At 31.0% G+C, this 121,069-nt stretch overlaps 9 protein-coding genes across 17 annotated transcripts; 4 read left to right on the top strand and 5 right to left on the bottom strand.

The window, feature by feature from the left end:
- Positions 1-6,080: 6,080 nt before the first annotated feature.
- On the top strand, positions 6,081-10,605 carry LOC108907823 (carboxypeptidase B). The gene is made up of 5 exons (XM_018711639.1): positions 6,081-6,188; positions 8,198-8,410; positions 8,854-8,944; positions 9,194-9,499; positions 9,985-10,605. Exons 1-5 carry the CDS (start codon positions 6,118-6,120, stop codon positions 10,546-10,548), a joined length of 1,245 nt encoding a protein of 414 aa, XP_018567155.1. The 5' UTR covers positions 6,081-6,117; the 3' UTR covers positions 10,549-10,605.
- A 2,298-nt stretch (positions 10,606-12,903) lies between these two features.
- Positions 12,904-15,708, top strand: LOC108907815 (FYVE, RhoGEF and PH domain-containing protein 3). Its single transcript, XM_018711620.1, has 4 exons — positions 12,904-13,833; positions 13,892-14,078; positions 14,168-14,727; positions 14,933-15,708. Exons 1-4 carry the CDS (start codon positions 13,039-13,041, stop codon positions 15,215-15,217), a joined length of 1,827 nt encoding a protein of 608 aa, XP_018567136.1. The 5' UTR covers positions 12,904-13,038; the 3' UTR covers positions 15,218-15,708.
- A 1,583-nt stretch (positions 15,709-17,291) lies between these two features.
- Positions 17,292-20,866, bottom strand: LOC108907818 (uncharacterized protein F13E9.13, mitochondrial). The gene is made up of 5 exons (XM_018711627.1): positions 20,651-20,866; positions 18,463-18,545; positions 18,204-18,344; positions 17,856-18,055; positions 17,292-17,646 (listed from the first exon to the last, which is right to left on the bottom strand). Exons 1-5 carry the CDS (start codon positions 20,835-20,837, stop codon positions 17,331-17,333), a joined length of 927 nt encoding a protein of 308 aa, XP_018567143.1. The 5' UTR covers positions 20,838-20,866; the 3' UTR covers positions 17,292-17,330.
- A 4,442-nt stretch (positions 20,867-25,308) lies between these two features.
- On the bottom strand, positions 25,309-63,922 carry LOC108907819 (tumor protein p53-inducible nuclear protein 2). Of its 5 annotated transcripts, none has more exons than XM_018711630.1 (4): positions 63,783-63,922; positions 49,344-49,445; positions 31,090-31,695; positions 25,309-28,090 (listed from the first exon to the last, which is right to left on the bottom strand). In XM_018711630.1, the coding sequence occupies exons 3-4, from the start codon at positions 31,690-31,692 to the stop codon at positions 27,935-27,937; spliced, it is 759 nt and encodes a 252-aa protein (XP_018567146.1). In that variant the 5' UTR covers positions 31,693-31,695; positions 49,344-49,445; positions 63,783-63,922; the 3' UTR covers positions 25,309-27,934. The 5 variants fall into 5 exon arrangements, with proteins under 5 accessions (XP_018567146.1, XP_018567147.1, XP_018567148.1 ...); XM_018711631.1 differs by lacking the exon at positions 63,783-63,922 and adding an exon at positions 52,747-52,831; XM_018711632.2 differs by lacking the exons at positions 49,344-49,445; positions 63,783-63,922 and adding an exon at positions 41,924-42,084.
- LOC108907816 (uncharacterized aarF domain-containing protein kinase 5) lies at positions 45,150-68,957 on the top strand. Of its 5 annotated transcripts, none has more exons than XM_018711625.1 (9): positions 45,150-45,170; positions 64,283-64,501; positions 64,807-65,167; positions 65,472-65,762; positions 65,821-65,986; positions 66,052-66,219; positions 66,271-66,448; positions 67,896-68,066; positions 68,768-68,957. In XM_018711625.1, the coding sequence occupies exons 2-9, from the start codon at positions 64,305-64,307 to the stop codon at positions 68,874-68,876; spliced, it is 1,641 nt and encodes a 546-aa protein (XP_018567141.1). In that variant the 5' UTR covers positions 45,150-45,170; positions 64,283-64,304; the 3' UTR covers positions 68,877-68,957. The 5 variants fall into 5 exon arrangements, with proteins under 5 accessions (XP_018567141.1, XP_018567137.1, XP_018567142.1 ...); XM_018711621.1 differs by lacking the exon at positions 45,150-45,170 and adding an exon at positions 52,793-52,816; XM_018711626.1 differs by lacking the exon at positions 45,150-45,170 and adding an exon at positions 63,519-63,573.
- A 501-nt stretch (positions 68,958-69,458) lies between these two features.
- Positions 69,459-75,174, bottom strand: LOC108907805 (eukaryotic translation initiation factor 2 subunit 2). Its single transcript, XM_018711610.1, has 5 exons — positions 74,989-75,174; positions 73,993-74,404; positions 73,272-73,611; positions 70,117-70,255; positions 69,459-69,668 (listed from the first exon to the last, which is right to left on the bottom strand). Exons 1-5 carry the CDS (start codon positions 75,004-75,006, stop codon positions 69,624-69,626), a joined length of 954 nt encoding a protein of 317 aa, XP_018567126.1. The 5' UTR covers positions 75,007-75,174; the 3' UTR covers positions 69,459-69,623.
- A 2,136-nt stretch (positions 75,175-77,310) lies between these two features.
- Positions 77,311-80,537, top strand: LOC108907820 (cold shock domain-containing protein CG9705). The gene is made up of 3 exons (XM_018711635.1): positions 77,311-77,529; positions 77,588-77,710; positions 78,497-80,537. The coding sequence occupies exons 1-3, from the start codon at positions 77,438-77,440 to the stop codon at positions 78,648-78,650; spliced, it is 369 nt and encodes a 122-aa protein (XP_018567151.1). The 5' UTR covers positions 77,311-77,437; the 3' UTR covers positions 78,651-80,537.
- Positions 80,538-83,735: 3,198 nt separating this feature from the next.
- On the bottom strand, positions 83,736-85,517 carry LOC108907809. The gene has a single exon (XM_018711613.1). The coding sequence runs from the start codon at positions 85,492-85,494 to the stop codon at positions 85,321-85,323; it is 174 nt and encodes a 57-aa protein (XP_018567129.1). The 5' UTR covers positions 85,495-85,517; the 3' UTR covers positions 83,736-85,320.
- LOC108907808 lies at positions 85,481-86,418 on the bottom strand. Its single transcript, XM_018711612.2, has 3 exons — positions 86,107-86,418; positions 85,736-85,938; positions 85,481-85,684 (listed from the first exon to the last, which is right to left on the bottom strand). The coding sequence occupies exons 2-3, from the start codon at positions 85,926-85,928 to the stop codon at positions 85,506-85,508; spliced, it is 372 nt and encodes a 123-aa protein (XP_018567128.1). The 5' UTR covers positions 85,929-85,938; positions 86,107-86,418; the 3' UTR covers positions 85,481-85,505.
- Positions 86,419-121,069: the final 34,651 nt, after the last annotated feature.

Here is a 121,069-nt window from a genome sequence, read left to right as displayed (position 1 = left end):
TGCTTCTGGATTTGCGATATTCAGAAATGAAGCAACTGTTGAGGGTATCTTCGCCAATGTGTTGATTCCAACAGGCTGATTGATGTATCTTAAAAATAATATGTATTGTGTTAGGCGAATTGGGCGCAAAGAAATATATTCTCTGCATATATCAACAGCATTCACGCAAAATCCTTCTTCTATAATTAAAAATTTTCTTGAAATGCCCGTCTTGGTATCAGGTATTAAAACAAGCAGGTCATTGCCAACGTCCTGTACGTCAATAATGTTCAAATTTGTTAATTCGCAGCATCGACAAGCACCAGAAACCCACATCATTAGTGCAACCTAAAATAATTCAAACCTAACAATATGTAAAAGGTAGAAATATTACCTTAATCATTAAATATTCTTTATCGGAAGCCTCAGTCAAAAATTGTTCAATATGTGCTCTTTCCAATACTACGCTTTTTTTGCTTTGTATCCTCGCGATTCACTCTTCAAATAAGCAGTAAGCTTGTTATATATTCAATATTTTTTGTGGACCTTTATAGCAGCCTTCAACATCGAATACTTCGACCACATAGATGAAATTGCATATTTTTTCTTCAAATTTAAAGAATGCGATAACATGACTTCTTCATTTATTGTCATTACTCTCCGTTTTCCCTCCATTCGTTAAATTCGGCGAACACTTTTTCGTAATGTTCCCTGGATTTCGCTGGTAATAAATGGAAATCTCTTCTTGAGCTTCTTCAAAAAGCCACAGCAACACACTTACTTTCTTACATTTTTACCAAATTCAGATAGCGCTGTTTATTAAATAATTGATAATAAAGAACTTACCATAGCAACCAGTAGGTATAACAAATCCTACCACGTTTCATTGAGTACTAGAAAGAAATAATTCTGACTCCACAAATATGATCGTGATATGATTATGGATAAAAAGTTGTAAAGTGTGTCAAAAGAATAATAATTTATGTGACAATACTTTGTTTTTTCGTTTATATTAAGGAAACATTTGAATTGAGTAGGTATAAATATCAGGTGTCAAAAAATTTTCGCAAGATTTGAATCTTGCGCCATTTCTACGGTAAAGTGTTGCCAACGAAAAAAAAGACAGCAACAAATATTTTAAAAATAATAAAGATTTAGCAGCTGCAGTTCACAATTTTCTTACAAAGTGTGGTCGGAATAGTGATTTAACTTCATCAACTGTGAAAATTAATTGAAAAATTCAGGCAGACTGGATCAATTAGTGATCTTAAATACTCTGTTCGACCTTCAACAAGTCGTTCAACCCAAAACATGGAAGCAGTTCGTGAGTTTCACTAAGAGTCCAGGAATATCAATTCGGTACCGTGGTCAATAATTGGACATTTCGAGAAGCCTCTTCAAATTGTCACATTTAGACTTCAGAAAATCCAGGAGTGATTGTGGAGAAACAAATGCATAAACAACATGTCACTGTTTGGTGCAGATTGTGGTCTGGATCATTCTTCTTTGAAAATGCGGCTGGTCAGGAAATAGCAATTAATGATGCTCGCTATCGCGACATAACAATCGAGTTTTTATTCCTAAATAGCAAGATGTGGATATAGACGACATGTGGTTTCAACAAGTCGGTGCCATATACCATATTGCCCGAGAAACAATTGAATTACTGCATGAGTCATTTCTTGGACGTGCAATTTCTCGTTTTCTTTGAGGTTTTTTGTAAGTTTATACCAAAAGCCCACGACCACCCACACCTTGAAGAAGGAATTGAGCGCTATATCAACTAAATTCACCTCATTTATGCAAAACGGCCATGAAAATAAGTTTCGACAAGAGATTGCGTATGTGCCAACAAAACCGTGCAGGCCACATACTATTCCATACTGTATACTTCATGAATCAATGAAAAATTTACAAGTTTTATTTAAAAACCTGTGTTTTCTACCAAAGTTACTTCTTACGTTAGCTTTGGGATACCCTTTATATATAAAATGAGTTACAAATTAGAAAGAATTTACTAATTTTTTATTTATCGATGAGATGGGAGATGCAAGGAAGGAGTTAAGTGACATAATTTAATTCCCTATCTAATTCTCTATAGATGAACTCAATATAGTGCCATATATCATGTAAATTTCCAGCATTTGGCTTTGGGTGAAATGCAGAGCACTAAAATGTAAAGTGGATATCGAGTAAGCGCCCATGTATCTCAATATTTCAAAAATATGACGCCTAATGATAATAAATTCTCAATGACCTTTCTGTCGGGGCCGTAAGTCTTCGCCGTCTGTGGATCCAAATAAAAGCTCTGGGGTGACATTTCCCCTCTAAATGTTAAACCTGCTACAGTAGCGACCCTGATACGTGATCTGTAACTTCATGAACAGTTGATCCCATTTGTTTAATATTTTTGAGTCATTAATTTTTATTTATGGCCGCGCTGATAGCTGTACAGATTTCGCAGAAAGGTTTTACTTTTTGTCGAATGAATTTAATAGAAAAATGACGGAAATTATCGTTATGAATCAAATAGATTGCCTTCGTCTTTGGAATGAAATTGAGAAATAGTTTTTATTTCCTCTATGATGGAAGGGCGGGGAGTGAAATGAGCCGGACATTCTAATTATGAATTGTACAGATGTACTCCAAAAATCAATTTAAAAAAAATTATACGGAGTCTTCAGTAGTGTTGAGTAGTAACAGGAGAAGGATTTACATTTAATTAACTGTCATTCTTCTACTCTGCACTTGGTAAATCTAACATTTCCTAATGCCGACACTATTAATAACCATTACAAATAAATTCAAAGGTTTATAAATCAGCTTAGTAAAGGTGAAACGGCTAAAATCCTTAAATCGAAAATGTTAGTTTAATGCTATATGTTACAATTTACAACAGTCTTACGGAAATACAATAATTCCATCTCAGATTAAATAAAATGTTTTAAGCTTGATCTAAATCCTCAATAAATTACATGTATTTGTTTTTTACGTTACTTAACCACAACACAATATTTCCAGGAATAATATCTACATAGTTACATGCTAAATAGATATATGAGCTTATAGTCCAGTTACTCAGGGTTTTTACCTCCGAATTCTTTATAACTGAACCAATTGACGTGAAATTTTGACCGGATGTAAGGAATGCTTCAAGGAACAAAACTTATTTAGTGTGGGGATGGAAATTTTTACGCTCAAAATAACCACAGGAATCGATAGAGGAGTCAATTTTAAGTTACAAATGTTATACAAAGTTTTTTGGATAATTCAATACTTTCCGAATAATTCGTCATTGAAAATGTTGATTTTTTACTGAAAAAGTGCTTGTTTTCGGACAGTTTTTTGCAAATAACTCTGAATCCATTGGGTTTAACGAAAAAGTTGTAATGAACAAAAAGAAAGATAATAAAAAACAAATCTAATGGCAAAGTTTTTCTCTAATTGCAATATAAACCGAGTTATGGATTTTTAAACATTATTATATATTAGCTAAAAACTAAATTGGAACCAGTTAACGTTAAATAACGCCAAAACGATAAATATTAGGAAAAAACTATTCTTTTCTTTTTTAAAGTACTTTGAAAAACCTGTTTTTAAAGTCTTTAGAATCAAAATTAACGGAAATATGATCGAAATAACATGATAGTCCCATTTTTTTTAAGAAAAAATTAATAAACAAATCAGTGCCTTTGGCGGCAGAATTAAAATTAAATGCAATCCATTTACAGATTTCTTCACTTATGTTCTAAAAATATGTTCTGGGTCTTTGGTCACTTACAAAGCATGATTTCGAAAAAAAACTTAATTTTTGAAAATGTAAATTTTTCAAATTTTTACGCTGTAACTTAAAAATTAAAGGGTGTACGAAAAAAATACAAGAGTAAAAAAAATTAGCATTATTTTTGCTGAAGACTGCTTTTTATTTTTATTCCTCTAAAATTAATATTAATCGAGATATCGCCATTTCAAGTTATCATATGAATGAGAGAACCACCTTTTTCGAGCCCTTCAAACCCTTCAAACTTAAAAATGAAGGGCTTAAAAAAGATCAACTCAACAGTTCACGCAGCCCTTACAATTCCCTGCAAAATGAGCCTTTGTGCGATTAAAAATCTTAAAAAGTAAGAAAGTTATCGTCAAAAAAATAAACACGTGTATAGGTGATAATTTTAGGAAAATTTAGGTTAAACAAGAATTTATAAGCATTTAGATCTTTTTTGTATATATACGTATTTCGACACGTTGATATACGTAATTCGACATGTGGAACATGCTCCGGCGACAACTGCCTAAATTCTCATCCAGTCATCGAAGAGGAGGGAAAAGGGGTGGTTTTTAAAGGTTTTTCCGGGTTGAAAATTTGGGATACATTAAGTTTCATGTTAGATATAGCACATGAAATTACTCATACTGCATAAATAAAAAAGATTTGATTACATAAAATGCTTAAATTTGTATTTTTTCTTTTTTTCCAATAAGGGGTGGTTTTCACCCTTTAAGAACAAAAAGCACACCTAGCGCATATATAAGTTTTGAAGTGGGGGGGGGGGGTAAGATAAGTCTAATTCTAATTTTTGAGAAAAATCGATACAATTATAAAAAATTCGGAGGTTTTACTATATTTTCAGCTACAGTAACTGGGCTATTAGAAGTTCAAAAATGTTTGAGACTCAATATTTGTTTAGGTAGACCTTAATTTCAGTAAAATTTAAAAAAATCAATAATATACCTAGGCGGTGTTCCATTTGTAAAAATCATACTAGGTAACGGTTAGAAGAAATCGGACACCCTTTAAAATCAAAATTATTTTGAAATATGAAGAAATCAATTTGATGCAACTTTTACTTGAAACATAATAATTGCACATGTGCCTATTGTTAAGACAATATATTGTTGAATAAACAATTTAATAAATAATAGGATATCACATAAGTATGTAGTACAGCTTCAACATGAGAGCAAGGAATTAAAATTAAAAAATCTCATTATTCTCGGAATCGTTCTATTTGTAATTTCATAGTTTTTGAACAGAATATACTACATTCACATGAAACCAAAATGAATTGGGTTAGATATTAAACAACAAAAGGCCATATCATTTTATATTCCTGATGTGGCAGCACATCTTTTTTATTAATTTAATTCCACCGAACTATATCAATTGCTAGAAATTTCTCACCATGTGTTAGTGTGAATGTGAATATTAAGTTTACTGTGATAGACATTAACAGGTAAAACATTATTATAGGTTTTAACAGCAAAAATCTTTAATTTGGAAAATCACCTAACTTTAAGAAGGCCACGATTTTATATTATGCAGTAAATCATTTGTAACAAAAAATTCGATTTGTTAGTTTCCAACTTAGGCGTTTCCCTTCGGGTCATATGCATGCAACTGGGAAAAGCGTGTTATCGTGTTCTCCCTTTAGCGATTCCAATGTGTTTTGAAAAAAAAAACGAATTTTACAGATCAAGAAAATTGTTCCCTTATAAACAATGTTTATCAGAGCGAGAAATGCCGCCTACAATATTAGAACTTTAGCATACATTACTCAATTTGTTATTTGTTGATATTCCATGTCAACAGATTATACTTTATTAAAGTTTTAATTTCTGCAAAAATTAATCTTGGTTTTAACTTTTTCCTTAAATGTAGTTTATATGTAGATAATCTTCCGTGTTTCTTCTTTCTATTTTCCGCGTTACATTACTTACCTTTGTTTATTTTCTTTATCAAATCCTAAATAAACACCAAACAAACCAAATCATTAAATAAACACTCATATCTAATTCACTTCTTAATTGCATATAGCACATTTAAAGAGTAAACGCACCAAGAAGTTCTTCATCACTCAGTATATTCAGAATATATCTGGAGATTAACTTCGCAACTACCTACCTATATCTGTAAATCCAGACGAAACCAGCGTTTGTGTAATCGTTTCATCTAGGGATCAAATCAATCAAATGCGGGATAAAAAATTATCTTAATTTTAAAATAATGGTCTATTTACTTGATAAAACTGATAAATGATAAGAGATTTTTAAATTTTAATGCCTAGCTTCCCATTTCTAGATAGAATTTTTGTATAAAAGGGGATTACAGCCAATGTATGCGCAGTAGCAGCGGTGAAGATGAGATTCATAATTTTTGCACTAGTTTGCATAGGCTTTGTCCTCACTGAGGAACCCTTCCACTACGATGGGTATGTTTCGAAATATTTAATTTTTTTATTTAGTTTATACACGAGTCTTCAATGTGTGACACAATAACAGTTGCATTACTTTTAACATATAAATAAATTGACCTAAATCTGTGACTATAAAGTAATTTTTATATCTTGTGGTTTTATTTAGCTACTATCTTTAGAAACTTATCTAGTTATTTCCCCTTCACCTTATTTATTTTTTGGCTTAAGGCAAACTTATGGTGATGAGTTGCTTAAAATTCCTTTAATACATAGACACATAGATTTGATACAATTTTTGTCATATTGTAGCCATATTTTTACCTTTTATGTTAAATAGTAAATTATGCAAATTTTTAATTGATATTTAATCGTACTTCTCATAACTTTAGACCATATTTTATAGTTGATATTGTTATTTTTGAAGATAAACTTGTAAAATCTGAACCATCATATCATATATTTAATTCAAATTACAAAAATCATATGGGCCACCAAAATTCAAACTATAACACAATTCTAAATACCTTTAGTTTAAAATTATACAGAAACGACTTTATTTTTCCATAGACTAGAGATCGACATCATTAGAATTGTTAAAATGGAGTAAAAATAAAACAAAATCTGCATAAAATAGTGATATGATAAAATATTATGTAAATTACATAATATTTTATGGGTTTTGAATAATATTGCGTAAATTCGTTTTTTGATAAACTAAAACTAAGTCGAAAATATGAATAAGATATCACGAAGTACATTAAAAAAATACCATCCGTTTTTAAAAGCGATTTTTTCGAGAAAGAGATTATATAAACATGGCAAACAAAGACTGATGGAAATGGGATAAGTCAATTTTTGTTAATAATGAATTTATTGCAGATGTAGGTTTAAAATGTACTTTTTTGTCTGTTTCTGCTTAACAGAAACCGAGCTAAGATAAAATCACTTGTCCTTTGCTATAAACACTGAATAAATTACGTATTTTTTATTATTTATTTTAAATTCATTCTTAACAAATTATAATTCGTGATTTAAATTGTATTGTCTACTCAAATCTAATAGGTATACAGTAACCTTCTAGGTAGTTAACAGCAACTGATTAATACAGTTTTTTAGGCTTTAAAAACAAAGTTAAATGTATTCTATTTCGATAACTGCATATACTGATCACATAATGAATAATATTTATAGACAAATATTTGCTATGCATTGAATAAGAACAATGGCATTCTTTATACCTATATCAACTAGGTAACATTTATGTTTTTACAAATATAATCCAGGTAAATTGTATATCATTCAATTTTATTGTGTAACCAAATATAATGGCAAAGCAAACAGCTGAGCGGAAATCGTTGTTGTGCGTAAAAATAATAAAAAATGTGGAGAATATGTCTAGAGTTGTGAAAGAAATTGTTATATGTAGGTATTGTGAGAGAAAACATGAACAACTTCTTTTAATTATTTCCTCTTATCATCAAACAATACAATTGAAGGGGCAAGTGGATGAATGTATTATGTTACAATTAGCTTATATCTCGGCTATTCTCACAAAATCGATTTTAAGTAATTTAATTTTAAGTAAATTTTGTCTTATATGTTCATCCATGACAATGTGTCGGTATACTTATGAAGGTCTGTGATATGATACAGCGATACAAAACATGTTCTTCAACCGAATATCTCAACTTTTCAGAAATTGTAACCTAACACATTCATCCACTTGCCCCTTCAATTTTTTTATTTTAAAACTACTAACTCTGTTTCCTTCTTAATTAAAATTAATTAACATTTTCCTGCAATTATAATATTCTCGACAATGTTCTAAGAGTATTAAAATGATTGATTTAAAAATATGTATATGTTCTCCAAAATCATGTTTATGTGATAAGAGTAGCACATCAAAATATCATCATTTTGCTGTCACCGACTGCATTAAAAATATAATTATTATCTACACTAATTGCATTCATTTTTCTACAAAGTTATACACGTAATTTTTACATAATTGTATCATTTAACAGGTATAAGGTGTACCAGATCATACCAAAAACTGTGGATGAAGCCTACTATTTGAGGTCATTAAACGAAGCTCCTGAATTTGACTTTTGGGCCCAACCTAGGGCTCTCAATGCCACAGTCACTGTTATGGTTTCACCAGGGACACAGGCTAGCTTCGAAAATGACTTGCTAGCCAAAAATATGGATTTCAGTGTTATCATTGATGATGTTGAAAGGTAAGAACACAAACAGTAGCAGAGACTTTGGGTAATTGCAGTTTGATATGGTATATTCAATAAAAATGGTTCAACCTTGATATTCAGTCTCTTGTTAACCGAAGTTCGAAAATCAAAACTTCCATTAGTCGACAGGTTTCAAGAGAAAAAAGTGAGAAACTAATTATGTACTTGATGCTTTCTAAAAGAATTTGGTGCAGCGTTTTCAAACCGTTACCAACCTAAAATTTGCATCAAAATCCGTTTGCTGTGAAATAAAATGGGTCTGAAGAGTTGATTTTCTTTATATTCTGCGAAGAAAAACTATTTCTTCGTAGAATCAAAACGAGGGTTTGATGATTTTACACCAAAATGGCGAATTTAATTGAATGCACCAGTAACCATTATAACTCAAAGCTTAGTATATCTATGCTTAATTAGATCGATTTCATTACTGATTTTAGCACTGTACAAGATGAAAACTTCCGCCAAAGTAGAACTAGATCAGTTGCAAGAGGATCCGTGAGCTTCACTTACTTCATGCGTTACGATGAGGTAAAAAAAATATATCCATATTTCAAAGACCTTTAGAACACATATTTTATTTGGTTACAAATTTATAAGTATTTTACTGAAATTTAATATTTACTTTTCATTTGAAAAAGATTTTGTCTTTAAGAAATAAGTATAAATACTGAACAATCATATTCAAACATTTTTTAATTGTAGAAATTGTGAATGTTCGACTATTCAGCAAAACGGATTTGTTTACAAGACTAATAAGAGAAATCCGATTAATTCCAGATTGTATCCTACTTATACACAATTGCAGAAGCTTATCCCAACATAGTCCAACTCCTGGTAATTGGTCAGTCATACGAAGGTAGGGATATAGTCGGTGTACGAATTTCAGGAGGCTCCGGTACAAATAGGCCAGAAATCCTTGTTGATGCTGGCATCCACGCCAGAGAATGGATCGCTCCACCAGTTGCTTTGTATATAATTAATCAACTTGTTGAAAACACAGCAAATGGTTATTTGAGTCAAGATGTAGATTGGGTAATTATTCCCAGCTTAAATCCTGATGGTTATGAGTTTACGCACACTAACGTAAGTAATCATTTATAACTTTGCGTTTTCCTAAATGTAATCCATCGAACTTTAATACTGATTAACTAAAAATACGGTATATGCCATTGAAATCCGACGGTAAACCACAAAATTTAGAAGGGAGTCGTATTTAAGTTTTGGCGGTTATTTCCAACGCTATTAAATTATATACTGGACGTCTCAAAAGCGTATGCTGCAACTATTTAAAAATGAGAGAAGTCACTTATGAATTCTGAACCCTCAAAAGACCATGCAGCTTTTATAGAAAACATTTCCCAATAATTGCGAGGTAAAATCTATATATCGAAATACTATATGCTTCCAATTTCACTATAAACCCTCTCTGTTATCTAAGTTCGCTTACAGCTTCAAGATATTTGAAAGATCTGGGAAGGAAATATGTGAAATTTACGAAATAGATACATACAATAGTATATTTACAAACACTTAGTGATATTAAAAACTATATAATTTTATTGTTTCAGACCCGTCTTTGGAGGAAGACCCGTACTCCAAACACTTCTTGTTACGGCGTCGATCCCAATAGGAATTTCGACTACCACTGGATGTTAACAGGTGCTAGCGACAATCAGTGCTCTGAGATATATGCCGGGCCAACGCCATTCTCAGAAAAGGAAACTCAAGCCTTGAAGGACTACCTCTCGGCCAACGAAGATAGAATTAAACTGTATCTCACATTCCACAGTTACGGAAACTACCTTCTCTACCCATGGGGATACACCAGCGCCCTGCCCGACAACAATGACGAACTCTACGCTCTTGGCGTCAAAGTTAATAACGCTATTCGTGCCGTTTCTGGAACCAATTACATAATAGGAACTTCCACTAACGTCTTGTATGCTGCTGCAGGAGGCAGTGACGACTACGTTAAAGGTGTCAATGGCGTAGATTTGGCGTATTGTATTGAGTTACCAGGAGGCGGTAACACGGGTTTCAATCCTGCCGCAACAAGCATTTGGCCCATTGTTCAGGAGACTTGGGAAGGTGTCAAGGCTTATCATGACTACATTAAAGAGAAATACGTATAAAAATTGTAACAATATTAGCCATCTAATCACTAATATAAATAAATATGTATAACTAAATAACGTTTTTCATATTCTCTCGGACAAGTATTTGCAAGTATCGACATATAGATTAAAGTATTTTTCAAACATCCTGTATACGAAAATCGAACTTTAAACTCGCAAATATTCCGTAATCATTCTATATTTAGTATTAAAAAGTACATTTTGAATGAAAATAATTTTATATATAATGAACACTATGTATAAAATACTTACGAAAATATATTATTTAGCCATTTAGCCAAGTAGGAATTGGATCTTACCAAACTCGCGCCATTATTCCATGGCTAGAAATTGGCCTCAATGATTTGGGATCGAGGGGGACTATCCCTCTTTATCCTGCCTCATCTCGTGTAGGCCTGGACAGCCTTCGTAGGTGGGCCCCATCCGTCGTCTACCCCGACCGCAAATGCGGCCGGTGTAGGCGCTTTGTGGGACCTCCTTTTGTCCTGGCTGGGCCCCGCCGGCTAGGGCCCTTTCTTCTGGCGCTCTTCTTGCTTCGCCGGCTCGTCTGTGTAAACCCCGGGGGTGGTGTCATGTTTATGTGTGGTATGGTTGGGTAGGGTAGTGCGGCTATGCAGCTTTGCTAAGGTGGCCCTTAGGTTAGCGCGGGAGGGGAGGGGTAAGGAGGGTATGGGGAGTGTGTATGTGTGTGTGTGTGTGTGTGTGTGTCGTTGTCTTCGTTTCTTGATCCTAGCGGTCTCTGAAACAGAAAAGGTTAGCGGGCAGGGGGGGGGGGATGTCGTTGGGGTGGTCACCCAGGGTCAAAAAGTTGGTGTATGGGTCTTTTGTGTTTGTCGGTCACGTCGGGTACGTAGTCAACGGCTTGCCTGAGGAGGGGATTGTCATGTCTAGCGGCTACGTCAAACCGTTTCTCCGCGTTTTGTCTTATTGTCTGTGTAGCGTTTGTGTATTGTAAGTCTCGTAATATGTCAGAGTTTCTTACGTACCAGGGCGCGTCGGTGGCCGTGCGGAGGGCTATGTTTTCCACAGCCTGTAATGACTTTAAGTGGCTTTTTGCCGCGTGACCCCACGCCGTGGAGGCGTAGGTTAGCTGCGGTTGAAGTACCACCTTGATAAGCGTTCGCTTATTCCTTAAACTGAGGGTGTTTCCACCTTTGAGTAAGGGATAGAGCCTAGCCCTGGTGGTCTTCGCTCGCGCCACCGTCTCCACGATGTGCGGTTTCCACGTAAGACGCTGATCCATCGTCACGCCCAGGTATCGTGTTTGTCTATTCCAGGAGATGGGTTCCTGGGATAGTGTCAGTCTGTCGAGGTTTTGTAGGATTTTTCGTTTGGTAAAAAGGATAGCCGAACTTTTGTTGGGATTAATTTTGACTTTCCACCTGTTGCACCAGGATTCAAGTTGGTCTAAGGAGTTTTGGAGGAGGGAGACGGAATATCTAGGATCTACGGATTGGGATGTGATTGTCAGGTCGTCGGCGTATATCTTACCAAACTATTTGCTTTAAATAGACCAGAACGGTTTTGATGCTGCTATAATAAAAAAATATGTTGCTAACGGGGTATATTGGTCAAGTTTTTGAAAAATATTACAGAAACACAAATATCTTCAAAGGTATTTGACATATAGATTAATGAAACTGTTGATACTAAATCTCTATAATTTGAGAGAGATATACTGTTCTTTTTACTATATTATAATACATAACTGTGCCTGTAATATCAATGTAGATAGAGATATAGAGATTAAAAAGCCCATCTACAATATTCAAAATGAAGGTCTTTTCGCTATGAATCAAACAAAAAGAGCGCCATCTCTTGGTTGCCTGTATTCATGCACTCCACTACATACAGAACTGGTGTATGCACATACTATGCACATAACCTTTCTTTATGCAATGGCACAGAGTAATCTAACAATCAGCATTCTAAATTCAAGCTGACGTGAAAATTATCGCATAACTAAATTATCTCGCTCTTGGAATAGCACCTGTTAGTTCCTTATTATATGTATCATTGAATATACTGTAGGGCAGTTTATATAAACAAGGGTACAAATGTTTAATTGAGACAACAACAACTAGAATATTTATATTAATAATCTATACCAAATAAATCAATTTATCATAATTTATGGATATGACAAGCTTTAATAAAAATTTGTATGTGCTAGCCCAGTTCTATTCCAAAAACATGGCGTCGAACACAGACGCCGATTGAGTTATAACTCTGACTGTTGGATATTCTGTGGCAATGGTCTGCGAAGAGAAGAAGACGAAAAATTGGCGCATGAAGTAATTCTGTCTTCTGTCAAACTCAAACTGTCAAACTCAAATTTGAATCAACGGATTTTGATTTCAAAGTTGAGTAATTTTTGTTTAATAGTGGTGCTTATGTGTTTTGTTATTGAGTTGAACAGCGCTAATATATGTATTTATATTGAATTTTGAAAGGAGTATAGCTGATTGGGATTTAATAGGAAAAATAATGGAACAGAATCTTAAGCAGTGTCGTATTATTCTTGAACCAATTATTCTTGAAAATAACATAAACACTCAATCAAATGCACCAAAGTGCCAAAAAAATGAAGAGCAAAATACTAAGAATAATACCACTTCACGTATTAAATTCCACAATATTAGTGAACTTATTTCTGCCAAAGATGTTACTTATAATTTAACTGAAAAATCTGTTACATCCTGTTTTGTAGAACTAGAAAATGTAAAAATTGAAAATAGTATTAAGTGTGACAAATTAGATATAGTAAACACACCACAAACCACTTCAAAATGTAAAAAGTCTAAGCAACCACAAGATAATGGTATTCCGTTTGAACCTGTTACTCCAAAGGCTCATATAGAGTTTAGTCTTGAATTAAAAAAAGCAATAAATGAACGCAACATTTTAACTTCAAAAACAAAGAAACATGTATTTGAAGCTCTTGATGAAATTAAAAATAAAACGGAAGAGGCACGTCGTACATTTAAAAAAGAAAAAGCTGTTTTAGAAATTGTAAACAGTGAAATAAAATATGTTCATCAACTTGAAATCATTATCAATTTTTTTATGAAACCAATAAAAGAACATAATTTATTAAAACCAGATGATTATGGTATTCTCTTTAGCAATATTTATACTATATATAATGTCAATAAGGAGTTGTTGGATGAATTAGATAAAGGCGTAGGAAATATTGCAACTGCATTTTCTAAAATTGCCCCATTTCTGAAACTGTATTCTGTATATGCTTATGAATTCAAAGACAGTTTAAAAATTCTGCAGGTATTTGGTATTATGTTCATAGAATTTTTTTCTTTCTAATGCTTATAATCTGTTTTAGAATGCAAGACTGTTAAATCCTCAATTTGCAAATTTCATAGAAAACCAGGAAACTAGACCTGAAATTCAGAACAAACTTTCTGCTTTATTGATAACTCCTATTCAGCGTGTACCTAGATATAAACTTTTACTGACAAATTTGTACAATTTAACCAAACCATCAGAGGAAGGTTTTGACGTTTTATCAGGTAAATGTTTTTTCTTTTAGTCTGGTAGCATTTTGTCAGTGAACGTTAAAAATAATTTTCAGTTATGGCAAACAATTATTTATTTTCAGATTGTCTGCATAAGATAGAGGAGGTAGCCGAACATATCAATAATTTAGTGGAAGATCAAGAAATTATGCAGCGGTTACTTGAATTTCAAAGGTGTCTACGTGGTGAACCAAATATAATTATACCCGGAAGAAAACTGATGAAGGAAGGCATACTTACAAAAATGTCTTCAAAAAATGGTCACAGTGAAAAACTTTATGTGGTTCTAATGAATGACATAATAATGTTCTCTAAAATGAAAAAAGATGAACCGAAGGTGAATTCGTTAAAATGCTTCAGTATCTTTCCTCTGAACAAGTGTAAAATCATTGAAATTCTGGATAAAGGTTGCCTAAAAGTTATTTGCCAGGATGAGGAATTAATTCTTTACCACGAACAGTTTAATGAAACTAAGAATTGGATTAAGACGATCAAGGAAACAATTGACGATCACTTAAAAGACAGAAAGACGTTACGGAAGGAAAGTTCGGCTCGTAGACCTGTGAAAAGGAAAGACCTGTATGAATACCATGAAGTTGGGCTTAGTCCTGGAAGACCATTGAAGAAGAAAAGATTGGACTTGGTATGATTATTACCGTTTTTTAATTATTGGTATCACTTTAATTTTCGAATAGAGTTTGATGAAGCATAATTTTAATGCATTGTTATTTTTAGTTCAGTTTTAATTTTTATATAGACTCACACTGTTTATAATTTTTGTCTATTTTGACCGAGATGCTTCAATAATTTGGTAATTCTAATGTAATGCATTGTACTTTCCATTTCAGGACATAGAAAATACAAATTCTATGTCAAATCATAAAATTTCAAGAAGAAGACCTATTCGAAGTACTTCAGAAAAAATTAATGGTGACACAAGTTTGCCCTGTTCTTTAATTGTACCTGAGATCACTGTAAAAAATAGTATATCAGGAAGCAGCCAAAAGGTATCAGATCTTGCCAAGGATCTGTACGTATTTGGAAAACCCGCTGATAACACCGGATTCAGATTGGGTAAATTTTTTGGAGGCATGAGTTCCACTATAAAAAGATTTTTAGGTTTTAGGAATTAATTTTTCTAACTTCCATAAGTATTTTTTGTTTTATATAATTTTATATAAGTTTCGTATTTTTATTTCCTCAATTTTGAACGTGTAATACGATAATATTACCCTTTACGTTCATTTTGCTAACCCAAGCCTATAATTGAGTTACTTTCGTCTGTAATTAAGTTTAAAAGTATTACACATTTGCGTTAGTCGCGGGATATGTATAGTTTGCATTAAAACTGTTCAAATGGCAGATATTTAACAAAGTTTGTAATAATTTAAAAATTAGGAGAAAAGTTTTACCGACCATTTGCGAAAAATTTCAAATATTTGTTAATTTTAATATTACGCTATACATAAAGCAAAATAAACTATAATTCATTTTATCTCTACTAGCTTAAAACTTGCAAGCTAATTATTCGACATCTGAGGATGAAGTGACAGTTACGTTAAATGTTTTTTCAAATCATATATTTTTATTACTGGAAAAAGTTTTAATATATTTTTTAGAATTACTTCTATTTTCTTTTAACATCCTATTCATTTATTTGACTCATCACTCCCTTTAATAAATGTGTTCTTCTGTAGAAACTGTATCTTCTTTCAGTAAAAAGGACAGCGTTACCAATTTCTCCTCTTGTATTTAGCTATATTCCTATATTCGTCCTAAAAATCAGTGTTGGCAATGAACAATTTAAATTGGCATTAACTGCCAAAATCAACAATGGTTGACGATGCCTCACAGTGCAGCAAATAATATTATAAAGGTTTTTCTCCAAGATACAGCTTCAAATTGAAACAATTGGAATCACCATTGCCTCAAAAACTACTCTGTCTGCCCAACCAAGAACCAACAAGATAAGTATCAGGGCAGATCCAGAGGTAACTGATAGCTGGTTCACCCCCACAGAACCTAGCCTGAGAACAAACAAAGACACACTAGATTCCTAGTTACGACTAAGGAAGTGCTAGTTTGTAATAGGCGGCGACCAGCTACATAGAATATGACGTAACAATCCAATAAACCGCGGTATTTTAAATAACGGTATGGACTATGAAAAAATTAAAATATAAAATTTATCTCCTTTTTTTTCTCAACATATAAGTAGAACTGATTTACTAAGTTTGACTCTTATTACTGCTTTACAATTATAGTAAACAGGTATGTTGGTTGGTGGTCGAGTGCTTCGAGGTGTCAGTACTTGAATAGATAAATGCCACTGTCGTGGGTTCGATCCCCGTCCCCGTTCAAATACGGCAAATTACAAATTTCTTTACAACAAAAAGTAATTTGAGTTTCAAACCAACTCCATTTTAAGTTTGTTATTTGTGCATTAACTTATATTTGGACAAACTGTGTAATAAAATCTATAAAAATGTATTGCTGGTTGCCTATTTGATCTTCGAAACCTATAGAAATAATGAAATTTTAGAAATCTACTACTGAACTATTTTGTCCTCACTAGAAACTACTCCAACTTTTTTGTGAGTAGTTTTCCATCGTGAAATCTGAATTATTTTTTTTTTTCAATACAGATCTCTAAAATTGTATTTATTCATTCATACAGAGGTTTCAGAGATTTCTGAGAGGTTGTAGTAAGAAACCGCTAATTTCTCAAAATTTGGAGTTACAAAAATTATTAAAACGCCTTTTTTACAAAATTGGAATATAAAAATTGAGATGTTCATTATAACAGCAATATATTTTTATAGATTTTATTAACAGACTTTCCTCCATTCTAATGAAGATTTTCTATAAAATGGAGTAAGTTTGAAACTCAAATTACTTTTTGTTGTAAAGAAATTTAAAATTTGTATCGTAAATTACAAATTTCTTTTCACCAAAAAGTTATTTGAGTTTCAAACTAAGTCCATTTTATACAAAATCAGCATTAAAACGGGGGAAAGTCTGTTATTTGCGCATTAGTTCATATGTAGACAAACTATAATAAAATTTATAAAAATTTATTGCTGGTTGCCTATTTGCTATAGAGTCCTCTTAATGCGAAAACTGATTTACCTATACATATAAACTAGAAGTAAAAAGTAAAAATTACATTTTCCATGCCTTCCAATTCTTTTATTTTTCTACACTCACAAATGAAATATCAAAACAAGTTGCATTTTTTTATAAACACTATCTTATACTTTTCACTTTTTTCATAAAATTATTAATCCTGCTTTCATCCAGTTCTTTATTCCATTTTCCATTTTTCTTGAAATACGATCCTACAATTACAGCATCGGCCGATATGTAGTTCTCTAAGTTGGCATGTGTCACTCCTGATCCGATTAAAATAGGCAAATTCACGCCTTTCCTTAATTCCTCTAATTCCGAGGCATTTGCTGGATCTCCTGTTGTAGTTCCGGTCAGTATTATACCGTCGGAGAGAAAAAATTCTGCAGCCTTGGCAGTTTCCGTTACGGATATGTCACTTGTGATCGCATGAGAACTGTAAGGGTACAGAATATTTTTATTGCTAACATTGGTAAACAGGAAATCTTACAATTCTTCAATCATTTGCATGTCAGCAACATCATATTGGACATGAGTGAAATAGGTAAATAGTTTACTTAAAAAATTAGTTCATTTGTTACGTATGTTGCTACTGTCAAGTTATAGGAGTGACTGTATGATTTGGGGCACAATATATATACTCACCTATGTTTCTTTTTTATATCTGTGAATACCAAAACGTCATCGGCCTGTATTTGTTTCCTGTACCTTAATATAAGGCCGGCGATGGCATCTGTATAACCCTCATCCGCTACATGACCAAAAACGAATCCTTCTGCTCGTATAAAGTTCATAGAACATGCTTTTGCGATCGAAAGGGCTTCTATATTACCCCCAGCTAAAACCTACTATTTTTAAAATTATGAATAAAAGAAAATTATTATTTGAAATTTGAGTTACAATTTTGAAGTAGCTACTAAATATTGTAATTTTGCGTCAATCCAGTTTTAACAATAGTATATAATAGGCTAATGTATGTAACAATGTATTTACCTGTACTCCAAAGGGTTTACTATGAGGAATAACTTTTCTTAATTCTGTACAAACTCTACACATTGTGGCTGTAACCTCGGGACCAAAATGTTTAGATTGTATGTAGGGTACATCGTGCATATTCTCCACTAGTATGCTATCCTAAAATTAAATCAAAAACTATAACTTATTATTCCACCGTTAAAAACTCAAATTAAAATAAATGCTTGTGGCATACATATATTAATTTCAAAACTATTGTGGATTTTTATAAACTTACAACATCATTGTTTAAGTATGTCTCAGTTTCTTTACATGCTCTTGACACAATTTTCTCAACTGAACCAGCGAATAACGGTGAGCCTATAAAAATATCAAATATATAATTTTATCAGAAGTAAAAGAAATAGGAATATAATTTAATAAAATATTTTGCACGTAATGCTTTTAAACTTTTTTTTTAAAACGTCTAAATTTAAATGTACTGCTCTACTTTGGAAAAAGACCATATGTGCAGTTTTGTGACAAATTGAGATAATTACATTTTCGAAATCTACATCGCATTATACCCATCTATAAATATCAAAAATATCGTTTTTGTTTTTTAAATTTAAAAATTTGTACATTTAAAATTTCTAATATTGTGTCACCCTTATTTTCTTCATTGCTATACTAGAAAAAAAACACCGCATGTGTCTGATGCAGACTTATGTGCATGTATTTCATTAAGAGTCACATAGTATAACGCCGCATGTGACCACATACGGCTTTCTTCTCTAGCAGAAGCATTGAAATACAATTTTTTTAACAAATTAAATTCGTATGTGTTCACATATGCATTGTTTTAAAATTAAACAACAATTAAACATTATTTGCAACACAATATATTAAAAATTGTAAAATATCCTGTAAAAACATCCAAAATATCATGTATACGATGTACATGTTCAGGTTCTTCTATTAATTTCTGTTGAAAATGTAGCACATACGGCACATACAGCATTTTTACCTAGCAAAATCTTAAATTTATTAAGAGAAAATAACATATGTGTCACTGTTTTTATTGAAATTGCAATGTTTTCTAACATTCTTGAAATACATTAAAATATATTTGTTTTTCATTTGCCATTACCGAATACATCAAGTTATTACCTTATTTAATAAATGAATTACAGCCAAATGAAGCATGCCTAATATCTCTAAACTGTGCACATACGATCTTCTTCCGAAGTAGGGCAGTATAGGTGGATTTAAATATACAAAACTTGGCAACTTGGTATATAAATGTCCATACAGTGTTTTATTAATAATGAAACGTATAGAGGAGCGGTAGAATCTTTGACATAAAAATAATACAAAGCAAAACAACAGAAAAAATTTAAAGGAAAATCCACGTTTTGCTGAACTTATAAAAATAATTTACTAACACTTCAGTAATTAAAACATTTTCCATGGCCATTTACATATTCTATTTAATACTGTTACTTTCATCACTGATTTTGTATTTTCCTGTTAAAGTTGTTATGTCATGATCGCAATAACAACAGCTCTTGGTAAAGATATTTTCAAAAGAAAAAAAAAAATGGAGGTGGTTGGTGAAAATTAAAATGGTCACATTTTGGTAACGAAGAATGGAACCTGTACCGTTTTTTAAGGTGTGTTTTAAACTAGGGTTGATGACCCCGAGATCTCGAAAATTGTTGCACATATAACGACTGATTAACAGGCATTTTTCATATTTAAGAAAATTAAATTCTCTTCGAATATTTTTATGCTCCGTTTTTTAAAATTAAATTTTGCAACATTCTTTTTTGTCATGAAAGTTCTCTATGTGGGCCTAGAAATTAACTTCTGAAAAATGGTATGAGTCCCACACTCTTTATCAGAATATGACTACTTTAATTTTCACCAGTCGTCACTGACTTGAACTAAACAAATTTTTTGAGCTTCTATTACATATCAGAATTTACAAAAAGGTTCATGTTTCTTTCATAAATACTGGCATATATTTATAAAAAGTATTAATAAACAAATGTACGATAATGTTGCATGCAATAATACCACAGTACATTTAAACAGAACTATGCCAATGAATGTATTAAATAGATTGTTATTTTCAAAGTTATATAGACAAGTTTTGTTCAAAAAACATATAAAATTATGCTATAAATTTACATAAACATTACAAACCAATTTTGTAATAAATTATCATATTTTTATACTTGTATGTGAGGATACGTAAAATAATATTTATGTACTACCTACCTATGCAAATTTAATCACATTTTCGTTTTTTTTTTAACCGACCAAACAATAAACACCTATTTATTTGTAATTCAATTAAATTTATGTTATTACAACCCGACCGCAGTGAATGTAATAGGTAATCAGTGGTATTAGGTAGATAAGAGGAATTTAAAATGGGTGATAGTGAATATTTTTATAGGTAATTAAAAAAAAATACATACCTGGTAGTGCTTCTACATGAACCATTGCAATTACTGAGCATTTTTTGTTAAACATATTCCTAAACTTCAACATTCTGGTAAGTGAAATTTTAATACCTGCTCTTTGTGCAAACTTTAAAACAACTTTTATTTTTGAGGTTAAGGTTAAAATGATAATGCGAAATGAGACCGAATACTTACATATCATATAAATGAAATTTATAACCAAGCTATCTATTTCTTTGGTGTTATATATACATATCTTTATATTTACTGCAAATTCGATATTTTACAACAAAATAAAAGGAAAAACTCAGTAGAACTTGAATTAAAAATTAACCTATTTAACTATAGTTTATGTAGATACCTGTTGAGAATTCTTTTAAATATTTTTGTAGAGTACTTATTAAAATGCACTTATTAGGGTAAAAAATTCGCAAATATATTTACTGAATAGCGAATAATCTCTCCTGGCATGTATTAAGTATGAAGGTGATTAGGTATATTTTACGCAAAACAAAAAAGTATTGTGCAATTTGTGCAGCACTGGAGAAAATATTTTCTTTGTCATTTTAAATCAGGATTTTTTTGCATATCTCGTTTGCATATGAATTAACAATTTTTGTAGATGACCCCTTAAGATAAATGTGAATTTATGTAAATGATTGTGCAAAATGTATTCAAAATGGCATCGTTGTTACAATAATTATTAAAATTCCTTACTCTGATGAATCTGCCGAGACCTCTGATCTCAAAAATTAAGATTTCAAAGTCAACGCAAATGTTTATTTAAAAAAATATTCTCAAATTCAGCCAATGTATATACTTTAATTTTAATACGTCGATGCAGTATAATTCAGAAATGTACCTGAACATATTTTACGAAATGGTATAAACTATACAAAAAAGGCATTTCCATTGGGAATAAAATTTGTATTTCAAAAATAGGTATTTTTAATACAAAACACCATATTGAATGATTTTTTAACATTTTTTTTAACAAACTGTCTTGTAAGTATAAATATATATTCTTCAGCATAATATGTCTCAGTAAGTACTTACCTGTTTTCAAGATCTTCAAAAGTATTTAAATAACACAAAAAAAAGTTGTCTGTACTTTTCATGCAACATATGTTATCCGTAGTATTTTTGCCTCCTGATCACGAATTCGGTGTCAGAATTGAGCTATCACATCACAGGAATTTCCTAACCTCAAAAAAACAGGTCAAAATAGCAAAAATTCACGAAAAAGTGCTAGGAAAAATACAATTTGTTTTTTATATTCAAATGATCATTTATATGGTTAAGACCCCGCGAAGGTCAGATATCATGAATTTTCAAAAAATAACAGATTCGCGCCAAATTTGATAGCGGGGGTTTTCGGAGTCGTTGATTACGAATTCGAGATCAGAATTGCGAAATTCACGGGTTTTCTGCCCAATCTCAGGTAATAAAATAATTGATTAAGTTTTTAAAAACGAATTTTATAAATCTGATCTTGGAGTTGTGATCAGTGACCCCGAAAACCCCCTTATACCAAATTTGACGCGAATGTTATTTTTTGAAAATTTGGTTGTCCGCCATCTTGAATTTTCCATAATTGACCTCGAATTCGTGATCAGCGACCTTGAAAACCCCCTTATACCAAATTTGGCGCGAATGTTATTTTTTTATAATTTGGTCGGCCATTTTGGATCCGCCATCTGGAATTTTGCAAAATTGACCCCAGATCCGTGATCAGCGACCTCGAAAACCCCCGCACACCAAATTTGGCGCGAATCAGTTATTTTTTTTTGTGTGCTTTAAATAATTACTTTTTGCATTCCACTTTTTTTTTATTCCATTTTTAAATAAGTATTTTAATAATAGTTGCCAAAAAATCTTTTTAGATGAAAACATGATTTTTTTAAATAAAAATAAGTTAATATTTTTAAAAAGAAAAATACTGTTTAAAAAATGCTGCTTGGACGCAGCGCTGAAAGTGAGAATATTTGGGAGGCGACTAGACGGCCCTATTAATTTTAGTCGTTAGAAACTGGAATTGAGGTGATAAAAAAAACTCGGGTAACATACTCAGTTTTTTTATTTTCAACTTTTTTTAACATTTTCTTTCATTCTCTTACAATCAAAACCACAAATTTACGCAAATGTAATAAAAGCCAGAGAAATGACGAATTTTGATCTCGTACCATTAATTTTTAATATAAACTCACTATCCATGCATTGTTAAAATTACTAACATCTACTCGTGCTTCATACAAATTACATACATTAAACTTACAGGGGCGTAATGCTCACACTTATCAAGCATATACACGTTACGTTACATACAAGTTAAAATTACATGCATACATACTACCGTTCAACCAATTGACTGCATTTTCTATGAGAGAATTTTTTTATTCGACGACCGAATAAAGACTTAATACTTAGATAACAGGACATGTGCAACACGAGAATTACATCGATACAGTGGATTCTCCGTTTTATTACTCTTTTACTTTGATGAGCTCTACTGAAGGCTTTCAATTGATATAATCGAAAAGATGGTTGAATCTAAATTACGTTACATAACTACTCTTTAAAACAAGGTTTACACGTAAATACGTAAATAGCCATAATATTTTAAGGCGTATGATTAAGAGTGCCCGATACAAGGTTTTAATTCTAATATTAAAAATTGCCCTGAGTGATGATACTGAATTCTTAAATTATAAAATTGGACATTTTTCAGAGTTTGATACATTTTTTTTTATATATTTGCAATTTTTAATTGTATGTCGTTAATAATAAATCTAATATGATTTTTAAATCTACCCTTTTATAATTAGTTTAATATTACAGTATTATTGGGTCCTAAAATATGTAAAACATGCTTAATATTCAGTTTTTTTAAAACCATTTTTTTCTAATTAATTGTCTCGGGAATAAGTAAGAATATTTTATGAAATTATCCATATTCGTGCTATTTTTAATTTATTGTCAATGTTGTCAATTTCTTACTAAACAAAATGTTCATACAGCTTTTTAAATTCATATAAAATTCAAATAAAAGCAAGGTATTTGTCACAAATGTTTTCTAAACTTTGAGATATAAAATCAGTATTAAACTTTTTCTGAGCGTTATTACAAATTTACTAAAAGAAGTAGGATTATACAATTATTTGAACTTGAACTTACACGCAAACATATATATATAGGGTGTTAGAAGTTTGTCTGCCTTAATTTTAACAGACGATAGAATACATTAAAATAAACAAAAAAACCTTATATGACAAGGGTGCTAAACTCGACCATTTCCTAGAAAAAATTATCAAAATCTCCAACTTGACGTACAAAAGTTCGATTAATTAATACTTTATGCTTAATTCTAAAAAATAATTAGCGTTGTAATAAATTTAAAATTCGATAACTTATATGGAGCAATGTGACAATGGCGCGGCGGATAACACGAGGTATTAAGGTGTCCAGCAATACGCAATTCAGTTGGTATCTGGATTCGACCGTGTCGGAGTGTTTTTTGCGAGTGCGCGAAAATTGGATTCGAAGGTGTCGCGCGTGCATCGAAAATGGTGGTGGACATTTTGAGCATATGTTGTAGATTGTTTTGTACTTGTGCGTTTAAAAATTATGAATTTTGCTTTTAGGTAAGTACCTACATTATTTTTAATACATACGATTATTTGGACGACCTGAATCTTTGGGTACTTTAATTACATATTTTTCAAATATGTAATTTGATTAAAAGTTAAGTTCCTGTTTTAAGATGTTCATAATTATTAAAATTTGAGCTAAAATTTAAGCACAACACTATCTTTGTATTACAAAATTGATACCTTTTATTTTATTTATTTAAAAACTGGAAAACAATTGTCTTGAAATTTTCTAAATGTTTCACAATAATAGTTGTTTACATATTTGTTATTCCGCAGGACAAGTCTGCCGCATGTCTGCCAATATTAATACTCGCTGTATTTTGAAAACTGTTAATCTTATGCCCCTGTAATATACAACTTTTTTGTTCATTTATGATTATTCTATCTCATGCTGAAGTAAATGGCAGTCAAACTTCTTACACCCTGTATACGAAATGTGTTCATTTACTGACAATCACTGTAGAAAAAAATATTTCCACTTATGAAGGCAGACAGCACATAAAAATCACAAAGTATTCATTTAATTCTAAAATTTCTCAAAATTGTCAACAATTTTATATTAATCTTCAAAAATCTGAATTTCCTGAAGGATAACATTTTTCAAGGTAAGAAATTATAAAAATTCAACAACATAAAAGTGTGTATTTCTCATAATGGGGAAACAAAAGTATGATATTAAATGTTCGTTTGCTCTGGATATTTTTGGCCAAAGTCCATAAAATAGATTTTCCGGGTAAATTTAAAAAAGTTTTGAAGTTCAGAAAATCTCAATTTCTTAAAATTTTGTAATAGGAAGGGTGGGTGCCCCAAATTTTTTGTCAGTATCTCTCGTAAAAATTAAAATGATTCCCAAAATTATGATTTCTAAAAAAATAAAAACTGATATAAAAACTTTTTTCGTGCAACAAATGGGCGATTTTTGGTTTAGGAGAAAAAGGCATTATTTTAACAAATTTTCAAAAACTTGGAACTAGTCTAAATTCTAATAATCATTTATTTTGACTGAACGAAATAATACGAATATTAAAAAATAATAAATATTTTATTTTCTTTATTGTAGCGCTTATATTTTTAATTTCGCTCTTCCCTTATTTTTCTAGTTAGAATACCAATATTCAACATTATTAATGGCTTTTCCAAAAATACTTTTTAATAATTTGAACGACACTAGAAAATATTACATTTTTGTAGTTTTAGTGGAAAAGTAGCATTCAATGTTATAATTTTACTGCATTTGCATAATTTGCATTTGAATTAGTCTTTTTTTGGACCGATATATGAAAATAACTCAAATTTAAAAATGTAATACTGTACATTTGCTAGAAAATTATGTAAAATATATTATTTTTCTCTTGTCAAATTATTGGGAAGAATAGGAAAAAACAATAACTGTTAAATAAGAAAAAAAAATTAAAGAGCTCAAGTTAAAAATAAAAGGACCACAATTAAAAGAAAAACTTGAGAAAATGTAATGTTTTTTTAATTTCGATACAAAAATTTAAATTCAGTCAGAATAAATGAAAACTGAAAATTATCGGGGAATTTCGCACACAGATCTAGAAGTACATATTGAAATTTCTTTAATGATCGTGAAATTTAAATAAAAAACGTTGGTGTTTATACGAGGTGCTATCACTGGATGTCACATCACTGAAAAGTAAATTCGCTAATGCCCGTCGTATACTTGTGAGCTGTCGTTAATTTATGTCTATATGGAGATTATTGGTGAAATGCCAATAGCATAAAGAATAGAATTTTGAAAACACTGATATTTCTATAAATTGTTTAAACAATGCTTTATTACATGAAGAATATAGGAAAAAAAGGTTTAGGGTAAGAAAAAATCGGGAACACGAGTTTTTTTGAAGTGGAACGCAACCACTCGCAACATGCTCCAGTACTTATTGTAACTCGTGGAAACATACTCCATAGAGGCTAGATAGAGTCTTAGACCAAGATCTTAGATTCTTATGCTGAATGGCTTTAAAAGCATTTTTCGAGAAACCACTTATTTTTAAATGGAAATGGAAATTTGAAATTTTGTTCAGAAGTTCACAATAACACAATTCAAGGAACGTCATAGAGGTTTTTCGATTGATTAACAATTTTCATTGTTAATAACAATTTAATGCGAAGTTTTGGTCTTCCTTCGATTCCTTTTTTTTTAATTCCTCAAAATCACCTTTTCTTCCAATCTCAAAAATGGCACTACCCCTTAATTTATATATACATTTGGAATAATGGAACCTGGTATCAGACCCTTGTTCGCACATTTGGGTCAAATTAATGACTTAAAAAAAGGAAATTTTGAAGATGAATCAACAAGAATATTGTCCGAGAAAATCGGAAGGAAAACTGAATATCAAGCAATAATAAATAACTATACTTTAATTAATACAAATTAATTTGAACATATAAATCAGCTTTCTCTGCATCTTTTCTTCAGACGACAGAGAAATTGTTAGGCGCAAAAAAAGCATAAAAAAATAGCAAGATACAACATTGCTTCTAATATTTTTTGTTTCATTTATTTGAATATTTTTTTTATTTCATATCAATTTTTTTTTAATCTAAACACTAAAAGCGAAATATTATGTCGTTACAGGGTTTAAAAATACCTGCCCGTCAAGACTCAAATTCAGTATCATCACTCACCTAAAAATATACGTTTAAAGAAACAATCAAACGTTATACCATGAACATTAATTATCTACAATGAGTGTTCGCTAAGGGCCTCTTGAAAATTAAACGATTTCTTTTTTGTACTGCGTCAGTAACAGTTTTGGATGGTACAACTGCATAAATTAACAATATAATTTCGCAAATAAATATGCCGTCATCGCAGAGAGCTACCACTAAGTATAATAAAATCACAGACTCTCTGTTATGATCACATAACTATTAGAATGTTTGTAAATATTGTCAGTAATTTATATTATTCCGTTTTTGGAATCCGTGAACGCTTCCTGAATTCCTCATAGCGTGAAGACCCGATGTAAGTGTACGTAGAAAAAATAAATTTGAGAAGTATTCACGGAGTCGACAAACACATTAGCTAATAAAATAATTAATTGCGAGAAAATAACCAACGGAAATAAGTTACATTTTAAAATATAGTTTTCTCACTGAATTAATTAATAATAAAAATATACTATATCTCTGCATTATTTACAAGGATTCGATCACATTACATGAACGGACAAGTAAACAACTGGCCAAAATGAAATTAATAATTCTAATGCCCAGTATAAAAACAACAAAATTGTTCTACTTGCAGGTAGTAATGTGACGCACATAAATTAAAATTATTTGAGACTTAAAATTAAAGTAAAATTCTTCGCAACATTTAAGTACAAATAAGTACTATGTATTTATTGTTCATTTACAACGTACTATTCTCAAATTTTTATGAACACAACACGGTGCTTTGGTAAAATTTATTGATCACACGTGCTTTTTCGATAAATATAATCCATTTTCATTCGAGACTTTAAACAAAACATATAACATGAAGGGATTTTTAATTAATACTTCCCTTATCACGAATCAATAAATCCGCAGGACGTCTGCGGATCAAAGGGAAGTCCAGAATGAAAATTTGAATGTGAACTTATTTTCTCAAATGTTGCGAAATGAGATCAGTTTGTGCTCAGCACTTGCGATTGTTGTTGGCGTAGGACCGATTAGCACCCTGAGAGCGCTCCCCACGTCTTTGTCGACGATTGCGACTGTTTACTTCACGAGCCTTATTGTTACGTTGCAGATAACCTCGTTTGATTACCTCGCAAGCTTTTTTCATTTGTGCCTAAAATATACATCACATCATCATTATACATTTTAGCGGTGGCGGGTGGTGAAAAAAATGACTAGAGCTGTGTATTAATTTCGAGGGATTTACTATAGATGGCGTAACTTATTCCACAACGCATCCGACACACTATGAACAATTGGAACTACGTTAGTCTTAAAATCATAGAACTCTGGATAGAAAAAAGATAAAAAGGTTTAGCAAGTGGTATTTTAAAGCTAAAGGGATTACCTTTTAAAGAAAACTATCGAAAATGCACCCGATTTATTAGGCTGCTCTCACGGAATGTTTAAACCTCGGTTTTTTTCGATTTTTTCAAATGCCACTATTTTTCCTCATCTGACTATTAAAAAATACTATTTTTTTCAAAAAGTAGATTAAAAAATCTTCAATTTCCATTTTGATAAAATTTATTTGACCTATTATATCATGAGTGATTGGCATTCGAAAAGTTCAGTGTTCATAAATTTAGTTTCTAACAGTGTTATATTAAATTAATTTGTCCGTTTTCATTCAAGTTCATTTAAAAAAATATTTTTATTAAAATATACTAGTGCTGGCAAAAACCGGAAAAAAGTGAAACCGGTTAACCGGGTTCCGTAAAAACGGATTTCAGATAAAACCGGTTAGTCGAATAGTTGCTAAAACCGGTTATTTGAATAACCCGTTACTTGAATCGCCAAAACCGGATATCTGAAAATCGGTGCTTTACAAAGACAGACCCGGAGAAATTGACTAAAAAAAAAAAAGGAAGTAGATCATCGAATAATCGGATATTTGAAGATTCGAATAACCGAATAACCGGTTTTCGGATATTTGAAGAATCGAATAACCGAATAACCGGTTTTCGGATTTCATAAAAATCCGAATTAACCGAAACCGGTTAACCGACTATCCAAAAAACCGATTTCAGTTGCCAGCACTAAAATATACATTAAATGTTGGATAATTTATTAAAGTTTTAGACTGAAATACACAAATGATTGGTTTTTAAAGATTTTTTTGGACTAAACTTTCAATGGAACTTTGTTCTTGTTTGTGTGATAAATTAAATTATACGGGACTTCATTTTTCAGCGTAATATAATGTCTCCAATTGAACGGTAATTGTAGCTCAAGTATGACTTGGAGTAGAAAATGCATTCATGCAGAGTGGATGATCCTACCTATTCTCAAAATTAGAAAAATAAAAATAATATACTCAGAAATATACATTTTCTCCATTATAGCCATTTTATCTGTAGTGATTTAATCCAATTGTAGTATCCTTATATCCAAATCGGTATGAAGAAAACTCTAGTTTATAATTTATATCATACATTAAATCAGTTATTTCAGAGAAAAAGATTTTGAACTCGATTATGAGGTAAAGTCAGGTTATCTTTTCTCTACATAAAAACATATTCATGCTTCAATCTCGGGATAAATATCCATTGCTATAAGAAAATATTTAGATTTTTTGAGACTACTTTTTAAGTAAAAATTAAGTGAAGTCCAAAAAAATCTTTAAAAACCAAACATTTGTGTATTTCAGGCTAAAACTTTAATAAATTATCATAAACATTTAATGTACCTATAAGTACTTTAATAAAAATACATTTTTTAATGAACTTGAATAAAAACGGACAAATTAATTTGATATAACACCGTTAGAAACTAAATTTATGAACACTGAACTTTTCGAATGCCAATCACTCAAGATATAATAGGTCAAATAAATTTTACCAAAATACAAATTGTATTTTTAAGTCAGATGAGGAAAAATAGTGGCATTCGAAAAAATAAAACAAAAATTGAAAAAATTGAGGTTTAAACGTTCCCTAAGCCTAATAAATCTAGCGCATTTTCGATATTTTTCTCTAAAAGGTAATCACTTTACCTTTAAAATACCGCTTGCTAAACCTTTTTATATTTTTTCTATCCAGAGTTCTATGATTTTGACACTAAAGAAGTTCCAATCGTTCATAGTGTGACACTTCTGTAAACGTTCTGCTGAAAAGTCCAATACTGTTGGAAACTTACGGTGAATGTACTCCATCAATCAAAACGTGAGTATTGGTTTCGACGTTTTAGAAGTGGTGATTTATGTTCAGTTGATAAAAAACACCCTGTGCAACAAAAAAGTTCAAAGATGAGGAATCGGAAGCATTACTCGACTAAGATTATTGTCAAATGCAAGATGGATTTGCTGAATCGTTGAATGTTGATCACGCAACAGATTTCAAATGTTTAAATGCACTCAGTACGATTCAAAAGCAAGGAAGCCGAGAGATGTTGAACGGCAATTTTTCAAGTGTGAACAATTGCTGCAATGACAAAAAAGGAAGGGTTTTTTGAATCGTATCATCACTGGTGATGAAACATGGATACGATATGATAATCCTAAGAGTAGATCGTGAGGTTTGCCTGTTATGCATCAACATCGACGGCAAGACCGAATATTCATGATTTGGCTCATGCTTTGTATTTGGTGGGACCAATTTGATCTTGTGTACTATGAGCTGCTTAAACTGAGTGAAACCATCATTGGTGAATGCTACCGAACACAATTGAAGCATTTGAGCCGTGCATTGAAGGAAAAACTACCACAACTCGACCACGTTACTCATGAAGTCAAAATGCTGAAATGGGATATTTTACGCCACCCGCCACGTTCACCAGATATTGCTCCAACGGATTACTACTTGTACTGATCTAGGAACATGGCCTGGCTAAGCAGTGCTTCCAATATTAAGAAGATACGAAGAATTGGATTAATTGATGGATAGCATCAAAAGTTGTGTTTTTTCTGCCAGAAAGATGATAATATAGTGGCTAACGATGGACAAAACTTTAAAAATAATATTGTACTCAATTTTTCACGATAAAACCTTGGACTTACAAGAAAATTCCTCAAAATTAATTCACAGTCCTAGTAGATTACTTATTTTGACTTGTCTCAGTTAACTTTTTCAAGTACTGGTTTACAATATGAGAAACACAAAATATTAGGCCTACCTTTTGAGCCCGTTTGCTCTTGAAGTTCTGTCTTTCTTGTTGCTGCAAGATTTGCAAGAGAGGTGCTCTGTTTTGTATTACAGCAACCCTTTCACCCGTTTCAACTTGGGTTTCCTCAACTTGTAACTCATCTTGCTGAGTTTCACTTGAAGTGGGTGAAGGCGTCCTGACCGGCACAAAAACGTGCCTTCTACCTGAGTAGTTAAAGTAGACACTCATACTGGGGTGTTCAATAAGCAGGTTTTCCAACGGTGACGTCTCCATATTAATAGGTCCCGCGGACGTAAAACATGGGGGAGGGGTGATGAACCATGAGTCCTCCATGTTCGACGTGTAGGGTGGCAAGGACGATGACGAACTCGTTCTTGAGAGTTCTCCCGGAGTAGGTATGTCCGTGTCGGACTCTTCGTATTCCCCTTCGTCCAGGCTGCGTACCGAAAGGGTGTCCGAGTTGCCCTCGCTATCCCTGTCCACGAGCACCCAGTCATCCTCCTGCTCTGCTGATGTCAGTCTTATGCTGCTGTTTTCGACCCCTTCTGCCGCTGCTCCCTGATTTTGATTTACTATTGAGCCCAGCAAGTAATTGGCCAAATTTGTGAACATTGTCTGAAAACCAGATCAACAATGAATACTTATTCATCCGATACCAAAAACAATCGAATTGCATAGGTCAAGCCTTATCTGGTGACAAAATTTAAATAGTTTCCATGAACACATGTTGGTAAATGCGTAGGCTTATAAAATACTGGGCGAGTGAGTCAAGATCTACTGTAATGCTCTTATTACTTTTGAAAAAAATATATGTTATAGCTGTTTTACATTGACAATTTATTGATCAATTAATTCATGAAGTCGCTTCATCAAGAAATTGGACAAGTGTAATGCACCAAATCTGCTGTCAAATAACTTCATGAATTTATTCATCAAGTTCTTGACGATTTGGAGCATATTCTAACTTTCGTCAATAATATAATTTCCATAATTAATTTTCCAGTAATTCTTTCACACTTCAAAAAAATATATAGACATTGGATTAGACACGGATACCATAAAATAATCAGTAATCAGTAATTATATCTTTTTTAATTTACATTGCATGATGGTAGGTAACCAATATTAAAATAAAAGTACTCTTCTTAAACCCGTAAGTGCCCCAACTCATAGATAATGTGCTATCTATCTTGTTTACATATACTATATCCGTATTCTATATTATTTATATTACAAATGATGTGACAAATATCAGAAAAATATTGTGACATTAGAGCATTTAAAATAACAATCAAATACAGGGTGGGCCATTAGTGTGAGAAAGTACAATAACTCCCTTGTTACTCATAATACAGAAAAAAAGTTTATATAAAAGTTGAACAAAATCAATAAACCTAAACTGCAAAATTAATTTGAAACATACAGAGCGATTAGTAAAAACAGGACACGACAAAGATTACATTTTTTAAATGGAACACCCTGTATATTTTTAAACATATGGATTTCTGAGAAAATTATGTATATGGCAATATAAACAGTTTAACATTTTAGTGCGAGGTTCCCATGTAGAAAATTCTTCGAATTTTGGAAAAAACATGACCCCAAAGTTGTATTAACTTTCAACTATACTAGCACTTGCAGCAAAAATATTTGACAGAGTAATAGACAAATGTTAGACAAACACTCCTATATTAGCTAATATCGCTATTATAATCAGGGCATTTTTATAATACAATCATTTTAAGAAAGTTCGTACTTGATTTTCTAAAATTTTTCAATAGGAACACCTTGTATTTTATTGTTCTATTTTATTCACATATTAGTCCACTTCAACTTTTATGAAGTATGATCTACACCTAAAGTTGTTAGTTATTAAGATACAGTAACATTTCTGGAAAAAAACTGTCACATTGTGTCAACTTGTCAGTTCATAATTTATCATTCCATTTTGAGTTAATTTTATTAGTTAATATTTATTTGTGGTATTCTATAAAATAATAAAAATTAAGTTTTTTTAGAAATGTTGCTAGGTATATCTTGAAAGCTAACAATTTTAGATATAGAACATGCTTAATAAAAGTTGAAGTGGACCGGTCTGTGAATAAAACAGAACAATAAAATAGAGGGGTTCGATTTGAAAAATTTTAGAAAATCAAGTTTAAACTTTCTAAAACTGATCGTATTATAAAAAAATGCCCTGTATAAAATATCGATATTAGCTAATATAGGAGCCTTTGTCTAACATTTGCCTATAACTCTGTCTAATTATTTTGTTCCAAGTGTTAGTAACTGAAATTTAATACAACTTCTTCGAGGTCATGTTTTTTCCAAAATTCGAAAAATTCTCTACACAACTTAAATTATTGTTGACATACTTGTTACCAAATAAAAAGAAAAATGCACAATACATATTAATTGGGGGTTAGTTCATATCCCTAACAATAACATTGTATACAACAACGATACTGGTGAAGACAATCAAGTGCAAGATCAAGTTCACTAGAGCGTACATATTAACAAAAACAGTATACCTAAATGACCTCCTTTGTCGTACAAAGTCTATGTCAAACATTTACGATAATGTTATATTTTATAGTTGAACAAAAAAACTTATTTTAAAGTAAGTATATAAATAAAATTAAAATATATCTGATTTATATAGATCTATAGTGATTTAAATTTTTATTTAAATCTAATATCCAGTAATGTATACCTACATCTAAATTTCATACCTACCAAGGAAATAATAATTTTAAATACGTAGATAAATAATTTAATGCTAAATATTGGTTTATTCGCGTCTTTATTGTTTAGAGAGAACGGACGGAATACTTTTAACTTTTACTCATTTAGCACCTTTTTTGTTTCTATTTTCAAACAAGTTCAGTGCACATTGTTCACCTTTAAAACAAATAATATAATTTTAGAAATTGCGCAGTTGCTATTTACAATTTAAAAAAATTAATTAAGCAATCATTATCAGAACAACTCCCATTTGTTGAATTCATTCCGTAGGTATACTTTTTAACATGTGATTTCGAATGAATCATGTTGAGAAAAAGAAATTACGACCTACTCAGGTTGAGGATTTCTGCACTAAATGCCAAGTCAAATCACGTCGAAGCCAAGTTTGTGTAAAACAAGGCGACTTAGAAAATCCGGTTCGATATTTTTTTTTTAGTGGCTGGGTATTTTTGATGTAGAGGTATACGTATTCGGATCAGGACCGTAACCAGAGGGAGGCGAAGGAGGGCGTTGCTCTGCCTTGAAACTAAATTGAAGTATATCAATTATCAACCCCTCATTTCTCAGATTCGTACTGCCCTGACAGAAAAATCGTTCGTCCTCCCTAAAATTTCCTCTTGGCTTCGGCCCTAATTTGGAGCAGCTAATCAACTTGGCAGCATCTTTAAGCTTGACAAATGTTTTCTAAATAAAAATCATTACTAATTGTCATTTCGGTTTACAATTTTTTATTTAACTCAAATTTACAGATTCGAACATTTTAAGTTATAGAAATTTTACTTTTCAACTTTTATTTAAATTCTTAAGTGATTTTATACAAATATTTTGTTTGTTTAAATCTTATTAAAATAAATTATGGGAAAGATATTTGTGGAGACCGTTTCTTTTGCGTTGTTTACATATCGTATCAAGCAACACATTTGATATTACATTTTATGTAAATTGTTTTGACTTCCCTTATTGATATTCGCATTTACAGAACTTCCGCCTTAAATTAATAACAGTTTCTCTGCAAATTAAAGCAAATTCGGTATTTTTATATTTGCAGTTCTATCTAGATTGCGTATTAAAGTAGCTGTAACGATGTTTTGATAAAATTGTAGTTTGAGGTCAAACAATCTCCTAAATCTGGCTGTAGTACGCAGAGTTATAGCAAGTGCGAAGTATTTAAAATGATTTTATTTTTAGACACATATAGCCAGAGTGTTCGTATTCATATGTGACGATATTACGTGACGTATATTTTATGGCCAGTATGCAAATTATATTTTTCTATATTGTCAGTGGGCGAGACAAAAATTCGCTGTAGTTAATTTGAAAATATACTTTGATTTCCTTCTATTAACCATATATAAACTCAAACAATATTAAATACCGATCTACCTATTGATTTTTTGATTCGCCAAAGATAAACAAGGTACTAAAAAATATTTTCGTTTTTACGTACACTTAGGTATCTGTTGTTTAATTATCTAGTGTTACTTATACTTTGACTATCTAAGAAAACCTAAACATCTATCAATATCTAAAACATCTCCATTTTAATATACCTACCTAATAAATACCATTAATTCCGATTTTAGAGATAAAACAAATCAGAGGAAAATAGGATATAAATAAATAAATAGTGCAGTATAAAATAACCGCACAAGTAGTACTTTTTCGATAAGCCATCACAAAGGATAAGTTTCGGGAATAACTGAAAATTACGTTAGGAATGTGCAGATTTTATTGATCAGAGCAAAATAGCTGATGCTTCTGTCTTTCCGTCAGCAACAGTCCTTCGTTTTTAAATGAAGAATTGGAAATTAATTTCAGATTTATATTGTATTTCTATCATCTATCATCATAAGGCCACTAAGGTAATGTTTAATATTCAATAAAGCTTTGCCCAATCCTTTTAAGGATTTTATTCTCTCTTTTCTCACCATAATCTCAGAAGATAAAGTGTTACGATCAGATAAAACGTAGGTAGATGTCATAAATAGCAAATCTCAAAAATTTTAAACTACAAAGCACCTATTGCTGTTGTGGATAGTTTAAGTATAAGAATTCTCATTAAAATAAATTTTTTGCGTCTCAATACCTAGATTTGATTAAATTGCGTTTATAAGCATTTGGGTAAAATGCTCATTAATTTAGATCGTGTAAATGAAATTAATGATGCAACGAATTTGAGAATTTATAATTATCAACACAATAAAATTTTGTGTACGGAAGTAATTGAAATACTTGCAAATAGCAGTTAAAAATATGAAACTAATAAATATCCTTACTACCTGCTAGTTGATAGGTAGGTGTATAATTTAATATGAAAATGGGCAAAGGACGATAAACGCACTAGGTATTGCATCAGCATAACAAATACAATAATTGCTGCTAAGTATACGCATGTTATATAGCACTGAAAGGCTACATATCGTAAACTATACACAAAACGGAATTAAAATAAATAAAAACACTTACGTTGTATAAACGCTAGTTGTAAAATACTTCCTTTCTTTACTTCTGCCTCAACTGTGTTATTAAATCTAATATTACTAATATTTACAAACAAGTCGGAACTGGAAGCAAAGACCACTAAAACAAAATACAAACTCACACTGACAGCAGGCAACGCCAATGAAAGTCGCGGGTCAGCTGATTCGCGATGTTTTGCTTACGGCGGGAGGGAGCCGATTGTCAGCTGTTTCGTTGTTTGTAACCAGCTGGATATTGACGACCGACGCCTGCGTGATAGCCGTTGCTTTGTTCAAAATAAATATCATTTTCGTATTTTCATGGTTCATGTCTTCTCTCGGTTCTCGTCGTAGTCGTCCTGTTGTTTTCCTAGTCAATAACCCGCAGTCTGAGGGAAATCTTGTGGTTCAAAGAACTAGATATGGATTTGCAATAATGCTTCTTTTCACTAAAAACTGTGGAACCGATCTTTAAAAAAATGACATCTATATACAATTATACAATAGGTAGCGCTTCTATTTCCATTCTGCTGACAGTAATTAAATTACTGTAATTTAATGAGAGGTTTGGGCAGGGCCGGAACCAGAGGGGGGCAAGGGAAAACGTCCAGCCTTAAAGATGGTTTCAATACAACTGGCAAGTACCTACATATCTTTTATTCTCGAATTCATAAGAAATGCTCTAAGAGGAAAACAGGAAAAACAATTCATTTTTCGTCCTGTCTTGAAGTTTGCACCTGCGAAGGCCCGAACTTCAAGTAGGCACAGGAAAGGGGATTCAGGTGCAGGGTTTTGAGCACAGGTGCAGTTTTCTAGGTCTTTTATAAATAAGGCTTCAAGTCTGGTGGGCAACATTACAAAGAAATCTAGTTCCAATTAATGAGGGTCTACTACCGGTATTCACTGATGACGGACTGATTAGTCTTTTGTAGATACATATTTTTAAATTAATAATATGATGCAAACCGAATTTCTTCTGACGTATGTCACTGACTGAATCCATCAATTCTTTTTTAAAATAGAAAAATTTAAATATCTTTTATTAGCTCTCTATTTAACTATGTTATTTCGTACATATTTAACTTCCTGGTAATTAAAAAATAGCACTTCTATAAATAAAAATAATTTTGTTCAAAACTGAGAGGTACCTACCTTCTTTAACATATGTATAAATGCTCTAGGGCCTTCTACGCCCTGATCAATTCTAGCTAAAATACGAAGAATATCTTTTACTATCTGTAATTTTGCTAAAAAACCTACGATTATTCAAAATAAATATAAAATCAAATGAAATACTTCAAAATTGAGGTTCATTGAAAAGGAATCCAAGAATAAATATAGAAAAGTTTAATTTTAAATATCTAAAAATTGAATTTTCAATCCTCAGAAAATCTTAAATCTCAATAACTTTTTTATTTGTAATACTATATAAATCTAATAATGCATATCTTAAAGACTAACATTTTGTTCGATTAAATTTACGAAAATAAAACAAATTTACATAATCACTCTTGAGACAACAGCGCCAATTCAAAAAAACTACAAGAAATACAGTGAAGAGTCTGTGATCCTGTCTGTATAACATAAAGGTCCTGGTGAGATTTGGTTCACTAATATCGTGTATGTCTTCCATTAGCACGAATTACTGCTTGACACCTCCGTGGTAAGCTTCGGATGAGCCTACGAATGTCTTCTTGTGGTATATTCTCCCATTCTTCGATTAGGGCATTTGTTAACTGTTGGAGAGTCTGAGGTGGGTCTGGGCGCCTCCGAACACGCCTATCTAACAAATCCCAAAGATGTTCGATGGGGTTTAGATCAGGACTTAACGGAGGCCAATCCACGGTTTGAATCCCGTGATGTTGAAGGTAGTTCATGGTGATAATCGCAGTATGTGGCCTTGCGTTATCTTGCATAAACAGAAAATTTGGACCTATACCATAAGCGGCTGGTATAACATGATCTTCTAGAATGAGATCAATGTACCGTACCGTTCAGCGGTTAGAGTCCCTGGAACTATGACAATATCGGTTCTTTCATCAAGACTAATTCCGCCCCAAACCATCACTGACCCACCACCAAATCTTTCGACTTCTTGTATGGTAGCTGAAGAATGGCGTTCATGTGGACGTCAGTATACACGTACTCGACCATCACAGCGACTTAAACGAAATCGTGACTCATCTGTGAAGAGTACTGGTCTCTATAATATCGAAGTTGCCATGCCACATGCTCAAGTGCAAAATGTAAACGAGACCTTATGTGATACGGAGTTAAAATAGGTTTTCGCACGGGTCTTCTTGGTCTCAAGTTTGCTTCTCTCAGTCTATTCCTAACTGTCTGATTGGAAATTTCCAACCCATGAGTCGTTTTGAGCCTACTTTGAAGGTCTTTTGCTGTGGATGTACGAGAACTCAAGGAGGATAGGACTAAAAACCTGTCCTGAATTCGGTTTGTTTTCCTCTTAGGACCTTGTCCAATGCGTCTTTTATATACTCCGGTTACTAAGTAACGATTCCACACGCGATGGATGACAGAAGGGCTTACGTTAAAATCTCTTGCAACCTGTCGAATACTGGTGCCATACTCTATACTAGCAACAACACGAACGACTTCAACTTCACTTAGATACCTCATTTTTTACAATTTATGCTGAACTGTCAACATTGCTTACTATTCCAAGGCACAGCATATTTTTAAATTGAAATTTTGATTGTATGTTTCACTTTATTTCTTGTGTTTTTTTTGGATTGGTACTATTGTCTCAAGAATGATTATGTAAATTTGTTTTATTTTCGTAAATTTATTCGAACAAAATGTTAGTCTTTAAGATATGCATTATTAGATTTATATAGTATTACAAATAAAAAAGTTGAGATTTAAATAAGTGTTCCTCTAATTATTTTGAGCAGTGTAGTTGGATCCCAATTTAAAAAAGAAAAGGAAGTAAGTTTCCTGTTTAAGTAGGTACTCGCAAAGAAATATTCATGTTTGAACTAAAGATAGGTCTGGATGTCTGGAATTGTTTTAGTAAGGAGGAGAATGTGTATATTTATTTTAACTAAGGGAGCCGCATATGTTACCTAGTATCACAAGCAAACAGATCGTAAAAGCAACGTGTCCGCTCCGAAATATATGTTATCTCCAATCGGATATTTTCTGGGTGTTTACGATTTCTGTGGCAGTATGGTTACAAAATATTGGTCAAGACATGTTTTACAAATGAGGTACGCAAGATGAGACTGTGTTTTGGGGTTCGAATATTTCCATGGCAATTAATTCTCAAATTACCATAATCAACATATTTTTGTTACAAACAACAACAAAGTTTATTAAAATGTACCTAACGCAAACAAATTGCAATTTAGATTTTAAATATCTATCGTCTTTTAATTTTTAACCGTGATTTATTTTTGGTGTTTTTATTTTTGTGTTTATTTCTATATATTCACTGTATTTAATTTTTAGCAATTCTAGTTCAACGTAGATACTATTGTATATCTTAGTATACATTGTTCAATATTTTCGTTTTCAAATGATAAATATACTTATATAATAAAAAAACTAATGTTTATAGGTTGACAAAATACACACATTTCACAATGACTTGCATCAACGATCTCTAATGAGCAACTGTATCTACTAATGTACTAATAATTTTACCAGAGACTTCGCAGTCTGTCATGCTCCCATTCTTCCACTAAAATTTTAAGTAGGAAAGTAAATAATTTGTTGCACATTAGGTTAGAGAAAATACAGACGACAATATTCCAAAACACTTATACGATACTCTACGTATATTTTGTTGTTTTGAATTTACAGTTAACAGTTAGTACAAAATACCAACATATGGTTATACTTGGGATAGCTGATGGTCTGGTGTAAACAAACATTGGCCATCCTGTTAGCAAACTAATTGATATACAAGCAGTGACGGCTCGCGAAAATTGGTCATATTTTCGTGAAGAAAAAGTTTGCAATGAAATATGTAAATAAAAATAAACATACATACTTATTTGAAATATATATAGATTATTTTCATAATCAACTGATAGATGTAATCAAACATTTTTTTACTGCAAAATAATTTTTTCTTTATATCACCATCAATTTTAATTTGATATTAAAACTTAATTTTTCAAAGTTTATGATACTGTAACTTAAAAAAATGAAAATTTTGTAAGAAAAGACCTGTTTGCATCTATTGCTGATTGTGAATTGACTTGTTCAAAATTTTTCCTTATGAAAGTTATCTATGTTTGTGGAGTAGAAATCATTGCCTAAAAAAAAGATATTGTATATTTTGTAAATATATGAAAATAACGAACTTTATATTGTTGAATTCCACTGAATTTAAATTATATATTTCTGGAAGTTGTAAAGGTGGCGCGAGTTGAAAAAAACTACACATCATTCATTTACTGATTGTATTATCAATGTCCCCATTAAAATAAAAGATAATTCTTTGTGATAATAATATATTAATTTCATAGGAATGGTCGTGCATATTATAAAGACTAGAAAAACTGCAGCACTTAACTTGATATTGAGCCGTTTTATAAAAAAAAAATGACTTGTCATTGCACCAAAGTGCATAAAACCTATGAATATTAAAATTAACTTATTAGTAATGTTGACCTTGGCCAACAAAGATATACAGGATTTAACTCAATGTGTAGCAAATTAATTTTTAAAGTCGAATGCTTTGTTACAAATTAACAAAATATTTCGTATTTGTTCACATCTTCAATACTATTTAATAAAATTATACTAATTTGTATATAAATGAGAAGACAAAGAAGAAAATGAAATATTCACTGCATAAATTAAAACGCAATTAACTGTTAACTAGGCGGAAAAGTACACATAAATTAGGATGAAAAGTTATATGCAGAAATAATGCAATCAACCTTGAAATTCGTAATTATTTATTATTTAATATACGACTTTATATATTATTATGATTATTTTGACTATTGACTATTTGATTAAATTATTATTTTTAAATTATACAGCTATAAAACCACTTGATATTTTTTATTGATCCCTTATTATTAAATTTAACTTTTGGTAGTACAACACACTGTTCAATATTGTGCAATGTTAGAAAAACCTTGACACAATGTAAAAAATTGGTAAGAAATATTTTTGGACAATTATCATCAATACCTCATAATAAAAATTACTATTTGTAATAATTTTCGAAATTTATTATCATTTAAATTTCTGAAAACGACTGCAGTTTATTAAAATATCCATTATTAACCTGAACATCACGAATATACCTACATTTTTATATTTTATTTTCTTTATGATGGAAAAGAGGGAGATAGATCTAAATATTCATCTATTACTGACTTAATTTTAAAATATTTCGTGTCATGAGACTATTCACTAGTTTTTTAAATTATTCGTTCTAACTCTGTCTCTTTTGCATTTATTGTTAGGAAAGAACGGTAAACAGCAATGTTCATGTCTCTTTGAAATCTTAAAAACATTTCATCAGGTACAATTGAATTAATTAAGAATAAACTTTCAAGAGTAAACCGCTACGTAAGCATTTCACATCAACATTGCACTGCCCGAAACCCAGTGTAAAGCGCAAATTTGATATTTTTAGAGAACATGCTCAAACCTACTTTTAGTCCGGTAATCAAAGCTCTTTGCCGGTAATATTTCGTAACACTAGTCTACACTTGTTATCTCACAATTAACAATCTTTCTCTTTTGCACGGTGCACATGCATCCGCTGAACCAATGTTTAACAATAAAACCACTAAGTAACACTGAATTTCGTCATGAATAATAAAAAAGAAAATCCTTAACGCTTAAAACGAACGTCGCAATATCCAATATCACAGTGACTCACGTTACCACGTGTAGAAATAATAGAAAGATAACTACTAAACAAACAGTTTCCACTTTCAAACTTTAGCTTTAATGAATGTTTATCGCATTTTTTTATTTAACAAGTGTAGCATAAACCACAGTAATATTAATTAGTGTAACCAAGGGGATATTCTTTTATAACTAAAGTTCATTTTCAATAATGTGCTATGGAAACTTGATTTCTGAGTAATTAATAGCAATTAGACTCTTCAAATTTTATACTATTGTAATAATTTGAAATTCAAGAACCTTTTATCAGAACCCCCTCATTTAATTTTTCAAGTACCACAGCAAAGTGTTAGATAGCTAAAATGTTGTTGTTTTGATGTTGATAATTTAAAAATATAATATTAGATACTGACTGAATCATGGAAATCAACAGAACAATAAATTAATGATGCAATCTTGTCACTGTTTTCTGCATTAATTTAAAAACAGATATTCAAAGGTACAATATCACTAAATTTTATAATAACGTTGTTTCTCAGTGTGATTTTTCGCATATAATTCTTGGAACAATTTTAACAAATTTCTTTTAACAGGATTGTCACCTCCTGACAAATTTATGTTCCAATTAAATTTCTCTATCTATGTTTCATAAAACATTTAAAGCAAAAAATTAAAGGGTCAAAAAAATTTCAGAAATTTTTCTGTGATTTTTGAAAGACTGTATTTAACTGAAAAATGGTCGTATCGGGAATTAAAAAAAACATTTTGAAGCTCTAAGATTCTAGTTTTTAGATCTTTCGGTCGAAATTTTTTAAGTCATGCAATTCTAAGAAATAGCGCGACAAAAAAATTTTGCACAATTTTTTTATTTTCCGGGCCCAGGACTTGAAAAAAATTTTTTCAGCTAAGCCATTGCATGGACCAGATAGCTTGTTTATTCAGCTTCTATTTCCTTTTTTTTAAATTTTGATATGACTATTTTTCATCAAAATATCGAACTTTTAATGGAAAAGGATCCTTTTCTATTCAATTATCGATATCTAGGCGACAAATGGTCGTACAGAGAATTGAAACGAAGTTTCGAAAACTGTAATAAATTTCCTTTCATCTTTTACACGAATTTAAAAAAAAAGGAAAAAAGGATATTTTATGGTTTTTTAAAAAATTGGCGGCTAAATTAGAAATATTCATGAAATGACTAATGTTAAGCATGACTTTTACAGTTCGATATACCCAGAAGAACCCTGTGAAGTTTCATCTCGATCTAGCGAACCATTTCTTTGTTTCAAACAAACTTTAAAAAAAAATTAAAGGGTCACTGTTTCTGAGCTTAAACACTTCATAATCATGATTAAAAAATGTTTTTGAGGTTTTCTCACATTTTTACCGCAAATAACGTTTAAATTGATGAAAAAAACTCGCTGCTGAAGTTGATCGTTGAGTTAATCAACAGTCGAATTCGATCGATTGACATTCGTTATTTGGTTAATTCAAATTTGCATTTCGCAGCAGAGCAACATTGTATAATCTAATTCCGCATAATTCTACAAAATTTTGTGTTATTTTGAATTGGAACAGAAACCTTTAAACTTCAATTTCTTGGTTTCTATCTCATTATAATGAATAGATAAACAAATATATCTCTCTCCCTCTTATAGTTTTATTTATGAGCGTACCTTTGCAATTCTAGTTCGGCTTAATAGTACATTAAACTTAATGTTCTAATAAATGTAGCTCAAAGTACAGAAGTAGATATTTATTAGATGATTATTCTTTAATCAGCATTAACTAGTGGACTAATGCCCAATTTTAATAAGGATTCAAAGTACCGGGCCTTAAAATTTTATTCGCAGATGACAAAATAATCAATAAAGAAAAAAAGTTCAGAAAATATTGATCCTAAAGCATATTATGTTTCAAGACAATTAAAAAAGAAAAATGTTACTTAAATGTAATAATAAAGGATGACATTCCTATTCGTAATGAAAAATGGACGGGAAATTTTAAATTAATTACATAGGCAACCGACATTTTGAGGTTTATGTGGTGAAATAATGAATACCAACAAAATAACAGAAAACTGTATTAATAGCAGACGCAGTAGTTAATAAAAATTCCCATCTAGGTATATGAAAACTGCATTTCATCTAGAATTAATCTTGTTACCTACTGACACATGTTTTTATTTATTCTAGCAAATCATTTAAGTACAAAATGAGAATACAGATAATTTTTGGTTATTTTCACGTAAAAGACAATACGATAAAACAATAAATGAGGTAAATGTGGTGACTTTAATTAGATTCGATAACAACCTATTAAATGATGATAAATAACAACAAAGGACACTAGACAGCGTGATGCCTGATAAGATCTTGACGCTTTCAGATTTAAATATGATTTATAAAATATTTGTTCTTACTGATAATGTTTATATTTCAAACACGTGTAATTTTCAGAACGATAAAAAAAATTGCCAGACGACACTCAATATATCAATTATCAAATGCGGCAATAAATAAAACCAAAATGTTATATTAACTAGATCACATTTTTAACAAATATGACACGAAAGACTAGTATGTATGAATGTATGTACATAAAAATCTGCTGTATTTATGATAACACTTCACAGAACCTGAACCTGGATTTTCTGTTTTCGTAACTTACATAAGTTTGGATTACTGTATCATATGATTATGTTTATTCTGATGAGAGCCAATAAATCTGATGAAACGTTGGCAAACGAAAAACTATACAGAACTGAAAAATATGTTCCAATTTCTTTAAATCTAACAAAAAATATATCTCAGTGGTTTTGGGAGACTAATTTCTGAAGTATTTAAAACAGAACAAAACACCCGTGTCAAAACTATGGAATAAATTAATTTAAATAGAAATAAAAACGAAAATCTCCGACCGACATGTATACCTCTATTTAAATGATGATCTGTTTTAAACAATGACGTCACTATTTTGTTTAAATGGTAACTAATTTTTTACAGATTCGGATAGAGGGCGTTTTTTCTGGGCACTATATGTAAAAAGGTAAGGAAAGTTTTCGAAACATTTAATACTTATTACCTACTAGTTGGTATTAGTTTTGTACATTTACATATTTGTTTCTGTCACTTTATTGCGGATTTGCTATATTTTTCTTAGTGCATTGGATGCAAAAACCAAGAGAAATCCCTTTTCTGGACCATATTTGTTTTTAACCTACTCTTCCTAAATACATGCAACGGAAACTCTTTTCATCAAATTCATGATCGAGTTCAACGTACATAAAAGAGCATGTTAGTTCCTGGTTCCAGATCATTTGCTAGAATTACTAACTAAACACAGATATGGAATACGGTAGTTTTATTCCTACACGTACAGAATTGCTATACGTACTTTTGAGATTTTCTTTGTTTAAATAGGTAGCACATTGTTATAACGTTGTTTTGATCTGTTTAATCAGAAATATGGGAATATTTTTTATGCGCACAGAGAAGCCTCATGATAGAATTAAAATAGAGTTTCCTAGGGTTTCCAGAGAGTTGCATATAAATGGGAGAAATATGTTTTTCTTCAGAGGAAATAACAACAACACTAACACTAGCAACACTAACAACAACTAACAAAAACATTGAACTGAATAAGTCATTAGAGAGATACCTAGAACAAGGAAAATCAGCAGCTGCAGAGTACAGGGCACTTAATCCGCGATAATTTTTAAGATGCAAGCGCACCAAGCGGCGAAAGCAATAAGCTCCTAAACAAGGTAATTTTGACATTGCCGTTCGCGTTTACACATTAATTTGAACAACATTTGTCTTATTTGCCATTATTATTAGTAATTTTGTTATCAAACTGTGGTTATTTCACTTTTGTGTTATTTTATAGGTTTCAAATATTTCATAAATAAATTTTAAGGCAAGTATTTATGTCTACTTTATTTGTCTCTAGCATTACAATGTAATGTACATTTTATTAAGTTATAACTATGAATTTATCCGTTGTGGAATACATTTCCTATTTACATATATGCTAACGAAAACTCTCGTTGTATATTAGAAGGAGAGGCAGTTTTTAAGGCTGATCATGTGGTACTATATGGGAAAATTGAGCAAAGTTAATTTAAATTTAGAAATTTATATTATGTCTGCAGACTAGGGCCCTTACTAACAACCCTCATGAAATTCAGGGAGTATTATCTATCGGCAATAATATTTTGAAAATGTCTTCAGTTTGATGAGAACTTAATTCTGGATTTTTCTTGAACCATGAAGAGCAACCTTGAACTGAACAATAATAGTTTGACAGTTTCTTCTTTCTATCCATAATTACTGAAATTTTCCTCACATTATTTTCTTAAAATAACAGTGTTCAAAAAACGAACACTAAATTCAGTTTTAAATAAAATACAAAACGAAATGTCACACACAGAAGAAATATTTACCTTGTTTCGCTAGTATCACTTGTCACCGCCAGAGGGCGAGCTCTTAGCTGCATTCGCGAATAGACAGAAGTAATACTAGAATTCTACAAAGATTCTACAGATAATCAATAGAGAGCTACAAAAGTCGAGATAATTTTAACTGAGAAGAAGGCTTAAAACTACCTCAATTTCGAAACGTAAAAACCAAGGATAGGTTAGTGACTTCAAACGTGCATATAGTAAATATAAATACCATCCAGAGGACTTACTTAATACCCAGTGTTATAATTTCTTCGGAAGGAGCGAGCAATATGTCTTTCGAAATGTAATCGTCTTTAATTACAATTCAGTTAACATTTAAATAAAATTCTAATGTAGAAGCCTCAACAATTTTTGTCACTTGATACAAAATCAATTAGACCTACAAACTTCCATAAATAGCAACTGTTTTCTCTCGCTTTGAAATTATATCTATCTTTCCCATTTATGTTCATAAAATAGACTGTATTGCCCATTTTATATACCCTTTTTCAAGTTTTAGAAATTTCATCTCGAACCAATTCGAATATAATCTGGTATTCAAGATGGAGAAGTATTACAAAAATTAGTACATAAATCAACAAACATTCTTAACTTAATTAGAAAATTAACAAAATGAATTTGAAGTTGTTTTTGAAAAAAAAATGGCCCGAGACAGCGTATTGAAGTAAAACTACCTATTTCCCTCATGTACCGACGCTGTTAACAATCACAGGCAACCTTGACCAAATTCTTCTTTTACTTAACAAATGTCAACTAATGAAAATATGCAAAATAAAGATCGATATGTAAATTTACTACACTGGAACAAAACCGTAATCACTATTTCGAATGGTTTCATAATGCAGGGATTATCTTCAGTATTGCGACATACTTGGATGGTTTACATGAATAATAGCACCCATAACATTGCAAATTAAACTGATCGACCTCGACGTTTCATCGGATAATAGACACAACACGACTTGTTTTTAAACTTTCAGCTAGCCCACTTTCAAGTTTAAGGGAACAATCAAGTCCACTTTCAATGTTGCACGAGCAAAAGGAAACCGAGCTTTGGTTTACGTACAGTTTATAATAACATTAATAATGGAAATAATAAAATTTCATATACGTAACTAATATAGGTCAAACCAAAACTTATAAATTAATAAAGTTCAATTTTATATCTCGTCTTCGCGGTTGAGATAATTTAGTCTACAGTGCTTGAACTTAACCCAGTTTAATAAACTTGCACAAAAAAGTAAATAACGAGTACATCTCGCAGATGTGGAAACTTCAATATCCACTGACTACTTAGACAATCTACCTCATTTAACATATATTAGAAAAAATTAATTGGTTTTCCTTTAAACTCAACGAATGAAATCATATCACACTTAAAATTAGTCAGCAAATATAAAACAAGTCTTTTTTTCGACCGAAATCTGAAATGGTATCGTCAAGGTGGTTTCCATCTTGCATGGACAAGATTATCATAACATCACCTCAATCCAAGGACATGACTGTAAAGCAAAGCAGTTGACATTCATGTAACATTTCGTATCCATATTCAAGTATTACGACTTAGATTTAATTTATATACTGGTACAGAATTATAATACAAACGTTTAAACATGATAAACTAGAAAAAGTTTATGATTTTGGATACATTTGTTTTTTAGATTCATTTAATTAACATTATAACAAAACAGAAAGACATTAACATAACAGAAAGAAATGAAAATTTGCAGGGTCTTTTGGTGACAGTAACAACTGGTAACATTGCTACAATTTTTGAATTTTTACTATTAGACACAAAAGTAGTTTCTATCCAAATTTTCAAAAATAAGAAAGTTTGTGCCCGCTGAGACTTTTGTAATTTGGTTGGATATTTCCAAACTTTTCCTGTTGTGAAAGAACTGCTCTACAAGTTTGTAGCTTACTTCAACATCAGCAAATGTTTTTCAATACCTAACTCATTGAAAACTGTAACTCCTGACAATACAATTTTTAAAGGATCAAGGAACGTATTACGAAGAAAAGTTAATTTTGGGGTCTATTTTTACAAGAGGATCGACTCTTGTTTTCTGCGATATTGCCACTATGTTTTGTGTTGTTATCAGTTTTGATGCTATTACCTTCAATTTTAAAACATGTAACAGATAGACCTCGAATATATTCCTAAGAGAAGAGCATATAACGAAGGTCAGGGCTACTTACATAACCATTTGTTTGTAAATAAAACATAGTCTTAGTCCCAATAAGTACATATATCTTTACTCGGATAATATTTAAATCTTAACTGTTATCTTCAAAACAAAATATTCAGTGAAAAATTTTAAACATATTAATGGCAAAGTAGCTACTTAACGATATTTCGTGTTGTTTTATGTGTAGTAATTCTTTCGTTTTGTTTATTTTGTATACCTTTTTAATTAATAATACGCTAACTGCAAGCTCATGCGAGTAATTGGGATGTTTCGACAATGACCAAGAAGTTTTACCTTTATATTATCAAGACCTAATGTATCACGTATTTCTGTTATAATAAAGACAGATATTCTGACGTACACGTGATCATTGTAAAATATATATATCACTAACACCTATTACAGAAACTTCATAGTGTAATGACGATGCCTACTTATTTGCCATTATTTGGCTACTTTAGTGTAATAAATACATAAATAAACAATAAATAAAGTTATTTAACATGTATCAACTACAGCTCTGTGATGTTAGATGCAGATGCAATTTTATAAATAAAAAAACCTTACCTTAAAAATAATGGACCAGATAAAGATTTGAAAGTTGTTCTGGAGTTGCGTGAAACTTGTAATAAATCGGTGCGGTTCCTTCTTCTGGAAAATTAAACGTTTCTGAAAAACAAAAGTGTACTTTCTTAAATAAACAGTAAATTGTACAAATAGCATGTTGAAATATCATAAAAATTATCTGAGTTCGCTTATCTTAGTGTTCTGACTCCATATATAGTTTCGTACACTGACCTTTTTATATATTTATTTTCTTTCTATATGCGATATAAAATTCTTAATTACTTTGTAATTAAGATTTCTCTTATGTGCTTACTTGTACAAAATGTGTACATGAATGTAGGTAATGATCACCAAAGTGTTTCTTTAATTTCTATGCATTAGATCTGAAGATTAATCTAGTAAACATTTTTAAAAACATTCTGCATAAAGTTCCTCATAAATGACACACGTAGCTAACTATTGTTTTGAACTGAATGATTAATTTTATCTTCGCATTACATAAAGAAGGTGTCAAAAGTAACACAGGATTCGAATTGTGCGCCATTTTCATTCCGAAGAGTTGGCAGCATTGTGCAGCACCTTGTAGTAAACAGGTTGCGGTTAGACAAAATGAAGCGTTATACTACTGATGAGCAAGTGAAGATTATGAAAACTCATTACAAGTACGGAGAGTGTGTAGCTGAGACTGTGCATCAATTACGTGGAGTTTTCGGTAAACAGGTTCGGTTAAAGACAATAAAAACACAGTGCCCTTAGTCCCGCTCTGATGTTGATTTCGGTTCTTATTATTAATTCTAAGACTTTCAAATATATGCAGTAGGATGGTGGGTGTGGTCTCATATTGCCGTTGCGTATGCCTACAGGACTGCAGAGCGATGTCTCGCCTATTGCTTGTTGTTTAGAAAAGGAAACCGGATTCTGCTTATCTGAAAACCTTCTTCATGATTCAGATTATTCCATCTTCCTTCCTTGTAATATTTTATTGGTCTTAACTTCTGTTGAACTTTTCATGTAGAGTTGAACATTGGACATACTCCCTTTCTCCGCAGTACTTTGGCAATGCGAACATTATGCAAGCATACTACCTGCTGATCTTCATCCAGTTTGTCACATTCTTTATGCGGACGTCTAGGATTGATGATTAGTTTGATATCACGTTCTTTCTAACAATTTGCTTGTAAAATCCAGTGAGATGTTTAAGTTCAAAATCTAAACGCTCCTGAGATCCTACTGTAGGTATCTATCAGCATGGGAGGTTTTCTTGAAGTCACGAAGACACTATGGGCTAGATGCTTCTGATTTCTAGTTACCAAGACATCCAGGAAAGCCCTTTCCTTACCCTATAGCTAACTGAATGTTTGATTGGCGGTCGATCATCTAAATAACAAATACAGGGTGACATAGAAAAAAGTACATTGCATAGTGTCATACAATAGAGGACAGTAAAACAAGAAAAAAAGTTCCTATGAACATGGGTCCGCAAGGCCTTGGGTTAAAGGATACGGGGTGTTGAATTTAAATTTTTTTTTATTTGCAAAAACAATGATAAATACTTCAACAATTAAATTTTAATGGTATGATGAAAAATATGATTAATTAAAACAAAACATTAAGTTTTTAGAAGATGTTCAAATTGTTGCCCTTGTACTTCAATACATTTTTCCATTATTCTTCTTAATGATTGACGGCATCTTTGAAATATTCCTAGGTTATTATGAAATCTATCTGCCGATTCCATAATTCTTATCCATAATTGTTCTTCATTATGTATTTCTACAGCATAAACTTCATTTTTCATAAATCCCCAAAATGAAAAATCGAGGGGATTAAGGTTGGGACTACGAGCTGGCCAGGGTACAGGCCCCCTTCGACCAATCCACCTATTTCCAAATCTCCTGTCCAAATATTCCCTTGCCACTCGAGAAAAGTGAGCTGGCGCCCCATCATGCATGTAATACATTCTTCCAATAATGGCCAATGGGACATCCTCTAATAATGTGTTTAAATCATTCTCCAAGAAATTTCGATACAGTGCACCTGTCAATCGATTGGGCAATCGAAATGGGCCAATTAAGTAATTGTCGATTATACCTGCCCACACATTAATAGAAAACCCATATTGGTGACTCCGAATTATAGTTTGATGAGGATTTTCATCACTCCAATGGTGCATGTTATGTAGGTTCAGAATACCATCACGACTAAAACTAGCTTCGTCAGTAAACAAAATTGATGAAATAATGTTTTCTCTTTGGTTTTGAAACCATTCGCAAAATTGTACACGAGGAACAAAGTCATGTTCCAATAGTGAATGAATTTTTTGGAAATGATATGGGCGAAGAAGTTGTTCTTTGAAAATTTGTCTAACTGATTCACGGTTAAGGTTTCGCACCGCTGAACTTGTTTTCCTGGTGCTTGTTCTCGGATTATTTTCTACCATTCGTAAAACAGTTTCTTCGTTTCGCACAGTGCGACGAGTTCTGGAAACCCCACTATTCAATTTTGGTTTTCTAAAACAGCCATCTTCTCCCAAACGCCTATGCACATCAATAAATGTTCGAACATTAGGAACTTGTCTTAAAGGATATCTTTCTCGATAGATACGTTGAGCTTCGTAAGAATTTGATCTAGCTTCGCCGTAACACATAATCATGTCCCTGTATTCTTCAAAAGTGTAGCGAACCATTTTTGAAAGCAATTTTGAATAATCAGTGAGAAAACCAATGAAAAACTTAATCAAGAACACAAAATACCTCTAACAATTATTATATTAGTTTGACAAGTGTCATTATGACACATTATTTAATTGTTATTTATCATTGTTTTTGCAAATGTTACTTTGGCGCTTTTGGAATAATTTGCGTGCATTGTCGGCTTTTGTACTGGAACCATTGCTTCTAGACTTGGACAAGGAATACCTTTCTTACGTATAAAGAAGGGATAACAAATTTTGTTCAGTCGAAAATGACATAGTGTATAGCAAAAAAGTTAGGACCGATTCAATAGATATGGAACCCTGTATGTAGCGCCCTCTATCAGTAATCACAAAACTAAGATCATATTTGAATTTAGCATGATAAAAAAAAACCTGTATACCACATTTTATCCATTTCTTGCGTCTCTGGCTAAAGATATTAAAAAAAGAAAACCCCAAACAAAAATAAAATTCAACAGCTCGTTTCTTTTAACCGAAGGCCTTGCAGACCCATGTTCATAGGAACTTTTTTTCTTATTTTAGTGTCCTCTATTGTGTGGCACTATGCAATGTACTTTTTTCTATGTCACCCTGTATATATTGCGCTTTGTACGAGGCTATGTATCACCGTAGTAGATAAAAAAAGATTAAAATACATGTGAAGGTAGGCAAGCAAATCGTAATTAACGCTGTTATTATTGTCCTTACCTTAATTGTTATTATCTCTGTGCCTAGCAGTCTCAAGAATCGCGTTGCAAACTACTTGTATGTGCATACGGTATGTAATTATTCCATAGTTTAAATAGAAGTGACAAAGTCCCCTTCTTTCGCCCACAGAAGCTTAATGAGTTGAGTAACAAGCCTAATGGGACATTAAAATGGCACTTTTTAAATATATCTCTCCTATAGCACAATATATACAGGAACACGTGCAAATTTTTTGGAATGAGCGTCAGTATAAACATTCCTAAAAATAATCAGACGTAACTCCAGCCAAATTTTAGTTAAAATAAATTCGCGTTGCAACAAAAATAAACAGTGTAGAACGTAACGCTGGGCATAGGTATATATACCGCTATATTTATGTTTTGTTCTGTTGTATCACCTATGGAATAGACCACGGTTGATATGCGTGACCATGTGACGTCAACGCGAAATATTAATGTGTCGAGTAATAAACTTCATTTACTGTATATGTGATATGCTAAATAATTTAATAAATTAATGAAACTTTTAACTTCTGTGGGGCGCAGGTTAGAGAAAAATATATGGAAACCTTTAAAGGTTAATTAAATATTAAGTTTAAGCTAATTCAAACTATTTCCAAACATTTTCCTAAAACAGACGAATTCGTAGAGTTGTCTAAAAACAAAAATACATAAATAAAAAACTATCCAAATAGTGTTAATGAAAAAATAGCTTCAAAGCAAATACATTTTATTATTATTTCTTATAACTAATTAAAACAAACATCATTTTAGGGATTGTTTTTTTAAGTTGTCTGATGATAAACCGATTAAAAATATGTAGTGTATTCAATATTAAATAAGTGTGTGTCGATTATTACTAATAATCCACAACTTATTACCTAAGCTTTGAGAACAGAAAGTGGGTTGAATTAGAAAATATAATAATTTACTTGACTAAAATAACTTACCTCAAATTCAAAAAATAAATTATTTAAATAATGATAAGATTTTGAGGCTGTGAACTTATCTTTTTATTAAAAAAAAACTTAAAATTAGACGACAGTTTGCTATCTTAGTTACATGAATAGAAAAGGATTAAAGTTCTAATGACTGACATGATTAAGTGCAAGCCGATCTATCATAAAAAAAATTGGAAATAAAAAATTTTTGTTTTTTAGTTTCATATTTTCACATTTTGAAAGCATCTCTCTGTTTTGCTTTGAATTTTATTTTACTTTTAAACATGCTACTAACTCAAATTCTGCTCATTTGAAAATATAGCAGATAATTCATGATTATAACATACTAAGAGTATGAAAATGGAAAACAGAATAGATTTAAATCTGGTTCATTTCATTTGACACCTATAAGCATGCAAACAATTAAACATAACATGCGTGAACTTTATTAAAGTTGACATATTACACCATTTATGGAAGGATTTATCGCTACATTATCGATATTGACGTCACAGATTTGTTATGGCAACAAATGTAGAATTCATATCTGAAATATAACAGAAAGTGTCTATTTCATGAAAATAAATGTTAGGTTAGAATCATATGGGAACGACAGGCCACAATATACAGGGCTGGAAAATCCACATGGTCCATCTGCCTTTACATGAGAGCGACAAAGTAAAGTAAAGAAATCCGTGCGATAGACAAGGATGGCTATAGTGAAGACGTTTCATAATCTGAATAGTCACCGCCCGTTTTGGGTTAGAAGTGGGAGTGACCATTCAGATTATGAAACGTCTTCAATGTAACCATCCTTGTCTATCGCACGGATTTCTATGACTTACTTTATCGCTCTCACGTAACGGCCGATGTACCATGGGGACTTTCCGAACCTGTAGATCGAATTTATAGTCGTTTCTTAACGAAATCCTCGAGGGTCTAAAATAATTCATAAACTCAAAATAAGCAAGTTACGAATTATCTCAAATCTAAGGATTCCTTAAGCCTTAAGTAGATTATAATGGGTTTTGTCCAAGTTTTCCTACGTTGTTCACTCGAATTTAAATAACGTTTAAGCAATACTAAAACTCTCTCTCCCTCTCTGAACAAAAATATAGACTTATTAAGAGATATCTATAAATACATCATATATTCATAATAAGAGGCATAAATATGCATCGGCACTAGATTGTGTTTCAAACGACCAACGAATATGTTTACGGATATAGAATTTTGTAATATAATACAAAAAATAAAAATATATATGCATATTTGTATGTGAATTTCATCGGTAATTTCATTGATACACTTTTATGACATTTTATGTTTAAAAATAGACCTAAATTAAAATACACTACTCTTTATGGAATATGAAGTACTTACTTAAAGTAATTGTCATTAATAACAGAAATTTAAGTTGATAGTATTTACAAATATCTTACTTATCCTTGTACTGTATTGAAAGATAAATCGGGTTAAAACATTTCAATTGGTGAACTTAAAACTCTACTTAAGTTACTTCAATCACATTTGCAAGACAGGCAACTCTTATTTTACTTTGATGGTCATAAGACTTAGTTTGGCGTTCCCCAGGGATCTAATCTTGAATTGTGGTTATTTTTATCAATTATAAATTACTTCTGTAATAGAATGTGAACATCTGTCTTCCCTTTAAGTTAAAGTTCTATCAATGATTGTGTGATAAATCAACAAAGCACAAACGTTTCGACATGTAGTCGCAAGAAACTTCCTATTGCATTTTTTGATTATATCCTTAACTCCCAAAGCCTTAACTCCCAAATGTTAGAAGGATCCAAGACTTTGGAGTTCAGTTTGATACGGAATTATTACTTTTACTGAATACGTAACTAGATTATCCTTCAAAATTTCGGAATTATCATGGGAAACTGTTCCACACTTGATAATGTGCTTGCTCTTAAAACAATTGGACAATTTTCGGACTGGTTGCCATATTGTCAGTTTAGATTTCTGTAGGTATATTTCGAGAAATATCTGTTTCTGAAGTTCTTAAACACATTGTGTTCATCCTGCAATTGATTGATTTAATTTAATATCAATACATTACAATCACGGAAAATAATACTCGTATATCAAACTTTAATATTTTTAGTATAGAATCAGGTTCGTTGTACATCACTTTATGTTCATCAATATTTGTATCGTAAATTCAAACACCCCCTTTCTCAAATCTCTTATTTGCAGTGTTGAATAATTTTAACAAAATCTTTAGTTTAGGTAAAATTATTCGTACCCTTCGGAATCTAGATAATTATTATTGTATCATTTATTATATGCAATTACATTTGTTCATTAATTGCGCTTGATATATGCGTATATGTACGTACGTAACCGTCACAGAATATCGTACCTTTCCACGCAGCAGATTTTTCCACGCGAATAACAAGGGTGCCATTACGAGCCCTATGCGATTGTATGTACTTCATTCACCCTTAGACATTTTTCACACAAGGCTACCATGTAAAAAAGGTCTTGTTCACAAAGAAACATAAATATACAGAGCCTTCTTAAATGTTTAAAAGTCACGTGACTTGTCGAGCTTAAGCAACCCAACATTGCACGATTGGTACTGATAACGAAAATTCCCTAGATCTTGGCGTCACCAATATTAATTATTCGTTTACAATGAACAATGACAAACCGTTAATAGATAATGCGATTTCTGGTTGGTTGAATAGTATCTCGTGAAAAATTACGCCAATCACAGCTGATATAACAGAGTGTTGCGCTTTAATGTTAACTTCATTTAATTGTTTTAATAATTTTTGTTACCAAAATTTATTTGCTAATATGAAGGAAATGAAATCACTGTTTGAAATAAAAATACAAATCGGCACTTGTAATGGAGCATCTACGCTCAATGAATCTGTAGAATTTTGTCGTTTTGTTCGGGTGACTTGAGTTTTCCTGCTAGTGAAACTTTTTCACTTTTCTGCTATTCGACCATTGGCATGTTACGTTAAATATAACTAAAAAACAAATTTTTGGCATGTTAATAGGACGACACGAAAAAGTGGATGACGTCATTCACATAAAAAGAGGTCATTTTTATTTGTATATCAATATTGCAAAGACAACATCTAGAACAGCAGCAAGGATTAGATAATAACCATAATATTCTCTTTGATAAATTTTCTAAGGTCATACCTATTTGAGACACCAACGAAACTGTTATTTCAAAATTTTGGAATCATCTAGGTCCATCTGTAAAATTTGTGGTGAATTCTAATATACAGGGATGGCCAGAAGTACGGAATAAAATTCATGTCTTTTGAATGAGTTAATTTTTTTTAAAACGCCGAAACACGTTAACTGATTAACTGATTTTGATTTTTTCCCATCTTTCGGTTATATAATAATTAATTTTTCTTCAACCCCCTAACCCCCAGCTACCCCTACTTTTTTTTCAAATGGAAACATAAGGCATGAGGGGGCTCGTTGAAAAGCTTATAGAAAACTGAATCCAGCCATACCAAATAAACAAGTTTTTTCATGAATCACCTGATGTTTTTCTAAAAAAAAACTAGTATTTCTGAATCATAACCATTGTCTATATATAAAAATATGCTACCATTTCTCTTTATTATTCTTTTTTTCATAGCAACAGCAAAAATTGTCATTATCCACAATTGTCCATATCCACTTTATGCATAAATGTCAACATAATAAATTCTGTTTATTCTCCAAATTGATTATATTATCAAAGGTTGATGAAACAACAAGAAAACCAACATAATTAAATTTTAATATGATATTGGAAAATTAGTTTGTCCGGTAGGTCCCACAAATAATAACAATGCAAAATTCATTAACAGCTTAAATATTTTAAAAATAATGTAATCAGATAGTTCCAAAATCAAATTCTATTCCATATGTTAAAACATAATAAACTATCTCAATGATTTAATTTGATAAAACAAATGCCTGAAACACTGTCCACATGTATAGAACTTTTATAATTACACTATAGATGTGCTTTGTTTCTAAAACTGATTGACCGGCAGACTGACTGTCTTCAAAAATTGGGTTTAACATTTATTTCTGACCTACTCGTCCTTGTCAATTGGTTCAATGTGCTCATGGTAAAATTAGTCATATTAAACCAAATCATTGAATATTTTTTGCTCAGTTGACGTCTGTGAATATTTGGCATGACATTTGACGAACTCTTTCTATATATAACAGGACAGATAATCGTGCACGACATAATAAATCCTAGTAATATCACGAAGCTATCCATTACTTTATTTTAATGTTACCTTACGGTGTATCATTGATTTAGAAATACATTTATATGATAAAGCCAAAGTGAACTTTGGGCTAGGCACTTTGTAAGCTGAAGGTAGGTATATTAATAGTAGATTATGTAATACGGTTTGGCAGTACACAAAAATAACCTTGGGACATATTATGTTTGACCTTTTGTATCTCTTAGGTGGACTTTTTTATCTTCTTAATTTTATCGGAACATGCAGTTCTGCTGTAGGTTAATTTTTATTCATTTAGTTACTCTGCAAATTACTTACTATAGAGACTAGTGACTAGTGACTTTTAGGTAGATATGAACATATTTTAGCTTTAAAAATATTGAAATGTTATGCACAACAAATTTGGAATAAGTTTAATACAAATGTATTTTTATATGTTGACAAAATATACAGGGTATACAAAAATATGGAGCAGCGACTGCAATTTGAAAAAGGTAATAGTTAAATTTTCTACTAATGCGTTTGCAACTTCTCAAAACTTTCTTGTTTTCAAAAAAGTTGAAAATTCAAATACAAGCTGCTAAAATAGTCTTTTTTATTCTACAAAAACAACAAAAACAAACAAAATTTAGTTTTTAACAACGGGTTACAATAAAAATAAGTATTGTATTTACTTTTCGAAATAACGGTAAAAAAATTACCTTACTTTAACTTAAACATCCTATCTCCTATCCCAAGTCCCTTACCTCAGTAGTAACAAAAGATTATCTCACTTCTTTTTAATGTATAGACCAATTTTTTCCTTAAAATTATTTTGACCCGTACACATATTGGAAAATATCACTTTTTGTACCAATACTTAATATTCTAAGCACCTAGCTGAAGTGTACAGTGCGGAAAATCGACCTATAAGAAAGTTTTGCTAAGATCATCTGTATTACAATAGCAATTTTTCTAGGTAAATGACTTTAGTTGCGGCCTACCTAAATCAACTGTTAAAAATAATTACCTATGGCTAGTACAGTACAGTGCTACAGTAGCTAGATTTTTTTTAACGTGTAGTAATCATAGTTGACACGCAGATGCGAGAGCCACATAGCCATTTTGTGTCCAATATTGCAACAGGAAGAGTTTTTAGAAAATTTAGCAAAATATTTCTTATGCAACCTTTCTGGACCCTATTTAAAGAAAATGTTTTGTCATGGTTAGACAATTTCTATCTTATATTTAAATGCTATTTCCCTCAATGTAACATGGACAACCTGATATAGTGTCCAATTTAAACATTTTATTCTGACACCAATAGTGATCAATTCGACCTAAATTTTAAAATATATAGCTGAGGTATTAAATAGTAAATGTTAACTGTAGTTATATGTTAAAACCTATTTTATATCTACAAATGTGCCCCACATCGATGAATTTGTTGATAGGGGAAAGTGAGGACCATTAGTACATAGAAATCAATACTACTTCTATAAAAGCTATATAGGAGAATCATACGGCGTATTCAAGTTGTTTGTATAAACACATTTATATGTACCTACTTTTGTACAACGGTATTACTAGCTACCAGTCAGCTGCTTCTGGATTCACTGACTGCACTTTCTGTCTGTAAAACGCTAAGTAACGGAATCACAACAATTGACAACTGTTAAACGGTTTAAAAATAAAAGTATTTGCTCCATGGCGTCTTCCGATGTCCGGAGCACACTGTTAAAAATATTTGTATCTGTATGTATAACAGAGACATACAATTTATAATTATTCCATCCACACTTCGTAAAATTTGTATGTGTTTATTAATACCGAAAAATGGTATTTGATGAACTATTTTTGGGAAAATAACGGCTTCACATTTACGTTCTAAATTCTACGACTTTTGTCTATAGAAATAACGCGTAATTTGTTGAACTTAGACCCAACATATTGCACACGTGACAAATAAATGTACCTACTAGATAATAAAATACAATAGACTAATAGTACACAAAAATAGGAAAGTTTCGCTTCTTTCATTTCCTAAGGTCAAATTAGTAAAATGAAAAAGATAAGAATAAAACAATGATGTTATTTACGAAAAAATATATCAATTAATTACCACATTTACTTAATTAATTTCCATAACAAAAACAAAATATTTAATTGATTTCTATACGAGTTATATCTAATATAAATAAAAGTAATTAGGTCAAGCCTCCTGATTATGCCTAATTTTAGTTGTTACAAGCACGCAACATTTAAATTTTTTATGAAACCCAAAATACTGAAATCCAAAATTAACTTACAATCAGGGTTAGTCACAAGGGAACAAAAAAAAGAGGAAGAGAGGCGTCAACTTTCGTATGATCACTCTGTATACGATGATTATTGAATGTTAATCAAATGAAACTACTTGGAATGTTATTATGTAAGTGATATAATTAGTATAACCTGAAAGTACGTTTAATATTTTAAGCAAATTATAAAAAGGAAGCGACCTTATTAAAAACCAAACAACAAAATAAGTACGAATTTATTTACAAATCATTTCACTCTTGGATATTCAAAATTTTAAAAAATTCACGAAATGAGGAAGATATATTAAATGAAAATTGCTTTGTAAAAATCGTGGACTATTGATTTCAAATAAAATGTTTGCGGCAAACTAAAAAATAGTGATTAACAAACACTATAATCACATTTACACAGGTGCTGATTCCACGGTGGCAATGTCAACGGGGCGCATGCCCTCTTAGAAAAAATTGTATGGGGGCGATGCCCCCATAGCATTCAGTACGCGTCAACCCTCATTCGTCCTCCCTAATATAGAAATCATACATTACACCATACCATAAGGTGTAACATCCCCATAGAATTTCCAAATTTGAGCTCTTCTGTAGCATTAACATTATCACAAACTAAATCAGAACCCACACAGTGAATCGTTATATTTTAGTAAAACCAGTAACGCACATTTAAAAAATAAAAAAAAGTAAAAAGTTTGTTAATGGCGTTCATAAAGAAAAATAGGTAGGAAAATTATTTTTTCTCTGTCCAAGAAAGGAACATTTCAAGACTTAAGTTTAGGTAATTTGTGTTTTTTTTTAGAATGACGAAAAATAGTCACCAATATTTTAAATTACTTAGAACACACCCCAGTCAACAACTTGTGTATTTAACAGATACTGTCAAATTTAGGCCGTTTAAAAACCGGTTTAAAATAATAAAAGACGCCATGTATTTTATTTAAAATTGAATTTTGATTTATTCTTCTGAAGGTACTTAATAACATAGGGTGATTTAGGAACTTCGCCAGGTACACAACAAATTATATTGAGAAAAAGTTTCTTAAAACATGGGTCGTAGAACATTTGTAATAAAGGATATTGAATTTAAAAAATACCTATATTCAAAATATGACGATAAAAAGATCAAAAATTTGTCGTGGCCCATACCTAAAAAAGATAACTACAGAAAGCAACCAGTGTAATACAAATTTTAGAAAACATCGTATGAACCACGAGCCGACCCCTCACATCTATGTACAGTTCCGGATAAAGTCACCAGGTCAAATTAAAATCTAAAACCGGAGAATAAGGCGTAGAACTTCCTCTATCTTTATCCAAAAACAAACAAGACACCAACATCCTATCTGATTGTACCGGTCGATGTAAAAGATCATTAATACCACTAGCAATATTTATAGCTTTTAATACTTATCTATTTTTTTCTGAAAAAAATAAGGATTTTGAAATGATATGTAGAAACAACAAATATTTCTTATAATATTTTAGATATACAGTGTAGGAAAGTACCGATGGTCTATCAGAAGTTACGTGAGAGCGATAAAGTAAGCCATAGAAATCCATGTGATAGACAAGGATGGCTACAATGAAGGCGTCTAATAGTCAACGCCCATTTCGCCCTTCCACAAATAAGAAGTGGATCTTATTTGTGGAAGGGCGAAACGGGCGGTGACTAAGAGAAGCCTTCATTATAGCCATCCTTCTCTATCGCATGGATTTCTATGGCTTACTTTATCGCTCTCACGTAAATTCAGATACAGTGTAGGAAAGTACCGATGGTCTATCAGAAGTTACGTGAGAGCGATAAAGTAAGCCATACAAATCCATGGACAAGATGGCTATAATGAAGGCGTCTAATAGTCAACGCCATTTCGTCCTTCCACAAATAAGAAGTGGATCTTATTTGTAGAAGGGCGAAACGGGCGGTGACTATGATACGCCTTCATTATAGCCATCCTTCTCTATCGTATGGATTTCTATGGCTTACTTTATCGCTCTCACGTAACTTCAGATAGACCATCGGTATTTTCCTACCCTGTAGACCATCGGTACTTTCCTACCCTGTATATGCCCTGAAAGATTTGACTACATTTCTGGAATCAAATTGAGAAGATTTAGAGCAACTGTGTCTATATACTTAGCACTAGTTTCATTCTATACCTAAACAAATAAACAAATAAAAAAATACTCAGCGGCTACTGATATGTTATACTCAAATTTGTAAAAGAAATAACATAAGTAAAGGATGATACTTTTTTGAGTTCCTCTCTACCCCTCGTACAACATACACTTTGCCTACGCCTATGGGTATCTTATTTTTACCATATTGATACATGGATCAAAATCAAAATACGTGTTTTCGTGCTACAAAAATATTCCTATAATTGCAGGAGTCGTTGATTTCTACACATAAAAATAAGAAAATAGTTCATACATATAAACATATCTTATGTATACTTACTTAGGTACTTATTAGATTATGAAATTAATGATTTTGGGACCGTGCGAATTTGGCAACAGAATAGCAGATAGGTATTTCAGTAATATCATAATAGAAATAATAGAATTAATGTCGATAAATGACTACAATTTATATGTTAATAATTTTTTCGATAGATGACCTGGGTATATGAACATATAGTTAAAGAAAAATACCACAATATGTAATTGATCCCTTGAAAAAGTTGAATTCTCAAAACATACCTAGGATTTAAGTTTGCCTTTTGTAAATTTTTTTGTAAACTTTTTTGTAAATAATGTGATTGTTACAAACACGCCCAAAAATGATATACGCCACTATCTCTTCAATACTTCTTGAAAATCGAGCTGGTTTGTCTATATACATAATATCTTATTGAGAAAAGCTAGAAATATCCTCAAAATTTCGAAATTTACCTGCTCTATATATAAACCTACCTACCTTGAGACCTACCTGCTACCTAAGTAGGTGTAGGTACAACAGGTCTCGTAATTATAAAACAATTATTATACCTAGGTAGGCTTGGATAAGAAAAATTCATTGGCCACAATAATTATGGAAGAAGAAACATTGTCACTAGTGAAAATCATAACTAAACTAAAATATATTATTGTTAGATAAAAATGAAAGGATAGGAATGAATATTTTATACTTGAACTTGAATAAATACTGATGCTTATAAGTAGGTATACTTAAAGAAACCATAATAAAGTGCGCACGCAGAAATTTTTACTATCTCTGTTAGTTACATAAATTTGTGTTGCAAACACTCGGTTCTCTTTATTTAACCCTCAGTTTCAGTAGGATTGCATCATCGATCCAGCGCCTCTTTCAAAACGACAGAAAAGACAAAGAACTACCTACTCTACAAAGGTAAATAACTTGAAAAGAAACTAATTGAGAATGTGTCATAAATATAACAAACATCAATTTTAAAAATTTCAATTAGAATTACAGTTATACTACTATGCATACATACTTGGGCTTTTGGCAACAATCAGCTGATATAATTCGAAACCAGATTATTTTTAATATTCAATTTTCTATGGCAACACGCTAAAATAGTGATTTTATAAACTTACCTTTGTATTGTGTTGTGTGTTAAATCTCAAACAACGACTAACGGGGTCGAAAAACACAAATTTTACCAAAAATCGACGAACACAGCAGCATTCAGCCCAGTTCAGGCGCTGAATAAATCTAGCGCTATCTAGCAGGTAGCTAAAAGGGCACACCAATCAGCTGTAGCTGTGGTCTTCGGTGGTGGGTACAAGGGAGACGCAACCCGCAACCCGTCGTTTTAGATCAGTCTGTCTCTGTTCATAACTTTTATTGTGCATAAGAGCATCTCTATCTGACCCTATGATCTGACCTGATCGTTCTTACGAATTGTAATGGTGTTGTAGCGTTGTTACGTTGTTTTGTTACATATTTATTATTTACATGTTTTTAATGATATTCCATTATTGCAATTAACAGTAATGTATATAAAGTACATTCATATAATCATTATTTTAAATTAATCTAATTTCCAATATTTCCTAGTGGATAATTTTTATAAAAATGTATCGTTTTGTTTCAGATATTTTCTATCGAGGAGAGCAATGTCGAAAAGTCGAACGTTTAATTATTTGTGGAAATATTTATTAAGTTACAATAATAACGTTCAAAAGTTTGTAAAATATACAGGAATTGGTGTTGGTTGTGCAACTGCAACTGCACTCCCTGCAGTTGTTACAAATTGTAAAGAGGACTCTGGAAATATTGTAGCTAATGTTTATGGTGGAATTCGATTTTTGCGGTAAGTTGAAGTGAAAAAATAACTCCCAACAGTCCCAACCTTGTCTACGTTTTTATATTACATTTTGCACAGTATGTACCTAGCTTTTGCAACATATAAAGTTTAGGAAAGAAAAGAACCTGACTTTTCTGGTACGCCAACATTTATCATAACATGAACAGAAGGAAAATAAAACCAGAAAAGGTATGAAATTTATGAGAAAAGATTATAAACTCACGTAAAAGAGAATAAATGATATTTCGGTTTTCCTTCAAATTAAACTGGAGTTTGCTTCAAATATTTCTTTTGCACCATCATCATTTCAGATCTTTAAAAATAGGACTATGGATATCTGTAGATTATTATTTTTCTATGATGGGCTTGAATGAATCCCAGCCAAATTATAATGCAATGATGAGTAGAATACATCGGAGAGCTGCAAATAACATTTTGTATGGCTGTTTATGTAATGGAGGGTCATATATAAAACTAGGACAAGGTTTGGTGTCTATGAGCCATATTTTACCAAAACAATATATAGAAACACTGAAAGCGTTACAGGACAAGTGTTTGGCTAGAGATGATGACGAGATTAAAAAACTTTTCTTGGAAGATTTTGGGAAAGATCCCTCGGAAATTTTCAAAAGTTTTGAAAGTAAACCTATCGCTGCAGCCAGTATTGCTCAGGTAAAGATAATAAAATAATTTACTAATAAACCCCCATTAAATTGCAAAACAAATTTTCAAAGCTAAAGTGGACTTAAAACTATCACAATTGAGTCGTCTAGTGTTAATATCGGCTAAATCCATTTCGTTTCATGTTATTAGATTTCAAATAAAAAAATTGCTGATACAATATTTGAAAAATTGTCATGTAAAGGATCATAGCAAGCTTAGAATAAATAACATTTGAATTTCCTTTGTTTTCTACTTTCATACTACACCCATAAGTCTTCACTCTGTATATTATGCATTAAATTGTGGGTTGCAGGTATATAAAGCTACAACCAAAAATGACGAATGTGTGGCTGTGAAAGTACAATATATCGACTTACAAAAACGGTTTAAAAACGATGTACAGATAATTAATTTCCTACTAAAAATAGCAGCTTTCATACACCCCAATTTCAATTTTACTTGGGTGCTTGCTGACTTGGAAAAAGCCTTAAAACAAGAACTAGATTTTATAAAGGAAGGCCAGAATAGTGAAAGGTGCGCTAAAGATCTACAGCATCTCAAATACATCTACATCCCAAAGGTTTTTTGGGAATACACCAGTACGGTATTTTATTACGAATCACCGAAAATACCGAAAATGTGATTCATACCTTACTTTGCAGAGAGTGCTCGTAACTGAATTTGTAGAGGGTTACAAGATAAACGAGGTAGAAAAATTAAAGAAGAACGGATTCTCTCTAGCCGATCTAAATAATAAACTGTTTGAAGCATTTGGACATCAGATATTTCAAACGGGATTTGTTCACGCCGATCCTCATCCTGGAAACGGTAAGAAATATAAATTTAACAATTAATACATTCAAATAAGTAAGAGTTATGACATGGTGGTACAGTTTTAGTGAGAAGAGTAAATGGAAAAGCTCAATTAATTTTGCTTGACCACGGGCTGTATCAAACAATTTCAGATAAAGACAGGATAGCACTCGGCTACATGTGGAAGGCTATAGTTTTAAATGATCTTGTTAACATGAAAAAATATGCAAATGAACTCGGAGTAGAAAGTAAGCGAACCATTCGTAATATATCGGGTAATTGTTAGGTAATCATTTTAGACTACGAACTATTTGCTGAAATACTAACACAATCGCCCTTAAAGTCCTATGGATTTAGACTTAAAGTGAAGTTAAGTGAAGAAGACTTGAAATATATGACTGAATTTGCTAGGAAAAGATTTGACAGTATTATTTGTTGCTTGCAAACCATGCCCTGTACACTTCTTTTAGTAATAAGGTAAGAAGTAGAGAATAATAGAGATTTAGGTATTGCTTCGGAATTTTTTTCGCCATAATGTACAGTTGTGGACAGAAAAAAGTTCCTAACCTAAAATGTTACCTTTTTTTTAAAGAGTGAAATAAAAACCAGTTTCATAAGTGGATTAGATAGAAAATTATTATTGTCCGTAGCTGTACATATTTAAATATATTTTTAACTATATTTAAAAGAAATTGGATCTCAAAAAATATTTTTCATAAATTTAAACACAATTAGAGCATGATCATGGAGATCCTATACATAGATATACCGTTTCAGCTTCACAATGTAGGGCATAATAGAGATTTATTGTTTCTGAATTCTTTTTCCCCTGAAGTATTTTACAGTTGCGGACAAAAAAAATTTCTAACCTAAAATGTTACCTGTGGTTTAAACAGATAAATAAAACTGTTTTATAAAGGGCAATAAACTAGATAGGATTTTTTTTCGTCCATAGCTGTACATATTTAACTACATTATTAATTCTAAAAAAATTTGTGTGATCTTAAAAAATGTTTTTCAGAAATTTAAACATGATTAGAGCAATTGCGCTTGATCATGGAAATGGCATAATAGATTTATTGTTACCGAATTCTTTTTCCCCGAAAGTATTTTACAGTTGCGGACAAAAAAAGTTCTAACCTAAAATGTTACTTTTGGTTTAAAGAATGAAATAAAGCTGTTTTATAAAGGACAATAAACTGGATAGGAAATTTTAATTGTCCGTGCTATACATATTTAACCACATTTTTAATTATCTAAAGGGTTTTGTAAGATTTAAAAAATTATTTTTAGAAATTTAAACACGATTAGAGCAGTTGCACATGATCATGGAAATCCTATAGATAGATATACCGTTTTAGCATCGTAAAGTAGGGCATAATAGAGATTTATTGTTTCGGAATTCTTTTTCCCCTAAACTATTTTACAGTTGTGGACAAAAAAAAGTTTCTAACCTAAAATATTACCTTTGATTTAAAGAATGAAATAAAACTCCGTTTTATAAAGGACAATAAACTGAATAGGAAATGTTTATTTTTCGTAGCTGTACATACTTAACCACATTATTAAATTCTAAAAATATTTGTATGATCTTAAAAAATATTTTTCAGAAATTTAAACATGATTAGAGCAATTGCGCATGATTATGAAAATTTTATAGGTAGATATACCGTTTTAGCATCGTAAAGTAGGGCATAATAGAGATTTACCGTTTCGGAATTATTTTTCCCCATGTTTTACATTTGTGGACAAAAAGTTTCAAATCTAAAATGTTGCCTTTGGTTTAAAGAATGAAATGAAACTGTTTTATAAAGGACGGTAAACTGGATAGGAAATTTTTATTGTCCGTAGCTGTACATATTTAACCACATTTTTAATTATATTCTAAAAAAATTTGTACGATCTTAAAAAAAATATTTTTCAGAAATTTAAACACGATTCGAGCAATTGCGCATGATCATGGAAACCCTATAGATAGATATACCGTTTTAGCAAGAGCTGCAACAAAAAGGGTATATGGTCAAGGAGATTGTCAATATATTTTAACTCGGGTGTTAAATTTTCCACTTTGGATATACTTTGAGGCCATATTAAAGTAAGTAAAATTTGAATTATTTTAACTCTTAGTTTTAGTAATTTATCGTTGTTCAAAACAGATTTTTGCTCTTATCTCCATAATTAGTAATGATGCTCGTACTTTTTTAAATTTTTTATCCACACCCTTGAATTTATTACTTTCCAACTATTTGATGATTGAATTGGTTTTAAAATTCCGAAATACTGACACCATTGAAGAGAATTATTAATTTTTTTGATTTTTAAAAGGAGGTTTAACAATTACAATAATCATATTTCCTTAATAAAAAACCTTCTTTTCGTTATTTAATACTGTTTTGTTTATTGTTAGAGATGGACCCAATAAACCTTATACGTAAAAGTATACCGGGTGTTCCATTTAAATTAACAAAGTTAACATACGCGGCCATTTTGTTTGGACTTCATTTGTTTTTGTACTATAATTTTCGAAAACATCATAAAAATTCCTGCAAACAAGTTAAAGGGGGGTCAAAATATAGTGAATCACCCTGTACGTAATTATTGCTGCTACGAATTCTGTTAAGCATCTTTCAAATAATTTTGAGATTAATTTATAAATAATTGATGGTGAAAAAAGGCTAGGGAAAATGTACACATTTTTTTTCTGGATTACGGTCTGCTCCATAAACATCTGAAAATATTAACTTTGAACTGCCTTCTCCTGCACTCACTCTGTATATGTTATGTAATTTTTTTCAGCATTAATAGAATCAGAAGGTGGGCAAGAGAGGTGACCTTGCAAGTTTTGGGTTATTTTGGAATGGTTCCAGATGTCAGAATGATTTTAAAAACTGGCAATATAAGCTAGTAATACCTATTTATAATTTTATTACGTGTCAATTTTTTTGTGGAACAAAATTTTGATCATTGTTGAATAAAATTGTGTACAAAATAAGTTAATTTCTACTTTCCTACCCATTTTTCCCCAAAAATAAACGTCCTCAATTAAACTTGTTTGGAAATACAGATCCCTTGAGATTGGGCATGAAGAAGCATTTGTACTCTTTTTTAAAGCACTGTGTTCAGTTCGTGAATTTCAGAATCGATGAACTCTGACATCGACCTAGTTTAGGTGAATCCACCTGTGACATTTATAAGAGCATTCAGGAGGTAAAAAGATGGTAAATTTGTTGGAATGGCCAATTGAATACTTCATTTCATTACATTTATTTCAGTTTTAAGCTTTTTTTTTAGATTTTGTGATATATCAGTTTTTACAGGGGATGCAGACTTGATAAAGGCTCTGGCAATTTTAAAGGAAAATGTATTGTAGACACTGAGGGGGGGGCTCGGGGGGAAGTCGAGTGAGGAAACACTCGCAAAATTTGTATTTTTTTAAATTTTTTATTGGTAAACTATTTCAGCATTTTTTAAAATTTAAATAAAATTGTTTTCAGTTACTTGTTAGGTTTATTTAACAATTCTGCTAGATTTATGGTACAAAGTGTAATGGACACACAACACCAAACCATCAGCACGACCTTATTAATTATTAAATATATAAAAGTGCCATTTAATAACATAAAATATAATATTGCATTACCGATCCTTGGGTCTAGGCTGTTTTCGCTCGAATGGCAGCACGTTTTGATGTTACGGCCTGAAAAGAAATTATTCGTAAATGACAACCGTTAAAGAAAAAAAGAAATTTAAATGAAATGAAAAAATATTTTTCAGTATTTGTATAAAAAAAAAATGTTAAAAATAGATAAAAACAAAATTAAGCATGAACGTAAAATGTTATAAATTCATTTAATGTCTAAATGACAATTTAAAAAATATATATGAGACATATCCACAAAGTATTGAGACTATGTGGTTTTTGTTTTCTAGAAAGTTGGCAACACTGCATTCAAGGCCAAGGTGTAGGGAACAGAACGTGCACTCGTTTGTCTCACTTGGTTGATAACTGTTGTAGTGGCACGTTGAAATGAGTGCCACTATTCCGATTCCCGCCAGTTGTAAATTTTTCATAAATATGTGGATATGCCTCATATAAAAAAACGTGAACATTTAAAATTCCTCGTTTCTGAAAAATATACACATACCTGGAAACCAGACTTAATACTAGCTACAGAACATCTAGAACCGCAAGTTTCACACTGCAAGAAGAACAATCTCGTGTCCTTTTGAAGGATCGTGTCGGGCGACCGACATGTATGGCAGGTAACATATTCTTTAATATACCTGAAAAACGTTAATAAAATCCTAGAAAATATCGCAGTTACGAAAAGAATTTTTTCAACAAAACGGATGTAGAAAAACGTCCAAAAGGAAGTTATGAATTATGAAAAAGGTTATAATGAAATAATCATAACATTATTGTTCAATTTTCATACACAACTTTTTCTAATACCTTGAGGGTGGACTACTTATGGGGCATTCCACGACAAATCGACCACTTTTAACCCTGACCCCTTTCGATTTGACTGAAACGTTTTTATTGTTTTCTACCCCAGTGAAAACCTCTGAGAATTATTTCAAATTTTTTCACCCAACTCAAAAAAAGATGAATTTTTGAAAAAAATAACCATAACTTTTACAAACATTTTTGTTTTTAAATGTATTTTTTTAAAAAATAGATCAAAATTATCTGGACCTATCTATCTTCACTGTTTTTATTCAATTTTCGAAAAAAAAACGAAATTTCTCGATTACCATTTTTGATTTTTTTTTTTTTTTTTTCTTATAAAAAACTTAAATTTTTTATAAATCCTCACATTTTTTCAGTGGTTTTTTCGTTTTCAATTTTTTTTATTGANCATTTTTTTTTTTTTTTTTTTTCTTATAAAAAACTTAAATTTTTTATAAATCCTCACATTTTTTCAGTGGTTTTTTCGTTTTCAATTTTTTTTATTGAAAAAATTTTTCTTTAGCTTATTTCACATACCATTTTGAAAATTTTTGAATGTATATAGAATCCCAAAATTGAACAATTTTATTCTATGCAGCGATTGATTGACAATTTCAGTCGAATGAGGATCTTTTCAAAATTATTTATTTGAGTTCAAATGCGTTGCATGTCTTTTTTAAAGCCCTGTTGGTCCAAAAATGGAGTAAATAACATTTTTTTCATTTTCTTTGTTTTTAGATGTAGTTTACGAAAAAAAATACAAAAAAATTATTCAAAACGATTTATTTTTTTCAAAAAAAATCGTAATTATTTTCATGTTTACCATTTTCAATTATTTCTTTCCTATATTTTTATTTCTATTTTCTATATACACTCAAAAATTTTCAATCAATAAAAAAAATAGAAAACGAAAAAACATCACTGAAACAATTTGAGGATTTATAAAAATGTCAGTTTTTTTATAAGAAAAAAAAAATATATTTTCTAAAATGGTAATCGAGAAATTTTCGTTTTTTTTTTTCGAAAATTGAAAAAACTCAGTGAAGATAGCTTCAGATAATTTTGAACTATTTTTTTTTCAAGAAGTACATTTAAAAACAAAAATTTTGAAACAAAAAACGTCCCGATTACTCAATTTTTGAAAAAGTTATGGTTATTTAAAAAGAAGCTATTTTTTGAGTTGGGTGAAAAAATTTGAAAAAAGTTCAATGGGGTAGAAAACAATAAAAAAGTTTCAGCCAAATCGAAAGGGGTCAGGGTTAAAAGTGGTTGATTTGGCGTGGAATGCCCCTTATATACAGTGTGAAGAATATTTATTGCCTGAATTCATTTTTCTTTTAATTTTAAAAGTAATAACATTAAAAAGCTTATTAGAGCACAAACACAAATTTATTCAGTCATTGAAGCCTACTTTTTATTTTCTTGTAGCAAATTTGACGAATAGAGAATTTTATATTTGAAATCTGACTACACCACTGGATTTTGTACTTCCCTTAAAGTGATTTGTACCAAACATCAAGAACAAATATTAATTTCTGTTTACAGAAATAATAAAGGTTTTGTCATTTTCCATTCTCCTTAAGAGAGCTATATAGGAAATAAGCAACCAGCAATACATTTTTAGATTTTATTACAGTTTGTCTAAATATGAATTAATGCACAAATAACAGACTTTCCTCCATTCTAACACAGATTTTCTATAAAATGGACCTATTTTGAAACTCAAATTACTTTTTGGTGTAAAGAAATTTGTAATTTACGTGGCAAATTACAAATTTCTTTACAACAAAAAGTGATTCGAGTTTCAAACTAACTCCATTTTATAGAAAATCTGCGTTAGAATGGAGGAAAGTCTGTTATTTGTGCAGTGATTCATATTTAGGCAAACTAAATTATCCAAGAATATACTCACAGAGTTATAGAGGCCAATTTGAAGTATTTTTAAAGATACAGAACTGAAAACAGGTGAGCATCGAGCAGGTGTGCAAGTGGTTGACTGAACGCAGACACGTGCTCGGTACGTTGACCTTTTACTCGAAATATGGTAGATCATCAAGAAGATTCATATGGCTCGTAAACTCAAGCAAATGCAGCTAAATGAGTTATTTAAACAAGCACAAGGGTCATTATAGGGAACAGGAATAGCTAATTAGCAGATCATTAGCTTAAGTAACCGACAATTAATAGTTTCTCCTCATGAAAACTTTAAAGTGCATTTTTTCGAGCTTGTATTACGTGATAGCAAAAAATCTGCGACTTATTGAGACAAACCAAAGCTTATTTTCTTTAGTATTAAATTATTTTCTAGGTGAAACAGAATGATTGTTAAAAAAGCCTTCTTAAATAATTTTTATAGCACGTTAAAGACAATTTTTTACTTAAATAACATTCAAACTGAAAAAATTACAATTTCACGCTTTTCTCTGCTTTTTCTTGGCTTACCTAGAAGAAAAATCTTAATTTTTTTATTTTGAACAAGAATTACGAGCTGAATCTTTCCCCGTTAATTAGAAACTGCAGGAATCTGTTATATTTTATAATTTTGACAAAAAAAAAAAATTTTGTTGTGCTCTTCGATTGTACAAATATACCTAAAAGTTTTACGAAGCTATTTATTCGAACGTTGTAAAGCAGTACACCCTCTTAAATAAACAAATATATAAGTTTGTAAGTGTGCAATTTAAATTAAACAATTTTTAATTTTAATGGATGTACTAAATATAATTATGAATAAAAAACTATACTCCCACAAACATTGAACCATAATCTCAAATTATTTTTTTTAATAGGAATATTTTAAATTGACACGGATAAGTAATATATTAGTTATAGGAAAATGTAATCGCTTGCCTTCTTAAAACATTCTCGATCTGCTTCTGCTGGAACCTTCCTTTGATGATCAGCTGGCTGTTGCCGTCCACAGACCCACTCGTACCCAACTCGGCCAGCAAGAAATCCAATAAATGTTTGGGCTGACGATGCAACATTTTACAGATTTCTGTAAAGTTCGCGAATGATGTTTTCTTCGCACCGATCTTGACTACCTGTGGTGGTCTCATTACGAATTTCTGTTTCTTGCCCGCAGCCATATCGGGATTCTTATCCCTCATTATTTCAAAGGCACGATTCAACAACTCGTCGTATGTATAATCTCTGTCAGACCCAACCCACAGAGTTGAATTTTCATCCACTGTTAACAAAATTAATATTTCTCAATATAATTGTAAAATGCAGAGAACAAGTGTAGAGCCCTATTGTAAATAATTAAAAATATAACCATACCTGCTTCACAGACCCTTTCAACCAAAGTGCAGCATGTAAGGAAAAATATTTTGAAACATACTGTTACTTTATAGTAGGTACAAGAAATGTGATAAATTAAACATTTTATGAATTTTTAGTTTTAAACTTTTAATCTTCACACATTTTTTCAATTGATTAATGGTGTGAAAGTATAAACAATTAAAGAGAAATTTTGTGAAATTTAAGCCACCTTAATCTCAAGCAAAACTGAGAAAATCTAGAAAAATAGGGATTTATAATTTACCTTTAAATTAAAATTAAAACCTACCATTTTCCTTGTCTTCTGCCTTTTCTTCAGCTTCCGCCATCAACTCGTCAAGATCCTTCTTCTTTTTCTTCTTCTTTTTGCTTTTACTGAAATCCAACAAATCTAAATCAAAATTGTCATCCACAGCGCCGTCCTCTTGATTGCCCCCATCAACTGTACCATCTTCCTTGGAATCATTTATAGCAACATCTAGATCTTCTGCATTGAAAGGCTTCTTCTTTTTCTTCTTCTTTTTCGTGAAGTCTAGATCTATATCAACATTAGCATCATCTTGTTCTTCTTCTTTAGGCTCTGCTGCTTCCACTGTGTTGTTTGTAGTTTCATTATCTTGATTACCTTCAGCTAAGGCTGCATCGATATCGAAAGTGGTCTTCTTTTTCTTCTTCTTTTTCTTTAGAGTGGGGTCAAAAAACTGAAAAATGTTTATGCTTCATAACTTGAATCAACATATACTGGGGATAGTATCAGTTATATGTTTCAGAAAAATACTTTAATCATTTTCCATTACAGTTCATTTAACCCTAGCAACTGAACGTTATGAATTGAAAATCTCAGACTAGCAATGTCAAACATACACATTAACACAATTATGCACTTCACAGAAATATTAGCCTTTGGCATTAAGCAAGTTAAATCATTTGCATGCAAAGCTGGGGCAGTGATTATGCTTAAAAGTTTAATTTTTAAATATATTAAAAATACATGGCATCCATCAGTTACAAAAAATTTTCATCTGTTAAAAAAATGTATACAGCCTATTAAAAAATAATTGGATCTGGTAGAATTGCAACAATACACAAGCGATAAATTTGATAGCAGCTGTTGTGTGACACTATGTTCGTGGATATAAAATAAACTCATTGAATAGCTACTACTTTGTATTTTGCCTTTGTTTCATTATTCCATAAAATAAAGTATACATATAATAAGGAATTAATAAAAATCAAATCAGAAATTTATATAACCTATAAATCCATTAGATTAATAAGTACTTACAGCTTCGTCTTCTGCCATGACTAAATTTCTTATAACTTTTTAAAAACTCACTAAACTGAAGAAGTAATAATTACACTATTTTGCACGACTTTACACAATATTGTCTACAATTATAAATGGTGCTTTAATATATATAAGACCTATTGCATCAGCCAAACCAGATACAGATTACAGATATGTGATATGTCAAATGTCAACATTGTCAACCATACCACATGGCACACAGACTCATAGATTAATTCTTCTTCTTCTTTTTTATTGGCCTTCACCCAGAGGGTATTTAGCCAGCACTCATAGATTAATTTTGTTTCCTCCTGTTCCTCTTCTACTTCTTCCTCTTGAAGTCAATTTAATGAATGATCTTCACATTTAAGCAAGGACGTGGTAAGATAAGCTTCAGTTTATTCTGGTAATAATTAACTAGATAATTAAAAGGGGTTGGAAGAAATAGAAGCCTTGATTATATAAGCTACATAGCAGTGTTAGTAGTAACAGAAACTTATAAAGTCTATGGTCTGAGCCACAGTCTTCATCTGAGCAAAGATTGTCGTGTAGGTCTGGACAGCCTTCGTAAGTGGGCCCCATCCGTCGTCTACCCCGACCGCAAATACGGCCGGTGTAGGCGCTTTGTGGGACCTCCTTTTTGTTCTGGCTGAGCCTTTCTTCTTCGCTTTCTTCTGGCGCTCTTCTTGCTTCGCCGGCTCGTCTGTGTAAACTCCGGGGGTGGCGTCATGTTTATGTGTGATATGATTGGGTAGGGTAGTGCGGCTATGCAGCCTGGGATGCACTTTGCTAAGGTGGCCCTTAGGCTAGCGCGGATGGGGAGTGGTAAGGAGGGTATGGGGGGTGTGTATGTGTGTGTGTGTGTGTGTGTGTCGTTGTCTTCGTTTCTTGATCCTGGCGGTCTCTGAAGAAGAATTGATTAGCGGTCAGGGGGGGGATGTCGTTGGGCGGTCACCCACGGTCAAAAAGTTGGTGTCTGGTCTTTTGTGTTTGTCGGTCATGTCGGGTACGTAGTCAACGGCTTGCCTGAGGAGGGGATTGTCATGTCTAGCGGCTACGTCAAACCGTCTCTCCGCGTCTTGTAATACATCAGTGTTTCTTACGTACCAGGGCGCGTCGGTGGCCGTGCGGAGGGCTATGTTTTCCACAGTCTGTAGTGACTTTAAGTGGCTTTTTGCCGCGTGACCCCACGCCGTGGAGGCGTAGGTTAGCTGCGGTTGAAGTACAACCTTGATAAGCGTTCGCTTATTCCTTAAACTGAGGGTGTTTCCACCTTTGAGTAAGGAATAGAGCCTAGCCCTGGTGGTCTTCGCTCGCGCCACCGTCTCCACGATGTGCGGTTTCCACGTGAGACGCTGGTCCATCGTAACGCCCAGGTATCGTGTTTGTCGATTCCAGGAGATGGGTTCCTGGGATAGTGTCAGTCTGTCGAGGTTTTGTGGGATTTTTCGTTTGGTAAAAAAGGATAGCCGAACTTTTGTTGGGATTAATTTTGACTTTCCACCTGTTGCACCAGGTTTCAAGTTGTTCTAAGGAGTTTTGGAGGAGGAAGGCGGAATATCTAGGATTTACGAATTGGGATGTGATTGTCAGGTCGTCGGCGTATAAGTATATGTTGGTATTGTGGGGATGTGGAATGTCGGAGTTGTAAATGGTGTTGACTACGTACCCGACGTGACCGACAAAAACAAAAGACCCAGACACAAACTTTTTGACCCTGGGTCACCACCCCAACGACATCCCCCCCTGCCCGCTAACCTTTTCTGTTTCAGAGACCGCCAGGATCAAAAAACGAAGACAACGACATATACACAAACACACACACACTCACGCACGCACGCACGCACGCTCACACACCCCCATATCATCCTTTCCCCTCCCCTCCCGCGCTTGCCAAAGGGCCACCTTAGCAAAGTGCTTCCCAGGCTGCATAGCCGTACTACCCTACCAACCATACCACACATAAACATGACACCACCCCTGGGTGGAGCCGGCGAAGCAAGAAGAGCGCCAGAAGAAAGGGCCCTAGCCGGCGGGGCCCAGCCAGGACAAAAGGAGGTCCCACAAAGCGCTTACACCGGCCGCATTTGTGGTCGGGGTAGACGACGGATGGTGCCCACCTACGAAGGCTGTCCAGGCCTACACGAGATGAGGCAGGATAAAGAGGGATAATCCCCCTCGATCCCAAATCATTGAGGCCAAATTCCAGCCATGGAATAAAGGCGCGAATCATTATTAAATTTCTATTTGAAATATGAACACATCCTTCAACAAGTAAATTAAATAATATTGATTTCTGAACGTGACCCACCACTTCAAGGTCACAAATATAGAACAAAAAAAATAGTAAAAAAGTGACACTGACAAATTTGGCGCTTATTAGTACTTTCTGAAGGTTTTGAATATTTTTAGTGCTAAATCATTTAGAAACTTTTATCTGAAAATAATGGCAGATATATCTGGAGGAGACTCGGATCAAATTCCAGCACATTTAATACCTAGTCCTATTATAACCAAAAGGAATAGATCCGCTTCAACGTAAGTTATTTATACCAATTAAAATAATATCTATAATATACCTTTGATAATTTGTTAGTTCTGAAAGAATATTGAAGTCAAAGCCTTTGTATGGAAACATTAAGATATTTTGTCGAGAAAAAGGGCATGGGTTTATAACCCCCGAAGATGGAGCCGATGATATATTTGTTCATGTATCAGAGTAAGTAATTTGTACATTTAATTTATCCACTGGTACTAAAACAATCTTTCATAAAAAATTTTTGCGTGTTTCATATATAAGTTAAATATAATTGAATGTACATATTATTCGGACAAGGAACTTGTTTTCTGTGAGAAATTTTGTTGTCACTGTATTTTACCTACTTGCAATTGAAATAGGCAGAGTACTAATTAAAACTATTATCGCAACTGCTTTATTACCTTTACACCCACACAACTTACGCATGAATCAATAATGACGCTTTATCAGTTAGAAATATTTATTATTTGTAATAATACCTACAGAAATAATGAAAGCATAAAAAAATTTATTACATACGTAAGCACCTTTGATTACATTAACATTTTACTGGTAAATTTTAAGAGCTATTTATTTTTGAGTTAAATTGTGTTGACATCATAGGCTATTTGTGGTTCTAATTTTTTATTACTAACGTTATGTTGTACATGTTGCATTTATAATCTATTACTGCTTTAAAAATTTAAATTTTATTTCACAATTACCTCGTCATAATTGAACCTATTGAACGATAAGGTATAACTAGGTAGATATTTATAGTAGGTATATCGAAATATTTATAAACAACACAGAGGAAGTGAACGTAAATTTGTTTTTTTTTCAATTTAAAAATATCAAATTTTTCTATTTTACGAAAAGTTGACTAGTTAATTTTTTTTTAATCGATAATATTAATTTTTTATCGTTAAAGCACCAAATTAATATTCATACTTTCCTTAAACTGTTTTTTTTTTGTATTCTTTTCAGCATTGAGGATGAATTTGTTCCAATGCCTGGGGACAGGGTTAAATACAATTTGTGCCCTATACCCCCAAAATTTGAGAAATTCCAGGCAGTTCATGTTCATATAGTGAATTTAAAACCAGGCATCCACAAGAAGTGGGTTTGTTACAATTATTAATTTGCAAACGTCTGATTCATAATTCTGACTATACAAACTAAAACAGTGAACATTTATTTATGTAACAGGTTAGCACAATTAATTTCTCACATTATATCTGTAAAACCTTGAACCCTGAATATTTGTTAATTTGTTGTTTGCTTCATTAGTAGTCGTAATAGTAAGGTAGGTATACAAAAAAAAAAGCAAAAATTGAGATGTGTCATTCCTTTTTCATATGTTGTCTTTCACTTAAATTGTTAGTTATTTATAAAACTTAGGTTTTTTATGTTTGTTGTATACCTACCACAAAATATTGAATGCTGAATAACTACAAATTAAGGAATTATATTTAATCTAACTAAAGTTCAGACATAATGTGTGTTTATATCAGAATCATATAACTCGTTACATTTAATGTTGTTTATATTTGTTGGACATAAAATATTGTTTTCTAAATTTTATAGAACTATCAAATGTTAATTAATAATCCTGTTTTTAACTGGTGTTATGGATATTTTGAGATAAAGGATTATCAGCAATTACTACGTAACAAATATCTATTTCTTTTTGGAGATAGTGTATCAGGAGTATACTAGTAAAATATATACTTAGGTATATTTCATTGTGTTTTTTATAATTTAATAGATTATCCCCAGTTCACTTAGAGATTAAATAAAAATAATGGTGGTTAGATTTAACTTACCCTCAAGTCTTAAGGAAATTTATTATTTTACAAACCAGTGTGAACGTTTTCTCGTGTCCCTTATAAATCTTGTAACAAATTTTTAACATACACCATGTGTTCATCGGAAGATCCCTCATCCATAAAACAAAAAGCTCCTATCAACATGTGTCTGTTTTGTAGCTGTTTTACATTTTATTTATAAATAAACTCACGAAGTTCTTCATGAATTTATTCATAAAGTGTTTGATTTTACACTGTTTTAAACTTGAATTTCTTCGAAACAAAAATAGCTACTACCAATGTTGACAGATCGTAATCATTAAAAACATTTTGAAAATGATTGAATTCATTTTCTTGAATAAGTTGGATTTGTTATTTATTTGTTAATTAGGCAACATGAAAATAATTTTAAATTGCGATCATACTTTGCCAGTTCAAGTCTTTATTTTTGGTGATTCTTCTGAAATCCGCAAAAAAAAATTTTGAAGAACTTATCACCCAAATTTCATTTGAATTGTTAAAATCATAGCAACAAAAATTAAAATAAATCGTGAACACTATATATCAGAAACAATGGAGTAATATTAGAAACTTGTTGGTTTGATTTTTTGATGAAGAATCATCTCGTGAGCAATGGCACATTCAAAATATTGTGTATACATGTTGAAGGATGAATTTTGAGGTAGCTCATGCAGCAAATTTGACATTTCTTTGTCAAACGCCAAACAAATTTAGTGGCAAATGTTCACATTTTTCAAAGCTTGTACTCATTTTAGATGAATGAATATACAATTATGTGGATAACATTGTTATTGTCCAGTAATATTTTTTTGTTTGCATTATTTTTTGCATTTAAAATTTGTTTCCCAAATAGAACCTGTGCAACTTCTACATACTTGTAAATCATGTTGTTTTGAGTATTGTGTTTGTATCCTGTTGTGCTATTGTATTTTCCCAATTATAAAAATTGTAGTTACAATTATTATTAGACTATATACTTTAAATATAAAAAGTTAACAATCACATATAAGAAGCTATATCGTAGAAGTTACCACCACACCTCATGTCTCACATACCACCCCTAATGCTGTCGATTAATTTGTTTCTCAATATATATCTTGAGGAAGAGATAATTGCCATATTTGTCAGGTGTAATGGTTTTTAGCTCTAAGTAAATGTAACAAAACTGTAATTTAAGCAATATATTAACTAATACCCAACTGGTAATTTAATTTAACAATCAAGATTTACCTAATTAATTGCTAAAGATGGGATAAATTTGACCAAGCTAAACAGATAAAGTAAAGCAGCGGTTTACATTGAATGGAAAATCTGTTCATAAAAATTTCAGGTTAAAACAAATATGAGTGATTACAAAACAGCATTAAAAAATTTGGATCGATTTTACTGTACTTAAACAAGGCCATATAAACTGCTGTATTTGTATGAATATTTGTTAAAGAATTTGTACAATTGGTGCGAGCAGATTTTCATACAAATTTTCATATATAACGGCTGTAAGTTTATGTACAATCTAACCAATTTCTTCTATTTTTCACACCACTTCCTTTGACATTGTTAAAATAAATAGTGTATCAACATAATTTGGTTTTTTTATATGGATGATATAAACGATCAGTATAAGAGGCTTTAGCCTCAATTTGCTTGTTTTAAATAAAAAAAATTCCTGATCATATGCAGGAAATATGCAAACAATATAAAGATAGCGTTTAGCTATAGTAATGAGTAATACCAGTAGCAGTCCTGCTACTGGCTTGGCCTTGCTTAGAATGTTTTTAAAATAAACAACCTTGAACTAGATAAGAACCAGATTTGTTAATATTGTTTTTTCATAGGATCATTCCTTGAGTGGGCGATACTTTTAACAACTAAAATTTGTTTGCCATCATGGACTGATAAAGTAAAGAAAAATAATACAAAATAGAATTCCTTATCTCTTCTTTTTTTACACATAATTTTTTAAATTAATTATATTAATGTTAAATAAAGTTCTGTGAAGAAGAAACATGATTCTTTGATATATACAATGTGGTTGAATTGTTTATGAAAACATGTTTTTGAGATTAGAAATTTGAAAAATGTTCATTTTTGTATTTTGTCAGTGGCATATGAATTCGTTTTTTTTTATATAAATAAGCTAGGCGCCACTCTCATTTTCTAGGAGACTGATACAATTAAAATATAGAAAATATGTCAATGATTTGCATTAACTACACAAACCATTCTGCAAAATTTCAATGATAAAACTTTGTGAAACTGTGGTGGAAAAATTTAGGTACAAAGTATTGAAAAAAAAAAAACAGTCCAATGGATAGTTTTATTTTAAGAACTACTGAAATCTAGGGAAAATGTGCTCAACATTATTTTTTATAGTGTAAGGCTGTTCTGCTTTTGTCCAAAATAAACTTTTCAGTTACTTTTCCATTAAAGTTTGTTATTTCTCGCAACATTGATTTTTCAATAGGTAGTATTGCAAGTGCTGTTAGTCTGACTACCAATCTAATTTCAAAACAATCTTTTAAAAAACACAGAAGAAACAATACGCAGGTAACAAAATTTTACACATGTAAACAAGTAATGTTTAATAAGAAAAAAAAAAGCAGCGAATAGTCATTATTTGGTTAAAAGCGGACTAAACAGAGCCCAAAGTGCATAGTAAATATGTGTTACTCTCTCTCCGTCTTTCACTGCTGCGTGACGGTAACCAGGACCACCGCTGTAAACACTACTTATTTAGGGGCGAGCTACAAGGAGCCCATACATTCAGTGTTTTTTAAATGAATTTTGCAAGTCGAGATAAATTGACTGCACATTACAGAGCCCCTCCGCACCAGCCGCTACTGATTTGGAAATATATTTTTTAAAAATGTATTTTAGAAAATCTATACAAGGTACGACTAAAATGCTTTTAACGTGGGATTCTATGTGAATAAATTAACAAAACAAATTGTTATAAAAAATCGTCTGACCAGAAATGAGTATTATGAATATCTGCTATCTCTAAATTTGTAAAATGTTGCATTTTCGACTGATAACAGTTCGCAAAAAGTAAATTTTAAATGTATTTTACACAAAACTGGCACATTCTACTAATCTGAGCCAACAATACCTTTTTTTACTAAAAACCTCTGAAATTTCATACTTTTCAGTCAAAAATCAAAAAAGTCAAAGCATAAAAAAGTTATGGTAAATTTTACCCCCCTTCCCCCCAGATTTGGAATGTATGTGATGAAAATTTGTAAATTTCGTTTTAGTAACGGACTGAGCACGTAAGAGATAAGCGCTAGTTACCAAAATTCATAAATTTATTTCGACTGGCTTCTTTAAGTGATCCTTTCCTTAGGAAGAATTTTTGGACCCATGTTTATATAAAGAAAAAGTAATATTTTTCAACATAGAACACCCTGTAGAAATATTGTCCCGTAATTTCGGGACACCCTGTATTTCACCCTGAATGTTTATCAAATTTTTGTCTTCAAATAAATGTACATTAAAGGATTGTATTATGTATTATAGGAATAAAAAAAACGTGTAGTAAATATTTTAATGCATATAAATGCTCAGTATAAAATAACAATAAAAAAATGGACGGACCCATAGTCATGATAAGATTAGAGATTCAATAAATTGCATATAAAATATAAAACTTTGTGGATTATAATCTAAATTAGTACATTTATCAACTAAAAATACTGGGTGTAACATAAAGGTTGGGAATAAATGAAACGGTGGATTATTTGGTTTAAAAAATAATTTTTTCTCATATGAAGTTATGCGCTATGGGTTTTATTTTCCAAGCTACATGGCGCTAAAAAGTTTCAAAAAATTTAGTTTTTCTCCAATAACTTCGGAACGTTATAAGAGAATGGAACGAAATTTTAGCATTACCTTAATTTGATAATCCCCTAGTAACGGGAAAAATATTGACTTTGTAAATTACTCAGTGGCGTGCGTACGGATTGTACCGTAAAGTTTTTCGAACAAAATTGTAGTACGCCACTGGTAAAAACATTTTTTTTTTAATATTTTTTTTATGATCCACTTTTTATTTTAAACAAAATTACCCTCTTGCATTTTATTTCTAGCACTTGAAATTTTTCCGTAAATAAAACTTGTAAATACAATTTTTTCCCACTGCTAACATTGGAAAATAAAAATAACAAAAACATTATGAAGTATGCTTTGACTCGGCCATCGAACATGGTTAAATAGGCATTAAAAAAATACTTTTGCATTGAAAATGATTTTAAAAAACTAAATTTTTTGAAATTTTTTAGCGCCCTGTAGCTTTGAAAAGAAAACCCGTAGAGCATAATTTTATACGACAAATATTTATTTTTTTAAATAAAAAATCCACCAATTAATTTATTTCCAATCTTTACGTTACACCCTGTATATAAAATTTGACTGAAATTGCGAAATAACAAATTTTCATTATCAGTCATGTACAAAAGTAGTAAAAAAATAGTAAATTGTATAACATAAATCAGACAAAGAAAATGCGTATTGTACAACAACCAAATGAAGTAGAATATCGATTATCCAAAGCAGTAAAAAATTATAAAATTTCATTGTGTAAAAAAATGTCAATGTATATTTTAGGCACTTATCTACAGAAGCCTAGTGGCTTTCTAAACGAAAATTTAATCTCAGTGCAATATTTAAATCAAGGGTTGGCAACCTTTTTTAGAAGTTCAGACCACTTTTATTGTTTCAAATCAAATACAATTAATTATGTCTGACTGTTGGAACCTAGTCCTAATGCACTAAAAACAAAGTCAATGTTATTCTTTATTGATTGGCAGGCCGCGCAAAAATTTATGGCGGGCCACAGGTTGTCAACTCCTGAATTAAATAATACTTCAGCTATACCAAAATATAGTTAAAGGGCACTGATTAATATCCAGTTTTATCATCTAGTTTCAGATTAAGGCAAAAAATGTTAGTAGTTTACTTAAAAAAATAATAAAAGTTCATTTACATTCCACTACTTCCTAACAGAAGAGATATTTGTAAAATGTTATGTTAACGTGAACCTTTGTACTTGTACCAGAGTATTTCGTAATTGATCAATCTGATAACTGACAGCATACAAACTGTAACAGTAAATATCATAGCTTTATCACAATTAGTTGCCAAAAAAATAAGGCTCACAGAAATAAGAAAATTTCTGTTTGAAACGGTGAGAAATAAACTTGGAATATACTGTACATCTTTACTGGATAAAGAAATATCCACACCTGGCAGAAAAGAAATTTCTTTTTGATCAAAATCCTCCCATATCCTCCATACTGGACAGATTTACCACCCTCGGACTATTATTTATTTATTCCCTAATCTGAAAAAATAGCTTGAGGAACAATTCACACGTAACGATGACTTCATAGCTGAAACAATGTCCTATGTTAAGGGCTTTGATAAACATATGGATGGGATTAAAAAACTGGAGTGCCATTAAGTTGTATGGTGTATAGACCCAGGAGGACTGTTGAAAAAAAAAAAAAATCTAGAAAAATTGAGCCATCTTTGTTTATGCCCAGATGTATCAAATAGCTGCTTTAATATATTTTAAGTGCTAATTTTTATAATAAAATTATGACTACTGTTTCAATTTGCCCACTTAGTAAAGTTAAATCATATTTTCAAAATAACCGAAAACTTTTGTTGACTTGTACAGTGTGAGTCATATTTAACATGGCACCAAAGAGTTTGTGACAGTAAATAAATAGGGTTTTTCATATAAATATTTTTCCAAAAATGCTCGCTTTTCGAGACGATACACGCCCATTTGTTTTAACCATAAATTTGACAGTATACTATGGATGGAACCAAAGCCAACTTTCTGTGTACTATCCCAAACTCTCAGATGTGAAGTTTAATTTGACTCACCCTGTATAATGCCCAAACTCTCATAATTATTAGTCATTAGTTGAATGTAAACTAGAAATACTTATTTAGCCGACTGTAAATTAAAAATGCCTGTTATGCGTATGTAACAGTTTGTTCATACACCCGGTGCTGCCAGTCGGTACGTTCGGGCAGAGCGACATTTCTCGTGCGACATATCCTCGGTCCCCAACGCAGCATAACCATGATTACGCCAACTATTAAAAACAGAGTCAGACATGCCGTAGCCGGCCAGTATACGTGAAACATTTTCACGTAGTTTATATGTCGCTTTCCTTCTTTTTAAGCTCCTGGTATTGAATTGGCGGCGGAGGGGTTGGAGGGTGGTGATAAACCGCTTGGTGTTGAGGGGGTACGTAAATATCTTGCAATTCAGTGTAGTCCAAAGCTGGCTGTTGGTGAGGAGTAGCCGTCCAGAGAGAAGCTATCCAACGGTTACCTAAGTTTGAAAATTGAAAACGGCTGAAATTTTAAGTATGCTGTGTCTTACCTGTATGTCTATCGTTCCAGTAACCTGAATATCTCGAGCAACAGCCTAAAACTACGTTTAAGATGAAGATTGTTAGTCCAATTACAGTACAAATTGTAATTGCGATGTAAAATGGTGTGAAGTCGCCGTATTCGTGCTTCGTGAAATATGGGCTTTTGCTATAAGCTTCTCTATCATCGAATACTGCAGACATTGCAAATCACCTAAATAAATAAATTATATAGGTTAACGTGTAGATACATTTAAATCGAATACGGAAACATAAAAATGGGAGTGGTTTTAATGTGTATATGTAACCTTAATTGATGACTCAAAAGTTAATAACCTCAATAAATAAGTAGGTATTTAAAACAATTACTTAACAAACTTACATTCATTTAATTAAAGTATTTTTCACACCTCACAGACACATGTAACAAGTTGATTATGTTTTGGAATTTATAACAAATAATATTGTTTATTTTGGCAAAAATAAGACGTAACTGCCTCAACGGAAATCACAAACACACCACGGAAGACGGAAAACCGAAATGGCAACTGAAGAAAGCTTGTTTTGTCTTTGTTTATTTAACTCGTGAGAAATTGAGCATTTGACGGCATCATGTTTTATAATATGTATTCTTGATGGATATCACAAAACGTTTCCATAAAGTAGTATTTTAAATGCTTATTTGTGTAACGAACTGATCTAAGAATCCAGCTCAAGTATAATTATTTAAAAATATGCTGTATTTTTTAAAATAAAAATTAGGTACTAAAAAAAGAGAAAATATTAAGGTTATACTAAATCCACAGCACAGAGATGTATATCTGGTTGCATAAAAAGTTTGATCTAATTTTGAAATTTTTATCTCAAAATGTAAAAGAAGAAAAAGAATGATTAATGTTTAAGGAACTTTTAAATCTGTATTAGGTACCTTCAGATTTGCATTCAGGTACATACACTACAAAATGTTTTACTTACCGCACTTTTCTTGAGTTTATTTACATTTTATCAAAGATACTAACTTTAAAGAGAGAAGACCTCTTTTACAATTTATCTGCTTTCTCTAAGTATAAACCAGTTCCGCTAGAGGGCAGGACGCTTATTTTTTGAATCCCCAGTGTATGACCACTATCGCATCCATCTGAAATACCTAAAGAGTTTTATGAGAACAGTTTAGCAAAATTAAACTAGCATATATTTCTGGTTATATCCTTCAATGTGCGTTCCTCATAGTAGAGCCGGAAAGCTATAAAGTAAAAGGGAGACGATAAGGGATTGAAACCTTTTTAATGCTTAAAGCTCTAAGCATTAATACAGCTTTCTACACTTGTCCAATGATTACTGATATGCGGATTGATATCCTTTGTCCATTTTATAACCTTATCTGTCCAGAACCAAAGACATTGATCTTCTGGAAGGCGCATACTTGAATTGAAAGCAAACTAAACTAATATCAAATATAAAATATATTTAAATGCAAATTTAACTTTACAAATTTGAGCTGTGTCCAATATTGAATACGAATTCAGACAAATTATTCATAAATGGTAACATCATTTATAACATAACATCATTTTAATTTGTTATGAACAGTTGGTAGGACGTGATATGTTAGATCAATGATGAAACTGTAAGGTGGGTCTCTTCCAAGGACAAAGCGATAAGTAATAACAGATATGCACCAGATTATGCAGCAACAAAACCATCACAAGCTTAGAATTTTAATGTTTTTATAAATATTACGTCATTTGGACCTCAAATTCGGATTTATCACCCTCGAAAGCGTTTCACGCAGTTGCATTAAATACCTTTCTACCTTCGACATACTTCAACTACACTAACATACAAATCTGATATATCATTTGCTTGCAGTAACTTTCCATTTTCTTTCCTTGAGAGAACAAGATTAAAAATGTTGGTCTTTATAAAACCGTGTTCAAGTTCAAAACTTACTGAAGCATAGATACCAGATACTAATTTTAGAATTAAATTGTTGTAAAAGTGCAATGCGGCTGCATTTTAATATTTACCTTCTAACATTTTGCAGAAGAAAATTCATTTAAAGGGTGATAGTATTTCCCGCGACAGAATACCACAGATAATGCACATAATAGATAATATTTTATTCACTTTTTCAATATAAAATTACAGTTACATAATACAATCATGTTAATGTTAATAATTATACAAACGATTAAAACAATTTAAAAAAATTATAAAATATGACAATCATTTTTTTTTGACGACTTTTCCAACAGGGCTAGGTTTTGGGATTGTAGATTTTACGTGTGCATATAAATTGATAACTTTCTTGGGTTTATTTGTTGCACTTTTATTTTGTTCCTCGTTGGTTTTAGGTTCCACCCTCCTTGGGGTCTTAGCTGAAACAGTAGGGGTGGTTTTTACAGGGAACTTTGCAGCTGGAGCTTTTGAGGGTAACGGTTTCACAGAAGCTTTCTTTGCTGAACCTTTGGCGGGAACTGGCGATACAGTTTTATTCTTAGTAGACAAATTGGGACTTGAAACTGATTTGGTTTTACCTACAGAAAAGGTCCTCTAAAAAGTACAAAAAATGTATAAATAAGTTTAACTAATGGGAGGAATGAAGAAACGAGACAAACAATATTAATTTTTGAACAGGGACGAAAATATTTTTAATTATTGGTGACATTCAATTTTTAATAGTTAAGTAATTTTAAAAAGAAACAGTTTCCAGTTCTTTAGGATTTTAAGAGATATGTTGAAACAAACTTTCGGCATTGTTTCTACTTAGGTACCAAAAGAAACCTAAAAAGAAATAAAACGAAATCAATTTTTTCTCAAAACGTTTCCACCGTTTTTTTCGAATTTTCGAAAGATCTAAGGAACTGTCAAAAAAGTAGTCTGATGTTAATGTTTTTTACAAATGTATGTACACTATTTTTAAATAAAATTTGCATCTCTTAAGAGAATGATATTGTGCGTGTTTCTATTGGTCTATTTGACTGGTCTGGTATGGTCTGAACTTATACAGGATGTCTCATAATTAGTGTCCAATAATTTACCACTTGATTCTATTGCCAAAAAATAAGAATATTTTTTCATACAAACATGGGTCGAGAAATGCTTCCTAAGGGAGCTACGCCCCCCTAAATGGGGCCTCAAAAAATTCATATTTTTTTAATATTTCCGAAATGGGTTGAAGGAAAATTATGAATTTTGACATCGCGAATGTTCATTAAAAGTCGAAATATATAATAATATAATTCGGTAGTCGGCTAAAATTTGCCTCAATTTTTTTGCTTGTCGAAATTTTCAAATTCAGATGCCAACATATGATAGACCCTCATTTCCTCTACGAAAAAGGTACTCTTTAGTTATTTCGATAAAATGCTCCATTTCCGGGAAAATCGGATCTAAGCATTTTATTACATACATTAATAAAATTAAAAAAATTCTTGAATAGCTAAAATAGGTACATAGATCCTGAATTTTCTATTAAAAATGGCAATGTTGTTTTATATCGAAAAAGTAATCCGATTTCGAGAAAAATCGGTTTAAATATGTTATAAAACTTCCCAAAGTGTGGTTTTCTAAGCATTTAAATCCGTTTTTTTTTTGGAATTTGAAAATTTCGAAAAGCAAAAAAATGGGGAAAATTTTAGCCGACGACCCCCCAATTGAGACGCCCCTGATCACAATTTTTGAAAAATTTTATGATGTTCTATTTCGACTTTTAATGAGCGTTCATGGTGTCAAAATTCATAATTTTCCTTCAACTCATTTGAGAATTATTTATGAATTTTTTGAGGCCCCATTTAGGATGACGTAGCTGCCTTAGGAACCATTTCTCGACCAATGTTTATACATGAAAAAATATTCTCATTTTTGGCAATAGATTCAATAGAGGTAAATGATTGGACACTAATTATGCGACACCCTATATATGTTACCATTGAATTAGCGAATTTTTCAAATGAATTTGAACAAATAAAAAAATATATTGATTTTAATATTTTTGAGATTTGATATGGATTTGATATTCTGTTATTAATTGAAACATGACTCAAATTGGTTCTAATAGTGTGTGAACTAGTTTGGCATTCTTCTTCTTAAATGTAAACTGGAAACAATATTTAGTACGAAAAACGAGCGGAAATTCTTTACCTGTTTGGGTGTTACATTTTTCTTCTTTTTCTCAATCATGATGATGGCCTTCTCTAGCAGTTTTACAACCTTTTTATCGCTGATGTTCGTTGGTGTAGTTATCTGATTGCCGCTTTGGTTTTCTTCGGCTGATAAATTCTAAAAATGAATTTTGTGTAGTAGATCTAATAACCTATAAATTTTATTTTCTACCAAGTATCCTTGAGCAAAAATTTGTTTTATTATTGCTATTATTTCGTCTCATTTTTTCTCTAGAAGAAATCCCTACAATTTGTATAATTTTAAAATCTATCAGAGAAAATGAAAGTAAATCTTCTCGTAGGGATGTCTAATAGAGTTTGTGCAAAAACTTTGACATAGTAAAAGTTTTTTTTTAAAAACAAGCCTTTAGTACCAACATACATTGTAATCCAAATTAAACGTGTATGCAAAATTTCAGCTCAATTGGTTGGGGATAACTGTTTTAAAATTCAGTTGCAAGATTTGAAAAAAGGTTGTAAAAATGATGAAACTTACTGGACTGGATCGACTTAAATTAGGAGTAGTTTGTAATAATGACGATCCAGAATTTTCCTCATCTCCTGTTTGGGGTATGACATCTAACGATTTGCTGCTGTAAAGAGAGATAGAAATAAAAATATTAATAAATCTTTACTGATAAAAGCTAAGTGCGCAAAATATTATACAGGGTGTCAAGAAAGTTGTCTAACAAACTGCGAGGACTCTTAATACTAGTAAAAATAAGAAACAATTCCCTTTAAAATGGAATGGAATGCAGCCCATTAGAGTGCAAATTAAAAAAAATATTCTTATTTCGCTAAAACTGCTAACAAAATCGATTTTTAATAACAATTCCTTAAAGTTGACGTCGTTTCGATAAATTTTGTTTAGTAAATACTTTATACAATTCTTTGTCTCTTATTAAACACGTAATATGTATATAATTTAATTATTACCCACTTGGTATTAAATGTGTGACTTTACCTTAATGATGATGTGTCTGCATTGCTAGGTGAAGTTATGGTAATCGTTGGACCTAGTTCATTCATGAATCCTGATAATCTTTTAGCGTCTTTATTAGGACTGGACGTCGCAGTAGAGGTCGTACTGTTCACATCTTCTTTTGTGGAAGTACCTTGTATAAAATGAGTTAGAATAGTTAAAATAGTACTCAGCATACAATTTAGATCTTTGGATAAGGGAGGAATCACATCTGAACCAGATTCGATAACTGAATTATTCTGAAAAAATAAATAAGTATTAGTATTATTATTACTTTACTTTTATGGTTTTATACAGGGTGGTCAGTAGTGATTGGGCCATGGAGTAACTATAAATTGTAAGCATGAAAATAATGAGATTTAGCCAAATCTGCCTTAACAAAATATTACTAGGGAATTAAAGATTAATTTTAGATTTACTATTTATTTTATAAATTTTACAGTTTTAGAAAATAACTTGAAAACTCGGAATGGGGAGGGTTTTGATGATGGGAAATCTGAATCTCGTTATCACGTTGCTAATTGAGGGTGTTGTATGGACGCATGAATTGTTCATCATAATTTTTTTATGCAACACTATAATAATTTTGAATAAAAGATCTGATTAATTGATTATTTTTAAAGCAAAATGGTATACCTACTTAGTTGTTTGATATCGATAAACCTCCCCAGTTTAAATAAATGCAATCTGTCGAATGTTGTTGAGAAGTTTTAGTTTTTTACATTTATTGACTCCACGAGTAGAAATTGATTAACCCTAACAAAATGTCTGCTTTAAATGGGCTAAATCATCAGTTTTTAAAGTGATACTGTAAAATATTGAGCGTCCTATTAAAAAAAAAAATGTTGGTAATAGTTAGAGTACCCGTCTGCAAAACTTTTATTGATACCTACTCTCTCCAAACTTCTAATATAGTTTCATTAGACCTAGTCTGATACCTTTTCCTCTTTGACTTTTTTCGATTTTGGAGCGTTTTCCCTCTAATTTTCCGAAACACGACATAACATGAAAAATTGATAGTAATTGTTTTTTTTTTAATTGAAAAACTTCAAATGAAACGTGAAAATAAGATTCTCTGACAAAAGATATGAGCCGTTCAAAATGTCTGCAACCTCGAACATGTCAGAAAAACTATTATAAAAAAATGTATTAATAACCAGCTGATTTTCTCAAGATCCTATCTTTAAGAACTGCATAAACTTTTCATATTTTCTGACGAAATTTATTTTCAGATTTTCCAGTCTGACGCGTCAAAGTTGTCGATTTCATAACTACAAAAAAAAATTATTAATAATTTTTTTCAACATTTTTTGGTTTTTGACGTAAAAAAATTTATTAAAAATTTTTTGATCCTCGTAATCCTTAAGAAACAAACTATTAAATATTCACATGCTGATGACGGATATCTTGATTCCGAAACTGAGGAAGAAGACAACAGTGATGATACAGATGAAGAAAGTACGGATGACGATGAAAGCGATGACGAAAATTAAGCAAAATTAATTTTTTTTTATAATTTTTTATTTTGATTCTATTTTTTTTATTTTCAAAATTTTCGAAATTTTTCCTATAAAATAATTTATATTATTTAATAATATAGGACAGTCGTTGTTGAAAAATGTCATTTTTTCCATCATTGTGGGACACATTGTATATACGTGATCAATTGTTTATTATGTATTTTCACCATAATTAACTATTAATTATTGTTAATCATAATGGTCAATTATTATTTTTTAAATTAATTTAGATTTTAAAATACCAACTTTTAAATTTTAATTATTATAACATAATTTAGATCGTAATGTTTATTATTATTGTGTAAATTTTATTGTAGTAACCTGAAGATGTCACAATATATAGTGACATAACATTGATTATTAGTACCTGTTTTCTTTGAAATTTGAAATTAATTCCCACCATTGTGATATCATTTTAAAAGTTCCTATAGTCAACTTTATTATTGATAATAATGTGATATAACTTAGCTAACAAATAACATACCAAACCCGAAATAATTGAATAGATAATCCAATTTCCTCAAGGTTTTCAATATTATAATTTTTTTAATTGCAATTATTCCAATTCCCCTAATTTTATTTGAATCATAAGCATCTGACCCAAAGTACAATTAATTGTTGATATGCTTTACCTTTCCTGTAACTTCCCAGAATTGTTCCCGCGAGTCGTGTGGTCGGGTTATGCATGTACATTTTTCTGGTTGTTCCGACATTTCAAGATAGTATCTCTGACCGGAATGGCCACATGTTATGATAACTCTAGTGCCCTGTTGGCCGTTTCTGAGAGGTGATATGCCTTCCGGTGCCGATGAATCTATTCTACTGATGCAGAATCCGACTGACTGCAGTAAATAGATTATGTGTGGCATATGCATTGCAGCTGGCTAAATATGAAACAATAAAAAGGTTTCAGACATTGCCCACAATTTAACAGTAATGAATATTAATACTATGTCAGTAATTTTTTTTATTTTTTCAAACATTTAAAAATTGTGAATTGCAAGTGAATAATTTTCTGCTGAAAGATAACTGAGCCTGTTACAAAAAGGAATTTAAACAATATTTTTCAGTTATTCTAAATCTGGAAAGGTTATTTTTAGGTACTTTTTTCATTTAGCTTTTTATATTATTCATTGTCAGATAATCGAAATTATATCGCTACGGTCTGTATTTCAAATTTCAGTACAAAATCATTTATAATTAACTAGAATATGTCGGTTTTGCATTTGCTGTAACCAAAAAGTAAAAAAAAACTCACCCGAGGTGATTTCCCATGACAAGCCCAACGTGTAATTGTTTGCAACAATTCATCCCGTAGGGAATTTAAATTGCCTGTTACAGGATTCATATTTATTTAAATAAATTCTTGACTTTCTACAACCACTAACAGGAATACTATGTCTATATACTAACTTGGACTCTTTTAATCGTCAGATTGGCACAAAAACAGAAACAGTAAAAAAGTGTATATGATACATTATCAGAGAATTTACTGTTTCTACGCTGAATACAGGGTCTTAACTAAGTACGTAGACAAATTATAAGGAATAGCGCTTCGAATGATTTTAAGCCAAAAAGCTTATACAAACATGGGTTCGCAAATCAATAGTTTTCGAAATACGGGGTGTTGAAATAACACAAAATCACCTTTCCCTAAATATTCCTGGATACGTTTGATATACAGGGTGATTCACAAGAGGTGACCAAAAATGAAACCTCGTATTCTTTGCTGAATTTTAAGGGTTCTTTCCTATAAAGTTTTTATCTAGGACGCTTCGTTAAAAAGATACAGGGTGTTAAACTTCAAAAAATATTTTTAATTTTTTTAAATTACACAGACCAACAAAATTTAACTTTTTTTGGAAGCAGAAACTTGAATATATATTTCCGAAGGATTTAGGTGCGTTGAATCCGAGTCTGGCAGCAGAATTTCTCTATCACGTCAATCCTAACCTAAAAATGCAAAAAACACTGTTTTTCGTCATATTTGAGGTTATGTAGTAATGACATCTATTTTTTTTCTAAAAACTAATACATTGAATCTAAAAGTACAAGGCTCCCTCCTTCGAATGCGGTTGAGTTTGCTCAAATATCTTTTTTTTTTGTTGAGATATCACATGTTGAAGTTTCTCAGTTTTTTAATATGCGAAAATCTACTAAGAATCCCTTAGACATCAAGCAGTCGATTGCAATTCAGAAACATCATACCCATACGGTTTGTGGGTTTGGAGTTGGTGGGCTTGGGGTTTGTATGCTTTGAGTTTGTAGGTTCGGGTTTTGTGGGATTGGGGTTTGTGGGTTTAGGGATTGTGAGTTTGGGGTTTGTGGGTTTGAGTTCGTAGGATTGAAGGTTTCTGAGTATGAAGTTTCTGAACTGCAATCAACTCTTTGATGTCTAAGGGATCCTTAGTAGATTTTCGCATATTAACTGAAACTGATAAACTTGTGAAATTTCAACATGTGATATTTCAACGAAAAAAAAAAGATATTTGAGCAAACTCAACGGCATTCGAAAGAGGGAGCCTTGTACTTTTAAATTATATGTATTATTATTTTAAAAGAATAGATGGCATTACTACATAACGTCAAATAAGACGAAAAACAGTGTTTTCTGCACTTTTAGGTTAGGATATCTCAAAAACCTGACGTTATAGAGCATTTCTGCGGCCAGATTCGGATTCAGCGCACCAAAATCCTTCGGGAATGCATATTAGTGTGTCTGCTTCTTGACCCTTGTTGACCTGTGTTATTTAAATAATAGTAAGTGAAATAATTTTTAGCGATTTTTGAAAGGTTATATTTCAATGAAAAATGATCATGCCGAGATAAAAACAAAAGAATTTTGAAGCTTTAAGATTTTTTGACAACAATTTTTTTTGAGCTGCGTTTTTCGAGTAGCCAAAGAAATATCATTTTTCAGTTTTTGTTTAGGACTGTCCACAGACTCCGGAAAATTTTTTCGAAGTCATCAATGTGGTGATCAATTAGCTGGTTTGTTAGCTTGTTGAGTGAAAAATGACCCTTTTGTTGTTAATCATCCATATCTCAGTAACAAAATATTATACAGTAAATCCAAGAGTGCCTTTGAAAACTTAAATAAAGTCTCCACAAGGACATATCATGGTTTTTGAAGAAAAACATTTTTTTGACACTTGACATTAATTTGAAAAAAGTGCAAAATATTACTTTATACAGTTTTTTAGACAATATTGATGAAAAGAGTAATTTTGAGAGAAATTTTTACAGCTTTTATATAGAACCGTTTTTCTGCTCTCGATTCTCTATCTCGATTCTCTTTCTCGATATTTTCAAAAATTTTACATTAGATACCGTTTTGATGGTGTAGTATATAGGTATATTTTTTTCATATTCTTGCGTTATTAACTTTACCAATTTTGCTAACAATTATACTTATAACAACAACAAATATTATTTTATATTAAAACATTAATTTTCATATAAAAAACAGAGCTAGAGTTACATAATAGTTTATTTTTCCATACTCATTACTGCGTTTGATCGGATTATACCTAATACATCTAATATTTCACTAGCATTTATGCAAATTTCTCAAATTAAGTAGGAACTTATGATTATATCAGCACGAGATTAGTGCCAAAGGATTATCATTAGGGAACGTTAGTTATAACAAATTATCTTTTTTCCTTTTCATTAGAAGTTCCTGCAAAATCAGTGAAAGCTTTTATTGCGTATAAAAACTACATCTCTCTTTGCATACAGAGTAGGTAATAAATCTTGATTAGTTATTGAACTGGTATAAGTAGGAGAAATAACTATTTTGCTAATTTTTTGTGATTATACATCAATGAACTGTTTTTATGTCCTTATTCAAAGGCATGTAAATATTTGTCCGATTTTGAGGCAAATTTTTTGACTATTTAATTGCTTTTCATAGGATAATAGGTATTTTTCAAAATATTAACAAAGTTATGTATTTGCTAATAATAGTTTTACTTAAAACAGCATTGTACGAGTATGAACACTAAATGTCAATAAAAATATTGAACACTTATAAAAAACATTGAATTGAAGACGAATAAGGCTGTACAAATAAGATCAATTTAGATTATTCTGCTATAATTTTATTTTTATCATGTTCTGCAGATACAAATGAAGATAATAATATGTTTTAAGAAGACAGTTTTCTAGGTCGTCGGCGTCTTTGCTTTTTAAAGTCAATGTAAATAAAACCGAAAGGAACGATTCATCTTCAAAGGCGATTTCACCGTTCTGATGGCAAAGATGACACAGTAGTCCCAGAATTACACAATTTGATTTATTTGATGTTGTTACAAAGGTCACAGGTATATATTTTAGGTGCATGTAGTGCGAGGTCAGGATTACCAATTGTTTGGCCATGTTTCTATGTAAAATATGAAAGGATTTGTACTGTCTGTTTCTAGGAACTTGAATGTGGGAACTTTGACAATTCTTTGTGAAGAGCTGGTAGACAACGTATTAATAGGATTTGATTATTGTTAATTTATTATAAATTTTAGCATATACCAGAAAGAACAAAACTTGTCGATGAAACAATTAAAAAACTTGTTAGATGATGCAGCTATTTGGAGAAAATCTTATTTCAGCTGTTAATTATAGATAGATATTTTTCATACTGTATAAAACATAAGTAGTACGTATCAGTACAACAAATTCAAATTTTTAGTATTTTCTTCGAAATTTTGTAAAATTATCATATTCCAAGATGCAGGTGGCGACTGTCCTAACCTAGAGAAACATTTCCTGAGAATATGCACCATAAAATGTGGTCGAATATCGAAGCTGGGATCTTGCAGTCCAATAACCAGAATGGAGATCTCTGGCCAATATATTGTAAAAATCTACAAAAATAAACTTTTTTCAATTCAGAACATTGTTAAAAATTTGTTGCGAGCTCGAAACCTATATTAGATATTTGGCATCCAATTCGCTAAGGACTTTCTGTGTCTGTGGCGAAGAAGGGATAAAGTTAAGCTTAAAAAGTGCTAAATGGGCATAACGTCAATGATATATAGTCAGAAGTAGCGAAAAAGCTAGCCAAAAAGCAAAAAGTGGTTATAAATCAGGGTGGGGTGAATATTGGATGCAACGTTGGAAGCCAAGATTCGAGATCAGCTGACAACTTTAACTCGGTTATTTTGAAGATGGTTAATTTTAGCCTCTTCAATATGGTTAACCTTTTGTGTATAAAAAATAATGTAGGAGAATCGATTTTTCTAATAATTGAATCGATTCACTGGTCCGCAAAAATGATATTTAAAGGAAGTGCGATATGCCGTAAAGGTCCTGTGGTAGTAACTTAAGAACTATGAACGGATTTGAATTTATCATGTAAAAAAAAACTCGAATCCATAATTTTGTGCTTTTATCTTAATTTATTCAGATATTATTGAAATAAATAAAGCTTTGGCACCCTGTTTAATTAATAGTTTATTAGTAACAAATTTAAGAAACACATTAAATACGCACGAATGGAAACTTTTTATACGATTGCAAAAAGTGTAAATTGATTCATTTTTTTACTTTGTTATTTATAATTTAATAATAATATATCGGCGTAGATGACGATTTTATCCAAAATAGAGGTAGGATAGGAAAAAAATATACAGCGATTACTTTGACTTAAAAAGATATTTCGCATAGCTGCAAACATTGTTTTAAGTACCAATATACCTATAGAAGTCAGAGAAATAAGAGGGATGTAATTCGTATAACTCTATAAAGGCAGAATATTAAATTGCTACATCAAGGAACACAAAAACAATTGAACAGGTATGAAAAGTTTTGTTACTTGTTTATAATAATAATAATAATAATAATAATAATAATAATAATAATAATAATAATAATAATACGTTTATTTTCAACAGGTTAAACACCCAATTACAGAAAATTTAAAATACATAAAAATACAAACAAATATGCACGAACATATGCACTAAATTAGTGTGCGATATAACGCTATAAGAAAATAGAAATATATACAAACATAAGTAAAACTAACACAATGGTATTACCCAGACAAGGCAACAGATTCCTTATAAATTGACAAAATATGTCCAATACTATCACGATGAATATCGCATAAAGAACAAATCTGGTTAAATAAATTGGACATATTGAAAATCGGTGATCTAAGTAATACATTGCTCCTACATAGGCCAATATGGAACATACGCTGTTGACGAGATTCTTGCCTTGGAATAAGATACAAAATCTGCTCTAGTAATTGTGGACAATCAATTTCATCATGCAGTAGTTTATACAAAAATTTTAGAGCAGCAAAATTGCGTCTTGTATGCAGTGAGTCTATGCTAAATGTAGTAAGAACGAGATTATAGTCAAATCCTCTCTCGGGATAATAACCATTACATTTAAAAAACATATATTTCAGACACTTGCGTTGCACCGACTCAATACGGCAAGCTGCATTCTGATAAAATGGCGACCATATGAGAGCACAATATTCCAATTTACTTCTTATAAATGAGGCATACAATGTTTTTAAGGTGCTTACATCAGTGAAACAGTTCCACTTTCTAATAAAATAACCTAATGTTTTGGATGCTGATGCGACAACCTGTGCAATATGTTCAGAAAAATTTAATCTTGGGTCAAAAATCACTCCTAAATCTCTGAACCTATCAGTTCTTTCCAAAGTGCTACCATTTAGAGAATAATTGTATACTATCGGATTATGTTTCATATGAAATGAAAGTAGTTTACACTTAGATATATTGTTTATATGATTTATTGTTTGTCTTAGAAAAACACAAAAAGCATATAAAATAGAAAAAAATGTTATATAAATAGCTCACAGCAAATATTGAATTTGATATGTAAATTGCTAATAGGACAGTAGGTATCAATTTAAGTTTGTCTGTTTTCAGTCTGATTTATTATTCTTTTAGAAAAAAAGCTTGTATTTGCATCTTGCCAGGTGTCTCATGGGGTTAATAATATCTCAAATATGTGGAATTTATTTTAAAAATAAATAAGGAGTGTTTTTTCTTGTAAGAGAGACCATTATTAATAAGATCCAAACTATTATTAATTAAATCCCACATATTAAATTTGCATGCTCATAAATTCGTATTATATTCAGAATTTTATTGCGGCTAAATATCTAGCTTTTCCTTTTATTCAAGGTTAGAGGTAGAATCCAAACTGTTTCATTTTGAATTGGAAATGTTTGGAAACCATAACACAAAAGGCTATAAGTCTGTGTATTTCTCTAATCTCTGTAATATAAAAATTTATATTCTACAAATTGCTTGACGTTAAAGAAAGAGATCTCTATATGGAATAGAACATTGCCTCATGAGAATTTATACTCCAAGAGAAATTATCTTTACAATACAATTTTTTGTTTATTTGTATCTTTGTATAACAAAACATTATATTTGACTCGAAAAAGTAATTGCATTTGTACAAAGGACCATAGAAACAAATTCTTTGTATATGGTTATACCAATAACAGAAGAATTTGAAGATTGGATCCTTATTTAACCATATTGATATATGATTCTCTCAATATCAACCTGTAATATAATTAGATAAAGATATACAAATATTTCTTCAACATATATAATCACAATCACTCGTTACATTATTCATACATAACAATTGTTGTTATAAAGCAATTCTTTATTCATAGATGTGAGTACATTTTCTCTTTAGAAATGTTTATCAAAATAATGAAAAATGATTGTAGATTGTAGCATTTTTTAGAATATTCTGTAATTTACTATTAATCAGCAATTATTATATTATTATTTATATATCGCATGATTCGTACAAGTGCTACGGATTACCATCTTACTTATTATTTTACACCGTCAGCGAATTAAAAAAAAATTCACATGTGTTCAAAATTTATGTAATTCATTGCATGGGGCATCATACAGATACCATCTAACCCACATAACCTATGGGTTTTGTTGTTATTTAAACGAAAGTAGATTACGAAATCCGTTGCAATATTTAGAAGGTTGTGAGAAATTTATGAAGACCATTATTTAGACAATTAAATATTACTACCTAAAATTTTACTCAAAGAAATACGTTCTCATTTACTATTTTTTAATTAAATACATGTACAAAAATATTTTCTTTTTTGTTCAATCCATTACTGAGGTTCTATTTCAAATTTTATGTGGCTAAATTTCTATTACGGACGTGAGGGCACCTTGAAACGACAATTTTTTTTTAACAATGTGTCATACCGTGTATGTGCTCTAAATTTGTGACATATTTTTAATTGAAGTAAAATCGATTTAGACATTATCTAATCAACCAGTTATCTAGTAGGAGAACTAACGAAATAAATACATCAGATACTTTATTCAATGGGATGATCAAGCAAATTCTGCCTAAATACAACACGCAAATGCCGTAACAACTTACTTTTTGCAATGTAGCTGACAGAAGGAAGGTCACAAACGTATACTTACAAGTCATCCCATAAGATGTAACTGTTATAACTGTTATAGTTGAAACCATTGTTCTTGTATCATCTAATGGACATCTTAGATTGTAGTTTACGTATTTCCTTACGTCATTCTATTGAACACACGTAAATATCTAATTTAAGCAAATCTGAAATAAAATGGATTGGAAATTATACCTTAATCCTTATAAAAGCCTACAGAGACTTTACACCCGTTAAAACTATTTTTCTATGTGCAAAACCTGGGTTAGTTTGATCAACCTCATCTTGTCCGCAGTGGGATCGAGAAAGAAGGAGACCTTACTATCTGCGAAGATATAGTAATTTCATAACATTCACATAAAGTGAGAATAAAATAAGTGCCTGTTCTGTTGTTTAGGTACCGTGGGAAGATCTGTAGATTCAATTTTTCTGTCACAAAGTTGCATGTTAGAGATCACCTTTTCTGTTTGATGTAGAAATCAAGTCTGCAAAAATGAATAAAACAGTATTTATAACGCAAGGGACAGATTTCGTTTGATCAAGGCATATATGACAAAATACCAAAAATAAATCAAATAAATACCTAATGAATAGAAAATTAATATGATTTTTTTAAGATAAGTTATAACTAATTATTAATATTTATCTACAATTGAATTTATAAAACTTTTTTAGTCTGCCTCTTCCTCAGGATGTTGTGGCTTGTCTGTCATCTAATACTCGTCCTTGTGATCAATTCAGCAACCTGTCATACCTCTGGCATTTGCTTTGCCATCAATGGAAAATGTGACAAGTCATCAAAGATCGTGTGGTTAATAAATTCTACAAATTATTGTCGATGGTTGTGAAATAGAATACTTCAATTTGTTTTTAATAAAAAAAATATATTGCCATTTTTTCTTGTGGTTATTAACCTTTTTGTGACATTTAAGGCTAATGATATGTTAAAATTGCCTAAATAGATTTTTTTAAGAATGTAGGCAGTTTGTAATATAAAAAAGCCTTGCTTCGAACCTGAGCAATTCAAATAAAAAATGGATATATTAGACAACTAAGTAGGATATTTAAATGTATGAGTAAATGTACAGAGTGTCTCAAGGTTAAAACACCTTCACGATTTTTTTTATTTAGGAAATTTTAATGAAAATGAGTCTAATTTATGACCATATTCACTTATTCTCAAAAGCAATGCGGCTGTGATTTGAAAATAAAGGAACAGAAAGAATCAAATAATAGGCTCAAACTTTACTGAATTAAAAAAGTTAAGTTAATTTAAAATCTATTTCCAGAAAAAAGAGTTTGTAAGAAGAATTAGCAGCTGAACATTTTTCTGGTTAAATTCTCGACGTTTCCAGAGAACAGATCGTTCCTTCTTCAGAAGAAAATCTGACACTACAGATTAAAAATTCCAGATCGTTCTAAACCTTAATCTCGTTTGAAATTATCTACAGAATTTTCGGCAAAATTGCCATAATTCTATGTCTGTTTACACTAGATATAGTCATAGACTTAAATATTATACAAACAGTTCTTTTCAATGTATGAGAAATTAGCTTGGTGGAGAATTGTGTCTTTTTTACGGGTTGTCTCTGAACTTACCATAACTACCATGACCTGTCATACTATAGATGGGGAAAGTATAATAAACATTTTTATAACGACGTCTTTTATAAAACTTTCGGTATTTATGTAATTAAAAAGAAAAAAACCTATTTATGCTTATCGGTCGCTATGATGTAACAGGTACTTTGATATTGAGGCAGTTATATTCTTAACCTGTTGACGAAAGAGATCAAGAAACGCAAGTGATTGTACCCATAAAAATTAAAGCTTAAGGCCGATCGCTCATTAAAGAAAAAAGACAAGATGTGTACGTCTATTATAAACGTTAAAAACGATGGATGAATTCGAATAAGTTATTACCCACTAGTAATTTCACAAGACAGTGAGAATAATTTGAAAACAATTTTTCAGTTTTTCGAAAACTTGTTTCCAGGTAATAGATATGAGTGCACAGAAAGCTCATATGGCTATTGTTGAATGGCAACTCAAATATTTTTTATCCATTTTTGAGTTTTCATGCAAAGTGATGACAGACGTCAAACAAATAGTTATTTACACTATAAAGAAGGTAAGTATTATTTAGTAGTCGAGGACGATTTTGCGCCCGAGCGGAGCGAGGGCTGGCAATAGAGTCCGAGACTGGTAAATTATACTTAACTACTGTGTCGTGTATAACATTTTATCTGCTCTACCTGAGAATTTTTATTTCCCGAGATGTCGAAAGTGCGCTACAGACCAGCATATAGAAATTTCAAAGACTGGTGCCAGAACAAAAATACTGGTGTTTCTGAAATGTCACTGTTAGCATATTTCATGGAGAAGTCAAGAACTTTAAAGTCACCGGTGAGTTTCTGGAGTGAATACTTAGTGATTAAGTCGACTATTTTCATAGAAACGTAAGAATTACGGCTATATACCTAAAAAGTCAAACATTTTTACAAAGGAACAAGTCAACGATTTTTTCGTTCAGGCACCCGATAACATATATTTGCTAATGAAGATAGTGCAGGAGCATGCCGTTTTGATGAGTTATGCAAAGTTACTTTGGACGTCAATTTGAAAAATTTTGATGACATTATTATAATTACAATTCCAGATTCTAAAAATGGTATGTCACGTACGTTTACAATTAATTACTTCTCGTCTGGGTTTTGTTTCTCACCTAGAAATTCTCAAAAAATATATTAAGATTAGATTGGAAATTAAAACTAAAATTTCACGCTTTTTTATGTGCTATCAAGCAGGTAAATGTTACAACGAACCAGTCGGCAAGAATACCTGAAACATATACAGGCCATTCATTCCGAAGAACATCGGCAACGTTATTGGCTAATACAGGAGTTGATGTATTAGCAACAAAATATTTATTCGCGTGGCAGTAATATAGTAAAACATATTTACTATAATGCTGTTTTGATTGGCTAGAACTTATATATAGGACTGAAAATGATATTTTCTCTTGGTCTTTCGAAAATTAAAAAAATTAAAAATTCCTTACAGAACTTTAATTTGTCAGTAAACTTGCAGCCGATCTCAAAGGATTGTTCTACTTTCTGAATCAATAATCTGCATATGTAAGAGGAAGACCCTGATGTAGCCAATAATTTATTAGTATTATTTCAAATAACGACATTAATTCTCAGTTTTCTGTCAATTTGCATTAATATCCTTATCATCAATTCAGTGACTAAGAATTTAATACTCCTATCATCAATTCAATAACTAATAATTCGAAATTTATTGAAGCCAATACATTTTTTGGACTGCAATATTTCTGACATGAAAATTCCTTAAGGTATGAGTACAAAATCAATACGTTCTCGCACTGATACCAACGTCGCTTTGAATGTAAATAAAAGTACATGAAAATCTTGACTTCAGCGAAATAATTTGTTAGCTCGTTAGACGATAATTAATTGGTAGTGTTGATAAAAACCAAGTAATTTTGGATTTGCAGGTAGACCTATTATATTTGAAGGTAAAGCATCTCATATTATCATTTTTTATAAATCCGAAAGGTCAGCCAATCACATACCTACTGCCGTAGACCAATGTATCACCAAAACAATAATTAAAATATTTTCACATACGAAATTATGCTTTTTCAAGGAAACCTAACTATAATAAATAAACGATTGCGAATATTAGGTACATCAAAATATGTAAATATAAAAATATTTTGCTTGAAAATACCACTGTAATTAAAAAATTATTCTTCAAATGTCCAGGTATGTTATTTAAATGATAATTAATTTTAATATCTATACATATAACAGAAAATATATTTGGAGAGTAAGACGGTAATTGGTTACTTCATCAAAACATACGTACATCAGCATTCCTGAACAGAATAAGGAATTAAACATACAAAATGATGTAGCGGCTGATTTAGGACCATCATAATTACACATTAATGAATAAACTATACAGGGTGTTCTACTAAGAATAGATCACAGAGCAGCTGTAGGTAGAAGACATCAAAAGAAAATAATTGAGCAAAGTATATTCCCATACACTGTAAAAATATTTCACTCAATTTCATTCAATTTCACTAAATAATGTATCAATTTCTGTCCACACCCGATTGAGTGAAATATTCAGTGAATATATTAGTATTAGTACAAATAAAATTTTATGAGTGAAATTATTCAATAGAAGTGAGTGAATGTTTTAAGTGATCGGACGAATAGATTGCCATAACCTATATTGTACGTTACAGATACCTGAAAAAGTATAGATATCAATCCGTTTATTTAAGCAAATATTAATCGAAAGTCAATATATTATTGCTTTCAATTATTGTAATCAAACCACTGCATTTACACTTAATTGTCACCAAAATAATCAGATAAACGGATATTTGTCCAGCACTACACGCCATGAGATGAACTAATGGGGACGATGAGAATAGGCAAAGACAACGCACGACAACCATGGGGGTGGGGTCACTCAATAATGAGGACATTTACACCGATTTAACTACAAGTGTACCAAATACGAGTTTATCTGGAGAATTTATTTAACGGGTACTACCTATATATATTTGAGCAAATATTATCACAAATGAGTAAAATTATCATAATTCTCAATATTGAGTGAAAATGTACTCAATCATTTCACTCAATAGATTCACTCCATATCTTTGTTGCTTTCACTCAACCGATTTTTTAATAATGTAATTATGAGTATACGGCTTTAATTCTAGCAAAATTGTTGCTTCTTCTGGGGTCAAGACTCTGTATTAGGACCATTTTTTAATGTCTTTATTAATAATATTACGTTTAAGTTACAATTCAACGTACTATTCCTACGCATACTTATACAAACTGTTAAATAATAAAATTGACTGCATTTACCAGAAAATATAAAATTTTATACTACAAAGTCGAACTATTAGTTTATTTTACATTAATTCCCATGAACAAATTTACTTAAATATTATCCTGTGAACAAAATGTGTCTCAATTTTAATTCACTTAAAAATTTAATTGTAAATTAAATTAGTGACCTTACGTTAATTTTATCTTGATGATTTTTAGCACAAATTTCGTACTTTATTTCATGATAATAAGCAACTTTTTCGAAAGCATAATATTTAAAATTTCAAGTTACATTTTTCAAAATACTTATAGATTTATATATACATTTGTATATTAGTAATTTAATTTGAATTAATTAGTCGAAAAGGAGTGATTCTGCTCCCAGTAAATAATATCTTGCTTTACACACCCAGTTTTTCAATTATATTTATTAGATATTTAAATTTCCGAGTCAAAACAAAATTTATAACTTGTTCCCATAACTACTGAATATTACGTTTCATTTTTTCAGTCACACCTTAAATAGGTGCGGGTGTTTAATGGATTATAATGCGCTCATCAAAAAAAGAGAAGAAGTAATTAATATAATTTGGTTGTGGTTTCCTATAGTTTGGCTGCGTTAAACCTTTTTAAAAAATAAATGTTTACATAGCTGATATTATGTAATACTGGATTGACTCAATGTTAATTCACTTGTCTAATTCCCATTCCTATTAATTTGTATTTCATGACAGCTGAAAACAATTTGTTAAAACACCATGTCGTGTAGGACGCGCGAACAACTGAAGACATTTTAGCAATAGCATCCTGCTTTATGAATGAATAATTATGATTTAGTTGTTGAGGTTAGTTATTAAATGTAATTATACAATATGTAATCCTATCCATCCTTACCTACTGTAAGGGCATATCCAGATTTGTGTCTAAAATTTTATTTCTGACATCATTTCTGATACAACTTAGTCATATATCCGAGATGATATAATCGCCATATGAAAAATATTTTTCAGTCAACGTTACAAAACCTTGACAGGCAGTGTTGTATACAGTTGCTTTACTATTTTAGTCTCAATTTATATAGTTCTGATATTCATGTCATCTTTTAGATATGAGGAAATATTGTTTTTCCTTAACCTACATATTCTTGTTAGGTGTATGTGTATAGAATATATTAATAAAAGGCTTCTTAGGTTTTCTGAATATATATGTATATTTACATATCTGAATGCATTTGTACATATTTTGATCAACATTATCTTTGTTTAAATTCAAGAAATAGTTGAGTTAACTACTCGATTTGTCTGAAGTGCTACAGGGAATAGTGTAGATTCATTCTTACGACTAGCTCTTCAACATCATTGATTTTTCTAGTATATACTGTATGTATTATTAAATAATAAAATAAAAGTTGAGTCATTCCCCAACAAACTCTAAATTTCTTCATTGTCGTTAAAAATATGTAAAGGCCTGCAACGACCATTTCGATGGGGTTGTAACTGACTGTATGGGCAAACAGTTCACGGTAAATTCATGACCATGAGTTTTTACGATCAAAATTATTCAGTTGATCATGGTTAAGGGGTCATAGGGGATAGACTTTAAGGTTTTCCAATCACTGACCATTCAAGTCGGTTTGATATCTCGACGATTTTTTTCAAAATATCACAGATATACATAAAATTTCATGACACACCATTTCTTTTTAAATTCTACAAAAATATTAAGTTTATTCTAATATAATATGCTCTTTCAACTATGTTTTCTCACTATTACACTGAAAATCTATGTATTTAATATTTTTTATGCTATTTGGGCAATTTAAATTAATAGAATGAATTTCTCAATTTAAATAACTATTAGTCAATCTATCTAATGAATTGTTATGCCATTTAAATATCTAGGTAAAAACATAGAGTTTAATGGACAAACTGTTATTATTAAAGATTAAAACATAGTTTCTAACGAAAGTAATTTTTTTGTATTTTGTAACTAATGTATATTTCTGTTACAAAATAATAATGAATTACACATTTATTATATTGAAACTATTAACAGAAACGATTTTTTTTTGTTAAATTTTGAACTGTTAACTGCTAAATTTATCATGGGTTGAATTTTCAGTACAAAGCTTTAATTTTCAATGAATATATGTTTAATAGCACTTTTAATGTCATTATCATTATAAATTAAATAATTAAATACTTAATTACTTAATTATTGATAATATAATTCATTGCATAGTCCAAGTGTATAAATGTTAGTAACTGAAATATACGAATACGAATGCATTTTTTCAAAAATAGTCTTGCTATGTAGCTGCAAAGCGATTTTCATTTGTCAATTTGCACAAATTAGTTTTAATTTTATTATATCCTCCAATGAACTGCCCACCAAATTCAATTTTTTCTTATGGCCTTATCTTTAACAATATTGATTAGTTTTTGTCCAAAATGAGAAGCAAATAGTTGGTAACAAGGAAACAGCGTTTTACTGATTGTTCTTTCACTTGGTATTTTTAAATAGAAAAAGTATTATTAAGAAATAAAGTATTTTCATGCATATTTCTTATAGGAAGTTTTCCTTGAGAGACAATACAGTTTGGCGAGTTCTTCGTTGTTTATTTCGGCGAACTATAGAATTTGCGAACTATGAAGTTTTATTTAGAATCAAACAATTATCGTTTAGAGTTGCAAAGTTATTATAAGAGATACCTTTTAGATCCGAAAGACCCATTTTATTTAGAAATATTAATCTAAGAGAATTAATTATAATGGAATTCAAAGTGTTGATTTAAAGTTAAAATAATAATGTAAATCATATTAAAATTAAATGGAACTACTCTAATATATTTAAATTGTTTTATATGAAAAAATGTACCTATTAGTAACTAATGACACCTATTAACTTAATAGAGCAACAAAATAAGTTTCTTCAAAATATTTTTCCAAAAATAAAACCTCACTCGACGAGCCCCTGTGGCGCCAATTAACTTTAAGATGTACGCGGTTAGTTATAAATTATTAATTAATTTATTACCTGGTAGCTTTAAGATGAAGACGATTTTAGCCAGTAGTATGCAATTATCATATTTTTTTAAATGTGGCTGTGAGGATTCTCCTATCTCAAATCTACTAACTCGTAGAATTATGGAGATATTTATATTTGATAAACAAGAATATGCAGGAGTTTTCCACTTATGACAAATAATAGTGAAATTATGAAAAAAGAATGGTCTTACTTACTAAAAATATGATAATTACTTAATACATATTTAATTCTTATGCTAGATACTTAAAATACGAGGTATGTCCAGAAAATAACCGAACTTTTGAATCTACGCGCTAATGAAGATATTTAGTGATATGCGTTGAGCATAACCTCCTCTCTTGAATTGTTGATATCCCATTTGGTTTTCGTGACATTGTTATTGTAGTGTGCGATATTCTGAAGCAACCAGCAGTGTAAAATATTGTAATGTATGTTTTCACCATTTAAAAAGTGATCGTCACTCAATTGAAGATAATCCTCGACCAGGAAGTCTTTCGACTTCATCTGATGACTACCACGTTCAGAAAGTCAAAGTTCTGGTGCGTGCAAATCATCGGTTATCTGTCAGTTTCAAGTTTGTTTGTTTTTCAAAGAATATAAATAATGCTATAATAATTACGATCTAAAACTTTGAGAGTGCCAAGGTTATTGGCCCATTAGAGTACGCCACTGTTTAATAGATGTTCAGCAAAACGTTATCTTGTATCTTTTATTAAACATGCATATGTTCTTGAAATAAACATTATACAGATAAAGTAGTTGCAAATTTTTCATGTATTTTTGTTTTGGTGTCAAATTTACAATTTGTCCTCTAAGTATACTATATGGTAATCTGTGCAGATATAAGCATACTTACTAATTCATTAGTTGACAATTTGTTGCTAAGAATAGAAGCAGTGTACATAATAGATTGTGATTACCTTCATTAATATGTTTATTTCTGGTTACTGTGCCCAGGTTTTACACATTTAACATAGAATTAACTAGGTTGTGATATTGTCTGTAATTATTTATTTGTGATGCTCTTCGTTATTTTTCCACACTGACAAATGGTATTGTAAATAAGTAATCCCTTGTTTCAAAAGCAAATTAATGGTTTTTCTTTATATAGTTTGATTAAATCGAAATATACAACACCTTAAAGCAGATAACTGTGAACAAATACACTCTGTTTTTGTTCTCAAAACTCTAATGAAATTATATGTAACAGGGTACTCTTCACCTGTTTCTTATTGTAAGATATTTCTGGCTAGATAAAGTTACATTTACAAAATCCCTTTACCGATTTTATTTTATTTTTCCATTTCAGTGTATATAAATAAAAAGAGGAATTAAATTGTGTATTGATGACTGCATTGAAGAATATGGTAATAATATACGCAATTAGAATTCTTACATCTTTAACTAATTTTGAGAATCAGCTGTATACTTTATAATGTAAACGTGTATTAACAATGATTTTAATGAAGAAAGAAAAATATCACTAGGAATGCATCAAAAAATTTTGATCGATACGAATATATTTATATTAATTTTTTTAATTATTTCCTTTGTCTTCCACTCTTTTTCTGTTTTACTAATCATTTTAGAAGGCTAAAAGTATTCTTTTAGCATCCAATGCTTCTCTTTTTTTGTGTTTATGAATCTGCTTCCGCAGTATTCGGTAAAAAGTACCTTCCTTTTACGACATAAAAACATTTCCTCAAGTTAGTGACATAATTAAAGCTATAAAATTGTTGCATGACTTAGATGTCCATAAACAGCTAGTGTTCGTGATGTAATTAATATTTTTGGAAGTATGGTAAAAAAACGGTGTGAACATTCATATTATGAAGTAAACTATTGAGTATTCATATTTGAGTACAATGTTTCTCGAAATTACAGTAATATAAGATTTGATTGGTCTGGAGGGTGTCCCATTAATATTACGAAAAAATTCAGGGGGAGTTTCCTTGACCAAAAATAAGAAAGAAAGTTCTTATAAACCTATGTCCGAAAATGATTCGTTTCGGATATACAGGGTGTTGAAATTTAGAGAAAATACAAGGTTTTTACTAATAATATCTGAAGTACCCTAATTCCGATTTTCTTTAAATTTGGTATGTTTGCTTATAAAAACGGTAGACGTCTTCTGATGTAATTTGATTAATTTTATCTATGCCAGCGGCGTCCGGGCACTCACTCCTGTTGATATTAATAAGTAAACATATGAGACGTCACTGCTTTTTCTTAGGTGTCATATTTTTTTCTATATTTTTTCTAATTATACGATTAAAAATACAACTTTTTTGTCTCTTTTACTTTTTTTGATATCTTGCTTCGTTTTCCAGCAAAAAATTAATATCCTTTCATATGCACATTCTTAAGGGAAGTAGAAAAAAAATAGAAATTCTATGTTTTAGTTATTTACTAATCAACTTTAACAATACATTTGAACGAAAAACAATATAACAAGCTGAGAAACAATAACTCACTAAATAATATTTTTTTAAATAATTAATCTAACAGAAACATAAGAAAAAATATTTAACTAACAGCAATGATATGAAAAATACTTTACATACACACAACTTGCATTTAAGTTTCTAGCAATCTGTCTGGTACTTGTTGTTGGAGTGGCCTCAACTTCATGAAGTACATTTTCCTCCAATTGTAGGGTTATTGCTGTGCGGGGTCACCCGTTTCCTGGGGTAAGTTTTTGAAAACTACCAGTTTCACTAAGACGTTGATGAAGACGGGTGAAGATAGTATGATGAGGAATTATACTATATAATTAGGGTATTTCTGCTCATAGAGGCGCCTGGCGGCTAATGCATTACCGTTGGCAAGGCCATAAAGAAAATGCATGTCGCACATTTCACTATTTGTGTAATTCATTTTGACAAGCAGGGATTGAGAACTACACAGTTCAAGTACTTATTAAAATCACAAACTTAAGCTATTAATTTTTTACTCGAAAACGAAGCAAGATATCAAAAAAAGTAAAGAGACAAAAAAAGTTGTATTTTTTTATCGCATAATCAGAAAAACATATGACACCTAAGAAAAAGCAGTGACGTCTCATATCTTTACTTATTAATATCAACAGGTGTGAGTCCCCTGACGCCGCTGGAATAGATAAAATAAATCAAATTACGTCAAAAGACGTTTACCGTTTTTATAAACAAACATACTAAATTTCAAAAAATCGGAATTAAGGTTCTCCAGATATTAGGAAAAACCTTATATTTTCTTTCAATTTCAACACCCGGTTTATAGGAACTTTCTTTCTTATTTTTGGTCAAGGAAACTCCCTCTGAATTTTTTCGCAATATAGAGTAGCTCTAAAAAAATTATTAGTTAATCGCACTTTTTAAGACCGCTGTGTACAACATTTAATAATCGAAATGAATCGGACTGGGTATATGAAGTAGAATTCTAAAACTTATAAATAATTGTGGAGAGCACTGGTGGAAGAATTTAACATTTAACAATGTATTGTTATGCAACACGCCATTGTCTCCATTATAAGCAGATATACATATTCAAGTATGTTTTTTAATAAATTTATAGAGACGCTATTAAAAAATAATAAAAATTAAGTATTTTTGTTACTTTATTATATAATTAGCTCCTTTATTTTTTATACCTTGAAGTCAGACCTTTTAAATTAAATCTTTTTTACGACTTCCTATACGAAAGCTTTATAAAAGGACATCACAGCGTAATTGATAATTAAGCACCTAGTAATGCTAAAAACAATGAACATGTGTAGGTATCATTGCCTAAATTAAAATCATTTATTACGACCTGAGAGTAATCTTGATTTCGAATTGTGTATTTTTACGTGCGCAACTCATTTGCATATTCATAGAAGTAATTGTAGTTATATTGTCTAGATACTCTTGCTAATTTACAACGATTGTACACGAAATGTAATAACTCACTTGATTATCAAAAAGTTAATGTATAAAGCAACATTACGTTTGTTAACAAAGCTCATATACCTACTTTAAGATTTTCACGCTGCCAAAATTAAAAGTAGGAGTAATTAAACGATTTTACAAACCCGAACGTTAAGATTTAGCATTGTCTATTGTCTACGTCATATCTTTGATCCCCGTATTTAATTTGAAAGAAAAACTCTCTCAAATCCTACTCCAAGTGATATCTTACTCTCAATGATATGCCTTTTAAGTCAGTGTTATACTCAACTCAGGTTCTTCGAACATAGTTGTAATTATTTTAATTATATGTTTAACATTTTAAATTAAACTATTAATTTAATTATTAATCATTTCAATGCACAAATAAAACTTTCTGAATCCGTACAGATGCAAAGGGTATTCGAATCAAAAATCATAATAATGTGCTTACTTATAGTTTATTATTATTACTTCACTATTATATCCAACTTATTTCAGTATACAACTAAATTGTGTACAAGTGAATAAATAGAGAGTATTAATAGTATTGAGCTGTAATAGAGATATTGGTTGATTTGACTTTATTTTTTACATATCACTTCTAACATATATGTTTCATACCATACTAAAATTAACTTTCGAGTATCACCACCTTCCTGTATTTGATAAATGTATATTGTATAAGAAATATTATATTCACTACGGATATTACAATCTGAATTGTCTCTATAAGGCCATAATTAATATGGACCAAACTCCCGGTAAGAGTACAGACTTCCTTTTCTTTATACGCATCGATTTTGAAACAAAGGTGACAAAAAATAGTACAAGTAACTGCTATAATGTTCACATTCCAAAAATTTAATTTGTTTTGCAATTTATAACGGAAGATATCTAACTTTTCCTATTGCTTAAGTACACATCCAGTTTTTGTATCGAAATATTTAATCAATATCCTATTCGTAGGCTAAAAACACGTTTTTTATCCAAGATTTTTATTGTAAGCATTGGGTACAGACGAAAATGTAAAGCGCATAGGAATAACATGATACCTATGAACTTTTAAGTAGTAACGCTCATGATTTAACTAAATAATTTGATACATGGTAATAAAACATAAGATCTAAGACACCGACGGCATTAAATGTTGAAGTCGTTACTGTATTATTTAAAATTGATTATATTAACGCTAGAGAAATTTGCACACATTCTAACAATGTTTTTAGTACAACAAAATTGTAGCTATTAATTTATCATTTGACAATATTTAGAAATAGGGAAGTGAAACTTATTATTTAGATAATAGATGAGCAAGAATTTTGAGTTATGCATTTCTTCAAGGAGACTTGTGACTGAAGATTAGGAGAATAATAAACAAACTGTGGTTCTTGAATTTTTTCAAGTGTTGTGGTCTTCAGATCAACTTATGAATTTTTTAATGTTTTCATCAGCTCAAGAAGAGGCAAAACTACCAATAGGCTTGTGTTTTCTTTATTATAGATTTCTTGTAACATGATGGTGATTGAAACTATCCTCAGTTAGACTAAAGAGAAGAAAGTAAGTAATAATTAGGTAACAATGAAATAATTAAGTAATAATAAAATGAAAAAGCATGGTTATTCTTGTATGGAATTTAAGTGAACAAACTTTTACATTGAACTTTTAGCCATTTTTATTTAACAGTTTTTGATAATGAAAAATGGTAATATTCTCAAAACAAAAACTAGTAACGTACAGGAATCTGTACTTAATTCTTCTGTGTAGTTAAAAATATTTACTTACTTATTCACGTGTGAAATTTTTCCTTATAGTTCAAAAATAAGTTTGTAAATCCAATCCCTTGACTGAACCTTTGGACTCAAATTAAAAGTAAATAAAATATTTACTTTTTTTGTTTATTCAAATTAGGTAAACTGAAAACTAGTGTACTCACAATGGAATAAGTATATTACAGATAAGGCACTAATAAACAACATTTCACTTGATCTTTTGCTAGGCATTCTCAAAAATTATAAATCACCTTATTGATAAAAATCTGGTAACTACCCATTCGACAATGATGAATAGCTTTAACGGCTTTGCGAAGCGGAAATCGAGGATGTTATTTTTTTCCCCAGCTTACGGCAACATGTCATTAAAGCAAATTTCACATACAAACGTAAATATCAAGGGCGATACTATGTCAAGAAAAAACTCCACTCAGCACGAACAAATTTTCAACACTTTGATTTATATATAATTACCACAAATTCGTGTGGCGTTCGACTTCAGACGAGTATAATTAGGCACTTTAAAATATATTTTATACAACGGTCTACAATTAGTTGGTTTTTAGTAGAATCAGAATACTATCTTTAATTTAAACGGCAATTTTATAAATGCAGTCCTAACATTACCAAAATAATGAATGTGATAAAAAGATTTTAATGAAAAATATTATATATTCTTGGTTCTGAATTCTACATAACCATTTAAGAGTAGAAAAAGCCGATTCTTGTGATCAAGATATTTTTGGTATTATTGACTTTACTTTTACATTAAACTAACTATGCCTTCAAAACTCACTCTCGCTTTACAAATCATATTTTTCTTTCCCATAAAAAAATCTTATAAGCAAAAATACTACCTGAATTAGCAATTATAATAAACTTGAGCGAAGATGACAAAACTAATCGATAATGAAGTCATACTGCATTAAAGAATTGTTGTGTTCATTGTCTCCAGTTTTATTTTTAGAAGAATTTGATTGTAACTTATAGTAAACAATTGATAGTACCGTATTAGATGTTACAACGTAAGTCAAAAAATACGCATTGAGAAAAGTAAAACAAAAAAATTACACAAAGGATACAACTCATTTTCTCCTTTTTAAAGAGGATTGTTTGGCGTATCTGCTCCTACTTGCTAAAATTTAACTTTATTATAATATTGTCTGCTGGGATTCATCAGAAAGTTTACAAAATTTCGGGAAAAGTTTTTGAGATTTTTTTTTAAAAATGGTGTAAACCATGAGCAGAAATAAATATCTTCTTCGGTTTTTAATTTTTTAATTCAAAGAGAAAAGATAGATTCCTGATATGCGAGTTGAGTCCGTTCAATTTATCCACTAGTGTATGGCTGGCTAAAAACTACTCTTAAGCTTATAAGCATATCCGTTATTAGCAAATGAAAGTAGTAAACACAAATATGTCCGTTTAAACCTTACTTTTAACCACAGAATAACTTCTTAGAATGCTAACTGAAATATTAGATCCTATTTATTCCGTGGTACGTTATCATGGTAATCAGAACTTTTTATAAATAAACGTGATTGAGTTTCAAGGCTTCAAGTGTACATAAAAAGTGGGATGCCTACACCAAACAGTAATGTACAGTGCAGATCATTAATTTTTTAAAAATTATTCATCGGATTTGTCGACTAAATTCTATCTTCAGATTTCGCGATGACTATAACCTCTTTATTGTTGCACATACAATTAAAAATCAATTATGTGTTTTTAATATCTTTCTTTCACTTATCCAAATAATAGTCGATAATTATTTAAAAAGGAACAAATATGTAATATTCTGACTTGTTTTATTAATATTGCAAATAAAGTGTTTTTATTATTATATTTTTTTGATGTGCTTAAAGGTTAAGAATTCAAATCCGATATTGCCCCGTTCTATTTTATACTAACCGAGATGCAAATGTTAGTCATACTTTGCTAATAATATATCTACATAAATTGAAACATGCTAGTAGGAATTAAATAGCTTTGTTGGTAATATTTTCAAATAAGACACATACAGAATAATAAAACAAGAATTATAAAAAACTGCATTTTGATTTAACCACTGCATAATAATATTTACCTTCGTGATTTAAGTAAAATAACCATTCAATATGATTCATTTTGAATAGTTGTGCTAAGGAAACTTATTAATAAATATTCCAAATTTCATACCCCCTATGGCTTTAATATTTGATTATATTTATACAAAATTGTTAGAAGTACGTAAGGCTAGTGCATCTCGAAACAAAGCGTACTCAAATCTTTTTTGAAATTTCTTAGAATTCCTCAATGATATTTGTAAAAACCATCACGATTAAACTATGTTGAGTTAATATTAAACTCATCCTAACCCTGTTGATATTTGATACAAAGCAATTGCAAGAAATGAAAAAGCAGATGAACTTGTATCGACAGGATGGCAAAGCTGTTTCCTGGAACCAAAAATCGGTGTACGCTATTTTTGGATCTGGTTTCTCTAAGATAAAGCAATGCTATAGAGGTCAACAATGATATAAGCAGATTCGTCAGAATGTAGGAATCTTTAAAAGAGTATGAGAAATCGTATCGGAAAGTGTATTGAAGCTTATGGACGCAATTTTGGATATGTTTTAAATTGTACATTTAAAACATGCCATTTTTACAGGCTGCTAATTTGTTTAGAATAAGTCAAGATATCATTTTCGTCGAAAATAAAATTTACATTTCAAACTGACAAAATAATGTGTGCAGTGACGTGCAATAAGTTTTGAAGAAAATGTTACTAACACACAGTACATCTATACCATTGGTTTGAGTCGAGTTTTATTTTTTTTCTAGTTAAATACCATTTTATTCGTGTTATTTCTTTCAATACCTTCATTTGTTTTCAAAATATTTAGAAATATAACATTTACTTTGAACATTTTACGTCCTTTGTCTCTCTAACAATAAGAAGACATCTGATACACTGTGTTTATTAGGACTTTTTGTCTAAGTAGTTAACTTTTTCATAAGATAAGAAAAATGTATTTAAAAACAGGTCCTTTGTCTAGAACAAGATGAGGATACTATAAAACATATTTAAAAGTAGAGTAGTTTTTCCTTGATAAAATATTTATAGCACTGTTTCTATTTAAGAAACAAAAGTTTGGTTTATATCTTCGAGAAGTAATGGGCAATATTTTTTATGTATATTTCTCTGATATCAAAATTTCTTACAACTTTGATCTTTACTATTTTTTTCAAGATGGAAAGGTAAACAAGTTAAGAGGGGGGTGTAATTTTATGTGAATGGCACTGCATATTGCTTTCTGAACAATATTCAAGTTTCTTTAGTAGGTACAATAAAAATAAAATAAACAATTTTCTTCATTCATCGTCTCGGAACATACGAGAAGATAATATAATGCTACGGCGAGACGTTGGTCTATTAATTTTATTATCGTATTACTTATAGAGTTTACGTTTATGGTACCTCGAGTACGTATCGTAGTAAGTAAATACACTTGAGGTGATTGATAGTTAGCGTTTATGTGCAAGCGTTGATACACTATGTCTATGAAATTTCCTTACATATACCATGGCTACGGTTTGAATCTTCTTGTTCAGCTAGTTTGGAGATTATTGGAGAAGACATTAATTTTGTTGCTTAATGTAAACAATAATAATGATAATAACTGGCCAATTGTCATGGCCCAAAACGGGGAATTACACGACCAGTAATTGAATTATTTCTCGGGCTGCATGACAAATGACACCGCACCGTCTTGTTGCAATCACATGTCGGCTACATACATACATTGTTAAAAAAATTCACTTAAATTTCACTCAATTTTACTCAATAATGTACAGATTTCTGTCTATACCCGATTGAGTGAAATATTCACTCTATTAGTATGAGTACAACTGAGTGAAACTATTGCATTAGAAATTAGTGAGTTTTACTCAAATCCGAGTTACTGCTAACTATCAATTGAGTGATTTTTGACTCTATTCTGAGTATATAAAACCAATTTAGGGTTGACTTTTTCTCTAATATGATTTAAATTTAACTTATTTTACTCAGACTTGGTTTATATTCTCTACAAATTTTAATTTAAATATCATTGTATTGAAGTCATAAACTACAGTGGTTTCTACACAGATCTGTTTTAGAGACAATATTTTAGGTCTCGATTAAAGGAATTGGTGAACTGAGCGGACGATTAGACTGCCATAACCTATATTGTATGTTACAAATACGTAATTATAGATAACAATTTAATGATCCGTTTATTTAACCAAACACTAATCGAGACTTAATATATTGTCTTTAATTATTGTAATTAAATCACTGCATTTAAATATAATATTCACTAGAATAACCAGATAAACAGATACTTGTCCTACTCTAAAGCACACCATACGCCATACTGTCATCCACCAAGCCATGGTCACGAAATAACCTAATGCGACGATGAGAATAGACAAAAACAACGCATCTGGATATGAAAAAGAGTGGGATCACTCAGTAATAAGGATATTTACTCTGGTTTAAGTACAAGTGCATCAAATACGAGTTTACGTGAAGAATTTATTTAAGGATTACCCATATTTGAGTGAAAGTACTTAGGTTTAGTTTAAAGAAAATCACAAATGAGTAAAATGATTAAAATGCCCAATATTGAATGAAAATGTACTCAATAATTTCACTCAATTAACTGTTATTGTCTGACAATTTTGTCGATTAACAAAGCCTTCAAGATAAATGATGAAAGATGAAGAAAAGATGAAAGATGAAAGTCGCTAAAGATGAACGCGTTATTCTCTCGCGAAAGCTTCGAAAATACGTGAGCAGCTTTAAAAAAATTCTGAAAAACCATTTAAATTGCACTATACAATTCACAATGACCATGGCCATAAACATCAAATCCTCCACATTCCTATAATCACCCGTACAAAAATGTTTGAAGACCTCTGTCTTAGAATAAGTACATAAAATATATAAAGACCTTTAAATCAAGCTTGCAACACTTTATGACCGGATTGCCAAATCAAAATACTATATAATGCAAATATCACAATTTTATTACCAAATAAATTAATAATCATGGATGCTTTATTTCCAGTACATTACGTTGATTTGATGGCGATATAACTACCCATCCTGCTAATTATTAATATACCATATTTCGCTGTTTCTGGTTAATTTACAGTAAATTATCCGTAAATTATTTCACCTTTGAAAGAGTTGTTAGCTGAATGTCTGCAGTCAGTCGCTAAGGAAAATATGCTCCTTAATTTACAGCCTAGGAAAACGTAATAATCATTAACGCAGTCAGAACGAGCAGAAAAAATGTTGAAAGGTTACCAGGATGGCATCACTCTATACGTAATGGCAAAATATGTCATTAATCGCGCAGGCGGTTACTCATGTGGTTAGTATTTGTAGCGTAGGAGAATATGTGAAGCAACTTTTAATTATAAATGTCTCAATTAAGGGACAGCAACAAAAATATACGTTTAATGGTGACTGTTAATCTCCTAGCAGAGAATAATGTCGGCATTGTTAAAATTATTGATTACTGGACTAAAAATTACACACATGGGTATATTTTACAGACAAAAAATGTAAATAATGTCTGTACGCATACCACGTTGTGCAAAATTGAAAAGGAATATGTTTTTTGGACCTTCAGAAACAATATTAAATCGATTTTAGGAAAAACGGATACAACTTCCCAAGGCGAACATTAAAATGGTTAAAAATATAATAAAACTATTTTTCTTCCATCCGACGCACAAAATTATATAAATAATATTTTTCGGGCACAATTTAAGTAAAAACACTTGTTTATAATCACAAAAGAGTAAACGCTTACCATTTTCCCCCTCTACTTCGCCTCCCACTCAACTACATAATCTCTTAAAGACACTTAAGTAAAGAATTGAATATAAAATAAATTCTACATCATGTAAAGACATTTATCCAACACTTGTACATACATAATGATACTATAATTTCTTTGGTTTTAAAGGAATAATGTGGCTTATAAGTCACTAGTGAGTCATAAGTCACTAGAGAGTTATGACTTATAACCCACTAGTGACTTATAGAAATCATAAAAAGACAAATGTTAGGTTTATTTTTCTAGTTTTTATTAGAAAACCAATTTGAAACAGTAACAAGTCAACAAATAACCTAAAATGCTACAAACTTACAATCTACCTACTTAATATTACATAACATTAACATTTATGGTAAAGCCGTAATTTGATGTCAAAGGATTATTGGAATCATTTTGTGATTGTGGTAAATTTATAGAACAGGTTGCCCCTTTGCTTGTGCTTGCTTCAGGAGTCTGTACCCCTTGTATCTTTTTAGCAATATCAATTTTGCTGGAAATGGACTTTTCTATATAACATTCTGCCAAGGTAGATGACTTCCATCCACCGTGGCGTTTGAGTGTTGTAATATCTCCTCCAGCATTGGGCAAGAGAATTGCAGATGCGCGACGCAAGCCATGCCCTGTATATAAATTAGAATCTGTCAAGCCCAAAAATCGCGCAACAACATTAGGGATTTTTGAAAGCATTTTCCCTTGCAATTGCAAAATAACCTTTTATGCGCACATTTTGAGGCCTTAGCTTAGATTGTT

This window comes from Anoplophora glabripennis, unplaced genomic scaffold, assembly GCF_000390285.2.
Source record: "Anoplophora glabripennis isolate ALB-LARVAE unplaced genomic scaffold, Agla_2.0 scaffold120, whole genome shotgun sequence".
In the NCBI taxonomy this organism is placed as follows: domain Eukaryota; kingdom Metazoa; phylum Arthropoda; class Insecta; order Coleoptera; family Cerambycidae; genus Anoplophora; species Anoplophora glabripennis.
The sequence above is the reverse complement of the archived record's forward strand: the minus strand, read 5'-3'. Positions and strand labels throughout refer to the sequence as shown.

Excerpts from the sequence above, each read along its gene's own strand:
- LOC108907819 (XM_018711630.1), bottom strand. The coding sequence starts at position 31,692 with ATGTTCACAAATTTGGCCAATTACTTGCTGGGCTCAATAGTAAATCAA. Across the intron at positions 28,091-31,089 it reads AGAGCAAACGGGCTCAAAAG|GCACAAATGAAAAAAGCTTG; the intron begins GTAGGCCTAATA and ends TGTATATTTTAG.
- LOC108907809 (XM_018711613.1), bottom strand. The coding sequence starts at position 85,494 with ATGTTTCACGTATACTGGCCGGCTACGGCATGTCTGACTCTGTTTTTA.
- LOC108907823 (XM_018711639.1), top strand. The coding sequence starts at position 6,118 with ATGAGATTCATAATTTTTGCACTAGTTTGCATAGGCTTTGTCCTCACT. Across the intron at positions 6,189-8,197 it reads GAACCCTTCCACTACGATGG|GTATAAGGTGTACCAGATCA; the intron begins GTATGTTTCGAA and ends ATCATTTAACAG. Across the intron at positions 9,500-9,984 it reads ATGAGTTTACGCACACTAAC|ACCCGTCTTTGGAGGAAGAC; the intron begins GTAAGTAATCAT and ends TTATTGTTTCAG.
- LOC108907818 (XM_018711627.1), bottom strand. The coding sequence starts at position 20,837 with ATGATATGTAAGTATTCGGTCTCATTTCGCATTATCATTTTAACCTTA. Across the intron at positions 18,345-18,462 it reads CATACTTAAACAATGATGTT|GATAGCATACTAGTGGAGAA; the intron begins GTAAGTTTATAA and ends ATTTAATTTTAG. Across the intron at positions 18,056-18,203 it reads GTAAACCCTTTGGAGTACAG|GTTTTAGCTGGGGGTAATAT; the intron begins GTAAATACATTG and ends TAAAAATAGTAG.
- LOC108907805 (XM_018711610.1), bottom strand. Across the intron at positions 73,612-73,992 it reads GGCAGAAGACAAGGAAAATG|TGGATGAAAATTCAACTCTG; the intron begins GTAGGTTTTAAT and ends TTTTGTTAACAG. Across the intron at positions 69,669-70,116 it reads GTATTAAGTCTGGTTTCCAG|GCCGTAACATCAAAACGTGC; the intron begins GTATGTGTATAT and ends ATTTCTTTTCAG.
- LOC108907816 (XM_018711621.1), top strand. Across the intron at positions 65,987-66,051 it reads CGATCCTCATCCTGGAAACG|TTTTAGTGAGAAGAGTAAAT; the intron begins GTAAGAAATATA and ends ATGGTGGTACAG. Across the intron at positions 68,067-68,767 it reads TACTTTGAGGCCATATTAAA|CATTAATAGAATCAGAAGGT; the intron begins GTAAGTAAAATT and ends AATTTTTTTCAG.
- LOC108907808 (XM_018711612.2), bottom strand. The coding sequence starts at position 85,928 with ATGTCTGCAGTATTCGATGATAGAGAAGCTTATAGCAAAAGCCCATAT. Across the intron at positions 85,685-85,735 it reads CTGGAACGATAGACATACAG|GTAACCGTTGGATAGCTTCT; the intron begins GTAAGACACAGC and ends TTTCAAACTTAG.
- LOC108907815 (XM_018711620.1), top strand. The coding sequence starts at position 13,039 with ATGGAACAGAATCTTAAGCAGTGTCGTATTATTCTTGAACCAATTATT. Across the intron at positions 13,834-13,891 it reads ACAGTTTAAAAATTCTGCAG|AATGCAAGACTGTTAAATCC; the intron begins GTATTTGGTATT and ends AATCTGTTTTAG. Across the intron at positions 14,728-14,932 it reads AGAAGAAAAGATTGGACTTG|GACATAGAAAATACAAATTC; the intron begins GTATGATTATTA and ends TTTCCATTTCAG.
- LOC108907820 (XM_018711635.1), top strand. The coding sequence starts at position 77,438 with ATGGCAGATATATCTGGAGGAGACTCGGATCAAATTCCAGCACATTTA. Across the intron at positions 77,530-77,587 it reads AGGAATAGATCCGCTTCAAC|TTCTGAAAGAATATTGAAGT; the intron begins GTAAGTTATTTA and ends ATAATTTGTTAG. Across the intron at positions 77,711-78,496 it reads ATATTTGTTCATGTATCAGA|CATTGAGGATGAATTTGTTC; the intron begins GTAAGTAATTTG and ends TATTCTTTTCAG.